The sequence below is a fragment of the Erinaceus europaeus genome, chromosome 10 (genome assembly GCF_950295315.1).
Source record: "Erinaceus europaeus chromosome 10, mEriEur2.1, whole genome shotgun sequence".
NCBI lineage: Eukaryota > Metazoa > Chordata > Mammalia > Eulipotyphla > Erinaceidae > Erinaceus > Erinaceus europaeus.
The window spans coordinates 78,212,829-78,329,814 of record NC_080171.1 but is presented as its reverse complement, the minus strand read 5'-3'; the positions used below and the strand labels follow the sequence as shown (position 1 = coordinate 78,329,814).

Here is a 116,986-nt window from a genome sequence, read left to right as displayed (position 1 = left end):
TTGGTGTAATACTCCAATTCCATTTCAGGTTCGACTTGTGTTTTCTTTTCTAATCTTGTTTTTCAACTTCGGCCTGAGAGTGAGATCATCCCATATTCATCCTTCTGTTTCTGACTTATTTCACTCAACATGATTTTTTCAAGGTCCATCCAAGATCGGCTGAAAATGGTGAAGTCACCATTTTTTACAGCTGAGTAGTATTCCATTGTGTATATATGCCACAACTTGCTCAGCCACTCATCTGTTGTTGGACACCTGGGTTGCTTCCAGGTTTTGGCTGTTACAAATTGTGCTGCCAAGAACATATGTGTACACGATCTTTTTGGTTGGATGTGTTGGGTTCCTTAGGATATATCCCCAGGAGAGGAATTGCAGGGTCATAGGGTAGGTCCATTTTTAGCCTTCTGGGAGTTCTCCAGACTGTCCTCCACAGAGGCTGGACCAATTTACATTCTCACCAGCAGTGCAGGAGGGTTCCTTTGACCCCACAACCTCTCTAGCAGTTGCTGCTGTTTCCTTTTCTGATGTATGACATTCTCACAGGAGTGAAGTGATATCTCATTGTTGTCTTTATTTGCATTTCCCTGACAATCAGAGACTTGGAGCATTTTTTCATGTGTTTCTCAGCCTTTTGGATCTCTTCTGTGGTCAATATTCTGTCCAAGTCCTCTCCCCATTTTTGGATGGGGTTATTTGTTGTCTTGTTGTTGAGTCTGGCAAGCTCTTTATATATGTTGGTTATTAAACTCTTATCTGATGTATGGCATGTAAAGATCTTCTCCCATTCTGTGACAGCAGCAGCATTATACCACTCATTTATTTGTTTATTTATTCCCTTTTGTTGCCCTTGTTTTATTATAGTAGTTCTAATTGATGTCATTGTTGTTGAATAGGACAGAGAAATGGAGAGAGGAGGGGAAGACGGGGAGAGAAAGACACCTGCAGACCTGTTTCACCGCTTGTGAATCGACTCCCCTGCAGGTGGGGAGCCCAGGGCTCAAACTGGGATCCTTAAGCTGGACCTTGAACTTTGCGCCACGTGTACTTAACCCGTAGTGCTATTTCATGACTCCCCTACACCACTCTCTCTCTCTCTCTCTCTCTCTCTCTTTTTTTTTTAACATTTTATTTTTGAGAGAGATGCAGAGAATGACACAGAGTGAAACACCAGAGCACTGCACAGCTCTGGTTTATTGTGGTGTGGGGGATTGAACCTACGACTTCGGAGCCTCAGGCATGAGAGTCTCTTTGCATAACCATTATGCTATCTACCCCTGCCCCCCTATACCACTCTTAAGGCTTCTGCCTACAGGTAGGGACCAGGGTTTTTAACCCAGATCATTGTGCACTGTAATGTATATACATGCTCAACTAAGTTTAGGCATGAGGATTTTTTTATATTAATTTACTATTTTCCCTTTTGTTGCCCTTGTTGTTTTTCATTGTTGTTGTACTTGCTGTTGATGTTGTTGTTGGATAGGACAGAAATGGAGAGAGGAGGGGATGACAGAGAGGGAGAGAAAGACACCTGCAGACCTGCTTCACTGCCTGTGAAGTGACTCCCCCTGCAAGTGGAGAGCCGAGGGCTTGAACTGGGATTTTTACTCAGGTCCTTGTGCTTTTTACCACCTGTGCTTAACCCGCTGTGCTACCGCCTGACTCCCGGCACGAGTCTTTTTGTATAACCATTATTCTTATTTTATTTTCTCTCTTTTTTTTTATTGCCTCCAGGGTTATGGTAGGGAAGTGATGCCTGCACAATTAATCCACTGCTTCCAGAGGCAGTTATTTTTTTTTCCCTTTCTTTGATAGGGTAGAGAGAAATTGAGAGGAAAGGGGAGATAGGAAGCGAGAAAGAGAAATACTTGCAGCATTTCTTCACTGGACTATCCTACCTACAGATGGGGGCCAGGTCCTTGCACATAGTAATGTGTGCACTTAACTAGGTGTGCCACTGCCCCCCAAAGTTGTTTTTTTTTTTTTTAATATATTTGTTTTGGTTTGGAGAGATATACCAGAGCCCTACTCAGCTCTAGCTTATGGTAATGTGGGAAACTGAACCTGGGATTTGGAGTTTAAGGCATGAAAGTATTTTTGCAGAACCATTATTTTTCCTCTTTTTTTTTTCTTTTTTTTCCTATTTCTACTTGATATGAGAGAGAAACTGGGCAGGGGAAGGAAAGGGAGAGAGAGAAATACAGACACTTACAGACCTGCTTCATTGCTCATGTAGCATCTCCCCTGTAGGTGGGGAGTAAGGGCTTGAACCTGGTAATAGTATGCTCAACCTAGTATACCACCTGGCCTCCAAATGGTTATTTAAAAAGAAGTCCCTCGGGGGTCGGGTAGTAGCGCAGCGGGTTAAATGCACGTGGTGCAAAGCCCAAGGACCAGCGTAAGGATTCAGGTTCAAGCCCCCGGCTCCCCACCTGCAGGGGAGTCGCTTCACAGGCGGTGAAGCAGGTCTGCAGGTGTCTATCTTTCTCTCTCCCTCTCTGTTTTCCCCTCCTCTCTCCATTTCTCTCTGTCCTATCCAATAATGACAACATCAATAAGAACAACAATAACTACAACAACAATAAAAAAAAATAAGGGCAACAAAAGGAAAAATAAATAAATAAATAAATAAGAAAAAAGGAAGGAGGGGCCAGGCAGTAGCTCATCAGGTTAAGTGCACATAGTGTGAAACGCAAGGACTAGCATACGGATCCCGGTTTGAGCCCCAGCTCCCCACCTTCAGGGGGTGTGTGGGGGGTCACTTCACAAGCAGTAAAGCAGGTCTACAGGTGTCTCTCTCTCCCCCTCTCTCTATCTTCCCCTCCTCTCTATTTCTCTCTTTCTTATCCAGCAAAAACAATAGCAATAATAACAGCAACAACTGAAATAGAAAACAGATGAATATAAGCTTATGTCTGACATGCCTTGTAACAGTGACTGCAGCTACCGTACCTTCTCCCTCCACATTGCTAAGCAGAACAGTGAGGGAGGAATCCAGCCTAGCCAGAAGAGATAAGATCACCATATCCAACTAGTACCAGGGCCAAAGATCATGTGCCTGCAGTATGGTAATATCTGCATTCCCTTTGTAACTGAGATGTAAAACTCTGTATAAAACTGTGCTGGGGGTCGGGCAGTAACGCAGAGGATTAGAAGCGCACATATCACAAAGCGCAGGGACCAGCATGAGGATCTCGGTTCGAGCCCCCGGCTCGCCACCTGCAGGGGTGTCACTTTACAGGCGGTGAAGCAGGTCTGCAGGTGTCTTTCTCTCCTCCTATCTGTCTTCCCCTCCTCTCTCCATTTCTCTCTGTCCTATCCAACAACAAATGACATCAACAACAACAATAATAACCACAACAAGGCTACAACAACAAGGGCAACAAAAGGGGGGGAAATGGCCTCCAGGAGCAGTGGATTCATGGTGCAGGCACAGAGCCCCAGCAATAACCCTGGAAACAAACAAACAAACAAAAAACCAACAAAAAAACCCCCAGTGCTGTTCCTTTGTTCTGGCAGAGAACTTCCTGGAAATATCCATATCTCTTGCTCACTGGTATATTAAAACTCCTCTTTTCACCACCCCTGGCTCTGGTCTCATGTTTGGGGATGAATTCTGCAACACAAAAATAGAAGAAAATAGCCAGGTGCAGTGGATTCATAGTGTAGGCACCAAGCCCCAGAAATAACCCTGGAGTCAAAAAAAGAAAATAATAAATAAAAGAAAGAAAATAAAAGAAAAAGGATTGGTCCGAGAGGTGGCGCAATGGATAAAGCATTGGACTCTCAAGCATGAGGTCCTGAGTTCAATCCCTGGCAGCACATGCACCAGAGTGATGTCTGGTTCTTTCTCTCTCTTCTCCTATATTTCTCACTAATAAATAAATAAAATCTTAAAAAAAAAAGTGGGGGTATAGCATAATGATTATGCAAAGAGACTTTCATGCCTGAGGCTCTCAAAAGTCCCTGGTTCAGGGGGTCGGGTGGTGGCCCAGTGGGTTAAGCGCATGTGGCGCAAAGCGCAAGGACCAGCATAAGGATCCCGGTTCGAGCCCCCAGCTCCCCACCTGTAGGGGAGTCACTTCACAAGCGGTGAAGCAGGTCTACAGGTGTCTATCTTTCTCTCCCCCTCTCTGTCTTCCCCTCCTCTCTCCATTTCTCTCTGTCCTATCCAACAACGAACATCAACAATGGCAATAATAATAACCACAACGAGGCTACAACAACAAGGGCAACAAAAGGGGGAAAAAATGGCCTCCAGGAGCAGTGGATTCATGGTGCAGGCACCGAGCCCAGCAATAACCCTGGAGGAAAAAAAAAGAAAAAAAAAGTCCCAGGTTCAATCCCCCACACTGCCATCAACCAGAGCTGAGCAGTGCTCTGGTACCAAAAAAAGAAAGAAAAAGGAAGGAAGTGATGGACATGTGCTAGCACTGAGTCCCAGTGATAACCCCATGGCAAAAAAAAAAAAAAAAAGGAAAGGTATGTTACCATTTAAAAATATTTGTGTAGGGGGTCGGGCAGTAGCGCAGCGGGTTAAGCATACGTGACACAAAGCGCAAAGACCAGCGTAAGGATCCCGGTTCCAGCCCCCAGCACCCCACCTGCAGGGGAGTCACTTCACAGGTGGTGAAGCAGGTCTGCAAAGATAGCAGGCTCCCTACCTTCAGGGGGGTCTCTTCACAAGCAGTGAAGCAGGTCTGCAGGTGTCTATCTTTCTCTCCCCCTCTGTCTTCCCCTCCTCTCTCGATTTCTCTCTATCCTATCCAACAACAAACGACGTCAACAATAACAATAATAAACACAGCAAAGCTACAACAACAAGGACAACAAAAGGGAAGAAAAAAAAAAGGCCTCAGTGGATTCATAGTGCAGGCACTGAGCCCCAGCAATAACCCTGGAGGCAAAAAAAAATGTATATATAATAATGGAGAGAGGGAGAGAGAGACACACACAATCATCCTGGGGGCTGGGCAGTGCTACACCCAGTTAAGTGCACATAGTACAAAGCACAAGGATCCCATTTCGCATCCCTAGCTCCCCACATGCCAGGGGGGTTGCTTCACAAGCAGTGAAGCAGGTCTGCAGGTGTCTCTCTAGCCCTATCTCCCCACCTCTCTTAATTTCTCTCTGTCCTATCTAATAAAAAATTAAAAATGTCTTCTAGGAGCAATGGATTCACAGAGAGAGATATCTTTATTTACAGAATGTATTATAAACTAGAAGAAATTTATCTGTCCCCTATCCTGGGTCAGGAAGTGAGTGTCAGCCACACTCAGTCTCTTGTCCTTGGGCAAGTCCCCACCATGATTTGAATCTGTTGTACAACATGGCCCTCTTTCCTCAGGAGATATGGTTTCTTTTTTCTTTTTTTTGTCCTTTGACATTACTTATTTATTAATTATTTTTTATTTCTTTATTATTTATTTATTTATTTTTAAATAATTTATTTCTTTATTGGGGAATTAATGTTTTACATTCAACAGTAAATATAATAGTTTGTACATGCATAACATTTCCCAGTTTCCCTTTTTTTTAAAAATAATTTATTTCTTTATTGGGGAATTAATGTTTTACATTCAATAGTAAATACAATAGTTTGTACATGCATAGCATTCCCCAGATTCCCATTTAACAATACAACCCCCACTATGTCATTCATCATCTTTCATGGACCTGTATTCTCCCCACCTACCCACCCACCCCAGAGTCTTTCACTTTGGTGTAATACTCCAATTCCATTTCAGGTTCGACTTGTGTTTTCTTTTCTAATCTTGTTTTTCAACTTCGGCCTGAGAGTGAGATCATCCCATATTCATCCTTCTGTTTCTGACTTATTTCACTCAACATGATTTTTTCAAGGTCTATCCAAGATCGGCTGAAAACGGTGAAGTCACCATTTTTTACAGCTGAGTAGTATTCCATTGTGTATATATGCCACAACTTGCTCAGCCACTCATCTGTTGTTGGACACCTGGGTTGCTTCCAGGTTTTGGCTATTACAAATTGTGCTGCCAAAAACATATGTGTACACAGATCTTTTTGGATGGATGTGTTGGATTCCTTAGGATATATCCCCAGGAGAGGAATTGCAGGGTCACAGGGTAGGTCCATTTCTAGCCTTCGGAGAGTTCTCCAGACTGTTCTCCACAGAGGTTGGACCAACTGACATTCCCACCAGCAGTGTAGGAGGGTTCCTTTGACCCCACACCCTAGGAGATATGGTTTCTATGCTTGTTCCCCTACCCCCTTCCCAGTCATGTGGCTGAGTTCTGATCATGGCATGTCATCAAGTGCTTCCTTGCATATCTGAATAGCTGTGGCCATGGAGTGTGCCCACCACTCTACTTTTTGTTTTACAAATAGAGGCTTTTCCAATTTTTTAAATTTTTATTTATTATTGCATATCAACAGAGAGAAATTGAGAGAGGAGGGAAGATAGAGAGGAAGAGAGATAGTAAGACAGCTGCTGCCCTGCTTCCCCACTTGGGAAGCTTTCCCTCTGCAGGTGGGGGCCAGGGGCTTGAACCTGAGTCCTTGTGCACTGTAATGTGAGCACTTAACAAGGTGTGCCACTGCCTAGCTTCTTTTTCCAATTTTTAATTGCTTTTCCATCAGAACACTGCTTATGTTGATACCAGGTATTGTATCTGGGACCTTGGAGCATCAGGCATGAATGCCTATGTTTTTTGGTTTTTTGCCTCCAGGGTTATTGCTGGGCTCTGTGTCTGCACTACAAATCCACTGCTCCTGGAGGCTATTTTTCCCCCTTTTGTTGCCTTTGTTGTTTATCATTGTTGTTGTAATTATTATTGTTGTTATTGCTGCCATTGTGGTTGGATAGGACAGAGAGAAAATGAGAGAGGAGGGGAAGACAGAGAGGAGGAGAGAAAGATAGATGACACCTGCAGATCTGCTTCACTGTTTGTGAAGCAACTCCTCTGCAGGTGGGAAGCTGGGGCCTGAACAGGGATCCTTATGTGCCAGTCCTTGTGCTTTGCACCATGTGTGCTTAACCTGCTGTGCTACCGCCTGCCCCCATCTATGTATTTTTTTTTTTTTTTACTTATTTAAGTACTGTTGTGTAACACCTAAGTTCAAGCCTGGCCCCCACTGCTTTGAAGGAGACTTTAGTGTTCAGTGCTATGGTACTTTCCTTTTTTTTTTTCTCTCTTTTTTTTATTAATTTTTTTAATATTTATTTTATTTATTCCCTTTTGTTGCCCTTGTTGTTTTATTGTTGTAGTTATTATTGTTGTTGTCGTTGTTGGATAGGACAGAGAGAAATGGAGAGAGGAGGGGAAGACAGAGAGGGGGAGAGAAAGATAGACACCTGCAGACCTGCTTCACCGCCTGTGAAGCGACTCCCCTGCAGGTGGGGAGCTGGGGCTCGAACCGGGATCCTTATGCAGGTCCTTGTGCTTTGCGCCACCTGCGCTTAGCCCGCTGCACTACAGCCTGACTCCCGCTATGGTATTTTCATTCTCTCTCTCCCTGCCTCTCTGTTTCTACTTAAAAATAAGTTTTTTGTTTTTTGTTTTTTTTGCCTCCTGGGTTATTGCTAGGGCTGGGTGCCTACACTACAAATCCACTGCTCCGGAGGCCATTTTCCTCATTTTGTTGCCCTTGTTGTTATCCTTGTTGTTGTTGTTATTATTGTTGTCATTGCTGTTGTTGCTGAATAGGACAGAGAGAAATCAGAGGAGGGAGACAAAGAGGGAGAGAGAAAGACAGACACCTGCAGACCTGCTTCACCACCTGTGAAGGGACTCCCCCGCAGGTGGGGAGCTGGGGCCTCGAACCAGGATCCTTATGCCAGTCCTTGCACTTTGTGCCATGTGCACTTAACCCTCTACGCTACTGCCTGACCCCAAAAATAAGGTATTTTATTTATTATTTTTTAATAATTTCTTTATTGGGGAGAAAATAAGTTTTCTTAATGAAAGAGGAGGGGAAAATCAAAGCATCACTCTGGTGCATGGGATGCCAAGGATTGAGCTCAGGACTTCATGCTTGAGAATCCAATGCTGTAGGTACTGTGCCACCTCCCACACCACAAATCTACCTCCTTCTCTCATGATTCCCTTGTTAAATGAAGCTTGTCCCTGCCCCAGGCTGGAAACTTAGGTCTACACTTTGGGGTAAGACTCCACTGAAGAGGGACACACAGGGCAAACATTCCTCCCAAGAAACTGGTTGAGCTCTGTGTTAGAGTCCCTGGGATGGCAGGCATGTACAGTTAGAAATGGGAGGAATATGTTGGAAAATGGGTCTGGCTCCTGATTCAAAGCCAGGGATACACAAGGGTGCTGAGCACAGATCGGTCAGAAAGGAGAGAAGACTGTCGTGGATTGTGGCCCAGGAGGTGGCACAGTGGTAAAAGCTTTGGACTCTCAAGCATGAGGTCCTGAGTTTGATCCCCGGCAGCACATGTGCCAGAGCGATGTCTGGTTCTTTCTCTCTCCTCCTATCTTTCTCATGACTAAATAAAATCTTAAAAAAAAATTAAAGGGACTTGGGTGGTAGCATGGCAGGTTAAGCACAGGTAGTGCAAAGCGCAAGGACCAGCTTAAGGATCCCAGTTTGAGCCCCCGGATCCTCACCTGCAGGGGAGTCGCTTCACAGGCGGTGAAGCAGGTCTGCAGGTGTCTATCTTTCTCTCCCCCTCTGTCTTTCCCTCCTCTCTACATTTCTCTCTGTCCTATCCCACAACAACGACATCAATAATAACTACAACAATAAAACAAGGACAACAAAAGGGAATAAATAAATAAATATATAAAAAAATAAAGCAAATCAAAACAAAACAAAAAATTAAAAAAAAAGACTCTCGTGGATATACCACACAGCCTGTGAACACCCCTACTGCACCTCCACAAACAGGTGACCATCCCCAAATGACAAGCACCTGTGAATGAGTCCCCAATTATAACAGCCCTTGATGATAAATAGCAAGAAACCAGGCCAAGGGTCTCACCAAAAGTATGACCACTTTTGCTCTCAGCCCTTGGTGTTCATCAGGGTGACAGGTCAGCTGGCTCTGGAAGCAAGGCCTTCATCTCCAGGTGCTCATACTGGACTTAAGTCCCAGCAATCTGAGTGCACTGCTTCCTGCCTCCCATCCATGCCACCTCAGGTCTGAGAAGAAACACTAGGATCCCAGACCAGCAGAATAGCCAAGCTGCTCTCTGCACTGAGGTCTTACCCTTAGCTCTGCCTCTTGGTGGTACTGAGGGCTGAATCTGGGACCCCTTGAATACAAGTATTTCTTTTAAATTTATTATTTATTGAATAGAGACAGAAACTGAGTGGTGATTGGGGGGGAGAGGAGAGAGAGAGACCTGCAGCAGTGCTTTACCACTTTGCTGCTCATGAAGCTTTCCTCCTGTAGGTAGGGACCTGGGGTTTGAGCCTGGGACCTTATCCATTGTAACTTGTTCTCAATTGGGTGCACCACCACTGAACCTCCTTGAATGCAAGTCCCCTGTGTTGCCACCATGATGTCTCTCTAGCCCTTGAACTTGTGTCCACAGTTGCTCAGCCACACTGCCACCCACATCTAACCAGGTCCAGAAACCAAGGCCTCTGGGCTGCAGCCGTTGGCTCTCCTTGTGGAGCTTTCGGCTTTGCTCTACCCAGTCCTGCCCTGCCTCTGTGGTGGGAGATAGTCAGATTCACATGACCACAGAGTTGGCACCTAACAGGACATGCCCATTGCTGACAGCACTGGGTACTGCCTGCTCGTCCTGAGTCTTGTGGCCAACAAGCAAGGTCTATTTTTCTGGCTGTCAGGGGTGGGGGCCCTCCACACACAGGAGAGGCTCACTCAAGTTTGGTGTTGATGCAAATTCCACATTAGGGAGTGACACCTCAGCCCCTGGTCACCGGGGTGCCAAGGGCTCTGCCACCAGCCAGTCTCTTCGTACTTTGTGGGGATATGGAGTAAGAAATTCTAGGGGGCATCTGCCATCTCTGCCTCTGCTCAGCCTCCTGGAAGCTCAAGTGAAGTCCCAAGGATCCAAGAGCACCAGCCTGGCATTTCCTCCCCACCACATCCTTTCAGTTATGAGGCCCCAGGACTCCCTCTGCCCCACCCATAGACCTCCCACTCCCCACTCTCCCAGGAGACTAGCTCAAAGGGTCCCCTGCTCTGTCACCTCCTGAAACATCTCTCACCATGCACTCAGCTAGAGGGACTGCCCTCTGCCTCCCCTCTGGCTGCAGGGCCTGCTCTGCTAGGGTGCCAAAGCCCCTGCTAGCTAGCGCACAGTAGGTGCTCCGAACTCCAGCACTGAGATGCCTGTGGTTTTCCTCCCAGTGAGCAGGCTGCCTGGAATGTTCTGCTGGGAACACAAGCCCAGTGAGGGCTGGTCCCTTCTTTGAGCCAGGCCTTGTAGGAGGAGGGAGACAGCAATGGGACAGCACTCTGGTCTGGCTGGGGCTTGGCCAGGACCAAGGGTAGGACTGTGTGGTGTTGGTGGCTCTTTCTGTCCTGGTCTGTTCACTCTCCTAGGAGTGCTAGGCTGGGCACAAGCCACACAGCTGGATCCAGTGGGCAGCCCTAAGCCCTAGAAGGAACAGGGGGCTCCCTGGCAGTGTGTGTGTGGGGGGGGGGGCAGAAGCAGGGGGGGGGGTATGTCAGGTGGCCTGGTGAGCGGCTGCTGTGCAGTCCTGTTGAGGACTGGGGCTGGGGGCTAGGGGATGGGGACTGGAGGAAGGAGGCCTCAGGCCCTTAACTGCTCTCTTGGTTCTTACAGACTCTTCCCATCCTGTGCAGAGGCAGCTCCCCAGGTGGTACCCCCCAGATCAGCATTGGGCAAAAGAGGGATGGGCTCAAGGCCCCTGACCCCCAGACTTTGAAACAAGAGTAGGACTGTCACACTTGTCTAGAGGTGGGCTCTGCAGGGGCTGAGAGTGAACCCAGGCCCCAGGGCAGGCACTTCTGCTTGGAAAATGGTCCACAGAGGCTAAAGCACAGAGAGGAGAAAAGATACAATGAGGCTAGGGGGAGGCAGCAGTGTTAATATAAACCAGTTAGGAAAACAGGAGGCCAGGCCAGGCCTTAAGGCGGGCTAGGTGGGGCTGTTTTTCCAGAATGAAAGGTCCAGGGAGGAGCCAGGGAGCAAGTTCTAACTCCAGTTGGGAAAGGGGCTCCACCCTGCAGCCTGGCTGCCCTGGGTCAGGGGACTTGGGGAAGTCTGGTCTGTGGGAGGTTCTCAGTGATCTCACAGCCTGTCTGTCCTGCCCACTCCTGCCCCTCGCTCCCTCTCTACAGCCTCCTCCACCCCCCACCTCAGAACTGGAGTCTAAGGATTTGGGGGTCAGGGCAGAGTTCAAGGGTGAGCCCCTGGCTCATCTGCCAAGGACAGGGGGCCTGTGGCTGTAATTCAATCCAAATGTGCTTTGGGCTTTTTGGTTGTCTAGATTTAGATTTTTTCCCCCCTGAGGTTTGCTTAACTAAAAAGAGTGGGTTTGCTACAGTGTGCTCTGTTATTTCCTATTTGTTTATGTGACTCTCTTAAGTGTTCCCAGAGCTTCAAATTTGTACTGCAGGACTACTATGCCCCTACCCCACCCTACCCCTGGCCCCCTGGGTGCTCCCCAGAACTGTAATCTGGCTCTGGTTTCAGAGCCACCAAGCTGCTCTAGTGAGCATACAGGGAATGCTCACCCTAGAACCCAGCCTGCTGCCAAACTGATGCCAACTGACTTGCAATCCTGTACTGGGGTCGTACCCTTAGGTCCCCTGCCCTTGGAGACAGGGCTCTAGCCCTTCTCCTGGCCCCAAACCAGAGGGGCTGGCCCAGCATCTGGGACTCTGGGACGGAGTAGCCCTGGCCCTCCCCTCCCATCTGCACCAGGCCAGGCAAGGGGTGGGGGCAAGGGGCCTGGCAGGAGCAGAGGGGGCGGTCTGCAGCCGGTCCCAGCCCAGGGCTCTGTGATGTCATGGCGGGGCGCTGGGGAGGGGGAGGGGGCCAAGCTGTTTTTCCGGAGACTTCCAGCTGGAGGGAGACAAAGCCGGCAGGCTGGCCGAACCATGGAGCTGCACTCAGGGCTGCTGCTCTGGAAACTCGCACTACTGCAAAGTAAGTGTGTGTGGGCATGGGTCGGAGGTGGGTTCTCTGCCAAAGCCCCATAAGCTCCAGGCAAGAGGAATAGGACAGTGGGTGGGAAGGGGACAGGTCTGCAGGGGGGTGGGGTGGGGTGGGGTGAGGTTGAGGGAGTTCCTGTGATCACCCCAGACACACCCCAGGAGAGTGAGATATTTGGAGAAAACTGGGAGCAAGAACCGAGAAGGGGAGGGGGCTGGGATGCTTCAAACCCCATAGGGTCTCCTCCAAGCTCTTCTCCCAGGTGCCAGGGGTCTGTGGCATGGAGAGGAGTCCAAGAAGTGTGGGTTCCCAGAGGCTGTGTGGAAGGGGGGCCTGCACGCACCCCCTTCCTCTAGCTGAGCCAGCACATTCCTCCCTGGCTGCGGGGCACTTGGCCACAGCTGGAGCAGCGACTTGGCCTTGGGCAAGAACTGGGGTCACTCCCAAGTCCAGTCTCCTGCCTCAGACCTCAGCCCCTCATGAGAGTGTGTGTGAGGGTAAGCACAGCTTCAGTGGGCCTTGTGCCCACCCCCCTGTGTCGCAGTCAGATGGCCAAGTGCTGGCAGCTGGCATTCTGAAGGTGGTCCTTGGTGACAAGCACAGACTGCAGAGCTGCCAGTGTGGGGTCTGAGCGTGGCATCACCTCCCCTCCCCTGGGGTGACTGCTGGCTTGACACACCCTCCAAAGGGTAAGGTGGCTGTGAGCTGGGGCAGTATAACAAGTGCCTGTCCCTGCTGGCTGGAGAGGGCTCTCCCTGGGTGCTGGGTCCCAAATGGGACCTGGCAGTGGAGCATCAAATTGAGTGCACAGGTTACCATGCTCATGGATCTGGGTTCAAAACTACTACGGGGTCTCTACTTGCAGGGAGAAAGCTTCACTAGCAGTGAGGCAGTGCTGCAGGTGTCTTTGTGTCTCCCCTTCCCCTCTTAATTTCTGTCTTATATAAAAAAAAAAAAGGTAAAGCGCGGGGACCAGAGTAAGGATCCTGGTTCAAGCCCCGGCTCCCCACCTGCAGGGGAGTCGCTTCCCAGGCGGTGAAGCAGGTCTGCAGGTGTCTGTCTTTCTCTCCCCCTCTCTGTCTTCCCCTCCTCTCTCTATTTCTCTCTGTCCTATCCAACGACAAGATCAACGACAATAACTACAACAGAATAGCAAGGACAACAAAAGGGAAAATAAATAATAATTAAAAAAAAAAAAGGTGTGTGCCTTAGTGACTGCCCTTCTTCCCTTGCAGGCTCTGCGGTCCTGTGCTCAGGTGAGTACCCCCCGCCCCTGAACCGCTACTACCCCTCTCTCTGGCTGTCCCCTGCCCCCACCCCGTCCTCCTCTGTCTCCTCCCTGTGACGCCCCCTACCCCCAGGGTCGTCTGCGCCCGGGATGGCAGGGGGCTCTGTGGTGTCTGAGTCGACGGTGAGCTGGGCAGCAGGCTCGCAGGCCCTGCTGCTGTGCCAGAGCCCACGCATGGTGTGGACGCAGGACCGGCTGCACGACAGGCAGCGTGTAGTGCACTGGGACTTTGCCAGCCCTTCGCACGGTTCCCCGCGCCGGCTGCTCGACATGTACTCAGCGGGCGAGCAGCGTGTGTATGAAGCGCGAGACCACGGCCGCCTGCTGCTGCCACCCTCCGCCTTCCATGACGGCAACTTCTCACTGCTCATCCAGGGTACTGGCGGGGGTACTGGGCCCTGGGAGCCGGGGCCTGGCTGGTATGTGGGGCGAGGGGCACGACTTGGACCCGGCAGCTGAGCTCACTTTCTTGGAGTGCAGAGGTGGAAGAGGCGGACGAGGGGCTGTACACCTGCAACCTGCACCACCACTACTGTCACCTGTACCAGAGCCTGGCCGTGCGCCTCCGCGTCACTGATGACCGTGAGTGTCCCTGCCTAGTGCCCCTCTATTGCTCCACCACTCCCCATTCGGGCACCTCGCGCAAGCTAATCGCGCAACCTAACCGCCTCCCCACCCTAGCCCTGGCAGTCGGCGCGCACTGGGACGGCGAGAAGGAAGTGCTGGTGGCTGCGCTTGGCGCGCCGGCGCTGCTGACCTGCCTGAACCGCGAGCACGTGTGGACCGACCGGCATCTGGAAGAGGCGCAGCAGGTGGTGCATTGGGACCGCCAGCCTCCCGGGGTGCCACACGACCGCGCCGACCGCTTGCTGGATCTCTACGCGTCTGGCGAGCGCCGTGCCTACGCGCCTCCTTTCCTGCGGGACCGCGTGGCCGTGGCGGCCGACGCCTTCGCACGCGGCGACTTCTCGCTGCGCATCGACCCGCTGGAGCCGGCCGACCAGGGCACTTATTCATGCCACCTGCACCACCATTACTGCGGTCTGCATGAGCGCCGCATCTTCCATCTCAGCGTCCAGCCACCCGCCGCCCCGCCACCCCCGCAGGCCTCTCCTGGCAATGGCTCTAGCCGCAGCGGCGCCCCCGGCCCAGGTGCAGGGGGGACGCCCCCCCATATGATCCCACGGCCACCTGTTCCTTCCCAAGCGGCGTCCTTTCCTTCACTGGGTGCGCAGCCTCTGATGCCTCCTTTTGCATACCCCACCCCCCGTCCCGCAGACCCCACCCTGGAGCGTGGCCACAGCGTCATTAATGTCATCGTCCCAGAGGGCCGGGCCCACTTCTTCCAGCAGCTGGGTTACGTGCTGGCCACGCTGCTGCTCTTCATCCTGCTGCTCATCGCTGTCATCCTTGCCACCCGCCAGCGCAGCAGAGAGGGTGAGCAGGCTGAAGGGACCTCACCTCGGTGGAGCCCACCAGTCTAAGTTAGGGGCTGGGGGAGACGGGGAACCAAGGAGTGGGACCTCCCCCAACACCCATTTCTGTCCCAGGATTTGAACACCATCAGGACAAGAACCTGGGGAATTCCAAGGGGTGAGTGCTCTGGCCAGCTCTCCTAGGAACGCCCCCTCCTCCCTGCTCCTCTAACCTGCCACTGTCCCCCTTCAGGATGGAGATGAGCATGTCGGAGATTGCGGTGGTGGCCACAAGGGACTTGCCTCTGCACAGGAGTGAGGATATTCAGCTAGGTGAGAGCAGGCACTGGGCCTGGACTGGGTGGGGTGTACCTCCCCAGAGCCTCACCCTTGCTTTCTTTGCCCCAGATTACAAAAACAACATCCTGAAGGAGAGGGCTGGGCTGGTCCACTGCCCTCTACCTGCCAAGAACATTGACCTGGACAAAGGTGAGATGACTCCAGCTCCAGTTCCTCCCCCTACCCATGATCTCAGCCCCTGACATCAGTAGTCCCTGAGACCACTGCTCCCCATGGCTTGGGCGGCCACTGAAAAGCCTGCTGCTTCCTTCTAGAGTTTCGGAAGGAGTACTGCAAGTAAGGGAGCCTCGGCTCCTGGCTGGGCCTGTGGCTCTGCCAACCCCTGCTTCATCTCTGAGGACACCTTTCCACCTGGAGCCAGCGGCTGGTCCCGCTGTCCTGAACTTGGCTGGCCTGCCTGCCTGCAGAGCACTCTGGATCACACCAGCAGTGCTCCCCTTTCAGCAGCCCCAGGTGCTGAAAGTTCACCTGCCTGTCCTGGGACTGTGCTTTGGTTTATCCTAGCCAAGTATTCTCTTTCCCTGGCCCCAGGACTACAGGTTCACTGATGCTCCCTGAGTGGGGAGGGGAAGGCAGAGGGGAGGGCCCCCTGGGAGGCCCCCCATCCGCCCCCTCTCTGCTGCCCAGTCCGCCACAGTCTTAACAAACATCCTGCACAGTCACTGGGCTCCATGTGATTTCTGACGCTGGTCCCCAGTTGAGGCCCCTCCCTGGGCTGGGACCCAGACTCCAGCTTCTGTTTAGCTGAGGACAGGGAAGGGTGACAGTTTCTGGGGTGGCCTTGCTGCTACCCCCTTGCCAACATTTATTCCTCCACAGGGGCTTTTACCTTTACAATAAAGGCCACATCTGATTTTTAGACTTGGCACAAGTACGCCCCATGCAGCACTCCCACGTCCTGGGTGGGCAGACTCTGGGTCTACAGAAGCTACCTCATCATCGGAAGTCCAGTCTTGTCCTCTCCTTTGTGGAGGAAGGAGGTGGAGTGAGGGTCTCCTGGGAATGGTGACATCAGAGCCAACAATGTCACCTACTCCTGTCACACTGAGGGCTCAATATGGAGAGGCACATGAGGGTGGCTATGACTGTGGCGGGGTGGGGGCTGGGGGATGGACTGAAGATCAATCTTCATGAGGATCAATGGGCAGGGGAACAGGGAGTGGGCTGCTAGAAGAAGCCTTGGTATGCTTCCAGGAGAGCTGGGTAGTGACAGGGCCCTGTCATAGAGAAGGCAGACAGGAAGCCTGAGAACAGGTCTCCCTCCCAGACCAGTGTCCCCTGACCCCACTAAGACAAGTTCTTTCTGCTGAGGGTTCAGGATCTGGCAACCTGCTCTAGGCCCAGCCTACCTGCTTACTATCAGTGGGGATTAGCCTAGGCCTCTGGCTGCCAGCCCTCCCTGGGATAGGATCAGTGTCACACAGGAGGCACTGTTTCTGGGTCTGTAGCCCTGTGCCTGCAAATTTATGAGCCGTGAAACAGGTCTGCAGGTATCTCTCCTCTATGCCCCCCCAACTTCTCTCTGTCAAATAAAATAGAAAAAAAAAAGAAAGAAAAAGCAACTGGGAGAGAACAGTGAATTTGTAGTGCGGGCAAGACCCAGGGATAAACCTGGTATCAATAAAAAAAAAAGGGGGGAGGGGGCTAGCTAGCATAATGGTTATGCAGAGACTTTCATGCCTGAGGCTCCAAGGTCCCAGGTCCAATCCTTTGCACCACCATGAACCAGAGCTAGTAGTGCTCTGGTTTAAAAGACCCGCAGCACTGCTTCTTTGCTCATGAAGATACCTCCCTATAGGTGGGGATTGGGGACTTGAACCTGGATTCTTGCTCACTGTAATCTGTGCATTCAACTAGGTGTGCCGCCACTTTCTTTTCTTATAATATTTATTTATTTATTTATTCCCTTCTGTTGCCTTTGTTTTATTGTTGTAGTTATGATTGTTATTGATGTCATCGTTGCTGGATAGGACAGAGAGAATGGAGAGAGGAGGAGAGAAAGACAGACACCTGCAGACCTGCTTCACCACTTGTGAAGTGACTCCCCTGCAGGTGGGGTGCGGGGGGGGGGGGGGGGGGAGGGGGGTCTCGAACCTGGATACTCACGCTGGTGTTTGAGCTTTGCACCACGTGCGCTTAGCGCCACTTTCTTTTTTATAATGATTTTACAATTTTTATTTTATGGGTGGTGTTAATGGTTGACTTTAACTCAGGTACACTTTAACATCTTCCCATGATTGGTGGAAAGGACCAACTTAAGTCCTTTTTCACCATCATGCACCAAAGCCACTCCCTCCTTCAGCCCCCTTTCCCAGTCTTTTGATTTGGTGCAAAATATAAACTTATTTATTGTAATAACAGATACAGAGGAAAAATGAGGAGGGGACTGCTCAGCTCTGGCTTTTGGTGGTGCTGGGGATTGAACCTGAAACCTCAGAGCCTCGGGCACAAAAAGCTTTTGCAGAATCATTGTGCTATCTCCCATCCTTCCAGCCAGCTTTGAGGGGAGTACTGGTCACCCCAAATTCAGATTCAGGCTTCTTCCTAGCGCCTCTCTCCTCTCTGGTCAGTGAGGGGTCTCTTCAAGTGACCTTCCTCCAGGGTGCCTCCCTCCCAGAGCAGAAGCAGCATATGAAGGGACCCTACACAGCCCAAGGTTCTCTTTTGCCCCACTAGACAGCGTCCGTCTAGACCGCCCGAACAATCCCTTTCCCCACCAGAAGCACCGTGCCTGGCAGCTGTCCTGACTCCCGCTGCCTCGCACTGGCACTCCCCCCGTGCACCCGCATTTACTTGCCCCGAGTCCTCGGACCCCGCACCCCCTGACGCGGAGCTCACGAACACAAGACAAGGGGGGTAGAAAGTCACAAGGCGACCAGGCTCGGCCGGCCGGGACTGTTTCCCGCAGCGCCCCGCAGTCTGTGCAGGTGTCCCCGGACTCTGAGCACCTACGGACTGGGAGCCATCAGGAGGGGCGGAGGACCTGCGCCTAGTGACCGGAGAACTCCGGGCGGGGCCGTGGCGGTGCCTGGGGAGGGTTTCCCTTACGGATAGCTGGGGCTCGGCTTGTTCGTGGAGGGGGCTGTCGGGAAGGCCTGCCAGCTAGTCCCCGGGAGCGAATCCCTGCCCCGCTGACTGCTCGCTGCAGCGGAGACCCAGCCTGGCATGTGCAGCTGCCCCGGGCTCGGAAAGAAGCCCTCGCGACCGCGGGGTGGGGGCGGTGAGAGAGCTGCCCAGAGCGCAGCCCCGCCCCCCACGTGGCTCCTGTCTCTCCGCCCCGCGCGCGTGCGCGCCCCTCCCGGGTGACGTCAAGCTGAGTGGCTCTGCGGCGCCCCCCGGCGGGCAGTGCGCTCAGTCCAGGCCGCGGTCCCTTTAACTGCGCGGCCCGAGGGGGCGGCAGCGCGGGGCGCAGAGACGCGGCCGGGGCCAGGGCGGATGGGCGGCCGTGGGCCGCAGGGCAGCAGCGAGGCGCGAGCGGGACCCCGGGCGGCGCAGCGGGCGGGCAGTGGGCAGGCGGCGGGGCCTGGTCGCAGCGGGCCGGGACTGGGATCGGGGCGGGCGGCGGGCGACGGGCCGGGAACAGCCGGCGGGCGGGGAGCGTGTCCGAGTCCCGGGCCGGCCTGAGCGCCGCGCGCGCCCCGCGCCATGGCGGAGACCAAGATCATCTACCACATGGACGAAGAGGAGACGCCGTACCTGGTCAAGCTCCCCGTGGCGCCCGAGCGCGTCACGCTGGCCGACTTCAAGAACGTGCTTAGCAACCGGCCCGTGCACGCCTACAAATTCTTCTTCAAGTCCATGGACCAGGACTTCGGGTCAGTGGGCCGCACCTGTCGGCGCCTGGCGGGGCCGCGGGATCGTGGGGCGCGAGCTGGGACCCCAGGCGCCTGGGGCGGCGGGCTGCGGCTGCCTGCGCAGTCGGTGGCCTGGCCGCGCCCGTGCGCGGTGATCTACCTGGCGGCCGGCCGGCTTCCTGAGCTGGGGACGCGGGGTCCTGCCCGCCTGCTGGCCCGGGGGCGGGGGTTCTGACAGCTGTGGCAGCGCCGGCCGGTGGGCAGGGAAGGGTCCCATCTCCCCCCACCAGCACCCACGCGGTGCAGCTCGCAAGTGCCGCGCTTTTAGCTGGGCGAGGGGACAGGGCTCCTGGCTCAGGGCGAACTCTTAGCCCACCTGTCAGTCACCTGTCAGACTCTGGGTCTGTAGTTGTAGAGGCAGGTGCTGGCGGCTGCCTTGGCGGGCTTGTGATTCTCGGGGCCTGGGGTGAGAAGAGAGAGAGAGAGAGAGAGAGAGAGAGAGTGTGTGTGTGTGTGTGTGTGTGTGTGTGTGTGTGTGTTGGGGGGCGTTGGGAGCAGGGACCCAGCCAACAGGTGATCCCCCAGTTGGAAAGGGGTGAGTGAGGAGGTGATCTGTAACAGGGGCTTGGAGATATATTCCAGAGGCTTGAGGCACGCACCCTACTTCCCTACGGGGAAGGGTCTCTTCACCCACTTGCCTCCTGGGCTTGCTGCCTGTTGGGTCTCTTGTCTCTCACTAGGCTCTACACTTACTGGCTTGGGACCCCTCTCCACTGGTGTCCCCAGGCTGGCCTGTGTAGTGGCTGTCCTGGCTAAAGGTTCTGGGGCCTGGTCTAGGCCTCAGGGCCGGTGAGTGGGAGGCTGGCTGGCACTGGAGGCCTGAGCCTGCACAGCCTTGGGTAACCTGAGTCCCCGCACAGCACCCAGAGGCCTCTCAGGTCAGACTTGTGTGCCAGCCACGTCCTTGTGTGTGGTCTTGTTTTGGGACTTTGACATTGAGACCATTTCCTGGATTCTGTGCTTTGCAGGGGTCGGGGAGCCCGAGGTCAGCACTGGCCAGACCACTTTGTGTGGGTGGTGGTAAGGGGGTTGTGGGTGTTTGGACAACTAGACTTTTTTGTGTAACTCCCTCCTGCCCCCAGGTAGAGAATGGAGCATGTTTGTGTTCCTGACAGCGAAAGGGCCCTCTCTGGCTCTCCCCAGGGCAGAGCAACTGAACTCCCATGGCCTGGGCCCCAGGGTTGGTTTTGTTTTGGAGGGCCTAGTTCTGTACCTCCTCTCCAATACCTCACAACCTACTCTGGATCTACTCTTTGCTTGGGAGTTCTGCATGTGAGGGAGGCTGCCCACTTCTGTTTACAACTTTGCTGTATTACAATTAGTTTATTAAGCCCAGGGTCAAACTGGGGCTGCTTGCTTAACTTTGCTGTTTGTTTCTCTGTTGTCTTGTTGGGCTCCACTGCTCCAGGCCAGCTTCTAACGATGGAGAGAGACAGGGAAAGAGGGAGAGACACCACAGCACCCAAAGCTTCCCCCAGTGCAGTAGGGTCTGGCCATGGACCTGGGCTGTATGTAGGACAAAGTAGGTGTACTGCTAGGTGAGCTGGCCCAACTTTGTTCTTTATTTATACTTATTAGTTTTTTTCCATCAGTACTATTGTTGTGGCTCTGCATCTACTCCTGGCATAGTCTCCTTATTATTATTATATAAATATATATTTTGCCTCCAGGGTTATCACTGGGGCTCAGTGCCTGCACTATGAATCCACTGCTCCTGGAGGCTATTTTCCCCCTTTGTTGCCATTGTTGTTTATAGTTGTTGTGCTTATTATTGTTGTTGTTATTTTTTTCATATAGAACAGATAAATCAAGAAAGGAGGGGAAGACAGAGAGGGGAAGAGAAAGAAAAACACCTGCAGACCTGCTTCACCACTTGGGAAGTGGGGAGTTGGGGGCTCGAACCGGGATTCTTACTCTGGTCCTTGCGCTTTGCACCATATGCGCTTAACCCGCTGTGCTACCACCTGACCTCCTATATTATCATTTTATTTTTACTTTTTTAATATTTATTTATTCATTTTCCCCTTTTGTTGCCTTTGTTGTTTTATTATTGTGGTTATTGTTGTTATTGATATCTTCGTTGTTGGATAGGACAGAGAGAAATGGAGAGAGGAGGGAGAGACAGAGGGGGAGAGAAAGATAGACACCTGCAGACCTGCTTCACCGCTTGTGAAGTGACTCCTCTGCAGGTGGGGAGCCAGGGGCTTGAACCGGGATCCTTAAGCCGGTCCTTGTGCTTTGTGACACCTGCGCTTAACTGCTGCACTACTGCCCGACTCCCTATATTATCATTTTAAGTTAAAAGATGAGAGACAAAAGAGAGAGAAGGAGAGATAGCACATTACTCCACTGCTCATAAAACTTATTCTGTGTACTTGCTCCCACATGCTGGCCAAGGCTCAAACCCAAGTTTTTGTGTCTATTACAGTGCCTGCTGTAGTGACCATGGAAGCACAGTGGCAGAGCACAGCACTTGGAAGTATGAGTCCCGAGTTCAGTCCCAGCACTGCAGATTCTGGAGTGCTGCTCTAGCCTCTCCCTATTTCTCTCTCTTCCCTATTTCTGTCTCATGGAAAAAAGAATGTTTAAAAAAAGGAGGCGGGGTTGGGTGGTAGCACAGAGGGTTAAGCACACCTGGTGCGAAGTGCAAGGACCCGCTTAAGGATTCTGGTTCTAGTCCCCGGCTCCCCACCTGCAGGGGGATCACTTCACAGGCAGTGAAGCAGGTCAACAAATGTCTGTATTTCTCTCCCCCTTTCTGTCTCCCCATCTCTGTCGATTTCTCTCTGTTCTATCCAACAACAACAACAGCAGTGACAATATAATAACAACAAGAAGGGTAACAACAAGGGTTACAAAATTGGGAAAAATGGCCTCCAGGTGCAGTGGATTTATACTGTAGACATCAAGCCCTAGAAATAACCCTGGAGGCAAAAAAAAAAAAGACAAGTAAGTTATTTCTTGTATAAGTACCACCCGCTAACCGATTGCACCACTGGGGCTCCTAGTAAGTTATTTCTTGATCTTCTCAACTTATTATTACTATTTTTTGTTGTGTGTTAAACTGCTGTTTCTAGTGGATACTTTCAGTTTTTCTGTCACTTCCTATAGTCCAGACTAGCACAGTTTTTTTTTCAGATTTTTAAAAAAATTTTTGTTTCTTTCTCTATTCCCTTTTGTTGCCCTTGTTGTTTTATTGTTGTAGTTATTATTGATGTTGTTGTTGTTGTTGGATAGGACAGAGAGAAATGGAGAGAGGAAGGGCAGACAGAGGGGGAGAGAAAGACAGACACCTGCAGACCTGCTTCATTGCATGTGAAGTGACTCCCCTGCAGGTGGGGAGCTGGGGGCTTGAACCGGTCCTTGCGCTTAGGGCCACCTGCGCTTAACCAGCTGTGCTACCACCCGATTTCCTTGTTTTGTTTTTTAAGATTAAAAAAAAAACTTTATTTAGGGGAGCTGGGTGGTAGTGCAGCAGGTTAAGCGCACGTGGCGCGAAGCACACGTGGCGTAAGGATTCCCGGTTCGAGCCCCCAGCTCCCCACCTGCAGGGGAGTCGCTTCACAGGCGGTGAAGCAGGTCTGCAGGTGTCTGTCTTTCTCTCCTCCTCTCTGTCTTCCACCTCCTCTCTCCATTTCTCTCTGTCCTACCCAACAACGATGACATTGACTACAACAACAGTGAAAAACAACAAGGGCAACAAAAGGGAAAATAAATAAATATTAAAAAAAAAAAACTTTATTTAGGGGACCAGGTGGTGCACCTGGCTAAGCACACACATTACAGTGTGCAAGGACCCAAGTTCAAGCCTCTGGTCCTCCTCTGTAGGGGGAAAGCTTCACAAGTAGTGAAGCAGTGCCTTTCCCTCTCTCTCCCCCTCCCTTCTCAGTTTCTCTCTGTCTCTATCAAATACATAAATAGTAAAAAAAAAAAACTTTAGTGGCCCAGGGGGTGGTACAGTTGATAAAGCATTGGATTCTCAAGCTGAGGTCCCGAGTTCAATCCCTGGCAGCTCATGTGCCAGAGTGATGTCTGGTTCTTTCTTTCTCTCTCTCTCTCTCTCCTATCTTTCTCATAAATAAATAGATAGATAAATAAATAAATAAAACAAACACTTTATCTGATTTGCTAGGACAGAGAGAAACTGAGAGAGAAAGAGAATATGGAGGGGGTGAGAGAGACAGAGATACCTACAGTAATTTTCTTCTGCTGGGGATTGAACTCAGATCCTTGTGCATGGTAACATGTGTACTTAACCAGGTGCTCCATTACCTGACCCCTTATTAACTGTGTTTTTATTTTATTTTATATTTATTTATTTTCCCTTGTGTTGCCCTTGTTGTTTTTTATTGTTATTGATGTCGTTGTTGTTAGATAGGACAGAGAGAAATGGAGAGAGGAGGGGAAGACAGAGGGGGAGAGAAAGATAGACACCTGCAGACCTGCTTCACTGACTGTGAAGCGACTCCCCTGCAGGTGGGATCCTTACTCTGGTCCTTGCACTTCACGCCACGTGTGCTTAACCCGCTGCACTACTGCTTGACTCCCTTATTACTATGTTTTAAATATTCAACTATGGGGCTGGGTGGTGGCACATATGGTAGATTCCACACATTACATATATGAGGACCTTGGCTTAAGTCCCTTAACTACAGGAGGAAATTTTCATGAGCACTGAAGCAGTGTTGCAGGTGTCTCTCTCTGTCTTTCCCTCTCTGTCTCTCTCTGCTTCTATCAAGAAGGAGGGGGGAAAAAGAAAGAAAGGAAGAAAGGGTCACCAGGGGCTGTGGATTGATTATGCAGACATGGAGTCCTAGAAGTAACCTGGAGGCAAAAACAAAAATATGTAATCATTACTTATTAGTAAGAGAGAGAGAAATAGAACCAGAGTGCATGTGCTACTAGGGATCAAAGTCAGGACCTCATGCTTGAGAGTCCATTGCCTTATCCACTGCACCATCTCTTGGGCTGCTGTTGTTGTTACTGTTGTTTATTTATTTTTGTCCTAGAGCCCTGCTCAGCTCAGGTTTATGATGGTGCTGGGAGTTGAACCTGGGACCTTGAGGTTTCAGGAATGAAAATCTTTGTGTACAATCACTATGCTATCTCCCAGAAAAGAATTATTTATTGACTTAATGAGAAAAATGACTCCAGCATGTGATGGTTGTATGAATGCCCGAACTTGAACTTGCAGTACCATGCATGCACGTCCAGTGGTCCATCACTAAGTTATTTTCCTCTGTGATTTTTTGTTTGTTGACTTGATTTTTTCTTGCCATCAAGATTATCGTTGTGACTCCGTGCCGGCACACGAATCCACCACTTTTGGTGGTCATTTTTCCTTTTTCTTTTTTTTTTTTTCAATTTGATAAGACATGAATAAATTAAGAGAGGAGGGGGAGAGGAGGTAGAGGGAGAGGGAGAGAGAGGGGGTGGGGAAGACAGCATAATGGTTATGCAAATAGACTCCCATGCCTGAGGCTCTAAGTTCTCAGGTTCAATCCCCTGCACCACCATAAACTCATTGCTGAGCAGTGTTCTGGTAATAAATAAATAACTAAGAGAGAGAGAAAGACAGACACCTGCAGACCTGCTTCAACGCTCCTGAAGCATCTCCCCTACAGGTGGGGAGGAGAGGCTCAAACCTTGGTCCTTGTGCATGTTAACGCTTAACTGTGTGCACCACCTCCAGACCCCTCTTTTGTGTGATTTTTAAAGAACATTTTATTTTTTGTTTATTTTTCTCTCCCCATCTCTGTCTTCTCCTCCTCTCTCCATTTCTTTCTATCCTTTCCAACAACAGTGACATCAATAACAATAATAATAATCACAACAACAATTAAAAAAAAAAAACAAGGGCAACAAAAAAGGAAAAAAAAAATAGCCTCCAGGAACAGTGGATTCATGGTGTAGGCACCAGACCCCAGTAATAACCCTGGAGGCATAAAAAATTTAATTTTTAATTTATATTTAATTTTATTATTATTATTTACCAGGGCACTGATCAGCTCTGGTTTATGGTGGTGCAGGGGATTGAACCTGGGATTTCGGAGCCTTAAGCATGAGTTTGTTTGCAACCTGATTTTTAATAATGATTTTAATTTTTTATTTACCAGATAGAAATAGAGAAATTAGGTAGTCGGGCGGTAGTGCAGTGGTTAAGCGCACGTGGTGCGAAGCTCAAGGACCGGCGTAAGGATCCCGGTTCGAGCCCCCAGCTCCCCACCTGCAGGGGAGTCGCTTCACAGGCGGTGAAGCAGGTCTGCAGGTGTCTATCTTTCTCTCCCCCTCTCAGTCTTCTAGTCCTCTCCTCTCTCTGTTTCTCTCTGACCTATCCAACAGCAATGATAAACAACAAGAGCAACAAAAGGGAAAAAATGGCCTCCAAGAGCAGTGGATTCGTAGTGCAGACACCGAGCCCCAGTGATAACCCTGGAGGCAAGGAAACAAACAAAAAAACACCCCAGAAATAGAGCAATTGGGGGTCAGGCGGTAGTGCAGCAGGTTAAGCACCCATGGTGCCCCTGGCTCTCCGCCTGCAGGGGGGTCACTTCACAAGTGTGAAGCGGGTTTGCAAGTGTCTATCTTTCTCTCCCCCTCTCTGTCTTCCCCTCCTTTCTTGATTTCTCTCTGCCTTATTCAACAACAATGACACCCATAATAACAATAATAATAACCACAACAACGATAAAACAACAAGGGCAACAAAAGGGAAAAATAACCTCCAGGAGCAATGGATTAGTGGTGCAGGCACCAAGCCCCAGCAATAACCCTGGAGGCAAAAAAAAAAAAAAAAAGAAATAGAGAAATAGAGAGGGAAGGGAGAGGTAGAGGGGAGAGAGAGGGAGATACCATCAGCCTTACTTTACTGCTCATGAAGCTTTCCCCCTATAGATGGGAGCAGGGCCTTGGACCCTGGGTTGTTGTGCATGGTAATGTGTGCACTCAACCCACGTGCCACCTCTCTGCTCCTGTTTTTTGTTTTTCCTTTTTTTTTTAATTTTTTATTTTTTTCCCCTCCTCCAGGGTTATTGCTGGGCTCGGTGCCTGCACCATGAATCCACCGCTCCTGGAGGCCATTTCCCCCCCCCCTTTTGTTGCCCTTGTTGTAGCTTCGTTGTGGTCATTATTATTGCTCTTGTTGGCGCAATTCGTTGTTGGATAGGACAGAGAGAAATGGAGAGAGGAGGGGAAGACAGAGAAGGGTAGAGAAAGATAGACACCTGCAGACCTGCTTCACCGCCTGTGAAGCGACTCCCCTGCAGGTGGGGAGCCGAGGGCTCGAACTGGGATCCTTATGCTGGTCCCTGCGCTTTGCGCCACATGCACTTAACCCACTGCGCCACCGCCCGACCCCCTGTTTTTCCTTTTTTTTAGATAGAAAAAGAGAAGGCAGGGAGGCGGGGAGGGAGAGACACCACAGGCTATGACCAAAGTGCCCTTTAATGCAGTAGGGGCTAGGGGGCTGGGCTTGAATCTGGGTGGCACATATAAGCAAGGCAGTGCACTAAGTGATCTATTTCACCAGTCCTGGTTTTATTTTAAAATAACCAAAATCACACCTGCCTTCTAGCACAGACCTCAGATCCCAGGAGCTCCTACAAAGACATGCACTCAGATAGCATTCTCAGGGGTGTGTCTTGGGGTCCTGTCCCTCTCTCTAGTTCCAGAGCTTCTTCTTTTCTTTTAAAAAAATTTTTTTTATTATCTTTATTTTTTTATTGGATAGAGACAACCAGGAATTGAGCGGAGGAGGGGAGATAGACAGGGAGAGAGAGAGAGACACCTGCAGCACTGCTTCAGCACTCGCAAAGCTTTTCCCCTGCAGGTGGGGACCAGGGGCTCGAACCTGGGTCCTTGTGCACTGTAATATGTGTGCTCAACCAGGTGCGCCACCACCCGGCCAGTTTCAGAGCTTCTATAGAGACCCCCAGCCCACACACCTTCCTCGAGGCCAGACTGTCATAGAACTGGCAGAACCTGCGGGTGCCCTGACCTGGCAGGTGGGCGGGCTGGGGGGTGGTGGAGCTTTCTGTACTCTGGGAAGCTTGGGTGTGGCTGGGGGTGGGGGAGGGAACTGCAATGTGGGGCTGTTGTGGAGGCTGGAGATGGGCCAGGACTAGGACACAGGGTAGACAGAAAGTAGGAGGCAGGCATACCTTGCTTCCTCTCAGGCCTCTGGCTTAAGGCCTGGTAGCCTCAGGAAACTCTGGGCACCTCCGTCAGCTGCCTGCTTTCCTCCCTCCCTGGAGATGTACCAGCTCAGCCCCCAGCTCCTATGATTCTATAGGAGCCCAACTTTAGTCAAAAACGTGAGTTCTGAAGTGGCTGAACAGTCACTTACCCTTTAGAGTAAACAGAAGCTGGAGACTCACCACAGGAGCTATCCCATGGAGGTAACCGGAGGCTAGAGCAACAGAGAACAGATTCTAGCTGGGTTGGGGCAGTGGGACCTGCTCCAGAGGGGTGGGTCCTCTTGTTATTGGATAATTCACCAAGCCCTTTGGGGCTTCCAGGTTATTAATGGTATTAAGGGGGATTTAACCAAACATGAAAATGACCGGTGAGTACAGGGACCATAGATATTTTATTATTTTTAAATGTCTATTGAGCCCAAGAGTAAGCTTGTTTAGGAAACAGTACCCCCCCCCAAAGGGGGAGGACGTTTCTGAAAAGAGCACAAAAGAGCCTGCAGTCTAGCGTTGTGTGGGTTCTGTATTTTTAAATTTTCGTATTTAAATTTTTTTATATTTATTTTTCCCTTTTGTTGCCCTTTTTTATTATTATTATTGTTGTAGTTATCGTTGTTGTCGTTGTTAGCTAGGACAGAGAGAAATGGAGAGCCTTACGCCTAATCGGGGGCTGGAACCAGGATCCTTACACCTAATCCTTAGGTCCTTGCCTTTGCGCCACGTGGGCTTACATGCTATGCTACCACCCGGTCCCCTCTGTAGTCTTCTATAGCCACCCTCCTCTTGCATATAACTTGCCAGCTTGTACCTGCTCTGATGACTCTCCTTCGTGATTGGCTAATGCTTGATGCAGGTGGAGCTGGGTAGGTGTCTGTGGTCAGGAAGCAGGGAGGGCTCAGGGACCCCCAAAATGTGGGGTCCACAGGGCACCCTGCCCCTCCCCATGTGCCCAGCTACTCCTACAGTATCCTGCTCCATGGTTGGGTATGTGGTCGCTGGGAACCCTCCCCTTGGGAGGTTGGCTTCAATCCTCAGGGTCTGCCTAGATTCCTAGCCTACTAGAGTCTGTGGAGGAGGGTGTGGCTGGGTGTGGCTACAAGTTCAAGGTTAACCAGGATCTCTCTGAGAATCCTGAGGTTAGGGGCAGGCTGCCATCAGGGCTGCCCTTGGGACGGCGAAGGTCTGGGTATGGTTTGGAGGCCACCCCCAATCCTAACATCCCCCCGCCCCCGGGCTCTAAAAACCCGATCCAAAGAGAGCTCCCATGGGGCCCAGTGACCCATTTGACCTCAGCCCTGGCCCATGGGAAGGGGTGCAGCACGGCAGAGGCCTGGGCAGCTAGCTGGTCTTGAATCTGGGATGCTCCCAGGCTCTCCTTCCTGGGGTGTCCTGGGGGACAGGCACACCCTATGGTGTGGGAGCCTCCCCCTAGGTGAGTCAGAAGGGTGGGGGCTCAGATGTAGTGGGGAGGACAAGCCAAAGCCACCTGCGCTGTGAGTCGGGAGCTTTTCAGAACTACCCAGGTCTCTGGTTGCACACATTCCCAGCCTTCCAGCTCCTGTGTCCCTGGGTGTTCCTTGACCACCCTGCGTGTCCTATGATCAAAACCTCTTTGGGGTGGAGGGTAGATAGCATAATGGTTATGCAAAGAGACTCTCATGCCTGAGGCTCCAAAGCCCCAGGTTCAATTCCCCACATCATCATAAACCAGAGCTGAACAGTGTTTTGGTATTTAAAAAAAAGCTCCTTTAGCCAAGGCCTGGATGGGCATCCCAGACTTCCCTGGAAACTTAGCTGAGGAGCTAAGGTATCTGAGGGTGCACATCTCTAGGTTCTTCCTCATGCTTGGGACAAGGGTCTTGAGCAGTGACTTTTCCTGCCTTGGGGTATGCATCTCACCACCATGGCTGTGGGGAGTTGTAAGGCCCTGGCAGAGTGCCCTCCCCCCACCCAGGCTGTCTGCCTCTAAGACTCCCCTCCCCATGGGCCTTGCTCCCTGGAAGAGGGTGGGGGGTAGCTGCATGCTATTGCCTGGCTCTGTCAGAGGGAAGGTGTTCAGGCCTGGAAGACCCCAAGGTTGCTCCCTGTAGCTGTGTACCACCATTTCTGCCCTGGCCTGTGCCTTGGACCTGGGTGGGCTGTTAGGAGACTGGAACTTGTAAGGTCATGTGTGGATGTCTGGGCCAGAGCCCTCTCTATCCTGCCTCATGTCCCAGCTGCTGCCTGGAGCTGCCCTCCTCAGCTCAATGTCCTGAGGGTGCCCACTCACCCTAGGCCCACCAGATCAATGAGGTTTCTCTGTGTGTGTTTTTTGTTTTATTTATTTATTTATTTATTTATTCCTTTTTGTTGCCCTTGCTATTTTATTGTTGTAGCTATTATTGTTGTTGTTGGATAGGACAGAGAGAAATGGAGAGAGGAGGGGAAGACAGAGAGGGGAAGAGAAAGATAGACACCTGCAGACCTGCTTCACTGCCTGTGAAGCGATTCCCCTGCAGGTGGGGAGCTGGGGGCTCGAACCAGGATCCTTACGCTAGTCCTTGCGCTTCACGCCACGTGTGCTTAACCCGCTGCGCTACTGCCCGACTCCCTTTTTGTTCTTTTTTTTGTGTGTAGTGGGTCACACGGTCCTAAAAGGACAATAGTTTTGCCGATCTAGCCAATAGGAGGTGGCTCCAAAGGGGCCATCAGCCTGTGTGCATGGCTGTCCCAGGCGCAGGGCTGACAGCCTCCTCCCTCACAGGGTGGTGAAGGAAGAGATCTCTGATGACAATGCCAGGCTGCCCTGCTTCAACGGCCGAGTGGTCTCCTGGGTGAGTGGGGGCAGTGGGGCTGGGCTGGGGGAGCTGGGGTTGGTTACATGGACACCCTTGAGACCCAGTCTCCCTGCAGCTGGTCCTGGCTGAGGGCTCGCACTCAGACACGGGCTCTCAGGTCACAGATGGCCACCTAGACCTGCCCCCACCACTGGAGCGCATGGGTGGCATCGGGGACTCCAGGCCTCCCTCCTTCCAGTAAGGATTCTACCAGGCCCCTGGGGGAGAGGCTGCAGGGCTGGGGGCTGTGCCAACCAGTTTGCTCAGTGCTTCCTCTCACCGACACAGTCCAAATGTGGCCAGCAGCCGAGATGGCATGGACAATGAGACCGGCACAGAGTCCATGGTCAGCCACCGACGTGAGCGCATCCGCCGGCGGAACCGCGAGGAGGGTAATGCCACTGCCCCCAACGTCTGCCATCCCACTGTGCCCCCACAGATGCCCACCCGGTTCCCAGGCTCATTGGTCACCCAGGCTTCAGGGCACCCCTTGCTCAGGCCCCTCTACTGTCCCCACAGCTGCCCGGACCAATGGGCATCTGAGGGGGGATAGGCGGCGGGACCCTGGACTGCCCCCCGATACCTCCTCTACTGTGCTGAGCAGCGAGCTGGAGTCCAGCAGCTTCATTGACTCTGAAGAGGATGACAACACCAGCCGGTGCGTGTGTCCTGGACTGTGTGCATATGCACAGGCATGTGCATGGGTGTATGCGCATGCAGTTCCTGCAGGCTTACTCAATGTTTGCATCTGTTCACTTGCTGAGTGTTATCCCATGCAGGTGTGGTGTCTGTTTGTGACGGCATGCAGGTGGGGAGCCATGTGTGTGTGTTTCTGGCCTGGTCCCTGCTGTGGTTCCAGTGTGGGGGCCTGTATCTTCTCACTTGCCCCCTCTCCCCAACACCCCCCCAGGCTGAGCAGCTCCACTGAGCACAGCACCTCCTCCCGGCTCATTCGGAAGCACAAGCGGAGGCGGAGGAAGCAGCGCATGCGGCAGGCGGACAGGGTAGGTGGCCACCTTCCTGGGGTGTGGGGTCAGCCCCTCTCCAGCCCCTCTCCCCCCCTCCTAGCCTCCAACCCTCGGCCCCTAACCCTTACCTGGCACCATTCTTTAGGCTTCCTCCTTCAGCAGCATCACAGATTCCACCATGTCTCTGAACATCATCACTGTCACCCTCAACATGGGTGAGGCTCCTGGGCGCTCTGGTGGGGGGGGGGTGAGGGCTCTGGAGGAGGTACAGATTCACCCCCTGAATCGGCTTGTTTCTCCTCCCTGGGGTACCCTCTTTAGGGGCAAGGGCACTAGGGGGCACAGACTTACCCCCCAGGGCACCCTGACCAGGGGCAAGGGCACTTGGGGGAACATCAGCTTACCCCATTCCCCACAGAGCGACACCACTTCCTGGGTATCAGCATTGTGGGCCAGAGCAATGACCGGGGTGATGGCGGTATCTACATTGGCTCCATCATGAAGGGTGGGGCTGTGGCCGCTGACGGCCGCATTGAGCCAGGGGACATGCTGCTGCAGGTACCAGTTTGAGCCCTGTGTGGTGGGGGGTGGAGGGCAGCACCCCACTCTTCCATTGCTTACCCCCATTCCCCTTTAGGTGAACGATGTGAACTTTGAGAATATGAGCAACGATGACGCTGTGCGGGTGCTTCGGGAGATAGTTTCCCAGACCGGGTTAGACACTGGGTGGGCAGGGGTGGGGGTTACACACAGGGCTCTCCCCCCAAACTGTGCAGGCTGACCTGCCCTGCCCACAGGCCCATCAGCCTCACTGTGGCCAAGTGCTGGGACCCAACTCCCCGAAGCTACTTCACCATCCCCAGGGGTAAGTTACAGGCCCTATGGAGGGGCTGGGTGGGGGGGGGGGGAGGGGGGTGCCAGCTTTAGCCTGAAGGACCATGTTCTCTGTGACCTGTGCTTTGACACCTCCCTGCCCCCTGCAACTGGCCCACCTGTCTGTCACCTCCCGGTGGCCACCCAGCTGACCCGGTGCGGCCGATTGACCCTGCGGCCTGGCTGTCCCACACGGCGGCACTGACAGGAGCCCTACCCCGCTATGGTACGAGCCCGTGCTCCAGCGCCATCACCCGCACCAGCTCCTCCTCACTAACCAGCTCTGTGCCTGGCGCTCCGAGTAAGTGGCAGCTCCTGAGAGTGAGGGCTGAGGACCCCACCCTGGCCTCCCTCCCGGTGTCTGCTACAGCCTGATGGGGAGACATGGGCACCCACAGGCCCCGCCTACTTTCCTGCTGCTAACACCACTAACATCTCTGAGCTGGGTGTGTGTATGTGTGTGTGTGTGTTGGGGGCTCTCCTGTTCTCCAGCCTGCAGGGTGGCACAGCGTGACCCCAGTTTGGAGCCCAAGTGCTAGTGAGGCACCTGCAGGGGAAGGAGGTGGGAACCTGTCTCCCAGTTCTTTCCACAACCTAAGCTGCAGGGGACCCACGGCTGCATGGACCAGTGGGCACCCAAGGGGTGACAGTGGAGGTGCAGCCCCCAGGACACCTGTCTCCCTGCAGCTCCCCATCCCCCAGCCTAGCTGGGTGGTGGGTGCTGTCCTGCTCGCCTACACTGAGCTGAGGCCTCATCCTGCAGAGCTGGAGGAGGTCCCACTGACGGTGAAGAGCGACATGGGTGCTATAGTGCGTGTCATGCAGCTGCCTGACTCCGGACTGGAGATCCGAGACCGCATGTGGCTGAAGATCACCATCGCCAACGCTGTCATCGGTGAGCAAGCCCATGAGAGGTTGGCGGGGGTGGGGGTGGGGTGCAACCGGCTGGCCAGCTTTGACCTGTGTCACTGCCAGGGGCGGACGTAGTGGACTGGCTCTACACACATGTGGAGGGCTTTAAGGAGCGGCGGGACGCCCGTAAGTACGCCAGCAGCATGCTGAAGCGCGGCTTCCTGCGCCACACTGTCAACAAGATCACCTTCTCCGAGCAGTGCTACTATGTCTTCGGGGACCTGTGCAGCAGTGAGTGGGAACTGGCAGCGGTGCCTGGGGTGCTCCCCTGCCCACCTGCCCACCCTCACTCACTCACCCTCCCATCCTGCCAGATCTTGCAGCCCTGAACCTCAACAGTGGCTCCAGCGGGGCCTCAGATCAGGACACTCTGGCACCTCTGCCCCACCCAGCTGCCCCCTGGCCACTGGCTCAGGGCTACCCCTACCAGTACCCAGGGCCCCCGCCCTGCTTTCCACCAGCCTACCAGGACCCCAGTTTCAGTTATGGCAGCGGCAGCACAGGCAGCCAGCAGAGCGAAGGTGAGCAGGAGGGCCAGCCTTAAGTATGGACACCCAGCTCTGCCTTGTATGTCTGCCCCATCCCTGCACTCTTGCCTGCTCTGTGCTTGGCCCCTGGGGTGTGGAATGGGAGTGGGAAGAAGTTTCCTGGTGGTAATGTATAAGGCTGGCATTCCAGCGAAGAGAGAGGCCCGAGGCCCAGGGATGGTGTGTGTGTGGGTGGGCAGGTTGGGGTTCTGCAGAGGGGCCCCAGCACTTAGTGGAGGGCAGACACCTCCCTCAGGCACCTACAGACAAACAGGGAAGATAGATGAAGATAAGTGCATTCTGGGCTGGGGGGGATCCTTGGGACAGGCTAGGCTGGGTAGAGGCTAGGCAGAGGAGCTGAACCTTGGCACCTATGGGCCCTGGCTGCGGTGTGTGTGCCCAGTGGTGGGCATGGGGCTATGCCCACCTCGTGTGTAACTCGTGCTATCCTTGCTTTGTGCTGAGCAAGCCTTAGACTGAAGGACTAGCGGACTGGACCCTTGGGCCTGGTAAGCCAGGGTTCTGCCCGGCACCCCTTTCGGCATGTCCCCAGCCTACCAGCCTCCTAGGCACCCAGGACAGGGCTGAACTGAGCTACTGGCTGGGCCCTGGGGTCGGACGGAAAGTGGGTCCTTGGGAGGGGAGCCCAGGATGGCCAGCCGGAGCTTCTGCTTCCACTTGCAAGATCAGGGCTCTTGGTCAAGGCGTTGGGTGAGGAGTGGGACATGGAACTGGCCACAGAGCATCCCTGCCTTCCCGTGTTGCCCCCAACTGCAGCTGCTACTGCTCCTCTGGCAGGCCGGCCTTTCCTTCATGTCTGCATGGCTGCCCCTTCTCCCCCCAGGTCTGGGACCACCAGGTTCTGCCCCTGCTGGGACTAGTTGTCCCGGAAATGGCCAGATCTGGTGCTGACTAGCCCCTTCTCCCCCTCATCTCTCCAGGAAGCAAAAGCAGTGAGTCCACGCAGAGCACTGGTGGGAATAGTCAGCGGGCCCTGGGCCGAGAGAAGGAGCGCCGGGCAGCTGGAGCTGGGGGCAGCGGCAGCGAGTCGGACCACACTATGCCCAGTGGGGCAGGTGGCAGCTGGCGGGAGCGCCCAGTTAGTCAGCTCAGCCGTGGCAGCAGCCCGCGTAGCCAGGCCTCAGCTGTTGCTCCAGGGCTTCCTGCTCTGCACCCCCTGGCAAAGGCATACTCTGTGGTGGGAGGGCCCCCAGGAGGACCTCCAGTCCGGGAGCTGGCTGCTGTCCCCCCAGAGCTGACGGGCAGTCGCCAGTCCTTCCAGAAGGCCATGGGGAACCCCTGTGAATTCTTTGTTGACATCATGTGATCTGGGGAGCAAGCCTTTGCCCATCTCCAGGGGGAAGGGGGGTCCCAGGTTCCCAAGAGACCCCCAAAGGAGGGCACTGGGCCCAGGGTGCAACTGCTGGCCTCAGCAGCCCCGCCCTGCACCTGACCAGTCTGTGCCTCCACATACACACACACACACACACACACACACACACACACACACACACACGGGGTCTGAGCCTGGGAGTGGAAGCAGACTAGAGAGGGGCTGAGGGCATTCTGGACCTCCAGATCAGGATTTGCCATTCAGACCCCGGGGTGGCTCTGTCTCCCTTAACACATGCCTCAGGGACCCCTGATGATTCCTCCTTCATCAGGAGATGAACCCCACTCTATGCAGAGCTGTGCACAGGGCCCAAGCCAAGCTGAGGAGTGTTTGCTAGGCCAGGACCCCCAAACCTGGCTTACCAACCCACCCAGATCTCCCAAGCCAATGGGGCAGGGTACACCTCTCAGTGGAATCAGAGTCCAGGCTGTGGCCACCCTGGGCAGGGAACTAATTTATTTATTTATTGCCTGGCCTGTGCTCTGGGTAGGAGGATGGGGGTGGTGACGAAGTTAGCTGGTGAGAGCAGCTTGCACCCCACTCACCGTTAGGTCTCAGAGTGGGCACAGGGACACTGGGGCAGTGAGGACAGGGCAGGGGGCAAGAAGGCAACCCTGGGTGGAGAACTGTGCACATAGCCCCTGGGAATGGGTTGGGGAGGAAGGCAGCCTCCCACCCTCTCCATCGCCCCCCCCCCCCGGGCACCCATGCAGCTGCTCCCCCCACAGTGCCTGGCCTGCTTCTGAGTGAGCTGTAGACACTGTGGAGTTGGAGCACCTGCCTCTGCCTGGATAGTAACTAGAGCTGCTTCTGTGTAAATGCTATTTTAAACACTAAAAAGCATTTAATTTTATGGGAGTGACATGTGGCCTCTGTTCCTTCTATCCGCTGGCCTGCCATGAGATGTCTCCAGTCTGAAAGCTGACTCAGGCCTGGCTGGGTGCTGTCCCCCAGGGGCTGGCTCTGAGACCAGGCTCTTTGTCTAGCAGGGTCCTGGAGGGCTCCCTCTGTCCATGGTGCTGACTCTGGGTGGGGGAGGGGGCTGGGAGAAAGGTGCTGGCCTTGGTGCTGACCCTTGCCCCTGACTGGGCTTTGTCCATGGTGCTGGATCCATGCTATTGAGGGCTGGGGAGGGGCTGGGAGGGAAAAAGTTGGTGTTACCTGCCCTGGTTGATGGGCCTCTGTCCATTTCTCCTATCCTGTGGCTCAAGCCCCTTCAGGGGGAATCAGGGCAGCCCCAGACTCCCACTCAGGTGATGCTTGAAAGTGCAGGGTAGACCCTGGGACAGCCAGGCTGCTGGTGCTGAGCTTGGCCATCTTGCCTTCTAGGCTGGGCTTTGCTGAACTCATCAGCATGGGCTCCAGGGTTCTAGGGAACCTCTTCTCCATGGGACTCTTTCTGGAACAGTGAGGCCTAGATCAGGGTGAGGACAGGGACAAAAGCTGACAGACCCCACCAGTTGGAGCCCCTGGGCCACTGCAGCCCAGGGTCTTGAGGGCCAAGGCTACAGCCAGCAGGGGTCTCAGCCTAGGGCTGTGATCCCTGGGGCAAGGCCACCAGTTCATTCACTTTTGCCCTGAGTCAACTCCCCCACCCTACGACCACCTCTCTCTCTGGCCACCTCACCATGCCCCTCCCCCTGGAAGAACTCAGGGGTGTTAAGCTCTGGCTGCCACAGCAGCAGGTGGCACTTGGGCAGGTGGAAGGCAGCCAGGACACCTAAGGCACAGAGCAGGGTGGCGCCCATCTGCACAGCGGGTTGGTAGGCCACATGCACATTGGCAAAGATGGGCACAAAGGAGACCCAGGTGATAAAGTAGGCCAACATGGCAAAGGTCAGGCCACGGGCGCTGTTATAGCAGCCAGGCCGGCTCTGCACCAGGAAGGTGCCCAGGAAGCAGAGGAAGGCCAGTAGGGCATTGATGGCATGCACCAGGCCGAAGCTGATCCAGTAGTGCACACGGCAGTGCACTAGTGCCTCTGTGGGCAGCAGGTGCCACTCTGTCACCATCTCCGGAGGGAAGGCTAGCAGGTACCAGGTGCACAGTGCTGCCTCAGCCAGCAGCGCCAGCAGCACCACCAGCCAGCCCCAGGGCCCCTGCAGGTGGCCAACTAACCAGGCCCCCCAGGCTGGCGGCAGTTCAGAGTCTATGAAGATCTGGGCCCCCTGCAGGAAGAGTGTGCTCAGGCAGCCTGTGAGTGGGAGGTGCAGCAGTGGCTGCTGGGCCAGGCAGCTGATGTTGCTGGGATAGCCGGGGAACAGTAGCACACTGAGGCAGACAAGGCCCAAGCAGGCCAGGCCAAAGCAGGCCCTGAGACCCCCCGAGGCCTGCACCAGAGGGCTGTCCCGGTGCTGGAGGAAGAGCCCGAGGGCTGCCAGCACCAGGCCCAGCACTAGACCCAGCATTAGGAGCAGCCCCAGCACGGTGGGCTCCCCCCAGGTGAGGAACTTGGGTGTACGGGGGAAGCAGCGCATGCTTCGCGCTGGAGACCACTGTTCCTTCTGGCATGGAGTGCAGACGATGGCATCTGTGGGTGGGAGGAGAGGGACAGCTGGATTGCAGGAGCCTGCGGGTTGCTCCCCTGCACCTGCTGGGAAGACCTGGCTCACCTGGGCTATCCTGGTAGCTGCCCTCCTTGCAGTCCACACAGTCATAACAGCAGGAGTGGAAGCCCTTCACACGGCGCACCTGGCCCTCCTGACACTGCTTGGAGCACTGGGACAGGGGCACCTGGCACAGGGCCTCAGAGCTCAACAGGCATCCCCCCTCCCTGCCTAGGGACAGCCCTTCCAACCTCTGGGCAGTCCTCCCTGCCCTGGGGCCTTTGCTGCAGCCCGACTCACCTTGCTTCCTGTGTGCCACCACATCCTGGAGTGCTGGAGCTGGAGGCGTCTGCCATTGAAGGTGCCCACAGTGCGTAGCTCAGGCCTGGGGTTCTGCCACACCCACTGCTTCAGGTCATAGTCCATGTTCACATTCCCATGGGCGTCAAAGCGCAGCACCAAGCCTTGCACGTGGAAGGTTGTGTTGTACATGTTCTCTAGCAGCTAGTAGGATATAGGGGCACGTGTAGGGGCTGAGGGGGTCAGGCAACCTTGGCACACACCCCAGCCAGCCTATGGGCACCCTCACCTGCCAGGGCTGCACAGTTGGCCAGCTAGGGCAGCCCGTGGTGCTGCAGCCCAATGTGTTGTGCAGAGCCTGGGCTACACCATAAACGGCTGCATAGGCTGCAAAGGTCTGGTGGTGCAGCAGCTCCAAGGTCAGGTTCTCGGGGGAGATGTGATTGCACTGGGGGCAGCGTAACCCCATCACATGCTCCTCCAGCCCTGGCTGCTCAGCATCCAGCTTGGAGCAAAAGGTGGGGTTGGCAGCTAGGGCCAGGCGGTGTCTCACATAGGCAGAGAAGCTGGGCATGGGAGCCCCCTGCTGCAGGAAGCCAAGCACGGAACCCACCTGGGGCATGTTAGGTAGCCCTGTGACCAGGTCTGAGGTCAACCAGGCCTCACTGGCTACCCACACCTTGGGTGCCAGGCGGCTCTGGATGCTGTAGGTGAAGAGGGTACGGGCGGCACGGGCTGAGGAGAAGAGCACCACCACCTGTACCTTGCTCTGATTCACCTGGTGCAACAGGCCTGGTACAGAGCCCAGGCGTGGGCTGCCATTGCCTGGCAGTGGCACCAGCCCCTCGTGTGCGATGCATATGCCTCTCGCATTGGCTTGGCTGGAGAAGAGGTTCAAGCCCTGCCGGCCATACTCATCATCGCTGCCCATGGCAGCCACCCAATTCCAGCCCAGTGTCAGCAGCAGCTCCACCATGGCCGCCACCTGCACTCGGTCACTGGGCACTGTGCGGAAGAAGGACGGGAATGTCTCCCGGTTACTCAGCCGCTCGGTGCTAGCGCCGTAGCTGACCTGCAGGGGGCAGGGGCAGCTATAGACTTGCGCTGGCTCCTGGGCAGGGCAGGTTGGGGGAAGGGCTGTGCAGTATGGGAGAGGGGCACACCTGGGGCATGAGGAAGAAGCCAAAGAACTTCCCGGTGACGACAGCCAACTCAGAGGAATGAGGCCCAATGACGGCCAACACGCGGGGCTGGTAGCGTGTGTAGTCGCAGTAGGCTGCTATGTCACAGCTGCCTGCTTTGGCCATAAACATGAGGCTGGGCTTCATGGCAACCACAGGTTCTGAACATGTGTCAAAGATGTCGTAGCCCAGGCGCAGCCCTGGCAGCAGGGCAGACCCATTGTTGATCTCCTCTACAGCCATCTTCAAAGCCAGTGCCCAGAGCAGACCTAGGGATGATAACCTGGGGCCACCCAGGGCTGCAGGGGTCCATGTCTAGCCCTTCCAGGAGCACCCCACACCTGAGCCTTCTGGTCCAACTCCCCCAATTCCACAACCCCCCTCTCCCCTGTCCCCTACCTGGTGCAGACAGTGCCACCTGGCTGTGTCCTGCTGCCCAGCCCGGCCTCCTCAGCTGAGCCCAGGGGGAAGAGGCCACCCAGCATGTAGTCCCCCTGCATCCTGAGCTGCTGGGACAGGCACAGAGGGGTACCCATCCCATGGCCCAGCACAGCCATGAGACTCAGGAGGGCTAGACCTGTCATGTTGGTGTCCAGCAGGGATGACCAGTGGGCACATGGTGGGCCCAGATATGGTGAGCCAGGCAGGGTGGGGCCGGGAATTTGCTTATCAAAACCCCGGCTGCACCCAGGGGCCCCGGACCTGCCCTTGCTCTTCTGGGTGCTGAATGCTGACAGCACTACCAGGCTCTAGCCAACCATGACCTGCACAGGTGGGCAGGCTTTGAATGGTTGTCAGCCATGACCTTGCCAGCTGCCTGCATCCAAATCCCTCTACTCCCTGCTCCCAGAGGGGAGGAGGGTCACTCAGGCCTTCTGCCAGTGGGTGCTGTGGTTCCAGTTGCCTGTGTGAGAGCTCCAGTGCTCAGCAATTTTACTTATTTATTTATGTTTACCAGAGCACTGCTCAGCTCTGGCTTATGGTGGTGCAGAAGATTGAACCTGGGGCTTTTGCATAACCACTATGTGCTATCTACCCCTGCCCTCATTTATTTTTAGATAGAGTCAGAGGCAGAGATAGAAGTGGGGTGAGAGACACCACAGCACTAAAGATTCCTTCAATATGGTGAGGGTTGGACTTGCACCTGGGTTGTGTACATGGCAACTATCCAAGTGAGCTGTTTCAGTGGCCCATTTTAGCAGTTTCTAGATAGCAAAAAGATAACTCTCCCACAGCTACAGAGGTGCAGATGGGGGGTGAGGGGAGGTGTGGTGGGAGAGCACTCCATAGCCCTGCAGACCATCAGGAAGCCAGTGGACAGCCCTCCTGACAATATGCCTGGGAACAAGCTGTGCCCATTCTAGGCTTCCCTAGGGACAGAGTGGGGATGGCAGCAGGGGGCATGCAAAGAAGGGGAGCTCTAACCAAATGTGCCACAGCTGGGTTGGCAATAGGTGTGTTTAGAGGCTGAATTGAGGGCTGCAGGTCCTACTTAGCCTGGAGGTGCAGGTGCCTATCAGGCCTGTGGGGTGATTGTGAAAGCATGGTAAGAGCATAGGGGAACTCCCATCATAAAGATGGAGGTCTGAAAAAGACACCCCACCTGTCAGCCTCTCCCTTTCAGTGGTTGAGCATGGAGGGAAAGCTTTCCTGACTCCGTTTCCTCTTGTCAGTCTCCCAAGCATCACAAAAGCCTACACCCCCTAACACTTAAGTCATTCCCTTGTTACAAACCAAATATCTGCCTGCTTAAAGTTCACTACAGGGGGTCGGGCGGTGGTGCAGCAGGTTAAGTGTATGTGGCGCAACGCGCAAGGACTGCCGTAGGAATCCCAGTTTGAGCCCCCGGCTCCCCACCTGCCTGCACGGGGGTCACTTCACAGGTGGTGAAGCAGGTCTGCGGGTGTTTGTCTTTCCCCCTCTCTGTCTTCCCCTCCTCCCTCCATTTCTCTCTGTCCTATCCAACAACAAATGACATCAACAATAACAATAATAACCACAACAAGGCTACAACAACAAGGGCAAAAAAGGAGGAAATGGCCTCCAGGGTCAGTGGATTCATGGTGCAGGCACCAAGCCCCAGCAATAACCCTGGAGGAAAAAAAAAAAGTCCACTATAAGTTCACCATCTTTGATCACATACAGACTATACTCCATCATCCTACCCTGTCAGTAGAATAATAGTAAGGCCACTCTCCATCTCCTCGTTCCTTGATCACATGTACTCCATATATCAATATTCTGCCTTAAGGCTTTTCTGTCTACCTCTCCCTTGCTAGTATAATTAACATGTTTTTCTAAATACTTTCAGTTAATTAACTAACTCTCTTACCCAATAGCCACTAATCATCCCTGAACTCTCCTCTACCCCTATCAATTCTCTTCATTCCTTAGATCCTTCACCATGAGGGTTCTGACCTTTAAAAATCCATCATTATTGTCACATGAGAAAAATGTCCTTTGTTCCCTTCTGCTATTTAAACCCTGCCTTCTGTACAATATATTGGATTGTTTGCAACTAAATGGTCCCCTGGTCTCTTCCTGTTGTTAGCCACTAGAGTCAACACGAGAGGTCAGTCTGGCTTACCTTCTGCTGTGAGGCCCCCCCATGGGTCTGTGCTGTGAGTACCAGCACAGACCCATTCACCAAGAAGGTGGCAGTGGGTGGGTGCTGGTGCAAGGACCTGGTTCAAGCTCCCCACTCCCCACCTGCAGGGAAAAAGCTTCATGAGAAGTGAAGCAGATCTGCAGGTATGTCTCTCTTACGTCCCTTTTCTATAATTTTCTCTGTCCTACCAAGTAAAATGGGGGGGGGGAGGGAGATGAATGGCTGCTGAGAGTGGTGGATTGCTAAGTGTTGGCACTGAACCCTAGTGATAACCGTGGTAGCAATAAAGGAGTGGGGGGCGGAAAGAAGCTGGTGGGCAGAGGTAGATAGCATAACGGTTATGCAAAGAGACTCTCATGCCTGAGGCTCCAAAGTCCCAGGTTCAATCTCCTGTACCACCATAAACAACAGCTGAGCAATGCTCTCTGGTTAAAAACAAAAGGGGGGGGGGAGAGTTGGGCGGTAGCACAGTAGGTTAAGCACACGTGGCATGAAGCTCAAGGACCGGCATAAGGATACCGGTTTGAGCCCCCAGCTCTCCACCTGCAGGGGCGTCCTTTCACAAGCAGTGAAGCAGGTCTGCAGGTGTCTATCTTTCTCTCCCCCCTCTGTCTTCCCCTCCTCTTTCCATTTTTCTCTGTCCTATCCAACAATGATGACGTCAACAACAACAACAATAATAACTACAACAATAAAACAACAAGGGCAAGAAAAGGGAATAAATATTAAAAAAAAAAAAAAAGGAGTCGGGCGATAGCGCAGCAGGTTAAGCGTTAAGCGCAGATGGTGCAAAACACAAGGACCAGCATAAGGACCCTGGTTGGAGCCCCCAGCTTCCCACCTGCAGGGGAGTCCTTTCATAAGCAGTGAAGGTCTAGCTTTCTCTCCCCCTCTATCTTCCCCTCCTCTCCCCATTTCTCTGTCCTATCCAACAACAATGACATCAATAACAACAGCAATAATAACTACAACAATAAAACAATGAGGGCAACAAAAGGGAATAAATAAATATTTTAAAAAAGGGGGGAGTCGGGCGGTAGTGCAGCAGGTTAAGCGCAGATGGTGCAAAGGATCCTGGTTGAAGTAAGGATCCTGGTTGGAGCCCCCAGCTCCCCACTTGCAGGGGAGTCCTTTCACAAGCGTTCAGGTCTGCAGGTGTCTAGCTTTCTCTCCCCCTCTGTCTTCCCCTCCTTTCTCCATTTCTCTCTGTCCTATCCAACAACGACAACATCAATAACAACAGCAATAATAACTACAACAATAAAACAATGAAGGCAACAAAAGGGAATAGGTAAATATTAAAAAATAAAAAAAAAAAAGGAAGTAAAAAGGGCGGTTCTTCTTCTTCTAGCGTTTGCCCTTCTTCCGTAGCCAGTCAACAGCATCAGGTTGAGCCTGATGTAAAGTTTCGAGACCTCCTTTGAATCTGGAGAGGTGGCAGTCGTTGACTATGTGGGTCATAGTCTGTCTGTAGCCGCAGGGACAGTTTGGGTCGTCTCTGGCTCCCCAGCGATGGAACATAGCGGCGCACCGGCCATGGCCTGTCCGATAGCGATTGAGGAGGGCCCAATCATAACGTGCTAGGTCAAAGCCGGGTTGACGCTTGCAGGGGTCTGTGATGAGGTGTTTGTTCTTTACCTCAGCTGACTGCCAGCTCTGTTTCCAAAAGGGCGGTAGTGCAAGCGGGCTAAGTGCAGCGGGCTAAGCGCAGGTGGCACAAAGTGCAAGGACCTGCGTAAGGATCCCGGTTTGAGCCCCCCACTCCCCACCTGCTGGGGAGTCACTTCATAGGCGGTGAAGCAGGTCTGCAGATGTCTATCTTTCTCTCCCCATCTCTGTTGTCCCTCCTCTTTCCATTTCTCTGTCCTATCCAACAACAATGACGTCAATAACAATAATAACTACAACAATAAAACAAGGGCAACAAAAGGGAATAAATAATTTTTTTTTTTAAAAAAAGGGAGTTGGGCGGTAGCGCAGCAGGTTAAGCGCAGATGGTGCAAAGTATAAGGACCGGTGTAAGGATCCTGGTTGGAGCCCCCAGCTCCCCACCTGCAGGGGAGTCGCTTCACAGACAGTGAAGCAAGTCTGCAGGTGTCTAGTGTTCTTCCCCTGTCTTCCTGTCCTCTCTCCATTTCTCTCTGTCCTATTTAACAATGACTACATCAATAACAACAATAATAACTACAACAACAATGAAAAACAACAAGGGCAACAAAAGGGAAAATAAATATAAATTTTTTTTTTAAAAATGAAAAGCTGGGAAATGGGCTTTGGGGGGCTCCTGGTGGTCAAACCTAGCAGAGACTTTTTTTTTTTTTTCATCCTCTGGGGCTGGGTGCCATGACTACTAATTCACTGCTCCTGGAGGCCTTATTATTTTTTTTAGATAGGACACAAAGAGAAAGAAATTGAGAGGGGAGGACAGAGGGACAGAGACAGAGAAGGGGAAAGATAGACACCTGCTTCACCACCACTCTTAAAGCTTCTCCCTGCAGGTGGGGAGCAGGGGCTTGAACCTGGGAGGCCTGTTTTCTGTCCACCTTGGCTCCCAGAGCGCCTGTGCCATCCAGAGCACTCAGGCTGTGCAGACATATTATCTGACTCTCGTGTGTGCACACAACACGTACACATGGGAAACCCTGGCTGTCTGGAGCAGTGTACCGCAGGTTGCTTCTCTATTGGTCCCCTACCATGACTTTTGCTGGCTCTGGTCCCTGTTGGTCGGATTATGGATTTGATGTGCTGTGGCATTTGTATCCTATTCATGATTATGGTAGAGCAGCCCCACCAGAGTGGTGTACCTGGTTAAGTGCACACATTACAGTGTCCAAGGATTGAGGTTCAAGCCCCTGGTCCCCATCTGCAAGTTGAAAGCTTCACAACTGGTGAAGCAGGGCTGTAGGTATCTCTCTCTTTTTTTTCCCTTTTGTTGCCATTGTTGTTTTATCACTGTTGTGGTTATTATTATTGATGTCGCTGTTGTTTGTGTAGTGTGGGTCTGATGTGTGTTTGAGCATGGATGGTTGACCCCACTGGAAGCTCGTCTCTCAGACTCCCCTTGGCATGGCAACCTTGTGGTCAAGCGAGATGTGGCCAGAGTACACAGGGGAATTCCAACCTCCCTATCAGCCTCGCAGCATCACCCACCCCTCCCTCCTTCTGGTGGGCTTCGCCTTCCTTATATTTCTATTTCCTCGTTCCTGCATCACCATCCATACCCTCTCATTGCCTTGCTCTCTTTTCTCTTGTAAGGGGATATTGACCTCATTGGCCAGCTGGCTACTTCCCCTGCATAGCTACCCCTTTATAAACTTGTAACTGCATCAATAAAGATGTTCTGTTCTCCACAATGGTACCCTAAGGTTTGTGTATCGTCCACTGCCATGGTATGCTAGAAGACCCCTTTAGTGAACTCGCTCCTGCCTTGTTCCCCCCAAGGGATCCCGACAGAATAGAACAGAGAGAAATGGAGAGGAGGGGAAGGCAAAGGGGGAAGAGAAAGACAGACACCTGCAGACCTGCTTCACTGCCTGTGAAGTGACCCCTCCCCCTGCAGGTGGGGAGCCAGAGGCTCAAACCGGTATCCTCATGCCAGTCCTTGCAATTCGCACCATATGTGCTTTACCTGCTGCACTACTACCCAGCACCAGGTGTCTGTCTCTTTGTTCCTCTATCTTCCCCTAATTTTTTTTTTTAAGATTTTATTTATTTATGAGAAAGATAGGGGAGAGAGAGAAAGAACCAGACATCACTCTGGTACATGTGCTGCCAGGGATTGAACTCAGGACCTCATGCTTGAGAGTCTAGTACCTTAGCCACTGCGCCACCTCCTGGACCACCCAATTTTTCTTTTAAAAATTTTTTTATATTTATTTTTTTCCCTTTTTTTGCCGTTGTTTTTTATTGTTGTGGTAGTTATTGTTGTTATTGATGTCGTTGTTGTTGGATAGGACAGAAAGAAATGGAGAGAGGAGGGGAAGACAGAGAAGGGAAGAAAAAGATAAGACACCTGCAGACGTGCTTCACCACCTGTGAAGCGACTCTCCTGCAGATGGGGAGCTGGGCTCGAACTAGGATCCTTATGCTGGTCCTTGCCCTTCGCACCACGTGCACTTACTCCACTGTGCTACCACCCGACTCTCCCCTCTCAATTTCTGTCTCTATCCAATAATAAAGAGAAACCCCATGGACCCCTCCCCATAGACTGTGCTCTTGCCCCTCTCTCTGCCCCAGGGGCAACTGTTATCTAACCAGCTCACTAAAGACAATGTGTATGTTGGAGGCCGGGGACCAAGTAACAGCCTTTGGAAGGAGCTCAAGGAGGTCAGTGGGCCCTGCCACTCTGCCCCCCAATCCCTATCCCTGCTGGCACACTGTGCTCTCTGGAGTGGTGTGTCTGGTTCTTTAAGTGGACTTTATTTACACTGGAAAAGCCACCACCTGTGTTAGTTTCCAAGGGTCCCCATTGTCACCATCTTCTTACACTTGTGCTACACATGGGCACAGGGATCCAGGGCCTTCTCCAGGCCACACTGCCTGGTCTCTCAGCTCTGTGGGGACAGGGCAGCAAGGGGCAGGGGAAGCAGGAGGCAGTGGCTGCTGGACATCAAGTGGGAGAGGGTGGCATTGGCCTGGCAGAGCCAGTGGCTCTGGGGCTGCAGATGCAGAAGGCTGAGAGGTATACATGTGGGTAGCAAGGGGGTGTGTGGGGAGCATACAGTGCCAGCTGATGCCTGGAAAACCCCTCTGTGCCAGGGCTGCTAGTGGGTATGGAGATGAGTTACCCTAGATTGACCCCTGAGACTGATGTCCTGGAGAGGACTTGGGGCTGCTGAGCGCATTGGTCAGCATAGGTGGCTTCTGTGCACCTTCTAGCCATGATCAGATGTGGGGGTGGCATCCCAGCTTCTGTGCTAACACTGGTCCCCTACCCCTCTTTTCTGGTTCCTGCAAGTTACCACTAGGCCAGGCCTATGAAGTGAGGCTGAGAAGCCCCCGGGCAAAATAACAGCCAGCCAGCACCTGCCCTCTCCCTCTGGTCACTTCAGTCACATGCGATGTGGGCACTGGCAAAGCTCTGCAAGGGACAGGTGGCCGTGTTGGCTGCCCAGCTCAGCTCTGGAGAAGGTTAGCCTGCCTGGCTGGCTTGATAGGCCCTAGGGCAGGTCCAGCAGGGTGTGTTCCTCGTATAGCTTCTGGGAGATGGTGTATACCTGTTCGATAAAAGGCAAGGCCTGGCCCAGCATCTCCACTGCCTGCTCAGGTGGCCCCACATTCATGGCCTCCAGGAAGCCTTTGCGTGTGGGCAGTGTGCAGAAGGCCATGGTGGCAGCCCGGCGGATGATCCAGGGGTGGTAGGTGGCCAGTGAGGCATTGTAGGCATCAGTGCACAGTACAGAGGTGCGAGCGTCCTCAGGGCTGGTGCGCAGACGCTCCAAGAAGAGCTGCAGCCAGTGTAGGGCACGGTGCAGCCGCAGCACTGTCCGGCAGCCTGAGTCTGCATAGCGAGAGCGCCGCTGGTGGTCAACCAGCTGGTTGCCCACCTCATAGGCCACCATGGACTGCAGACTTTGGTAGTGTTCCCGCTGTGGGCCACCCCGCAGCTGCTCCATGATGTGCAACTTCATTACTACATCCTTGGTGATGAAGGAGAAGACAGTACCTAGGCTGTTCAGGAACCTGCCAAAAGCGGGTAGCAGCTCAGCAGAGGGGCACAGGGATGCTGTCCCACCACCCCCTGGGGAATAGGACCCCTAGAAAGGAGACCTCAGTCTGAGCAGGTCCCCCCACGCACCTGACCAGCCCCTTCCAGCCGTCGAGGTAGTGGTCTATGAGAACCTCCTCCTTCTCATTCAAGCACTGTTGGAAGCTGACCAGGACTACTTTCAGGTTGAAGTCTGTCTCCATGTCACCCACTGTAATACATGGGTGCTTACTGGGCTGTCTCACTGAGCCAGCTTATTCTATTAGCTTTTTTATTTGTGTGTGTGTGTGTGTGTGTGTGTGTGTGTTATAGTAGTAGTTGGGATCAACTGAGGTCCCATCACTCCTCACTGAGAAAGCCCAGGTCAGCCCCCTCCCCCTAGTAACCCACTTTGTTTGGCTTGCGTTACATACTTGGACACACTGACCTGGTCCTCCTGTGCCCACAAGGTCCTTCTATGTCACTCCAACCTTTTCAAGCCACTCTGCTGTGTGGTGTCTGCAGTGGATAGCTCCACGGGGGTAGCTCCTGCTTTCCAGTTGCTTGTCTCTCTTCCAGGAGTGTGTCCGACTTTGGTAGGTGGAGAGAAATATGCTAAGTATCTGCCAGGGTCAGGAACTGCTCTGGGCACTTGGGTGAAGCATGAGAGATGGGCCTGCCCTACTGGGTGACTTTCCATCAGGGAAGGGCTAGATTGTAACAAAGACAGGAAATTCCAACACATGAGGTCAAAGAGCAGAAATGCAATGAAAAAAAAAAACAGCAGAGGGAGGGGGAAGGCCAGAGCAGGGCCCCTTGTTTATTGGTTCACTGTTACTACTGTCTCAAGAGCTAGAGCAGAGAGGCTAATGCTTCTAGACAGATGAACAAATACCACTCTTTCTTCTCTTCATAAAACTACATGTTCCTCGCAGAAGGGTGACAAATTGGGCCAAAGAGCTTTCCACAGTGGAGTCAGCCACAAGGCTCTCCCCAGCTTGACAACCTGCTGCTCAGAGGCACTGAGGCCCTACTCTGAATCCTTTTACTCCATAAGACCCCAGTGCACTAAGTGGATCCTGCAGGCTCCAGCTCTTATCTAGTTGGGAGAGGGCAGGGTCTAGGAACTCGATATATCTCAGCTTGTGTTCAGGACAAAGTTTCACCCCACTGGGCCTGGGACATTTTGTGTCCTTGGTGTTGGGAGCCCTCCATGGCTCCTATGGAAGGAAGCTGTGACAGCAGCCCTGGTTAAGTGACTCAGAAAATAGGTCAGGAGTGTGTGCTGAGGTCTCGGTGTCATGGACAGGTTGGTTTGCATGTCTGGCACTGGGTGGAGCCCCTGAAGCTGGGCTCACCCTATCTTCAGGTATGGGGATCAACAGTGCCCAGGGGGTTGAGGGGTTCAAAAGATGTCTCCCCGGAAGCTTCGGCATCCCAATCCCCCTTCTCCGGAGTCTGTCTTCTGTTTACTGTGCAGATAATTTTTTTTTCCTCCAGGGTTATTGCTGGGCTCGGTGCCTGCACCATGAATCCACTGCTCCTGGAGGCCACCCCGCCCCTTTTTGCTGTCCTTGTTGTTGTAGCCTCGTTGTGGTTATTATTGCCATTGTTGATGTTGTTTGTTGTTGGATAGGACAGAGAGAAATGGAGAGAGGAGGGGAAGACAGACGGGGAGAGAAAGATAGACACCTGCAGACCTGCTTCACCGCCTGTGAAGCGACTCCCCTGCAGGTGGGGAGCCGGGGGCTCGAACCAGGATCCTTACGCCGGTCCCTGCGCTTTGCGCCACATGCGCTTAACCCACTGCGCCACCGCGCGACCCCCCTGTGCAGATAATTTTTGAGCACCCAGGGCGACCTTCCTGAGCACCAGACATCTTATAGGGTTGGCCTTCCTGCTCAGAGCTCAGGCTAGCTGCCCACAGCGGCTGCCAGGGGCTTGGAAACAAAGGAAGGACAGCGGCTGAGGGGCGGCCTGCCCTGCCAGCCTAGAGGCAGGGCAGCGCCAGGCTTCCCTCAGGTAGCCCACATCCTAAGGTCAAGGCTGGGTGGGAGGGCAGCCTGGGCACACTGTGAATGACGGCAACTAAAGACCCGAAGTGGGGCACCTACCCTGGCACTCAGGGCCCAGGGGTGGGAGCACAGCCTGTCCAGGAAGTCCCGCAGGCCCAGCCTGAGGACAGGCTCTATCGGTGGTACCAAGCTGAGGTCCCGGTCCCAGCACTGTCATTCCAGCTGCAGCCCGAAGATGAGGAATGGGGTTGGGTCGGGCCGGCTCGGGAGCCGGGGCCTCGGCCGCCCCTCCCGCGCCGGACCCTGAGCGCAGCCAGCCGGCAGGTTCGGTTGGGTTGGGTTTCCGGCCGCTTCCCCAACTCACCTGCACGCCCTCGGCTCCCCGCGCCGCCGCAGCTACCACCACAACCCGGCGCCCCCCCCGTCCAGGCCATTCCCCCCCCATCGCTCCCCGCCCCACCGCCCGCATTGGCTGCCGGCTGCCCAATCAGGAATCCCGGCGTGAGACCGGTGTTTCCGTCGGACACGCCGGAAGTCGGAGGCATTGGGGTCGCGCCTGCGCAGTAGATGTGTGGCGCTCCCTGGCTGGTGCTGTCCGCTCGCTGTCCGGGGGGGCTAGCGCCTTCAAGGATGCCGGAGATCAGGGTCACACCGCTGGGTGAGTGGGCGTGGCGGGCGCGTCCAGATTCCCGCGGGGCCTCCGGTGCGGCCGGCGTGTCACCGCGTTGTCGCTCGTTTTCCTCGGGCTCTAGGGGAACCGAAGCTGCGGGACCCGGCTTCTCAGCGTCAGGTGGGCCGAGTGGCCCGGGTGTGCTCGCGCTTCGGCGTGGCGGTGGCCGCAGGACCCGGACATCTTGGGAGGGGACGGGGACTCGTCTTCTGCGCGTGCTGGGCCCGTGTTTACCTCCCTTTGCACGTGGGCCGCCTTCCTGCCGGCGCTTCTGGTTGTGCGACTGTCTCCTCCGCTTGTATCTCGGGGTGACCCGCAGCGTGCCGTTTACTAGTATGGTGATTACCCTCAGCGCAGCCCTCGGTTTCCTTTATGTCTGCAGCAATTAAACAATTAGTTACATTCCATCCATCCTTCCTTCTTTCCTTGCAAGAGGTGCAGATGCAAGCTGCTTGGCCTGGGAGGTAGAACACGGTTTCTGCAACATTCTCTCACCTGAGGATCTGAGGCCTCAGGTTCACTCCTTTTATTATTTTTTAAAATCTTTATTTATTGGATAGAGACAGAAATCGAGTGGGAAAGGGATAGAGAGGAAGAGATACAGAGACACACCTGCAACTTTGCTTCACCACTCTCAAAACTTCCCCCCTGCAGGCAGGGACTGGGGACTTTAACCCGTGTTCTTGTGCACTGTAACATGTGCAGTCAACCAGGTGCTCCACCACCTGGCCCCATGGGTCATTCCTCAGCACTGCTATATGCAGGAGCTCAGCAGTGCTCTGGGGGTGGGGTGTAGGGGTGAAGTAAACTGCTTAAGCCCAAACAATCCAAGCATCGTGAAGAAGGGCCTCAGAATGCAAGTGACCCTGCCAGCCTGCCATATGCCAGGAGGGTCTTCCTTCACACAAGGCCCCCACAGCTCCACAGTTTTGTCCCAGTGTAGACACTGATCTGAGCAGCTGCAGTGGAGACCTCTGCCTGCCAGTCAGCAAGAACATTCTCTACCACCTGCCACATATGGCTTCTTGTGGCTGCTGAGAGGGCTGTGGTGGGCCACAGCTCTTCCCTGGGATCATTGTGCTTTTCCTACTGCTTTGCCATTTAGTCCTTTCTCTCATTTATTTTTATTACATATATATTTGTATATAATATAATTATATATAATATATATTTAATTTTGTTTATTTTATTTATTTTTTTGGATTTAAAATTTTTTATTAGTGATTTAATATTGATTTACAAAATTATGAGATAACAGGTATCATTCTGTACCATTCTGACATCAGAGTTCTGTGTCCTCATCCCTTCCACCGAAAACTGTAGTGATTCTCCCAAGGCCGTAGATATAGGTTGACTATAATTTATATATATATTCTTTTCTGATTTTTTTTTATTGGGGAATTAATGTTTTACATTCAACAGTAAGTACAATAGTTTGTACATGCATAACATCCCCCAGTTTCCCATATAACAATACAACCCTCACTAGGTCCTCTGAATCCTTCTTGGACCTGTATTCTCCCCACCCACCCACCCCAGAGTCTTTTACTTTGGTGCGATACGCCAGTTCCATTTCAGGTTCCACTTGTGTTTTCTTTTCGGCCTGAGAGTGAGATCATCCCATATTCATCCTTCTGTTTCTGACTTATTTCACTCAACATGATTTTTTTCAAGGTCCATCCAAGATCGACTGAAAATGGTGAAGTCACCATTTTTTACAGCTGAGTAGTATTCCATTGTGTATATATACCACAACTTGCTCAGCCGCTCATCTGTTGTTGGACACCTGGGTTGCTTCCAGGTTTTGGCTATTACAAATTGTGCTGCCAAGAACATATGTGTACACAGATCTTTTTGGATGGATATGTTGGGTTCCTTAGGATATATGCCCGTTTATTTTATTTTTGAGAGAGAGAGAAACACCAGAGCACTGCCCAGCTCTGGCTTATGGTGGTGCGGGGGATTGAACCTGGGACTTTGGAGCCTCAGGCATGAGAGTCTCTTTGCATAACCATTAGGCTATCTACCCCCGCCCTATTTTTTATATTTTAATACATATTTTAAAGATTTTATTTACTTTACTTACTAATGAGAAAGATAGGAGAGAGAAAGAACCAGACATCACTCAGGTACATGTGCTTCCAGGGATTGGACTTGGGACCTCAGGCTTGAAAGTTCAGTGCTTTATCCACTGTGCCATCTCCCAGATCACAATTTGGTCCTCTCTCTACCCACCACTTGCTACCCTTCTTTTTTTTGGCCAGAGCACTGCTCAGCTCTGGCTTAGGGTGCTGCAGGGGATTGAACCTGGGACTTTGGAGCCTCAGGCATGAGAGTCTCTTTGCATAACCATTATGCTGTCTACCCCTGCCCAATACCCTTCTTATTAAGCTACTTCCATTGAGTTGTCCCCTAGACACCTTGAGCTCCAGCACCATCAAGGCAGACCTGCCTCTCTGCTGTCCCTATCACTAGTTACTTAACTCTCCAGTAACAGGGAGGATGCAGAGATGCAGAGTCCCAGGCTATCCCCAGCTCAGCACCTTTCAGAGCTTCCTCAAGTCCCAACTATTCTCTTCCCCCATTCTGGGAAGTCATTTTTTCAGGGAGGACTTTCTCATCATGGTGTTGGAATTTTCTGTGTCCCCTGTTCCTGACTTTACTTACTTCCCTTGACAGCACCAATCTTCATCTCAAGTGCTGTCTCTTCTTTGAGCTCACCATCCATCTGCCTGACTTGTGCCCCTCCTTTGTTTTCTTCTGCAAGCCCCATACCTCCTGGGATTACTGTGTCTTTGGGTCAGGCTCTGGCACCTACAATTTGGGCTTACAGCTGTAAGACACCCCCCTCACTGCCCCCACCACACACATACACTTAGGAGCTACAAGTTCAGTGGGCCAATCCCAAGGCCTCTCTGGTGGGCTTGGCCTCGGGCTGGAGGCATACCAGGGAGCAGGGAGTTTGGGTCTTCACCTGTCAGAGGCCCTGTGGCTACTGCCATGGCTGACTGCTCTGGTACAGGCTAAGCTCTTGAGCGAGCTTAGCTGCTGTTGTCACAGAGGTGATGGGCTCATATTACTCAAGGCAGAAAGGAAGTCCTTTGTTGTCATCAGGCTTTCCTCCTGGACATCCAGGCCCCAAAGGAGGTGGCCACAGTGTGCATCTGGGGAGGGCTTGGAGGTCAGGTTCCTGCCCAGCTTCTCTCATGCCTGCATCATCTGCCTAGCAGCCTGGGGAGAGACTAAGGACTATGCCCTGGCATCTGGGGAGCCCCCCCCCCCCAGCCACCATTCCTCCCTGGCTTCAGGTCTGGTTTGAGCCTACTGCTGGTCCATTGTTTCTCACCTGCCCTCTCATGCAGGTGCTGGCCAGGATGTGGGCCGAAGCTGCATCCTTGTCTCCATCGCAGGCAAGAACGTCATGCTAGACTGTGGGATGCACATGGGCTATAACGATGATGTGAGTCCCTTCATGTGGCATAGATATGTGGCATAGAGCCCTAGGGGCAGGGGACTGCCAACTTGTTCCAGGCGGAGCAGGATTCTGAAAGCCTTGGGCCCCAAGATGCAGGGGTGGGCACAGTCCAGTGGGCAGCAAGCGATATATATGGGGCCATCACATTCCCCAACTGCCATCTGGTACTGCTTGTCAGGTGAGTCCCTGCATATGGCCTAGTTTGGGTAGAGCACAGTCCTGAGCTCTGGTGGAGTCTTGGTGAGTGCTCCAGCTGCTCCAGGAGGGCACTCAGCCTGCTCTGCTCACACTGGGGCAGGGGTTGTTGCAGAGCAGATGTGGGGCTCAGACAACCCGAGTTGTGCCTGCCCAACCCGAGTTCAGGCAGCTTGCTGCAGCCTAAATCTCTCTCCCTTCTTCTAGAGACGTTTCCCTGACTTCTCTTATATTACACGCAATGGCCGGCTGACTGACTTCCTGGACTGCGTCATCATCAGGTGGGCTGTGCTGCCTGCTCTTTCCCCTGTGCCTGATGATCAGCCTCAGGAGGGCTGCTGGGGGCCTGGTGAGGCTGGAGGGAGCTGCCTGCTCCATCCTGTCCTGTCCCGAGTTTGCCCCCAGAGCTGACCCTCTGTGTCAGGGGCAGCATTGTTGTGTGTGATTGGCAGTGTTCCTGGTGCTCTTTGGCAGGTCCCAGCACTGTGGAGCCAGGACCACCCCATGCTGTGTGTCCCTGATTGTGTGGGTTATGGCAGACCCCCAGGGAGGTGACTCCTACCAGTGCAAAGGTGGCACATTCCACTGGCGAACCAAGAGCCTCCCCTTAATCCCTCCCTCAGTCCTCCCCCCTTTTTTTTTTTTTTTGCAGCTGAGAGCACACCTCCTGTCAGTTCTCTCCTCAAGGAGCTTCCTGGGTCCCTGACTCAGGCTCAGCTGTCCCTGGCAAGGGGCCACCTCTTAGCCTGGGTGAACTTTTGTCTGCCTCCCCCTAGCCCCAACGCTTCTCATGTGTTGACCACTTGTTGGCCCCCAGCAGGAGAACCTGCCCACCCTGGGCAACTGGTGCTCAGTGGCTTAGGAGCCATGACTCCTCTGTCCCAGTGCCTCCCAGATGCAGCCTGGTCCTGTCCACCACCTTCCCAGTAAGCTCTCGTTCACAGGTCTTGCTCACCATTCCTGGGAGACCCCTTGAAAGTCTTGCTGCTTGAAGTTCACTGTGGGCCCTGCCCCACCACTTGCCTGATGTCTACTAGATGGTCAGCCCCGGCTCCAGGGTGGGCCAGAGTCCTTCCATCCCATCCCCCTCCCCAGAGAATAGTCAGTGGTGCATAGTGGTGCTCTTAGCACATGGTGAATGAATGAATGCTGTGATCTTTATCCTGGGACTGGGGGTGTGGCCCACACTGACCTGTGCTGCACCCCCAGCCACTTCCACCTGGACCACTGTGGGGCCCTCCCCTACTTCAGCGAGATGGTGGGCTATGACGGGCCCATCTACATGACCCACCCCACCCAGGCCATCTGCCCCATCCTGCTAGAAGACTATCGCAAGATCGCTGTGGACAAGAAGGGTGAGGCAAACTTCTTCACTTCCCAGATGATCAAGGACTGCATGAAGAAGGTGGTGGCCGTCCATCTGCACCAGACTGTCCAGGTCAGTGTGCTTGAACCGCAGCCCCCCCCCCCCCAGGTGGCAGCAGGAGGCAGAGGCTGGAGGGCCAGGCTGGCATTCCCTAGAGGGGCACTTAAGCTGACGTGGGAGGAGACTGGGTGGGGAGTGGGGGGCTGGCTGGAGGGATGTCTTCTTCCAGGCTGTTTGGATGTCTCAGGACTTGTGTGCAGGCAAGGGGGGAGCAGGAGTGACTCCAAAGGTGGTGGTATCATCAGAAAGACTGTCTCTGAGTCCAGTTCTGCATAAAAGCATAGACATACATGGGTGGGTAAAGCTTTTGGTTACTGTGGAGTGTATTTATCTGCAGGAATGCTTTCATCTTAGTCTGTTCTTCTGTTTAGAGTTTGAAATGAAAGTTTTTTCTTTTTCTTTTTTATTTCTTTATTGGGGGATTAATGTGAAATGGAACTTTTCATCTTTTTGCTCTGGGTCTTTGTACATGCTTATTTCTTATTAATTTATCAGAAAGAGAACCAGAACATCATTCTAGCACATGTGATGCTGGAGATAAAACTCAAGACCTCGGGAGTAGGGCGGTAGTGCAGCGGGTTAAGTGCACGTGGCGCAAAGCACAAGAACCAGAGTAAGGATCCTGGTTCGAGCCCTCGGCTCCCCACCTGCAGGGGAGTCTCTTCACAATCGGTGAAGCAGGTCTGCAGGTGTCTGTCTTTCTCTCCCCGTCTTCCCCTCCTCTCTCCATTTCTCTCCGTCCTATCCAACAACGACGACATCGACAACAGCAATAATAACTACAACAACAATAAAAAAACAACAAGGGCAAAAAAGGGGAAAATAAATAAGTAAATATAAAAAATATTTAAAAACTCAGGACCTCATGCTTGAGAGTCTAATGCTCTAGCCATTGTGCACCTAGGCCATTTGTTTCTTAAAAAAAAAAAATTTTTTTCCCCCTATTAGTCAGAAAGGGAGTGAAAAGGAGAAGCAGAATGTCATCCTGGTTTATGTGGAGACAAGTGTCACACTCAAAACTTCACTGTGGCACATCCTTTGCGCTACCAGATTCCAAGCCACTGCATCTTCTTTCCTGCGCTTTGTTTCAAATGTGGCTTGCTTCCTCACTTTCTCTCTCTCACTGGGTACAGAGAGATTGAGAGGGAAGGGGAAAGTAGGAAGAGAGAGACACACACCTGCAGCAGTGTCTGACTGCTCATGAAGCTTTCTCCTTGTAGATAGGAACTGGGACCTGGACCTGTGTCCTTGCACATGTAACATGTACCATTCAACCTGGTCGCCACCACTCTCCTCAAATGTGGCGTATTTATTTTATAAATTTTATTTCTTTATTGATGAGAAAAGAAGAGAGAACCAGCCATCATTCTGGCACATGTGCTGCCATGGATCAAACTTGGGACCTCATGCTTGAGAGAGAAACGGTTTATTCACTGCACCACATCCTGGACCACAAATGTGGCTTTTTTTTAAATTTTGTTTTTGTAGGTTTGTTTTAGTTCAGCCGGAAGGCCCTTCTTTTAGTGTCTTTCAGTCCAAATAGACTAATTCCAGTGGTTGACTTGGACTGAGCTACATCCTCCGGCCACATGCTTCCTATGTTCTTTTCTATAATTTTCTCTCCTTTAAAAAATTTTTTTATCTTTATTTATTTGATAGAGACAGCCAGAAATTGAAAGGGAAGGGGGTGATAGAGAGGGAGAGAGATAGAGAGACACCTGCAGCCCTGCTTCACCACTCATGAAGCTGTCCCCCTGCAGGTGGGGACTGGGGGCTTGAATCTGGGTCCTTGCGCACATGTTCGTTCAACCAGGTGTGCCACCCCCTGGCCCCTTTCCTTCTGTTTTCTTTTGGATTGGTTTTTAGAAATATTTCTTATTTGATTTGGCTAGATACCTTTCTACTTATATGATTTGTTGTTGTTACATTTATCCATTGGTTTAATATATATATATTTTCTAATGTGAGAGGGAGAGAAATACATGTATAGAGAGAAATCAAAACAATGGGCAGCCCTGGTTTATGGTGGTGCTGAATATTGAACCTGTGACTTTGGAGCCTCAGCCATGGAAGTCTTTTGCATGACTATTATGCTCCCCATCCCATCTTTAATAAACTTTATTGGAGGCTTAAGGTTTACAGTATAGTTATAGATAAGGTACAAGGATATATATATATATATATATATTTTTTTTTTGCCTCCAGGGTTATTGCTGGGGCTCGGTGCCTGCACTATGAATCCACTGTTCCTGGAAGCTATTTTTCCCATTTTGTTGCCCTTGTTGGAGTTGTTATTGTTGCCATAGCTATTGTTGTTGGATAAGACAGAGAGAAATGGAGAGAGGAGGGGAAGACAGAGAGGAGGAAAGAAAGACACCTGCAGACCTGCTTCACTGCCTGTGAAGTGACTCCCCTGCAGGTGGGGAGCCGGGGGCTTGAACTGGGATCCTGACACTGGCCCTTGTGCCATGTGCGCTTAACCCACTGCGCTACCGCCCAACTCCCAAAATTTTTTTTTAATTGGGAGCCGGGTGGTGGCGCACCTGGTTGAGTGCACATGTTACAATGCGCAAGGACCCAGGTTCAAGCTCCCCGGTCCCCACCCGCAGGGGGAAAGCTTCATGAGTGGTGAAGCAGGGCTGCAGGTGTCTCTCTGTCTCTTACCCTCTCTATCCCTCCCTTCCCTCTCGATTTCTGACTGTCTCTATCCAATAAATAGATAAAGATAATAAATTTAAAAAAGAAAAGGAAAAAAATAATTGTAGTCCTGGAGGTAGCCCATTGGATTCTCAACCATGAGGTCCTGAGTTCAATCCCTGGCAGCACATGTGTCAGAGTAGTGTCTGGTTCTCTCTCTCTGCCTATCTTTCTCATGAATAAATAAATTCTTTTAAAAAATAAAGATAATTTAAAATTTTTTTAATGATCTTTATTTATTTATTGGATAGAGACAGCCAGAAATCTAGAGGGCAAGGAATGACAGAGGGAGATAGACACCTGCAGTACTGCATTCCCCCTCTGTCATTCCCTGCCCCCTGCAGGTGGGGACTGAGGGCTCAAACCTGGGTCCTTGCACATTGTAATATGTTTGCTCAACCAGTTGTGCCACCACTTGAGCCCTCAAGGATTTTTAATTTAATTTTTGTTTCTTTTTTCATGCGGCATGGTGAAATGAACTTGAGATCTCATGTTCATATTGCACCAAGAACTGGATGTCACCTGAGAAACAGGAAATGATGAAAGCCTTCTACCCATACTTACGCCTGCCTCATTCCCCAACCACAACCTGCACCTGAGTCTAGCTTTCTCCACAGGTGGATGACGAACTGGAGATCAAAGCCTATTATGCTGGCCATGTGCTGGGGGCCGCCATGTTCCAGATTAAAGTGGGCTCCGAGTCTGTGGTCTACACGGTCAGTGGGAGCACTCAAGACATAGGAGGGGCTGCCAGGTGGGGAAGAGGCACCCTCATTTACTGCTGCCTTTTTTGCCAGGGTGACTACAACATGACCCCAGACCGGCACTTAGGGTAAGTTGGCCTCTGACTTATCTTGTCAGGTGCCCCCCCCCCAAAACAGTTGGTGGTCACTGGGTGCCCATGTAGCATGTGCCAGTGTCCCCCAGGTATTCTGTGCAGTGCATAGCCTGCCCCCTTTCCTCCCCAGGCCTTTGCACTCTGTCCTACACAGAGGGGGTGGGCAGTGCTCACTAGGGCCAGATGGGGCTGGGCCTAGCTTGTCACTCTCACCCCCTGGCTGTGGCCACCTCTGCTGTAGAGCTGCCTGGATCGACAAGTGCCGCCCCAACTTGCTCATCACAGAGTCCACATATGCCACCACCATCCGTGACTCTAAGCGCTGTCGGGAGCGAGACTTCCTGAAAAAGGTCCATGAGACAGTGGAGCGAGGTGGCAAGGTAGGCAGGGGCCTGGTGGGGGCAGGGCACTCCATTGTGGCCTGAATTCTCCTCCTAGCCACCCTGCTGCCTGCCCCTACAGGTGCTGATCCCAGTGTTTGCGCTGGGCCGGGCTCAGGAGCTGTGCATCCTACTGGAGACATTCTGGTGTGTGCTATGTGGGGGGTGTCTGCTGCAGGGGTCGGGGCCTCCATCTGGGAGTGTTCCCAGCCTGCCCATCCCACAAGGCTATGTCAGTATTACCCCAGCATCTCACAGGGAGGCGGGCTGAGGGCATAGGCCTGCCCAAGCCCTGGGGGTAGAGAAAACATAGGCACAGGGCTCTCAGGTCCTGAGCTGTGCACTGTCCACAGGGAGCGCATGAACCTCAAGGCCCCCATCTACTTCTCCACGGGCCTAACAGAGAAAGCCAACCACTACTACAAGCTCTTCATCACCTGGACCAACCAGAAGATCCGGAAGACCTTTGTGCAGAGGAACATGTTCGAATTCAAGCACATCAAGGCCTTTGACCGGGCCTTCACTGACAACCCAGGACCGATGGTGGGCCTCTGGCTGTGGGGCTGGGGGCATCCAGGAGAGGGCAGGTGGAAGCCTGCTGCCCTAACAGCCTGCTTACTTGTGTCTCAGGTGGTGTTTGCCACTCCAGGAATGTTGCATGCTGGCCAGTCTCTGCAAATATTCCGGAAGTGGGCAGGGAATGAGAAAAACATGGTGAGGCTGGTGGGGCTTGGGGGCGGGTTCCAGGTTTGGTACCTCAGGGCCAGGTATCTCAGCAGCCTTGTCTGTATGGCACTTACAAGAAGCTGGGACAAGGAGAGGAGGGGGACAACAGGGGGGGAGCTGTGGCAGAAGGCACTAACCTCGTCCCTGCCCCCACAGGTCATCATGCCTGGCTACTGTGTGCAGGGAACTGTGGGCCACAAGATCCTCAGTGGACAGCGCAAGCTGGAGATGGAGGGCCGACAGGTGACCACTCCCCCACCCTGCCTGATCTGTGGGCCCCTCTTGGGTGGAAGGGGCCTGGTGATAGCCACATGCACTGTGTCCCACAGCTGGAGGTGAAGATGCAGGTGGAGTACATGTCCTTCAGCGCCCATGCCGATGCCAAGGGCATCATGCAGCTGGTACGCCAGGCGGAGCCAGAGGCTGTGCTGCTAGTGCACGGGGAAGCCAAGAAGATGGAGTTCCTGAAGCAGAAGATTGAACAGGAGTTCCGTAGGCAGCGGGTGGGGTGGAGGAGGGTGGGACTGGAAGGGGCCTGCCTGTGCGGAACATGTGCAAGCCTCCCAGCCACACTTTCTTCCGTGCTCAGGGGTCAGCTGCTACATGCCTGCCAACGGTGAGACTGTCACGCTGCCCACAAGCCCCAGCATTCCTGTGGGCATCTCACTGGGACTGCTGAAGCGGGAGATGGTGCAGGGTAGGTGCTGACATCAGAGGGGAAGGGCAGGCAGCCACCCCTCCAGCTGGGAGTCCCCATACGCCTGCTTTGCTCCTCTCTCCACAGGGCTGCTGCCCAACACCAAGAAGCCACGGCTCCTGCATGGTACTCTGATCATGAAGGACAACGTGAGTGCCTGAACAGCCCCTGTGGGGTAGGGGCTCCCTGGGCTCCCGTAACCTGCATCTCCTGCCCCTAGAACTTCCGGCTCGTGTCCTCGGAGCAGGCACTCAAGGAGCTGGGCCTGGCTGAGCACCAGCTGCGCTTCACTTGTCGTGTGCACCTGCACGACCCCCGCAAGGAGCAGGAGATGGCACTGAGGGTCTATAGTCACCTCAAGAGGTGGGGTTAGACACCTTCAGGTGTGTGGGGGGGTAGAAGCTAGGGATGGGGTCTTACTGAGTCTCCTACAGCATCCTCAAGGATCACTGTGTGCAGCACCTGCCTGATGGCTCAGTGACTGTGGAGTCGATCCTTGTGCAAGCTGCTGCCCACTCAGAGGACCCCAACACCAAGGTGCTGTTGGTGTCCTGGACATACCAGGTGAGGCCAGGCCCTGAGAGGGGCAGCTGCTTGGTGGGGGCTGGAGGCTGAAGTGCACCCTCTCTCCTGCTACAGGATGAAGAACTGGGGAGCTACCTCACCTCATTGCTCAAGAAGGGGCTGCCCCAGGCCCCCAGCTGACCGGGGCCACTGGCTCCCACCAAGTCATAAGTGAGAGCCCTGGATGGCCCCACCCTCATGTTTGGGGGGTGAGACCATTATTGTTGCTGTTCTTTGCTTGAAGAAACAAGTGAGTTAGGGCTTCTTGACCTTTATTTTCTACTTCTGTACCTCTAGGAAATACATAGGGCAGAAATTTTCAGGAAACAAAAACAAAACCTGAAGGTTGTGTATGTCTCTTCTTGGTGTCTTTATTTGCTGCCTCATGGCAGTCCACCTGGGGTACAAAGCTCTTGGTAGGTGCAAGTTGGGGGAAGCTGGAGGCTGATCATATTCCAAGGTCCACCCTGACCAGCTGGATTTGCCCATGGCCTGGCACAGCTGTGGCTTTCTCTCTGCTGTGAACTACAGAAAGCTGGAGTCCTGGGGTCAGTTCCTGTGGAGGTCATATGGGGGAAGGAGTTCCACCTGCCTCTGCCTGGGCTTCAGCTCCTCCTGGCTGCCAGTAGCTCTGCTTATGGGCTGGCCCAAGAGGGGCAGCTTCATTGCAGAGTGCCTACCTTTAGCTGCTAGGCTCTGGCCTCCAGTCTTTGGTTTGACCTATGGCTTCCTTGCCCCTGAAAGCCCTGGTTCTCTTCCTGGGTACTGGCTGGGTTCCACTCTGCTGAGAGGACAGAAGAGGGCTGTTGATGGCACTACCACCAAGACACTCCATCAGCTGTGGGTTATAAGCAGGGATACCCTCGGCCCTTGCCTCTTACCAAGGCTCCCGTAGAGCACTGACTTTAGGAACAAGCCTTGGGCGGGGGCCATGCATGTCTGACTCCAACCCATAGGGTCCCGGCTCTCCAGGATAGCCTTCACCTGAGCGGGCGTCAGGGCTCCCAGCCCCACTGCCACCAGCACAGCCGTCATCCTCCGCACCTGTGACCCAAGGTGACATTGGCATAGGGATTGGGCATCTGCTCCCCCCCCACCCTGGGTGCCCAGGCCAGAGCCCACCTGTCTGTACAGGAAGGACTGGCTCTCAAACTCCATGTTCCAGAACCTCAGCCTCCTGGGGACATAGCACTGGTGAGGTATAGGGCTTCCAGGGTGTAGCCACCCAAGGTGCCTCCTCTGACCCCAGGGATATGGGGGGGGGGAGGCTAAGCCAAACCACTAAAGTGGGGTGGTGGGGACTCCAGGGCAGAGGATGGTGACAGCGAAGTCAGGACCTGGTAGCAGGTCAGCCCTCCATCTCCACCCCAGGATTGGCTATGCACAAGCCCCTTCTTTTTCCCTGCATGTCAGCCACAGGGAGCCTCTGGAAGTCAGTAGCTGCCATCCAGCCAGGGGCTCTGGAGAAATACTGAGGGCAGTTGAACAAGCCCCTTTGCCAGGCTGGGCCACAAACAAAAGACTGGTACTGTTCTCCCAGCAAAAATCCTGAGGAGAGCTCTGAAGAAAGGAAGCATTCTAAGGTTCACTCCCACCTAGCAAGGACCCCAACCTGGAGTGCACAGAACACAAGCCACCAGCTGCCCAGTGCCCTGCCAGGTACACTGGATGGGCTCCCAGTCCAGCACCAGGCCAGGGAGGGTGCTGGAGCACTGTCCTCACCTGCTCTCCTGGGGAAGTAGGAAGGGGCCGGCAGGCTCAGGGACTATGGAGACAACGCGCAGTGTGCGCACAGTTCTGGTGGTAGGGCTGCCTGCTGACTGGAAGGCACTGAAGTCATGTGTCCCTATTAGGTGCTGGGCAGCCTCCTGCATAGCAGCCACATCCAGGCATCTGCAGAGTGGTCAAAGGGAGTGGCCAGCTGGGTGGGCCTGGCAGCCCACCCTGCTCCCTCCTACACCTACCCACCCACTTACTCACTCTGCCCGAAGGGCCCAGCACCGGTCCCGTTCAAATACAGATAGCTGGTTGTAGGTGGGGCATCCTGTGGCCAGGCGGTACAGATAGGTCCTGGATGTGGCCGCATGCCGGGCGTGGAAGTCACCAGGTACTCGGAAGGTCTGCAGTACTCTACTGGGAGGGAGAGGGCACATCAGAGCTCTTGTACCCATCCAGAGATATGGAGGAGATAGGGAGGTAGTGCAAACACACTTGCAGAGGAATAGATCTGCCTGTGCCCCTGCAGCTAGGCCATTGGTGAAAGACACCTTCTGCCCCTGCACAGGCCAACCTATGACAAAGGAGAGTTAGCAGGATTAGGACAACCCAGCCAATCACAAGCAACGGTGTGTGGGACAAAAGACCATAAAAACCTAAGGGAAGGGTGGGGGTAGATAGCATAATGGTTATGCAATGAGACTCTCATGCCTGAGGCTCTGAAGTCCCAGGTTCAATCCCCAGCACCACCATAAGCCAGAGCTGGGCAGTGCTCTGGTGTTTCTCTCTCTGCATTTCTCTCAAAATTAAATAAATATATTTTAAAAACCTAAAGGTTTTAGGACCCTTATTTTACTCCTTTTCAGAAATGTTCTCCTTTGGGTATGTGTGTATCTATTATTTCCTAAAATAGCTTACCCTTAATTCCTTTCTTAACTGATGCTTAAATTATTTTGGTGGTAATTGAGGCTTTATCACTCTGAGCTGACATTTTCCACATACCCAGAAACACCAGAGCACTGGAAGCTTCCCCCAGTGCAGTGGGGGCCAGGCTTGAAGCGGGGCCCCAGGCATGGCAAAGCAGGTGCACTGTCTAGCGAGCCAGCTCGTGGCCCTCTTTTCATAGTAAATACATTTTCTTAGTACGTGAATGGTTGCTATAACCAATGGCCATTCTGTCATTTGGCTAAACACTTCCTAAGGAGAGAGGACTTAGCAGACTCAAAGTGGGTTATGAATTAGCCCTGATCATGATGTCCAACCAGCCCCCAGACAACCTCCTCAGTCTTGTGGGTTCAGTGTGTGTGGGGGGGCAGAATGGTCCTCACCGGATGGCAGGGTGCTTCAGGTGGGTGTTGAGGGCCTTGGTCATGACCTCGGGGGACAAGGGCAGCTGGTCTGCACGGCGCTGCACGTCCATGTGTGCCGCGTTGCTCAGGGCGTGGACCCCTGCATCCGTGCGGCTGGAGATAGTGAACTTGATGGGCACCACGGGGTTCAGTCGCTCTGCGGCCTCCTGCGGGGGGGCAGGCAGTGCCGGAAGACGCTCCCCAAGTCCACCTGCCCCACCTACCCTCCCACAGCCGCTTCCCGGGCCCCCACCCCGCTGGCAGAGCTCACCTCCAGGAAGTTCTGGACGCCGACTGCGCCGACTGCGCGTTGTGCGCCCCTGACAGCAACGACCCCACTGTGGGCGGAAGGAGGGCGATCGGCGGGCTGGGAGGGCCCGGGCTCACCCGCCTTCTGGGGCCTCCCCCACCCCGGGTGCTCCGAACGGTTCCCGGCCTGCCCTCGAAGCCTGGGTCCCTGCCCTGGGCCTTACTTGAAGTCGGTGCCCCGGTACTGAAAGTACACTAAGTAGCGTGCCCTTAACGAGCCGGCGGCCGGCGCAGCAGAGCCCATGATACAATAAGCCCGGAGCAGAGAAGCGGTTGCCACACGTGGGTCCAGCCGTCGCGCACGGCCACGCCCCGGTCGTTCTGCGCCTGTGCACTCCTCGGGATCTGCGCCCGCCCCAGATACAGGGGCGGGGCCAGGCTTAGGGAACGGATATAAAGTGCAAGCTGTGTGGACAGGAGAGGGGATAGCTTCTGGCTCCTTTCCGCGCCCCCGCACCCTCCCGCTAGTAACTCCACCCACTCGTTGCTCCGTGGCCTACTACTCAGAGCGTGGCCGCCCTGCGCGTCCCGCCCAGGCTGTTTTTTTCAAGCGCGGCGAGTTGCGCAACGACCAGATCCCTAGGGCGGGCGTCCTCACGCACTGCCTGCGTTCGCTCGCTAGCTGACGGCCCGAAGCCGCCTGTCGCGGGCTCGCCTCCATCTGTTTCAGGGGGTCTTGCTTGGACTGCTGGGCGGGCCTCGCATGGAGGGAATTTGGCGACGCTCCCCGGAGGTGACAGCGCGCGTGGCACTTGGGCGACGCTCCCTGGCTGTGACAGCCCGCAGGCACTTGGGCGACGCTCCCTGGCGGTGACAGCGGGCGGGGCGGGCGGCCTGGTTCCGGAGCGGGCGGGACAGCGGCGGGACAGAGGGCCGCCACCGGGGATGCCGCTCGAGACGCCGTGGTCCTCGTGCCAGTAAGCGCCGCCGCAGCCATGACGGTGGAGTTCGAGGAGTGCATCAAGGACTCGCCGCGCTTCAGGTGCGCCGGCCTGCGCGCCGTCTTTGTGGTCGGCATCGTCGCCCCGGGCAGCGGCCGCGGGGACGGGCGGGGACGGCGGGGTGGCCGCCTTTGTGCCGGCGCGGGGTCAGCTGCCACAGCCTCGCCGGCCGAGCAAGGGACCCGAGACCCGCGGGGACGAAGTCCGCAGCGCCGAGCCCCAGGCGCTGGGCCAAAACAAAAGCTGCTCGGCAGGCGGCACCCCTGGGTGTGCGGGATGCACAGCTTTTGTCCAGCCGGGAAGTGGTGGCACCCGCGCTTATACTGGGAGCGTCCACTTTGTGTCTGCACCTCTCAGCCTGGCCACCTGCAGGCTGGCTCTGGCCGGGCTGACCGGGTCTGGGGGAGCCTGTCCCCAGTTCTGTCTTGATTTCAGTTTGGAGCTATGTTCAGGGCTCGAGGTCAGCGTTTGGCAAGGGTGAACTAGGGGTCTGGAGGATGGGAGCGAGCCTGTGAAGTGGGGTCAGAGGTTGGGGGGTAGCCCCTGTCAGTGTTCTCCATCCTCCCAGGGGTGCACACTAAGTGGTCACTCAGTTGCTGTGTGGGCTCAGGAATTCTCTTGGAGGGAGCACTTTTGAGTGCCCCCTTCTATCCAGGTGCCAGCCGTACCCCTCTGCATCTGTGCAAAAGCAAAAGACCCTGGGCATGAGTCTGGTGTAGGTGAGCTGGCACACTTAGTGTGTGTGGAGTCCAGTACTGGGTGCACATGTGTGGGCCTGGGCACAGGCACATGCTGGCTCATTTGTGTGGATGGCATCTTTGGTGCACATGTCTGTGCACGTGTGTGCGCCCAGTCCATGAAAGTGAATGCCTGAGTGCCCTGGGCTGCTGTGCACACACAGCACACTGGAGCACTTCCCTGTGCCTCCACTGGTCTTGTGTGTGTGTGTGTGTGCAAGTAGTCTCTGGGGTCATGCCAGCAAGAGGGCCCGTGTCAGTGTATATGTGTATTTGTGTATGCACAAGCATGATGGATACCACGACCCCCCACTGGGTGCTCTTACCCACCCCCCCCCCAGAGCAGCCCCTTGCACAACTGCCTCCCAGGGGTGTCATCATGAGCCTTGGGGAGATTGGGGGTCAGGGGCTTGCCCAGAGAGTGGCCCCAGACCTGGGCAGATAGGATGATGGTGATCCTCTGTTCCCTCTGTCTTGCCATGATGACTGAGGCAAAGGGTGTGATAAGTTCAGGTTTCCCACACAGGCCCCTTACTTGTGTCCATGGTCCTCTGCACCAGGCTTGGGGGGGTGGTAGGGGAGGGAAGGGCAGGGAGCAGGGCCTTTTCAGGGAACCTGGTTCTTGGATTGGAGTTTTCCCTTCATTCAAGAACTTCCTGGGGTGGGGGTGGGGGGGTAGCATAATGGTTATGCAAAGAGATTCTCATGCCTGAGGCTTCAGAGTCCCAGGTTCAATCTCCAGCATCATCATAAGCCAGAGCTGAGCAGTGCTCTGGTAAAAAAAGAAAAGAGCTTCCTGCTCCTCCCTGTGCCTAGTTAGATGGGGTGCCCACCACTGTGCCTGCTCTTCCCCTGGGGCTCACGAGGGAGCCCCAGAAGTACCCAGCCAGGTCTCGGGAAGCATGAGACCCCCATGAATGAGTGAGGTGGAGGAAACAAATCCACTCAGGGAAACCCCAAGCACAGCACTGGGTGGGGTTTGCAAGTGGGGTGAAAATTTGCTGGGTACTCGGAGGCTGTCCTGGGCTCCCTCCCTCAGGGACCACTCAGGATGCAGCCTGAACTTCTGGGACCTAAGAGGTGTGGGCAGGGTCCACAGCGTGAGCCTGAAGGCCCTGACCTGGGTAGAGAGACCCTGACTGCTCTTGGTGTGGGGCAACTCCACATCCCCAGGACACATGTGATGAGAAGGTCCTGACTCCCCAGATAGGCCTGGGGAAGCTGCCTGTCACCATCTGCTCTTTGTGCCCACTCCCCTGGGTGGGGCTTTAGACGCTGAGTCACAGACTGGATGGGAGCTGGCCTCACCCTCCCTCCTCCCCACAAGCGGCTGGGGAGCAGGAGACATGGGGTCCTGGGGGGGGGGGTTTGCTGTGAGCACCACAGACAAATGTCCCCAGGCAGGGCTGGCACTGCCCTGTGCAGTGTCCACCTGGCTTCCAGAGCACATCTTTGGCCCCACCTTGCCAGCTCACTGGTATGCCGGCTCCCTGGCCATAGCCACTAAGGCAGCAGTGGCAACTCTGATGCCCAGGGCTGCACTTCTTCTGCAGCAGCGTCCTCTCCTGGGTGGGTAGACATTCCCAGCCCTGAGATCCAGGGCTACATGCCCACTCCATGCCAACAGGGCCGAGGGGTCTGCTGAGCCTGAGTCTCAGCCCCTCCAGCCCCTTCCTGTGCAGGAACTCAGCACCCCCTTGTCCTGCTGGGGAGGTATAGGAGCTGTGCAAAAAAGCTAATGCTCTGCTGGGGGCTAAGGGCAGGGGTGGGAGGTGGTTGGCAGAGGGACTTCCATTGGTCCATGCTCCTAATTAAGGACACAACTAGATATAACCCATGGGAGAGACTAGGTCCCTCCCCTGGGGCCAGGAAACTCTGGAGCCTGCCCCTCCCCAAGTGGTCATAAGGGGCTGCCAGACTTCACACTCCCCCACTCCAATCCCTAGCCTTAGCCCTGGAGGCATATCAACTGCCCTTGGCCTGAGGTCCTCCCCCCCCTTTGCCCCATATCCCCAGGAGGCCATATGAGCCCCACTCACCAGCTGAGCTGAGCTGAGCTGAGCTGATCTGGGGAACGAGTGGAGGGGTGGAGCCCACTGGGATTCTGGCCCTATTTCCTTATTTCCTGTTCCGGGAAGAGGGGGTGTCACATGTCTGATCCATCTGCTTCTTGCCTTCCGGGGATTCTCTTGTCTGGTGGCTTCTCTACTGATGTCATATGTTAACCCTTCTGTCTCCGTGGAGCCCCATGTCAGCCTGGCCCCACCCCAGCAGATAAGTCTGGTATTCTGGGCTGGGAAACCTCAGGCGATTCCCTGTTGCCACTGGCCTAGGGTCTCCTGGTGCTGCCACAGCCAAGGGGAGTGGCCTCTCATGCTTTGAAGTGACCAGGGATGGGTGGTTTCTGAGTCCCCAGCAAAGTCTACAGGAGCAGGTGGGGGAGTGACACTGGTGCCTAGACCCCAGGTGGGAGGGACAGCTGGTGCTCAGTCAGACAGTCTGGGCTGGCACCTGTTGGGGAGCTGGATCTGTCTCCTGTGGCCCTCTGGGAGGACAGACACCCAGCCTGAGAGCTGCCCCATGGGTTTTGTCTGTAGGGCAACGATCGACGAGGTGGAGACAGATGTGGTGGAGGTTGAGGCCAAGCTGGACAAGGTAAGGTGTGGGGCTGAACCTCTGCATGGTGTCCCCTGCCATCCTCCCTCCTGAGAGCCAGGCTGAGAACAGGCTTCCTGGCCAGAGGCAGGGAGGTGCAGCACCCTGTCCTCATGGCCTAGGTCCCACGCTGCCCTCCCAGATGGCCAGGCTGTCCCTGAGGGTGGTGGGCAGTGGTATCAAGCAGCCTGCTCCCTTCGTCCACAGCTGGTCAAGCTGTGCAGTGGCATGATTGAGGCGGGCAAGGCCTACGTCACCACCAACAGGCTCTTCGTGAGTGGCGTCCGGGACCTGTCCCAGCAGTGCCAGGGAGACACTGTCATTTCGGTGAGGGGACAGCTGGCCTCAGACCTTGAACCAGGCCATGGTGGCTGGGGGACAGATGGGAGGGTCATGCCTGCATAGCTGGGGGTGGGGTGCTGGTACAGGGTGGCCCCTCTGAGCCTGGGGTCTCCTGTTACCCTAGGAGTGTCTGCAGAGGTTTGGAGACAGCATGCAGGAGATGGTCAACTACCACATGGTAAGTCCAGGCATGGCTCAGGGCTTAAGGGCGGTGGGGTGGGGGGAGCCTGAGCCATCAGGGCTCATCAGGGCAATGGTTCTGCTCCTCCAGTCTGTGGGGTCAGCAGGAGGTCCCTGAGGGCTCTGACTGGATGGTGATGGGTTGAGTTTCAGGGAGTGTCAGCAATGAATGCCCTAGATAGAGATCAGGGAAAGATCCTAATCCAGCAGGGGTCTCTGGCAAGGCAACAGTAGTATTTCCCAGGCTACCAGAGGCTATGTCCTGACCCAGCGTGTGGTCTCTGGGTCCCCTCACCTGGCTGCCACCAGGGTTGGCTCTGAGTAACTCTGATCCCCTGAAGCTCTGGCTGAGGCTACATGGGTGGTCCCCAGGGCCTAGGCTCTAGGCTAAAGGGACTCTGTGCCCTACCAGCTCAGAAATGACCCATCTCAGAACAGCACTCCTTGCCGGTCTGTTACTTCTACTTAGAACTCACCCTTCCTCACATGAGGGTTCTTTTATTTTCTCAAAAGATTAATTAATTAATTAATGAGAGAGACCCGGAGCATCACTCTGGCACATGTGATACTGGGAATAAAACTCAGGACCTCATAGCTGAGGGTCCAATGTTTTATCCTCTGATCTACCTCCTGGGAACCCAGGGGGGTTCTGACTTGGGGTTCAGCCAGACCTCTCTGAGGAGCAGCCAGTCTCTCTCCCCTGCAGGCCAGCCAGCCCCTCTGTGGACTTTGAGTTCTCTAGTCCACTGCAGGGATGACTGCCTAGGGCCAGGAGGTGGTGGGGTCATTTGGTGCCCACCAGGCTGACAGGGGCTGAGCAGGGGGGTGGATGTGGGCACATCTGGGACACTTGACCTGGGTCTGGCCAGGAGCCAGGTGGGAGAGCTGGGCAGGTGGTTACAGCTGTTGCCTCTGGGGACTGCCCTGGCCCCCCAGCTCAGATTGTCCTCATGCTCAGGCCTGTGCTATCTGGCTGGGCTGAATTAGGCACTCCTTGGTCCTCACCTTGGGGACAGGGGTCTTTATGGGGTCATGTAGGGATGGACCCCTATAATGTCTCACCCTTCATTGGCCCCAAGATCCTCTTCGACCAGGCCCAGAGGTCCGTGCGTCAGCAGCTCCACAACTTTGTTAAAGAGTGAGTGACCCCCCCCCCCCAAGATCCCCTGGAGTGAGGTTTGGGAGACTCAGCATGACATATCAGGGTTGGGCGAGCATGATCTGGGGGAGCTTGAGGCCTGCCTGGGTCAGCCCAGGAATGGGCTGCAGAAATGTGATAGGATAGGCCAGGGCTGGTTAAATAGCTCACTTGGATCGTGTGCTGCTTTGCCATGTGTATGCCCCAGGTTTGAGCCCACCACCCACTATCCACCACATTGAAGGAAGTTTCAGTGCTGGGGGCTCTTTCACTTCCTGTCTCTAAAAAAAGTAGTAGGTGTGCTTTCATCTCAGTATGTGTGTTCCCTGAACAGTGGGGGCTGACAGGGCACCAGAGGGCAGGTAGTGAGTTGGCATTGGGTGAGGCTAGGGGTACCCCTGGAGCAGGGGTAGGGGAGGGGAAGGGGAGGAGGTGGGACAGAGGAGGAAGAGAAGGAGGGAAAGGAGGAGACAGGAGGCCTGTGGTGGTGCAAGGGCCCAGGAACACAGAGGCAATCAGGAGTGGGAGGGGATGCATCCTAAATCCTGAGGGCTCCCCTCTGACCGTTGACCTGAACCCTCTGGCCCCAGGGATGTGAGGAAGTTCAAGGAGACCAAGAAGCAGTTTGACAAGGTACGGGAGGACATGGAGCTGTCCCTGGTGAGGAATGCCCAGGCCCCTCGCCACCGGCCCCATGAGGTAGAGGAGGCCACTGGTGCTCTGACCCTTACCCGGAAGTGCTTCCGCCACCTGGCTCTGGACTATGTGCTCCAGGTCAGCACCCACAAGTGGTCCATGTCAGGGTTGGGAGGCTGCACAAGGAGCCAACACTTGGAGAGGCCGTGTCATGTGGGTGGGCAGAGTGGGACAGGGCTATGGCTCAGAGGAGGGGCATTTGGAGACCTCCTGTGGTTGCAAGAGGCAGAGGCCTAGAAGCCCTGGTTGAGAGTTGTCTTGTAGGGGCTAGTGTGAGTGGGAATTTCCTTCTGGCTTTGCCCCAGAGAGGTATTCAATGTCCAGAAACTGAGAGGAGCTCAAGGACTTCAGAAGGAAGGGGGAGCACAGGTGCAGGGTGCAGAAGACAAGCTATAGATAGGGGTTAGGGTGGGGGAGTCAAGTGCATCCAGTAGCTGGACACAGGCCAGGGTCCTCCTTACCCTGATCCTCTCTGGCAGATCAATGTCCTCCAAGCCAAGAAGAAGTTTGAGATCCTGGATTCTGTGAGTGTGGGGAGTGCTGGGGGGCTGCCCAGGTGGCCTATGTGGGCAGGTATGGGAGTGGCTGATGGGTCCCTGCCACCCACCCGCAGATGCTTTCCTTCATGCACGCGCAGTACAGCTTCTTCCAGCAGGGCTACAGCCTGCTGCACCAGTTGGACCCCTACATGAAGAAGCTGGCAGCAGAGGTGAGCCTGGGCCTGGGTTAGGTGTGGGCTGGGGAGGGGCCCCCCTGACTCTGCTGCCCACAGCTGGACCAGCTGGTGATCGACTCAGCTGTGGAGAAGCGGGAGATGGAGCGCAAGCATGCAGCCATACAGCAGCGGGTGAGGCCTGGCCCGGGTAGGGGGCCCCAAGATCCTGCAATCACTCAGTACCCAGGGTCCCTGTGTTTACTTGGTACTCTGTGCTCAGTTAGTACCCAGGGCCCTTGTTCTCACTTAACACCCAATGCCCCTGTATTCAGAGTTGGGACCCAGTGGACAGAGTGGCCAGCCCCCTCCATGTACAGAACCTGGGACTGGTCTGGGATCTAGTATCATAGGATGTGCTGGTTCCACATGGGATCTTTATCACTGGGACCAGAACTGCTTTTGCTAGGGCAGGGGTATCCCTGGGCCAGGTGGGTGGGGCTGGGCCAGTACTCACTGTTTTTTTCTCCTCACCTCCCTTCTTGTTGGACCCGCAGACTCTGCTACAGGTAAGTGGGCTGGGATGCTGGAGGTGTGACGTGACTTGGGAGGGGGGTCGGTGAGGCTTCAGCACCCTGAAGGCCCCTAGGCATCCAGGAGGGTGGCTGCTAGACAGAGCTCGGCTGGCCCCTCCCCCTTTCACTTCACTGTGGGACTGTGGCAGCTGTCCTTCCTGCCCCCACTCAGCCTGGGGAGCAGGTGGCTGGGCCTCTTCTGCCACACACCCCCCCACAGGACACTGAGCTGAGTCCCAGCCCCATGAATGGGGCTCTGTCAAGCCTGGCCCAGCTGCTGGTATGAATGGATGGGGAGCAGCTTCCTTCCTGGCCCCCCAGCCTGCTGTTCCATGGAGGAGTGTTGGGATATCCAGCCCCCACCCCTGCCAAGACTGGGGGGAGGGCATCCAGGCTCAGGTCAGGGGGTAGAAGAATGTCCACCACAACCTGGACTTATGGGCCGGCCCACCAGGACTTCTCCTATGATGAGCCTAAGGCTGAGTTTGATGTGGATGCACCCAGTGGTGTGGTGATGGAGGGCTACCTCTTCAAAAGAGCCAGCAATGCCTTTAAGACATGGAACCGGTGAGAGGCTGCCCTATGGATTTCTGGGGGTGGGAGGGGCCTCCCTGGGGGCTGTGGGGGTGGAGTGGGAGGTGGGAGGGACTGTACTCTGTACTGAGTTGAGCTCTCTCACCTCCCTGTTAGACGCTGGTTCTCCATACAGAATAGCCAGCTGGTCTACCAGAAGAAGCTCAAGGTGTGCTTCCTGTCAGCAGCCCTCTGCCCAGCTGTCCAGTGGTTTGCAGAGGGCTGAGGGCACTGGTGGGCAGTAGGCCCTGGTGGGCCGGGGGTTCAGAGGCAGGTGCTAGTCCTCCTGTGGCTCTGAGGTGGGCAGGGCCGGGTGGATGTGAGCCAAGAGCAGATGTGATACTGCTCCCAGGATGTGCTGACCGTGGTGGTGGATGACCTGCGCCTGTGCTCTGTGAAGCCCTGTGAGGACATTGAGCGGAGGTTCTGCTTTGAGGTTGTGTCACCAACCAAGTGAGGAGCCTCCCTCCAGGTGGGGCTTATGGGGGGAGCCCCCCCTGCCACCCTGGACTGGATCTGACTGGCAACACTGTCACCCCCAGGAGCTGCATGCTGCAGGCCGACTCCGAGAAGCTTCGGCAGGCCTGGGTGCAGGCTGTGCAGGCCAGCATTGCCTCTGCCTACCGGGAGAGCCCGGACAGCTGCTTCAGTGAGGTCTGCCTGTTGTGTATGCTTGCATGCGTACTCTTTTGAGAGTGCACACGTGTGCATGTGTGACTGTTGTGCATGTGCAGGCGGGTACTGACTTACTGCTGGGGGTGGGACAGGAAGGTTGAGGTATATGTGGGACTGAGTCCCCTCGCTGCCCCCAGAGGCTGGACCGCACTGCATCACCATCCACCAGCAGCATTGACTCAGCATCTGACTCTCGGGAGCGCAGCGCCAAGGGTGACAGTGTGCTGCAGCGTGTGCAGAACGTGGCAGGCAACGGGCAGTGTGGTGACTGTGGCCAGCCAGACCCGCGGTGGGCCAGCATTAACCTGGGAGTGCTACTGTGCATTGAGTGCTCAGGCATCCACAGGTAGGCTCTGAACCCCTCTTCCACCTACCTGCTGGGACCCCTGCTTCATGCCTGACTCCCTTGCCTGCTCACCCTCCCCTCTGTCCCACCCACCAAGGAGTCTGGGTGTCCACTGCTCCAAGGTGCGTTCTCTGACACTGGACTCATGGGAGCCAGAGCTGTTGAAGGTAAGTGAGGGCTGCCCAGATGATGTGGGGGTCAGTGGGTTGTGGGGGTGGGAGTGGATGGGGGTGTGCTCTGGGGTTCTGGCCTGAGGCCTGTGCTCTGTCGCTCACAGCTGATGTGTGAGCTGGGCAACAGCATGGTGAATCAGATCTACGAGGCCCAGTGCGAGGGCCTGGGCAGCAGGAAGCCCACAGCCAGCAGCCCCAGGTGAGGTGGGAGCAGCAGGATGGGCTGGGGAGCCTGCCTTGAGTGCAGCCTCATGCTCGCCCTGTCCAGGCAGGACAAGGAGGCCTGGATCAAGGACAAGTATGTGGAGAAAAAGTTCCTGCGGAAGCCGCCCTGCCTGCCTCTGCGGGAGGCCCCCAGGCACAGGAGGGCACCCCACTGCCACCACCAGCTGGGCTCCCCGCGGGCTCCTGCCCCTCACCGCAAGGTCCGGCTGGAGCCAGGGCTGCCTGCAGTGGCCGCTCTCTCCTCAGGTGTGTGGCTGCCACTCCTCAGCCCCGGCGTGCTATGGGGGCAGTGGCAGGTGCTTCCAGCACAATGGGGTCCCCACCCAGCCTCAGTCTCCCTGCCTCCCATAGCAGCTGCTGCGGAGCGCAAATTCCGCCGGGACTCGCTCTTTTGCCCGGATGAACTGGATTCGCTCTTCTCCTATTTCGACGCCGGGGCCGCTGCTGCAGGTCCTCGCAGTGAGTGTGGGAGCTCCCCCTGGAGGGGGCGCTGTAGTCACACGATCACTCAGTTCTTTGAGGCCCTGTGGGGCTGGGAGGTGGGGCCTCCGGTGGGAGAGAACAGGAATTTGGCAGGCTTGTGGCTGGGGCTGAACTTTGTTTATTAATTTATTAGCACCAGGGTTGTCACTGGGGGTTCGTGCCTGCACAAAGAATCTGCCATTCCTGGCAACTATTTTTTCCTTTTCCTTTCTTTCATTTGCTAGGACAGAGAGAAATTGAAAGGGGAAGGGAGATTAGAATCCACGGCTCCTGTTGGTCATTTTTTCCTTTTTCTTCTTTATCTGATAGGACAGAGAGACATTGAGAAGGAAGCAGTAGATAGAGAGGGAGACATGAAAACTTTTTTTTTTTAAGTTTTATTTCACGAGAGAGAAATGGAGGAAGTCCAGAGCAATGAAATGCTCTGGCACATGCAATGCCAGGAATTGAGTTCAGGACCTCATGCCTGTGAGTCCAACACTTTAACCACTGCACCAGGTGGCTGGGATTGTATCTTGAGGGACTAGGAGCACGTGGCCATGATCCCAAAGGCCAAGGCCAAGATACTCAGGCTGATGTGTGTGTGCCATAGGGGTGGGAGTGTGTGTGCTGCGCATATACAAGCATGTGTTGACTTAGGAGTGTGTGGACGTGTGACTACTTGTGGATATAAGACTGGAGTGTGTGTGCAGGCAGGTGCATGTTTGTGGGTGTGTGCTGTACTGGTATTGGACACAGCTGGAATCGGTGTGCACACCAACTGCAGTTACCTGGATTCCTTCCCTGTTAGCTCCTCTGACCCTCCTGGTGGCCACCCCTGCCTTGTATCCTGAAGAGTGGGAGGGGTGGGAGGGGCCCAACACCCCTTCCTGCCCCCCACTCCGGCTCTCAGGAGCCCTCTGCCTGCCGGCCCCACAGGTCTGAGCAGCGACAGCGGCTTGGGGGGCAGCTCCGATGGCAGCTCGGATGTGCTGGCCTTCGTGGGCACCATGGTAGACTGCGTCACCGAGGAGGGTGGGTGTCCGCCCCGTCCCTTGCCCCCCTGCCCCCCTACCCCAGCTCCGAGGTGCCCCTGACTGGCAAGGTCTCCCCTCAGCTGGCACGGAGTCCGAAGAGTCCAGCGGGGAGGCGGACGGGGAGGCAGAGGCTGAGGCCTGGGGCCCTGCGGACGTGCGGGAGCTGCACCCTGGGCTCCTGGCTCACCGCGCAGCGCGCACCCGTGACCTCCCGGCGCTGGCCGCAGCGCTGGCCCATGGGGCCGAGGTCAACTGGGCTGACACGGACGACGAGGGCAAGACGCCGCTGGTGCAGGCCGTGCTGGGGGTGAGGCCTGCGAGAACACGGCCCCATCGCCTGCGAACTTGGTGGTTCCCGGTGCGGGCCCAGGAGCCCTGGGGCCCACTGTCAGTCCTGCACCCCCATCCCCTCCCAGGGCTCCTTGATCATCTGCGAATTCCTCTTGCAAAACGGCGCCGATGTGAACCAAAGAGACAGCCGGGGTCGGGCGCCCCTGCACCACGCCACGCTCTTGGGCCGCACTGGGTGAGTGGTGCGCCCCCTGCAGGCCGGGGTTGGGGAATGAGCGCGCATGTGCTCCTGCAATCCGTCGGCAAAAGCCTCCCCTCTGCCCCCAGCCAGGTCTGCCTGTTCTTGAAGAGGGGCGCAGACCAGCATGCCCTGGACCAGGAGCAGCAGGACCCGCTGAGCATTGCGGTGCAGGAGGCCAATGCCGACATCGTCACGCTGTGAGCAGACACCCCGGCGGGGCTGGGAGGCTGGAGCACAGAGGGGACTGGTCTCACTTAGTGTCTGCCCTCGCCCCACCTCCCCACCTCCCTGCAGGCTCCGTCTGGCCCGCATGGCTGAGGAGATGCGGGAGGCTGAGGCGCCTCCAGGCCAGCTGGGACCGCTGGCCGGCAGCAGCCCCACCGAGCTGCAGTATCGCAGGTGCATCCAGGAGTTCATTGGCCTGCACCTGGAGGACAGCTAGGGCCTGCCCCCACCCACCTGCCTGACCCTGACACCACCGATGGGGCCGCTCCTGGGGTTGTTTGGACTCCCAGGGCCAGAGGAGGGACCAGGAACCTGGAGGTTTGCCCCTCCCCACCCATGGTCCTGCGACTCCAGGGGCTCCCTCCTGGGGTCCTGGGTTGTCTATGTAGGAGACCACTCACCAGGCCATGTCACCTGTGCCCACATCTGTACTGCCTCCACATACTGACCTGCTAGTTGGGTCTCTCCTCCGCACCCCTGAAGCCCCTCTCCCCACTGGCCCCGGGGCTGGTGGCTGGCCACTGCTGCCTCACTGGGGGCTATAGGCCACCCACCCAGGGAATCAACCCATGTACCTCACTTAGTGACACCCCCCACCACCACCACTGGGCTGCTTGGGGACTGCGAGCAGTGGCCCTCTCTGACCGAGGGTGTCTGAGGCTAGGGAATAGCCAGGTGGGCCCCTGTGTCCCCCTCCTCCAGAGGCCTGTGGCCGTGAGACCACAAAATGACTTTGGCACTTTCCAGCCTGGCATTCAATGCCCTTTGTCCCTTGGGCTGAGTGTAAGTGCATTTTCTCCAGCGACCTCACTCTTGCCAGTGCTTCACCCGTGGGCCCCAAGGACTCCCTTGACCCCTGCTATGGGTGCTGCTGCTGGAGGTGGCCCTGCAGCTCTGTCTGTCCCTCAGCAGCCTAGCCCTCAAGTTGGACCCTTGGGTGGGTCCAGGGGTCCCTCAGGTCCCTTCCCAGGGCCCTCAATGCCTTCCAAGGTCCCCTTTCCCAGGAGAGCCTGGGGCAGTGGCTGGTCCTCTCCCCACCTTGGGGCCCTCAATCCTGCAAGGCCAGTTGGCTGCCCACTATGCAAAGGGGGTCTGGGAGAGGTCCTGGGGTGGCAAAGGGGGGTGCTGGGCTGGGCCCCACTCCCTCGCCCTGGCTGTGACCCTAGAGAACCAAGTCTGCATCCACTCCCTGCTTGAGTGCCCTCCTCCTTATGGTCCCTCCCCAGTTCCCCCTCCATCTGCATGCCCCCCCTAACTTCGCAGCTGCCCCTTCTCAATAAACTGTGCTTCACCTGCTGTGAGTCACTGGCTCTGCCCTCTCTCGTCAATTCCCTCTCCAGCTGTGTGTGTGTGGGGGGGGGGGCAGGGAGCATCCCCCAGAGGATACATCCCCAGCTGGGCTTATGTCTATTTCCTGCCCTCTTCACCCCTTTCTGCCTCAGCAGTTGTTCCTGGTGGGAGCAGATGGGGATGGCCTGGGCCCCCAGTGTTTCTACTGCCCTCTGCCCCAGGGGTATGGGGTGCCCACTTAGAGATGTACACTTGGCCACCAGGTGGAGCCACCTGACTTAATTATGAAGCTGCTCTAAGTCACTGAGTGCTAGCCTGCGCCAGGGGACTCTCCCTGCCACATGTAGCCTGGGTGGGGACAGACAGGGAGACCTGCAGACACACAGAAGCTGACACTAAGGCTGCATCAGAGGTTCCTGTGCTGTGCACATGTGTACTTGGATAGTCATGCCGGAAATGGGGGGGGGCAGGTTTGGGTACCCCACCCTTCCTCTTCAAGCCTGGGGGGGCCACCAGACAGTGTCTGGGTTTGGCTCATCAGGGGCTGGAAAGGTTCACTCTGGACTGTGACAGCTCCAAAGAGCAGGCTATGTTGGGTTGTCAGGAGTCTGGAGAGGCCATCTGAGCCCTGGCAGTATGGTAAGGGTTGAGGCTGGCACACCCCTGACATGGTTAGGCCAGCCCTGTGGCTGTCCCTGGCTGGGATCCTGGAGCTGGTGGAGCCGGCGGCAGCCCAGGAGCAGGCCGAGAGCCATGGCATCCAGCAGCAGTTCTAGCAGCTCCACGACGGAGAGTACAGAGGAACCAAACCACAGACCCCACAGGTTGCCCATAGCCGACAGCAGCTGCGGTATCTGTGGGCAGTGTGGGGGGGCAGGGTGAGGAGGGCCAGGATGTTTCCCATGGGTCGGGGAGCTGCTGGCCCCACCCCAGCCCACCCAGTGGGCTTACTGTGTAGACAGGGGTCTCATCCACAATGCGGTAGTTGAGCTCCTGGTAGATGATGTTCACCTTGGCTAAGCCGATCCTGGAGTAGGAACAGGAGTAGGGTGGGCAGCTGGGGAGCTGGGGAGCCTTTTTCGAGGGGAAAGGCTGGGAAGGGCTGAGGGTCAGATGTCAGGCCTGGAGTAGGGCGTGCTCACCTGGGCTTGGGGTCCTGGCTGGGGTGCTGCTCCCCCAGAACAGCCTGGATCCAGTTCTGCACATAGAAGCTTGTCTAGCACCTGCTCCCTCAGCCCTGGAAACCTCGGGGCCGGGGTGGCAGAGAGGAGCATGGGGCTGGGGATGGTCTCCCTCTAGGGGACCCGTGGGTGGTCCCACCCACCTAGGGTACTCACAGAGGACTTAGAGGAGGGCCACCTGGAGGTCCCAGCAGCAGAGAGCTTGTATATAGATTCGCTGGAGATAAGTGGCCGGGGGTGGCACACCCAGTCAAGTGCACATATTTTTTATTATTATTTATTTTCCCTTTTGTTGCCCTTGTTGTCAAGTGCACATATTACCATGCACAAGGACCAGGGTTTGAGTCCCACCCCACCCAGTGCACTTCCCGCCTACAGAGGGGATACTTCATGATGGATAAAGCAGCAGCAGGTCTGCTGCTGTCTGTCTTTCTCCTTCTCTATCTCCCCCTCCTCTCTCAATTTCTCTCTGTCCTATCAAATAAAATAGAAGGGGGGAAACACTCCCTAGAGAAACAGCCTTCATCCCTCTGCCCTGAGCCCAGGATAGTGACCCTTGACCCACTGCCCCCCACTTACCGGCAGGGCCTGGGGCAGTGTTGGGCACAGTGGTGGTGGGTCTCTGGGGTTCTGTAGAGGTGGAAGAAGCAGTGGTCTGGGGAGGTGGAGGGGAGCAGGTTAGGAGCCACCAGGGCTATGGAGGGAGCTGCTGCCCCCATGGTCCTGTGGGACTCACCCCAGCCCTGGTGCTGGGAGTAGCTGCAGTACTCAGCTCCTGCTGGAAGTGGGTAGAAGTAGTAGCCACAGGAGCAGCGGTTCACCATCAGCTGCTGGAAGCAGGAGACCAGGCAGGCCTGGGGGATAGTAAGGGATAGGAGGGACAGCAGAGTTGGGGGCCAGGAGGACCTATGCCTGATGTCCCCCCTGCCTCAACCTCCTGCCCTTCTTCCCACCCAGCCTCCATCCCTCCCCACCTGCATGGTGTAGGAGGCGTTGTAGAGCAGGGGCATGTCCACATCCTGGCCCCCTTGGGTGCAGCTGCCATAGGGGCTCCCTAACCGGTGTACCTCGTCCTACAGAATAGGGCAGCTGTCAATTGGCAGCACCCCCTTGAGACCCCAAGGTGGGGTGGGGAGGGGTGTACTGAGCCTGGCACCCCACATACACACACACTTCCTGGCCCCCGGGGTGGCCCACCTCCCGGATGCTGATGCTGGTCTCTGTTCCAGGCCGCACGCTGAAGCCATGGTGTTCCAGGAAGGGCGAGTGGTCCTGCTGGTGAACTGTGACTTTAGCGCCAGCCTTGGTGGCCAGCAGGGGCAGGTGCTTCTGCTGCTCCGTCCTGAGGACCAGGCTGAGCCCTGCAGGTGTGGGACTGTAAGCCAGGCTATCTATGCCCCAGAGTATGCCCCCAACCCCCTTGCTGCCAGCTGGCACTTACCATGGGCAACTGCTGGGGGCTGCTGTGTGCTCAGGATCCCACTGAAGGTGTAGCAAGTGCCATATATGGGATGGTGGCTAACCTGGAAGGGCCTAGAAGCAGGAGCAGGATCAGACCAGCATGCTCTTACCCTATACAGGTCACCCCTGCCTTATCCCATGGGGAACCTGAGGCACTTATCATAGCCTGGGGCTCACCAGCTCACCCGGCCTGGCAGTCCTGGCCGTCATAGTGGCAGGAGACAATGAAGCGGCTATTCTGGGGGTCCTGTTGGGTGGGGGGCAGCTGAGCCAGCACGCTCAGGTAGTGCAGACGGTACCACTCTCGGGCAGCTGTCCAGCCTGAAGCAGAGGCCCTGTAGAAGCAGTCGCCTCCAGTGCTATTGCACTGGGAGGTGGGTATATCAGAGTTCACACAGCCCCACCCAATAGTAGGGGTTGGGGAAGTACCACTGGGCTGGGGCCACTTACCAGTCTGAACCCCACTCTGTTGGGGGCGCCCAGGTGGCTGAGCCTGAGCAGGCGGATCCTGCGGTCCACTGGAACTCCAGGCTCAAGGCCAGGGAGGCAAGAGGGAGCAGCCACGCCTTGGCTGACGCTGACACTGGCTGTATACAGGGACCTGATGTTTTCCTGGGCAAACTCGTCCAGGGCCTGCAGGTGGTGGTGGACTGGGGCAGGCCTGGGAGTGTGGATAGGTCCCCCACTTTGAATCACAGTCCCTGCCCTTAGGCCCCCATACCAGTTATAGCAATCCTCCCCTCCTTGCGACTTCTAGAAGGGTGATGTGAATTGGGAACTGGTGCAGAATGAGGCCATCCCTTCCCCCCCACGGCAACCCCACCACATTGTGAACCCATCTCCCTGACCACCTGGGGGGACACACAAGTGCAGGGGTTCCCCTGGGGGCTATCTCTCCCACTGTCCCTCTCTTTCTCTCCTAGGTGCTGTTCCAGGTGGCAGTGATCACACTGACAGAAGTGAAGTGTGGGGACTCTCCAGACCAGGAAGAGGTGCTATGACTAGGGCTTGAGGTCATGAGCTTCCAGCATTGCATGTCAGAGTGGTGCTCTGGTTCTCTCTCTCTCTCTCTCTCTCTCTCTGTGTGTGTGTGTTTCTGTGTGTCTTTCTCCCTGTCTTTCCCTAATAAGGTACCAGTCCACTATGCATTAAATACAAAGAGTGGGGGCCTTCTGGCTGCTCCTCCCCATTCTCAGCCCTCCCTAGCCCCTCACCGTTGTGGGTTCATGTCACACAGCGTGACAGAGGGGGAGCGCCTAGGTTGGGAGCGCAGGGCCATGGTCATGATGACTGGGTAGCGCCAGTACTGCTGGAACAGCACCCCGAACTGCCAGTAGAGGGTCCCCAGGGCACCCAGGAATAGCAGTACCCAGCAGGTCGTCTTAAGGCGGTTACGGCGGGAACAGACCAGGCGGATGGCACCGTGCATGGTGGTGTTGGTGCAGAAGAAGGTGAATAGCTCCTGGAAGGACGCATGCAGCTCCACCAGCCCCTCTGAGTGCTGCTCCTCCTCCTCCAGTGGGGGTGGTCCAGCCCCCAGTCCCAGGCCTGCTTCCTGCATGGGGAAGCCAGCCTCAGTGGGAGGGTTGGGAGTCTAGGAGGCTGGAAGCCTGATTCCTCCCCCCACTGGCCTCTGCGGACCCCCAGCGGCCAGTGTGACTAGGACAATGCTGCCAGGCTGTCTTGACTGTGTAGGTAAGGGGGAGGCCAGAGTTCTGTCGAGGCTGGTGAGCCTGGGCTGCCCTCCCTCTTAGGGGACTTTGGGCTTCAGGACAGCAGGCAGGGGGCCCAGGGTCAGGGAAGAGGAGCTGTAATCTGCTCAGCTTCCCAGGATCCAGCATTCTTGGCCCAGAGGGAGGGGGGCCTGGCACACAGAAACTGTCAGCACAGGGGACCAGGCTGGCCTGCCCATTGTGGATATGCCCTGAGTCACACCCAGCGCCCCTGTCCCCATATCTGTCTGAATCAGGGGCCCCTTTCACCCATCACCCTGGTAGGCAGCTCTGCACACATGCATGGCCTGGCAAGCCAACCACCTTGTGCAGCCTGGTGGGGAGGGTCTGTGGGCTCCCACAGGCCTCAAGGCAGATGGTGGTGTCTGATCCTGGTAGGAAGGGGGTCCTGGGAATACAGGTGCTTTGGGGAGCAGTTTCCTGGTGGCAGTCAGCCCCCCTCCTGCTGAGGTTCCCCCAGGGCTGAATGAGGGGCACCAGAGACAGTCTCCATGGCCTCAATGCTATCTCTCTTCAGGGTGGAGCAAGCTCTAGACGCCATCCAGATGGGCACCTGTTCCAGGCAACTGGTCCACACTGACCTTGCCTCCCCACCAGACTCCAGGTGGGACACACAGACACACATGGACTCTGACTCACCCTCTCTCCCTCTCTCTCTCTCCCTCCCTCTCTCTCTCTCTCTCTCTCTCTCTCTCTCTCTCTCTCTCACTCTCTCTCTCTCTCTCTCACTCAGGAGACTCTTGCTACCCACTGTGCACCTAGCACTGGGGCTCAGCCCCTCCATACAGGCCAGAGACCCCAGCTGCCCAGACAGTGGAAGGGAGCCCAGGTTAGGTCCCTTCATACCTTGGGGCTGCAGGTCCCCTGCACAGCTACCTCCATGCGGCCGTGGCTCCAGCAGGTGATAAGGCAGGATGTGGCCCAGCCCAGTGGCAGCTTCTGTTTATAGCAGTAGTTGGGCGTGGGAGGGGAGGAATGGCTGGCCCTGCTGCCACACCTGCTGTGGACCAGGAAGAGGAAGACTTCACCTGCCTGGAAGCCCAAAAGTAGTACCTAGGAGCCTGACTGGGGGAAAGGGTGAGGATGGTGCTGGGCCATGCCCCTTCACTTCTGACCTTCCATCCTGTTCCCCCTCTGGCCACTATCTGAACCCCCAATCTGATGGCCTCTGGCAATATGTGCTGCTATCCCCAGCTCCCCTCCTGCCCAGGTTCTGTGACTAAATGACACTGAACAAGGGCTTTTACTCCGGAACCCTAAGACCATGGTATCCCCCAAGATCAGCCAGTTACTGGGAGAGCCACTCACTGTGGCAATTTCCTGGGGTCTGGGTGTGAGGACAGCACTTGGTGTTCTGTGAGCCACCATTGTGCTGCATGCTAGAGCCACACATCACACATTGGCACCACACAATGGCATGAGAGCCTTCAGTACATACACAACATGCTCAGGGTTTAATCCCACCATCTCAGGCTCAAGTCCTTGCTGGCATATGCTGCATGCTTAGGACCCTCCCCCATGCCACCCCTTGATGACAGTTTCTGGTGTTACTGAGGATACCCAAAATATCCTTAGAGAAACTACCCCAAATGACCAGACCCTCACCCTGGCTCAGGGTTTGGGGGGGGACTTCTGGGTTCCTGACAACCCCACCCAGTCCCCGTTGAGACTGTTGAGAGCCTGGCCAGGATGTGAAGAGCTCCCACCCGCACTAACCCAGCAGGTGGGGCCTCAGCCAGGGGTGAGGTCATCAGCCTCAATCTGGAAGGATGCTGACGGATACCACATGTCAGAGAGGCTAGCTGTCATGCTCTGGCCAGTCCTGGTGCTGGATTCTCCCAGGCACAATACCAGGCTTGGCTTTCTCACTCACCAGCTGTGTGACCTGGCCTGACTTACTCAACCTCTCTGAGCATATTTCCTCCAACACAGGGGACTGTGGTGCCTCTTCCTGCTGCAGGCTCACTTGAGGGCCCAGAAACATCCCTGGCTAGTGACACAGCCCTCAGGCTCAGCATAGCCTTAGGGTATCTTTTGCCCTCTACCACCACCCCCACTTTGTGGCATCTGCCTCTGGAGGCAGGCTGCCAAGTGATGGTGTACTTGTACTGTCTGAGAGCCTCAGGGCTGGTATCAGTAGGTTGCAAAAGGGCCAGGGTTGGAGAGCCTGCTTAGAGGGTCTGGTCAACCCAGGATGAAATGTGGTAGCAGGATACTTGAGGGCATCAGTCAGTGACTGGCCAAAGGAGGATGGCAGGAACCCTCTGGCACACCCCTCTTCCTTCCTGGTTGCCTGGTTCCAAGCAGCCATGACACCAGCATGACACCATGACACCAGCAGCCCCAGCTCCCAGGGCTCTGTGGGTGGACAGCTTCACTCTACAGCCACATGTCGTAAGACTTCAGGAGAAGGGAGTTGGAGGTGGCCTATATACTCTGCCATGTCCCTGAAGATGGCTATCGCAGACTGAGCACCACCCCCAAGGGGCACTGGGGGTGAGCCACCAGCCTGGTGTGACTCATCCCTAGGCTTAGTGTGTCCACTAGTGGACCTACTTAGTAGTCCCCATCCCCATGGGGGCCTCAGGGCTGCATTTGAGAAGTCCAAGTAGTTGGGTTGGGGGTTACCCCCTCCCCAGTGGAGGCAGGGCCTCACATGTGCACATTTTCACTGCTCAGCTTTTCATTCATCTGGAAACACACGGGGACAGAGAGAGAGGGATAGACACTGGTGTGGCATAAATGTATGAGTATGGCTTTCTGCCAGGCTGATGACATAAAACAATTCCAAAAGTTGAACTAGAGAAAGGCCTCAGTCTCTGCCGGCCCTTGTTCGGGCGCCAGATGCCGGGCTAGCTTCACGGGCGGGAGAGAGATGACCAGGGACTCATGGCTGAGTGGGAAGCAGTGCAATGTTTATTGAGAAAAGAATCTGCATTTATAACTTCCAGGAAGGAAGTGGTAGGGTGGAAAAACAGGGTGTGACTAGGAGAGGGGGCGGAGTGAAAAGAGAGTGCGAACCAGTGGGGATTAAACCAGTGCCCTGCAGACAGGGCGGCTCTCAGACAAAACAGTGATTATGTAAATAGACCAACAGGCCTCTGGAGGTTGGCTTAAGACATGAGCAGCCACCCTGATTAAAAGTGTCAGTAGAGGGGGTTGGGTGGTGGTGTAGTAGGTTAAGGTCACATGGTGGGAAGTGCAAGGACCTGCATAAGGATCCTGGTTTGAGCCCACCTGCAGGGGAGTCGCTTCATAAGCAGTGAAGCAGGTCTACAGGTGCCTATCTTTCTCTCCCCCTCTCTGTCTTCCCCTCCTCTCTTGATTTCTCTCTGTCCTATCCAACAACAATGACAGCAATCACAACAATAATAACTACCACCACAATAAAAAAAAAAAAGGGCAACAAAAAGGAAAAAAATAGCCTCCAGGAGCAGTGGATTTGTGTTCGAGCCCCCAGCAATAACCCTGGAGGCAAAAAAAAAAAAGGAGTGTTAATACAGGGCTGGGAAGACAACATGATTATGCAAAAGACTTTCATGACTGAGGTTGTGAGGTCCCAGGTTCAATCCCCTGCATCACCATAAGCCAGAGCTGAGCAGTGCTCTGGCTCTCTCTTTCTCTCTGATAAAAATTAAATAAAAAGGGAGTCAAGTGGTAGTGCAGTGGGTTAAGTGCACGTGGTGCAAAGCACAAGGACCGCATAAGGATCCCAGTTTGAGGCCCCGGTTCCCCACCTCCAGGGGTGTCACTTTCACTTCACAGGCAGTGAAGCAGGTCTGCAGGTGTCTATATCTTTTTCTCCCCCTCTCTGTCTTCCCTTCCTCTCTCCATTTCTCTCTGTCCTATCCAACAACGATGATAGCAATAACAACAACAATAAAAAACAAGGGCAACAAAAGGGAAAATATTTAAAAAATTAAAAAAAAAATTAAATAAAAAAAGGACTTTAAGGTAAAAATTGTAATAAAATAAGGAATTTTTAAAAATATTCTTTATTTTATTTTTAAATATTTTATTTTATTTATTTCTTTATTCCCTTTTGTTGCCCTTGTTGTTTTATTGTTGTAGTTACTATTGTTGTCATCGTTGTTGGATAGGACAGAGAGAAATGGAGAGAGGAGGGGAAGACAGAGAGGAGGAGAAAAAGATAGACACCTGCAGACCTGCTTCACCGCCTGTGAAGCGACTCCCCTGCAGGTGGGGAGCCGGGGTTCGAACCGGGATCCTTATGCTGGTCCTTGTGCTTTGCGCCACCTGCGCTTAACCCGCTGCGCTACAGCCCGACTCCCAGGAATTTTTTTTTAAAAGATAAATAAAAGAGTATCAGTAGAGGGGCTGGGTGGGTGGTGGTGCACCTGGTCGATTGCATACTTTATAATATGCAAGAACAGTAGTTCCTGATCCCCATCTGCAGGGAGGAGGCTTCACAGGTGGTTAAGCAGGTCTGTGTCTCTGCCTCTTTCCCTCTCTATTGCCCTCTTTCCTCTCAATTTATCCCTTTCTCTATCCAACAAATAAAATAGTATTTTTAAAAAAGTGTCAATAAACAACAATAATAACTACAACAACAATGAAAAACAACAAGGGCAACAAAAGGGAAAATAATAAATAAATATTTTTAAAAAGTGTCAATAGAGAAAGCTAGTAAGACACAAATACAATTCTGTCTCCACACCTGTGGGTCTAATGTGTGTTTGAGCATGGATGGTTGACCCCCCCGGAAACTCATCTATCAGACTCCACTTGGCATGCCAGCCTTGTGGTCGAGTGAGATGTGGCCACATTACATGGGGGAATTCCAACCTTCCTGTCAGCCTTGCTGCATTACCTTACCCCTCCCCCCTTCTGGTGGGCTTCACCTTCCTTATATTTCTATTTCCCCATTCCTGCATCACCATCCATACCTTCTCATTGCCTTGCTCTCTTTTCCCTTATAAGGAGATATTGGTGTCATTGGCCAGCTTGGCCACTTCCCCTGCTCAGCTACCCCTTTATAAACTTGTAACTGAGTCAATTAAAGGTTCTGTTCCCCTCCACGGTACCCTAAGGAGGTTTGTGTATCATCCACTGCCACGGTATGCTGGAGGACCCCGTAGCGAGCTCTCCCCTGCCTCTGCTAGCCCTAGGTACCCCGCTCTCTGTCTGTCTCCTGGTGGCCAACAGGCCAGACATAGAAGTGGGAGCCGGGCTGGCTTGTTCCCCCTGAGGAACCCCAACACACACCCAGTAATTAAATAAAAGGGTCTATTAACAAGTGACAAGATGGGGGCCAGCCACTGAATGTCCATTATAGAGAAGGTTCCTGCTCTGACTCCAGGTAGTAAGCTAGTTAGTGGGAAAAGAAAACTTCTGCCTCTGCTTACAAAGGGTATAAACAATGATCTTTGGGGCCAGGCACACCTGGTTAAGTATGCATAGTACTATGCGCAAGAACCTGCTCAAGGATCCAGGTTTGAGTCCCTGCTCCCCACCTGTGGGGTGATGCTTTACAAGCAGTGAAGCGGGTGTCAATCTTTCTTTCTCTCTTCCTCCCCTCTCAGCTTTTCTTTCTTTTATTTTTTAAAATATTTATTTATTTGTCGGGTTGCGTTGCGGGGGAGAGAAATCGACTGGAGCCAACCTGGGCTGCTGCTTACCTGAGTGAAGAGGGAGAGGAACCAGGAACTCGTGGCTGAGCAGGGACACCAACGCAATGCCTTTATTGATCAGAGAAAACACATTTATATCTTCTGAAATGGAAGTGGCAGGTCGGAAAAGGAAATGGGGGGCCGGGTGGTGGCGCACCTGGTTGAGTGCACATGCTACAGTGCACAAGGACCCGGGTTCAAGCCCCCAGTCCCCACCTGCAGGGGGAAAGCTTTGCGAGTGGTGAAGCGGTTCTGCAGGTGTCTTTCTGTCTCTCTCCCTCTCTAGCTTCCCTCCTCTCAGTTTCTGGCTGTCTCTAGCCAATAAATAAATAAAGATAATAAAAAAGAAATGGGTAGGAGAGGGGGTGGAGAGAAGAAAAGAGCTTGAAGGTAGCAAGCTTCCACCTAACCAGTGGGGATTAAACCAATACCCTGCAGGCAGGGCGGGTCTCAGGCAAAACAATGATTATGTAAATAGACCACAGCATTAAGCAATGCAAGGGGACCTGGCATAATGACCAACATTTATTTATTCCCTTTTGCTGCCCTTGTTGTTTTATTGTTGTAGTTATTGTTGTTGTTATTATTGATGTCGTCATTGTTGGATAGGACAGAGAGAAATGGAGAGAGGAGGGGAAGACAGAGAGGGGAAGAGAAAGATATAAACACCTGCAGACCTGCTTCACTGCCTGTGAAGTGACACCCCTGCAGGTGGGGAGCCGAGGGCTCAAACCAGGATCTTTATGCTGTCCTTGTGCTTCGGGCCACATGCACTTAACCCGCTGTGCTACCACCGCCTGACTCCCTTCATTTCTTTTCTTTTGCCTCCAGGGTTATCGCTAGGGCTTGGTTGCCTGCACCATGAATCCACTGTTCCTGGAGGCCATTTTTTCCCCGTTTTTGTTGCCCTTGTTGTTGTTGTTATTATTGGATAGGACAGACAAAAATCGAGAGAGGAAGGGAGATAGAGGGGGAGAGAAAGATAGACACATGCAGACCTGCTTCACTGCCTGTGAGGTGACCCCCCATGCAGGTGGGGAGCTGGAGGCTCGAACTTGGATCCTCATGCTGGTCCTTGCACTTCACACCATGTGCACTTAACCCACTGCCTACCGCCTGGCCCCCCTTTTCTTTTCTCTTTTTTTTTTTCTTTTCTTTTAACCAAAGCACTGATCAGCTGTGGTTTATGGTGGTGTGGGGGATTGAACCTGGGACTTTGGAGCCTCAGGCATGAGAGTCTCTTTGTATAACCATTATATTATCTACCTACCCTCCTCTCTTAATTTCTTTTTGCCTTATTGAATAAAATGGGAAAGAAAAAAGGAAGAAATGGCCATCAGGAGCATAGGATTTGTAGTGCCAGCACTGAGTCCCAATGATAACCCTGGAGGCAAAAAAAAAAAAAAAAGGGTCTGGGTGGTGGTGCACCTGGTTGAACACACATTACTGTGCACAAGGACCCGGTTTTAAGACCTTGGTATGCTTAGTAGTGCCTTTGCATTTTATTTATATTTATTTATTTATTTATAATTTATTTCTTTATTGGGGAATTAATGTTTTACATTCAACAGTAAATACAATAGTTTGTACGTGCATAACATTCCCCAGTTTCCCATTTAACAATACAACCCCCACTATGTCATTTATCATCCTTCATGGACCTGTATTCTCCCCACCCACCCACCCCAGAGTCTTTTACTTGGGTGCAATACGCCAATTCCATTTCAGGTTCTACTTTTGTTTTCTTTTCTGATCTTGTTTTTCAACTTCGGCCTGAGAGTAAGATCATCCCATATTCATCCTTCTGTTTCTGACTTATTTCACTCAACATGATTTTTTCAAGGTCCATCCAAGATCGGCTGAAAACGGTGAAGTCACCATTTTTTTACAGCTGAGTAGTATTCCATTGTGTATATATGCCACAACTTGCTCAGCCACTCATCTGTTGTTGGATACCTGGGTTGCTTCCAGGTTTTGGCTATTACAAATTGTGCTGCCAAGAACATATGTGTACACAGATCTTTTTGGATGGATGTGTTGGGTTCCTTAGGATATATCCCCAGGAGAGGAATTGCAGGGTCATAGGGTAGGTCCATTTCTAGCCTTCTGAGAGTTCTCCAAACTGTTCTCCACAGAGGCTGGACCAATTGACATTCCCACCAGCAGTGCAGGAGGGTTCCTTTGACTCCACAACTTCTCCAGCATTTGCTGCTATTACCTTTTCTGATGTATGACATTCTCACAGGAGTGAAGTGATACCTCATTGTTGTCTTTATTTGCATTTCTCTGACAATCAGAGACTTGGAGCATTTTTTCCTGTGTTTCTCAGCCTTTTGGATCTCTTCTGTGGTGAATATTCTGTCCAAGTCCTCCTCCCATTTTTGGATGGGGTTATTTGTTGTCTTGTTGTTGAGTCTGGCAAGCTCTTTATATATGTTGGTTATTAAACTCTTGTCTGATGTATAACATGTAAAGATCTTTTTTTCTTTCTTTTAATACATTTATTTATTTATTGGATAGAGACAGAGAGAAATCAAGAGGGAAGGGGATGATAGAGAGAGATAGAGATAGGGAGACACTTACAGCACCACTTCACCATTTGTGAAGTTTTCCCTCTGCAGATGGGAACCAGGAGCTTGAACCCAGATCCTTACTCATGGTAATGTGTATGCTTTGCCTGGTCCCAGCAGTTGGTCTTTACTGTCTGCCTGTAACCTCCATTGGTGACTGACTGTTTCTTGACTTGTCTGTTCTAATAAGCTTTAACCTTTTCTGTAACTTTGTTTCTTGTGGGCAAAGAATTCTCTCTTTTTTAAAAAAATATTTTATTTATTTATTTTCCCTTTTGTTGCCCTTGTTTTTTATTGTTGTTGTAGTTATTATTGTTGTTGTTATTGATGTCATCATTGTTGGATAGGACAGAGAGAAATGGAGAGAGGAGGGAAGATAGAGAGGGAGAGAAAGATAGACACCTGCAGACCTGCTTCACTGCCTGTGAAGCGACTCCTCTGCAGGTGGGGAGCTAGGGACTTGAACCGGGATCCTTACATCAGTCCTTGTGCTTCACGCCACATGCGCTACTGCCCGACTCCCACAAAGAATTCTCTTGAATTTTCCATCCCGCATATGCCCTACCTGGTGAATTATCTCTTTACTCCTGGGGGTGCTCTCTTGACTCCCATCCTCCTGGAGGCTCTTACAACATGGAGGTGTGTGTGTGGAAGGAACCTTGTCTAAGGGGCTCAAGAACAGATGCCACTGGGAATAGGAGATATCTCACTCAGTGGATCACACACTTTATCAAGCTCAAGGATCACATGGAAGTACCATGCAAAGGAGAAGCTTCATGAGCCATTGAGCATCCTGTGGTGTCTCTCCTCTTCCTCTCAGCCTCTTTCTGTCTCTATCTGGGAAAAAAATGCACCTAGAGTGGTAGAATCATTCAAGTGCAATGCCCTTGGTGGGAAGTGGGGGAGGGAGAGAGTGGAGAATAAACACCATGTTACCTTCCAGAGGCTCAACCATCCACAGTGCTTTCTGGAAGAAGTCCCTCCAGGACAGGTCCCAAAAGGACAACTTTGTGGTTTGGGAGGGTCTTACCACTACCAGAAGGCCAGATCATCTAGGTATTGGGGACTAAGGGGTTGGGGGGGGAAGGGTGAGCTTTTTCCTCAGCGGGGGTTATGAGCTGGGCTTCCTCCTTTGAGCACCTTGTAAGCTGGCCCGTTGCCCACATAAACAACAGAGGTAGGGTGTGTGACTGGTAGCAGGTGTGGCCTTCTTGACAGAACTTTCCACTGGCTAAATGCAGCTGGGCCTGGTGTAGGGGTGGCAGAAGTCCTGCAGTCCTCTGAGAGGAGGCGGGAGGTGGAGGTGGGAGGCCAGCTTCCCCAGAAGGAATGAGAAGACATGTGGGATGCCCTTGGGCCGCTCCCTAGTGGCCTAGTGGAAAGACCCCAGCTAGGACTCCAGGGTGAGTGCGGCTTCCTGCCTTTCCACATCTTCTTACCTGTGTGGGCAGTTGCTCCGTTGATGGGAGTCCGTTTTGAAAGGCAAGATCGGGCAGGAGAGACAATATAGTGATTATGAAAGACTGATGCCTGAGGCTCCGAGGTCCCAGAGGTCCCAGGTTCAATCCTGAGCACCACCGTAAGTCAGAGCGGTGCAGTGCTCTGGAAAGAAAGGCAGAAAGAAGGCTAGGGAGACATCGTAATGACATTCATATCCTAGGCTCTGAGGTCCCAACAACATAAGCTGGAGTTGAGTAGTGCTCTGGTATCTAATTAAAAGCAATTAATTAATTAATTAAAAAATTTCCGTCCTGTGCCACCTGCTGGAGCCTCCCTCCTGCAGGCACCCCCCTCCCAGTCGTCCACTAGTAGTGAGGTGGGGACGGTCCCTCCAGGCCCCTAGTCCAGGTGCTGGGTGGAGGAGCCCCTTCCTGCAGTCCCATGGCCCCACCTCACCTAGTGGCAGCTTGGTGCTCCTCCCCCAGACTCAGGGAGGGAACCGTGGGAGCGGTGGGCCGAGCTCCCGCGGTGTCCGCGATAGATAATGACCCCATTCATGGGACGGGTGGAGAATTCGCTGCGGAAACAGCGGAGCTATTTTTACGAGCGCGGCTGTCCCAGGGGCAGGGCTGGGCAGTGTGGGCACACAGCACCAACACGCCCCCAAACCCCAGCAATCTCTAAGGCCCTGGAGACGGCCAGCAATGAGTGTCAGGTGGGCACAGGAACCCGGGCCAGACGACTGTCCTAGAACGTGGCGAATGAGAAAGCCGGGTCCTGTGAACTCTGGGTCTACGCCGCCTAGCCGAGGTCTGGAGGGCACCATGGAGTGCCTGGAGCGGTGCGGCCTGGCCATCACACCGTCGCCGGGCGGGTGCCGGAGCCAATGAGGTTGGCCGGCGATCCCGCGGTTCAGGGCCCGAAGGGGCAGCGAGATGCAGGAGGTATCCTCCCGAATGCCTAGAGCGACCGGTCTGGACTCGCGCACCGGAACCGGAACTCAGTGTGACCCCGCCCCGCGGGCGGCCATCTTGGCGGCTCAGGCGGCGGCGGCGGGCTCGGCGGGCTCGGTTCCGGCGCCGTGCGGTCTCCGTTGCGAGCCCACTTCTCCGCTCCCTGCTCAGGCCTCCATCACGGCGAGCCGGAGCGCGGCGGCGGCCGACACACGGCGGTGGGGAGAGGTGAGCGCGGGCTCGCCCCGGGGCCGCCGGCTGCACTATCGTCCCCGCCGCAGCCGCAGCCGCCGCTCGCGGGTTTCCGCGGGCGCTTCCGGGCGCCGAAACCGGGTTCGGTTACGGCGGGCGCCCGCGGCACCGGGCCGGGGGTCTCCGACGGCGTGGGCATCAGGGAGGCCGGACTCCGGGGTGGGGTGTCTCCGGGATAATCCGGCGGAGACCTGGTTGGTGAAGGTGTTCCGGGGAGTCCGTGGCTGGGTGGGGGTGCGACCGTTGGCCCCGTCGGCTCCCCCATCCTGAGCAGGGAGCACCCCAGGCCGCTTCGTAAGCCCCGGCGTTAACAAAAGTACCAGGATCCGCCCTGCGGGGTAGGAACCGAAAGCTGAGCCCAGCAGAGTGGGAACCCTTTTCAGTCGAGAGTTCCTCCTTGGTTCTGCCAGTTACCTGCCTCGGCGCCGGGGCCGGTGGGGGACTTCCGGCAGCGCACGGCTGGTCTGCGCCAAGCTCCGGCCCCAGGCAGGAAGCAGCTGAGGGGGTGAGGGCAGGGTCCAGCGGGGGGGGACAGCTAGCGCGCGTGCTGGCAGCACTGCTCATCCCTGTGAGGGCAGTGCGGCTGGGCCTGCAGCTAACGGTAATGGGGAGGCCCTGCTTGTTCATTGACAAGTCCGGTGTGTACTCCAGGCCCCATGGCATGTCGGGCCCTTGGGCATGTATTGGCTGGCTGTAGCCAGCTGGCCACTGGCAGCCCCCTCCCCAGGCAGATTCACGCGCAGTGGGGGGCGTGCCCCGCAGCCTGGGGCTTATATCTAGCAATGAAGTCTGTCCCTGACTGGCTTGAGCCCCCTCCCCGGCCAGCCTTCCCCTCGCCCATACTGGTTCCAGCTGCTTTTCCTTCATTTGTGAATTTATGGAGGGATTTACTGTTGTGCGAATATATATATATATATATATATATATATATATATATATATAGTTTTTAAGTAATATTCATGCCATGCTTTTTGTCTGAGACTGGGCTTGAAGAGTGTTCTGTGACCTATGCAAGTACTGTAGGCTACGGGTGGGTGGTTGGGGACTTGGGGAACTTCTTGTGTGGTCACGGGGAGGGGCCATGATAGCAGTGTTCTGGGAGACACAGAAAGGGGTGTCAGGGACCCCTTCCCTCTTTTGAAGGTGAGAGGAGGGGAGGTGTCAGGCCCAGGCATGGCTGGGAGAGGATGGTCACTATAGGAGAAAAGTCTCCGTGATGGCTCTGGACAGCTGTGGTTGTATCTCAGTCTTGACTCTGGCTGGTCCTGGAGCCTGGGGAAGGTCAGGCCTTTTGCTCTCCTACCCTGGCTGCACTGGCCACCAAGGAAGGACAGCCCAGAAATATTTGGCTCAGGAAATGAGGGAAACTCTGGAGAGCCTGTACCTGGAGTTGGACCAGGGGAGATGAGAGGCCAGGGTGAGGGGGCTCTGCTGATGGTTGGGATCTCTGCTGGGTAGGGTCACTGCTAAGACGTCTTCTCTTGGTGTGGGGGACTTTTGAGGGGCCAGCCTTTAGAAAGTTAGACCGACTTATAGTCGGAAAGGGACTGCCTTGGGAAGAACCTAGTTGGGAAACTGTTGCAGTAGGTGATAAAAAGTAAGGGGGCACAGTGAGAAGAGTGAGAAGCTGCATTGGTGCATTTAGGGGCAGCACTGTGGTGCCTGAATGCTGTGCTGGCTACAGGCCCTGGAGTGGAGGCTGGGCCAGGCAAGAGGGGCCAGTTGTGGGGGAGCCTCAAAGGAGGTGGGGAAAGGGTAAGTATGGCAGGAGACTGCTGGTTCCTTCTTGAGTGGAGGTACAAGGTGGATATTGTGGCCACTCACATCTAGGGCCCATAGGAGGGGTGGGCTGGGGTGGTTGTGGCTCTTTCTGAGCTCCCTTTTCCGACTACCAACATTCTGGTCTTTCCCAACCAACCCTGGATGGGAATTAAGATTTATTTATTTTTGAAACTTTATTTGTTGAAGGGGGTGATGAGTGGCTGCGAGGTGGTGCAATGTGTAAAGCCTTGGGCTTTCAAACCTGAGGTCTCAGTGAAGCTCTAGAGCTCTCCTCTTTTAGTAATAAGTAAACATTAAAAAGTAAGAGGGAGACCCAGTGTATCTCTTTGGCAGTGCTAATCCGAGGATTGAGTTTAGGCCTCTGGGCATGCAAGTCTGGTGCCCTACCTGCTGCTACCTCCTGTGTTGCTGGTGAAATAGATCCTGGACATTGAATTGGCATGGGGTGCCAAGGATTGAGCTGGGGGCTTCACTGGCCTATCATATTTTACACTTGGTGGCTTCACACTTTATTTTTAGCAGCAGAACTTTCCGTTTTACCTTCTGAAAAAATCTGGTGTACAAATTGGATGGTGCTTGTCTTCGCATCACCATCCCTCTTCTCTACCTTTGGAGCATAGATGAGGGCGTCCCTGCGTGCCTCCATCCAGGTGCAGTCTCTCCTTGAGTGATGCTTGCTTACTGTCTTGCCCTGCCTTTTTGCTTCCACACCATCCTGTGTCTCACCGTATCTAGTCAGTCCTGTGCTGACTTACCGGAGTGGTCTGAGGATGGATGAGTGGTTGGGGGTGATGTTGGTGGCCTGGCCTTGCCACCCTGACAGCCTTTCAGCCACTGACTGCTCTTGGCTTGTGAGGTATCGCCCACAACTGTCCTGTCCTGCCTGTGCTCCAGTAGCTGCTTCTGCCTAGCATGCACACCTCAGTCCTAGCAGGTGCACCTCAGTCAGTAAAAACTATTACAGGGAGTCAGGCGCTAGTGCAGCGGGTTAAGCACATGTGGCGCAAAGCGCAAGGACCGGTGTGAGGATCCCTGCTGGAGCCCCTGGCTCCCCACCTGCAGGGGAGTCACTTCACAAGTGGTGAAGCAGGTCTGCAGGTGTCTGTCTTTCTCTCCCCCTGCTGTCTTCCCCATCTCTCTCCATTTCTCTGTCCTATCCAACAGCAACGACATCAATAACAACAACAGTAATAACTACAACAAGAAAACAAGGGCAACAAAAAAAGGGACTGAATAAATGTTTTTTTAAAAACTTTATTACATCTGGGTGGGCGGGCAGTAGCGCAGCATGTTAAGCACACATGGTGCAAAGTGCAAATACAGGCGTAAGGATCCTGGTTTGAATCCCCGGCTCCCCACTTCCCCACCTGCAGGGGGGTTGCCTCACAAGTGGTGAAGCAGGTCTACAGGTGTCTGTCTACCTTTCTCTTCCCCTCCCTGTCTCCCCATCCCCTTTCAGTTTCTCTGTTCTATCTATAACAACAACAAGGGCAACAAAATGGAAAAAATGGCATCTAGGAGCAATGGATTCATAGTGCTGTCACCAAGCCCCAGCAATAACCTTGGAGGCAAAAATAATAATAATAAAAAAGAAAAAAGCCTTTATTACATGTGAAAGATTGTTTCATGTGAAGCAGACAGAAGCCAGAGTACTGCTTTGGTACACGTGCCTCCAAGGACCAGCCCGAGAACCTCAGGCATGTAGGTTTGAGGCTCTAGCAGTTGAGCTATTTCCCCCAGCTGCACATCTGTGTCTCCTCAAGTGTCCCCATCTCTAGGTGTGGTGGGGCTCCCCTTCCACCCACTTGCCATCTCTGGTAAATGTGCAGGAGATGAGTGATCAGGGCTCTGGGGGCTATGGGTCTGCCTGTCCAGTTTTCTACATGTGACTTTGTCAGCATAGTGTAATTGAGCACACCATTATTGGGGAGATGTGTGCAGGTCCAGAGAGACATAGTGTACTCCAAACTAGATGCCTCATTTAGATTTAGTATGTGTGTGGGGGGTCTAAACTGGATTTCTCATTTAGATTGAGTATGGCGTTGGGGGGATGGGTGGCGCACCTGGTTGAATGTGTGTGTTGGAGCTCCCCGTCCCCACCTGCAGGGGGGGAAAAGCTTCACAAGTACTGAAGCAGGACTTCAGGTATCTCTGTCTCTTCCTTTCTATCTCCTCCTTCTCTCTTGACTGCTGATTGTGTTTATCCAATAAATACATAAAGATAATATAGATTGAGTGCAGATCTGAGACTTCACGGCTTAATTTTTTTCCTTTTTTTTTTTTTTTTCATTTGCATTTGACAGGACAGGCAAACAGAAAGGGACATTCATGAGCTCTATGGTATCTGAGTGGGTGGGCAAATCAAGGTAACCCACAGGTGGATTCCCAGTGACTGAGGGCCACCAAGGTCAGATGTCCAAGTGTGTGACTAATTTTGGTGCCAGGGAGGTGGTGGCAGCTCTTGGTTCTTAACATTTGATGCTTATTCCTAACAGATGAGCAACAACAGTAGTAAGAGAGCCCCAACAACAGCAACCCAGAGGCTAAAGCAGGACTACCTTCGAATTAAGAAAGATCCGGTGCCTTACATCTGTGCCGAGCCTCTCCCTTCCAACATTCTTGAGTGGTAAGACTGACCTCATGTACCCTGTCTGAGTGGTGCTTGGTGCTCCCTTCACAGCACTGAGGGGTGCTTCTGTGGCGTCTGCATATAGCTGTTGGAGCAGGTGCCAACCACTGCACTGGCCTGCTCCTAGGAGCCATGGGGTAGGTATAGAGAGGTTCTGGCCTGCAGCTCTCAGCACTACTTTGCTGCTCAGCAGGTGCCAGGTGACCCTTGGACTGTGCTTCATGAACCTTCCACAGCAGTGCTCTACGTGTTGTGTGTGGATTATGAGGCCACACACCCCTCCAGAAACCAAGTCTCCTCTTGACCTCAAGAAAGTACAGTGCAGGGTGGTAGTGGGGCTGCCAGTTGGTGGTGTACATAGTACGAAATGCAAGGACTTGTGTGAGGATCTGGGTTCGAGCCCCTGATCCCTACCTGCAGGAGGAGGTCTGAAGGTATCTGTCTCTCCCGCTCTCTCTCTCCTCTCCTCTTAACCCCTCCCCCAACCAGAGCACTGGTCAGCTCTAGCAATGGTGGTGCAGGGGATTGAACCTGGGACTTTGGAGCCTCAGGCATGAGAGTCTCTTTGCATAACTATTATGTTATCTATTTCTGCCCCCTTCTTAATTTCTTTTTTTTAATTTTACTATTTTAAAAACATTTTCTTTAATTTTATTATTGGCTAGAGAGAGTAATTGAGAGGGGAGAGAGAGATATAGAAAAGGGAAGAGACAGAGAGACACCTTCAGCCCTGCTTCACCACTTGTGAAGCTTCCCCCTGCAGGTGGGGACCAGGGGCTTGAACCTGGGTCCTTGCACACTGTAATGTGAACACTTAACCAGGTGGGTGAGCCACTACCTGGCCCCAATTTTTTTTTCTTCCCCCTTCTTAATTTTTCTCAGTCCTGTCAAATAAAATAGAAAGAAAAGGAAAAACAAATGGCTGCCAGAAGTGTTGGGTTCACTGTGTAGGCACCAAGCCCCAGCAGTAACCCTGGAGGCAAGAAAGAAAGCGAGAGGAAGGAAGGGAGGGAGAAAGGTGAAGGGCTGGATACTAAGGAACATTCTATCTTTGAAAGTTTTTTTTTTTCAATCTTAAATGCTTTTTGATTTAAAAAAAATTTTTTTTTTTTAACCAGAGTTTTAACCAGACTACTGCTCAACTCTGGCTTGGGGTCGGGGTGGGGTGTTGAACCTGAGACTTTTGAGTCTAAGACATGAGAGTATCTTTGCATAACCATTATACTGTCTACCCTCTCACCTGATTTTACTTATATTTATTTATTTAATTTTTTTTTACCAGAAATTGTTTTCTGGGGTTGGGTGGTGGTGTACCTGGTAAAGGACCCGTGTTCAAATCCCCAGTCCCTACCTTCAGGGGAATGCTTCATAAGTGGTGAAGCAATGCAGCAGGTGTCTCTTTCTCCCTATCTTCCCCTCCCCTCTCAATTACTCAGCCCTATCAAATATTAAAAAAAAAGGGGGGGGAAGGCTTAGCTGGTATAGTGTAGGACTTGTCTGCCTGGGATGCTGCTATGCAGGTGTAATGTTCTGGTTTTTCCCATGAAAATTAGGAAATAAGAGAAAGGGAGAGAGAAAAGCCATAGCACCAGAGCTTCCTTCAATACAGTGGGGACTGGGCTTCAATCTGTTTCACACAGAAATGCAAAGTAATGCGCTATCCAAGTGAACTATTTTGCCTGTTCAAAAATAACATCTTGTTTAAAAGTATTTTCCAGATTGTACTGGTGTGAAGATGCTGTGTTGACTGTCCATGGCTTTTATCCAAAGGAGGGCTCATTCCAGTGTGTGGGATGGAGGGTCTCAGGGTGAGGCAGCCTTCTTGTGTGTGTTAGTGTCACGGCACAGTGTTCCCTTTCTTATTGGCAGAAGCTAGTTTGGGCCTCATGGCATAGTTAGCAGAGGGAGGACTCTCGGTGGGGACCCTTCTCATTCAGGGTCCCACTAGAATCTACTGATAAGATTTAGGACAAGTTTTCTCTCCAAGGATTTATACAGGCTGGCACATTGCCCACCACCCACTTGTGCCTAGATGTGGAAGCCTATTGAGACTGGTAGCCACTCAGTTGATCCCATGGGCACCTCAGCCTGGTATCTACCAATAGTCCTGACCCCCAGCAACGTAAATAATGTTATCTGTACAAATGGCTTTGGTACTGTTGGGGTGGTGGTCCGTTCTCCCCCAGATGCCCTGCTCAGCTGTGGTTATCTCTTCTCTCAATTGAGAGAAGAGAAGAGATGCCCTTTTCTAGAAGAGGCCTATACTTGGCACTCTGGGCTGCTGAACCACTCCCCTACTGCCCCTTCCCATTGCTCTCAGGTTGGGCACAGAAATTGGTAGCATAGACCTATTGAGGCCACTTTCCTGGGTGTGTACTATGCTTACCCCTGAGGTTGTTCCTAGTCTGATGACAGTGACAAATGTGAGGACCAGCAGATAGCATGTGTCATGATGTGAATGTAGCGTGGCATGTGTGTGCGTGTGCTGATGGGAAGAGGACTTGGAGGTGCAGGCATCCTAGTGTCTGTCTACTCAGCCCTTTCTCAGCAGGTCTGTTCTGCCCTTTGTATCTTTGTTTTGTGTGAGAATCCATAAAGCCCAAACACCTTTGTAAATGAATAAATGATTCTTTCCTTTTGATTTTTTAGTGTAGTGATGGTGTCAGGGTCTCCCATGTGAGCTCTGCTACTGAGAACCCTCTGCCTAGTTTCCCACCTTATTTTCGTGTGTGTGTGTGTGTGTACGCGTGTGTGCATGCGTGTGTGTGCGTGCACAGGGCCTGTGTTTGTGTGATGCTACTCCGGAGCCAACTTTGTTTTTATTTTGGGGATGAGGTTGAGGAAGAGATATCACATTGCCACTCCACCTTCCACGGACCTTCCATGGTGGCATGGTACACTTGTTTGGTACTGGGGCTCAAATTCAAGGCCTGTGAACAGTAAGGTATGCACTCTACTGAGTGAACTATCTCTTGGGCCCTTGATTACTGTTTTTTAAAATTTTTTATGAGAGGACGGGAGAGACGTTGAAGCACTACTGCACCATCTGTGACGTTAACTTCTTTTGTTTTGGTTGCTCTGTCATGAGGTATCAAAATCAAATGCAGGACTCATTCAGACACATAACTGCTGAGCCACTTCCCTACCCCATCCCTTCCTTTTTTTTTTTTAATTTCTTTATTGGGGGATTAATGTTTTACAGTTGACAGTAAATACAATAGTTTGTACATGTGTAACATTTCTCAGTTTTCCACATAACAATACAATCCCCACTAGGTCCTCTGTCATCCTTTTCCAGGACCTGTACTCTCCCCCCCACCCACCCCAGAGTCTTTTATTTTGGTGAAATACACCTTTTAAAATAGTTGTTTTTAGTGTTCTTCTTTTAGAGAGACTAGAGTGCTGCTCCCTCATTTTTATGTGGCATCCTGGAGCATCTACCCAGGAATATGGCAGCTCTAGTCACATCCTTACTGCTGAGCCACTTTTCAGATCTTCAAACACCTCTTTTTATGTCTGGCACCAGGAAATGAACCCAAGGCCTCTTACATGCTTGATACTGCATAGCTCCTGGGACCCAACCTTGATTTTTAGCTGAGAGAGAAAGGAGGGAAACCTCAGTACGGCTCCACCATCCATGCAGCTCCCTTGCTGCTGTCCATGGTGCTGAGCCTTGAGCCCATATAAGTCACATGCTCCTCTGGGTGACTTACCTCCTGGCCCTCCCCCCCCAAACATTTCTCGACCTAGAGTTGAAGCCATGGACCCCAAGGTTAGCTCACCTTGCCATATGCACAGACTGGAGGAGGCTCTGGTGCTGTGATATCTCTCCCCTCCCCCCTTCTCTGAATGAAAAAGGGTCCAGAGTAGTGAATTTATGCACAGACATGAAGAAGCCTCCTGTTCACTTGGGAGAATTGTTTGCAGTAACAGTCACCACTGCTCCTTTCTCCTGCTCTGAGACATCAGCACTAGGGGACATAGAACTACTGCTCAGCTCTGGTTTATGGTGGTGCAGGGGATTGAACCTGGGACTTTGGAGCATCAGGCATGAGAGTCTCTTTGCATAGCCTATCTACCCCCCACCCCCACACTGTTTTCAAGGATGTCTCAAGAATGTCAAAATTAAAAAATTTAGGGACAATTTTTTAGGGACAATTCACCTCTTGCAGATTGTGTTGTGGCCACACAAGTACTTTGTAGAGAACTTGTGAGACAGAGGCTAGGAGTTCCTGTTACAAAACATTTCCAGCACCAGAAGTGGAGGGCTTTGCATCTGCCTTTAACCTTCAGTTGTTCACAGACAAGTGATGAATGTCTAGCTTCAGCTGGGCTCTACACTCCTGACACTGGAGATGTGCTATTGCCAGATACCAAGTGACCTTCTTGTCTCCTCAGGCACTATGTGGTCCGTGGCCCTGAGATGACTCCGTATGAAGGTAAGTCTTTGCTCTGGGTGTTACTGTATTCTGAACACACCTGGTCTGGTCATACCTGCCATCTGTAAATAATACTTTCTATTTTGAATAATGCCTTATTTAGGCTGGATAGACCTGGGACTCACCCTAGTCAGAAGTGTCAGTGTGGCCCAGCCTACAGTAGTGGAGTCAGGTGGGGAAGGCAGATTGGATAAACAGTTAAACGGGGCTTTGTGCTCCTGGCCTACAGTGCCTTCACCTCACTAGTCATTGTTCCCGAGTTCAGGTGGTTTGAACAGCACCTTGCTGCCTACCTCCGGGGCCATATCTAATCTCTCACTAGAACACAGTTGTGTTACTCAAGGAAAAGTGTGAAAACCACTGCCCTGGACCATCAGAGGAGAGCTGTGGACAGTTATGTACAAAGAAAAGGCCCAACTCTGAAAAGTTTGCTATATGTCTCACCAGCATTCTGGGGACTCTGCTTGCCCTAGAATCCTCCTTCTGAGACACTCTGTCTGTGGGAGATGTGTGCAGAAGCCTGGCTGGCCATAGAGTGAGCTCTGCAGTGAGTCCCACCTCAGTGCACATCCTGGCAGGGTGCTAGCATGTCATGGGTGGAATCCTTGAAGTAAGGAAAAAGATGAGATTCAGAAGTTTATGCAGCTGGGGAGATTGTGCAGCAGTAGGACAACACTCTCATGCCTGACGCCCCACAGGTCCCAGGCTCAGTTCTCGCCAGCACTACATGCCAGAGCTGAGCAGTCCAACTGTTGTCTTTCTCATGGAAAAGAAGTAAATTTTTTGAACTTTTTCCCCCCCTAATATTTGTGAGAAGGAGGAGAAACCTGGGCATCACTGGCACATGTGCTGTCAGAGTTCAAACTCAGAACCTCTTGCTTGAGCATACAACACTAACCACTGTGCTAATTCCTAGTCTGTCTTATTGCCGCCAGGGTTGTTGCTGGGGCTATTAATATACTAAGCCCAGTAGGATGAATCCTGGTGGCCACTTTTTCCTCCTTTTTTTTTCCTTTCTCTTTTCCCTTTTCCTTTTTACTTAATAGGAGGGATAGAAATTGGGAGGGGAGGTCGGTCGGGTGGTAGTGCAGTGGGTTAAGCACAGGGGAAGGAGGTCGGGTGGTAGTGCAGTGGGTTAAGCGCAGGTGGTGCAAAGTGCAAGGACCGGTGTAAGGATCCCAGTTTGAACCCCGGCTCCCCACTAGCAGGGGAGTCACTTCACAGGCGGTGAAGCAGGTCTGCAGGTGTCTGTCTATCTTTCTCTACCCCCTCTGTCTTCCTCTTCTCTCTCGATTTCTCTCTGTCCTATCCATCAATAACAACAGTAATAATGGCAACAAAAGGGAATAAATAAATAAGTATTTAAAAAGAAAGGAATTGGGAGGGGAGAGAAAGGGAGACACCACTGCTTTGCTTCACTGCTCATGAAGCTTTCCTCCTGCAGGTGACCACAGACCAGAGACTTAAACCCGGCTGCTTGCACATGAGAGCCCTTGTGCTTTATACTATGTGCACTTAACCTTGTGCGCTACCACCTGGCCCCCAAGTTTTTTTTTTTTTCCACCAGGGTTATTGCTGGGGCTCAGTGCCTGCACTACGAATCCACTGCTCCTGGAGGCCATTTTTTCCCATTTTGTTGCCCTTGTTATTGTTGCCATTGCTGTTGTTGGATAGGACAGAGAGAAATCGAAAGAAGAGGGAAAGAGAGAGTGGGAAAGAGAAAGATAGATAACCTGCAGACCTGCTTCACCGCCTGTGAAGCGATTTCTCTGCAGGTGGAGAGCTGGGGGTTCGAACCAGGTTCCTTATACTGGTTGTTGTGCTTGGTGCCATGTGCACTTAACCCACTGTGCTGCCACCTGCGCCACCCACCTTCCTTGTTATTTTTCAAAGAACAGTTTGTTCAAGGGATATCAAGATTTTCATTATAGGGAGTCCAGTGGTAGTGCATCGGGTTAAGTGCACATGGCGCAAAGCGCAAAGGACCAGCGTAAGGATCCCAGTTCAAGCCCCTGGCTCCCCACCTCCAGAGGGGTTGCTTCACAGGTGGTGAAGCAGGTCTTCAGGTGTCTTTCTCTCCCCCTGTCTTCCCTTCCTCTCTCCGTTTCTCTCTGTCCTATCCAACAACGACGACATCAATAACAACAACCATGAAAAACAAGGGCAACAAAAGGTAAAATAAATATTTTAAAAAATTTTTAAATAATGAAAAAAAGATGTTCATTATATAATGCTTTTGTCATTGTTGCTTGGGGTTCAGACCAGGGCCTTGTGTGTAAGGCTTGCATTCTACTGAACTACCTCACTAGCCCCCTATCTTTGTTAGTCTTCTGTGGTGCTGGCTTTGGTGTGTAAGGCAGGCCTTGTACTGTTGAGCCACCTCCTAGGCCTCCATATATCTGGAAGAATAAATAGTTATTATTCAATCGAGGAATTAGTACCTGACTTTTAAGTTTTCTTTATTTGTAGTTTCGGTGTTTTTCTTTTCTTTGCCTCCAGGGTTATTGCTGGGGCTCGGTGCCTGCACTACGAATCCACTGCTCCTAGAGGCCATTTTTCCCCTTGTTGCCCTTATTTGTTTACCGTTGTTATTATCATTGCTGTCATTGTTGTTGGATAGGACAGAGAAATCGAGAGAGGATGGGAAGACGGGGAGAGAAGGATAGACACCTGCAGACCTGCTTCACCACTTGTGAAGCAACCCCCTGAAGGTGGGGAGCTGGGGCTTGAACCGGGATCCCTACTGACGTTGTGCTTTATGCCATGTGTGCTTAACTTGCTGCACTACCTTCCTTCCAGCCCTCTTTTTTCTTTTTTTTTTTTTAATAAAAAACTAAATCTGAGTTAAAAAATTTTTTTATTATCTATATTTGATAGAGAGCCAGAAATCGAGGGAAGGGGGGATAGAGAGGAAGAGAGATACCTGCTTCACTACTCGTGAAGCTTTCCCCCTGCAGGTGGGGACCGTGGACTCAAACCTGGGTCCTTGCATATTGTAATATCACTAATAGGGGCCGGGTGGTGGCACACCTAGTTGAGTGCACATGTTACAATAATTCATTATTTTTCCCAACAAATAGTGAGCCAGCAAGGTGTCTGCCACACACATACCACCAGCCAGGATAGTTGTGGGAGTGAGGCTGACACCTGGGAGGTTGAGAGTGGGTGGGGAATATGGATGCTGGAGGTGTGGGGACTGACTTGAGAGGAACAACACTCCTCTGCTCCTGCCTGGCCTCTGGGCAGGTCCTTGCAAAGGTTTCCTTCAGACACGAAGGGTCTTCCTGCTTAGAGGGGTGACACCCCAAAGAGAACCCCCCAAAAAAAAAAAAAGTTGTGTGTATAATTTTTTTTAACCAAAGTACTGCTGAATTCTGGCTTACAGGTACTGGGCATTGAACCTGGTCTGACCCAACTTAAAAAAAATTCTAAGTGGGATAGACCCCACAGCACTTCTTCACCATCCATGGTATTCACTTTGGGGCCCAGATGGGGAGGGTGCACAAGGAGTGACAGCCAGCTCTGCTTTTTCTTTCTCAGCCTAGGGTGGGTGAGGAAGAACCTGCAGTCAATGTGGGAGTTGCTGGGTGTCTAGACAAGTTGCACTTTTGCCAGTGACAAGACTTTCTGTGTTTTCACCTAGGTGGCTATTATCATGGAAAACTAATTTTCCCCAGGGAATTTCCTTTTAAACCTCCTAGTATTTATATGATAACTCCCAATGGAAGATTTAAGTGCAATACGAGGTAAGGCCTTCATGCTGCACATCTGCAAGTGTGACTGCAGTCATTACATGTGGCTGCTCTGCTCAGTTGAGTCCGTTTCTTGCAGGCTGTGTCTTTCAATCACGGATTTCCATCCAGACACATGGAACCCAGCCTGGTCAGTCTCCACCATCCTGACTGGACTTCTCAGCTTCATGGTGGAGAAGGGCCCTACCCTTGGCAGCATAGAAACCTCGGACTTTACGGTGAGGGCAGAGTCTCTGGCTTTTCTGCCTGCCTTCCTTTCCTGGGGGCCACTGTGAAGACCCCCTGCCATCTGTGCAACGGGGGAGAACACCGTAGCCCCTCCATGGGCAGTGAGGAGAGCTAGTGTGGTTAAATTCACTCCCTGGTAATTAGTCTGTTTTAAGTAGAGATCAAGTTGAGTGTTACTAAATGACATGACTGGAAATTTACTTCATATGAAATAGATGCTAGTGCTCCTCTCCAGTACATGTGGGGCTGAGGTTTTAACCAGGAGCCTGGAACATGAAAGTTCTGTACTCTACCAGTTGAACAAGACCACTGGCCACTGAATTTTAAGTAAAACATAAAAACACCTACAAGACTAAATTAGCTACAAAGAAGCTTATTGTGGGCTTTCAGCAAGGCAAACCATGCCAACCTTGGAGAGCAAATAACCTGTTTTTAAAGTTGAAAAAAATGAATTAGTCTTTGGGCTGATAATTTTGTTCTCTTCTAGAAAAGACAACTGGCTGCGCAGAGTTTAGCATTCAACTTGAAAGACAAAGTCTTTTGTGAATTGTTTCCTGAAGTTGTGGAGGTGAGAAAGTGAAACTTGACGTCAGTTTTGCTTTCCCTATGTCATGAAATTCAATTTTTCCAAAGAAAGAATTCTATGTGTCCCCACTCTGCAGACCCAGGGCATGGAGGGCCCTAGCCCATCACATACCTTTATATTATTACTTTTTGTTGAAACATTTATTGTATAGCAACAGGGAGAAATTGAGAGGGGAGGGAGAGATAAAGAGAGACCTGCAGTACTGTTTCACCATTTGTGAACCTCTCTTCCCCCCCCCCCTTGGCCTTGAACCTGGGTCCTTGAGCATTGCTCAGTTCAGGGTCTTTGAAGTGCTCTCTTCCTGAATCCAGCCAGTCTCTTGGCCCCCTCATCTGAAAAATGGGGCTCACAGTGCTGATCACTTTGAGGGGGTGATTCAGGTTTGAATGTGTGGAACTGGCCATAGCCAGTCTCTAGGCTTTCGTGACGGGTAGGTCGTAAAGCAACTAACTGGATTGCTTAGACCAACACAAGCTTCTTGCTGTGTCCTAGGAAATTAAACAGAAACAGAAGGCACAAGACGAGCTCAGCAACAGGCCCCAGAGCCTCCCCTTGCCGGACGTGGTTCCAGATGGAGAGACACACCACGGCCAGAACGGGCTTCAGCTCCTCAATGGGCACGCCCCAGGGGCCGGGCCCAATCTCATGGGCCTGCAGCAAGCCAACCGGCACCATGGACTCCTGGGTGGCGCCCTGGCGAACTTATTTGTTATAGTTGGGTTTGCAGCCTTTGCCTACACAGTCAAATACGTACTGAGAAGCATCGCGCAGGAATGAGTCATCTGAGCTGCGACTGGCAGAGGCTGTTACCTGAGTGATGCTGGGCCCGAGCTCGATGCAGGCTGGCTGGATCTACTGCTCCGTGCAGGGCGGACCTGCCTAACTCCTGGGGTTAGCTTTTTAAAAACCTTTATAAGGAAACAGCCCAACTTGTGTAGTTTGGATTTGGAGGAGGTGCAAGGCTCCCAGCTCTGTCTGGGGGCTTGTGGGCTGTGGAGCTGGGGTGTCGATATGGAGGGGCCTCACCACTTTGGTTTTATAGCTTATCTCCTGTATTGTCCTTTGGACCTGTTTTAGTAAGCCTGTTTTTCATTTTACTAGATTTGGTCACTTACAAATATAAAACTTGATGCCTATCAAATACTCTGTGTGCATTCTGTCCTGTGAAGCACTGGTTCCAGGCAGGAGTCCAGCCTCACTGAACTCAGCCAGTGGGGCCTATGCTGCCTGGGCCTCAGTCCAGGGGTGTTTTTCTAAGATTTAGAAGGCCTCAGGAGACAGCAGGCTAGTGACCATTTAGACAGGGATCTAAGACAAGGTGTGTAAAAGCAAGCATCTTAAAATACGTTGTACTCAGAATAAAGCAGATTCCTTCTAGGAATGTGATATTTATTTGCCCTGATGTTGAAGTTGAAAATCTGCTCATTCTGACCACACAGTGTTGTCCTTCACTTAAAGAAGGCTGAGAGTGGAGGGCAGAAGCCAGAGGATTGCCCTGTCCCTCAATGGTGCCACAAGGTGGTGATCCTCAAGATCCTGCACCCATTCTCTGAATTCCTTGTATTCACCTGTCCAGGATCCCTCACTCCCCCCACAATGGTGGATGCCTGCAGCGGCCCCCACAGCACTTCCTGCCAGGCAGGTTCTATGTGCTCAGGGGCTCCCCTACACTCAGATCAGTTCTCTGCTGATGTTACAGAGTGCCATGTTTTTCACAGACCAACTTCCTGGAGGTTTAGGGTCCTAGCCCTTGGGATGGCCACCACTCCTTCCCTCGTCTGTCTCTGTGTGTTAGATAGCGTGCCTGCACAGTTTTAAAAAGTGCCACGTCTGACCAACTGCTAAGGACCAGGACTTAACTGAGGCTGGCATGAGGATGGAAGTATGGCCTCTGGATGTGTGCATGTTTCTGACTTTGTTTTTCAATCAGTTCATTATGCTATAATTTACCATTTGTATGCAAATAGTCTATTGGTGTGTGTGTGTGTGTGTGTGTGTCTGTGTGCGCGCACGTGTGTGTATGAAACATCTTCCTAAATTCTGTGCTGTTTGAATGTATTGGTATGTGCAAGTTCATCTTAGCTCCACTGGGTAGAGCCACTGGCTTGGGGTGTAGGGGAGCTGGAGGTGATGTAGCACCTGGAACCTTGGGCTCAAGGTCACTGTGATGGCCTTGACCCCCATTCTCATGCTGACCTATGTTGTGCTGGTCCCAGGCTCTGCCCTTGGCACATGGAGGAGGTGGCTGTGTCCTGCTCCAAGTTTCTTGGAGCTCTTGTTAGACAGCATGTTCAGTGTTCATGTGTTTTTTCTGTATATGTAACTTCAACTTTTAGCTTGATCCCCCAAATAAAAACAACTGTGCAGAAAACATTTTTTTTGTGTGTGCGTGTGTGTGCGTGTGTGTGTGTGTGTGTGCGTGCGTGCGTGCGTGCGTGCGTGCGTGCGTGCGTGCGTGTCTCCTTGAATTTGAGTGCCAGGACCATAAAGTAAAAGTGAACTTCATGGGTGGGAAGATAGCACAGTAGTTCTGCAAAATGACTCATGCCTGAGGCTCCAAGGTCCCAGGTTCAGTTACTAGCACCACCATCAGCTAGAGCTGAGCAATGCTCTGTTATGAAGAAAAAACAAAAAATAACTATTAGAGCACATGCCTTGCAGTGCCTGGATTTGAGCCCTGATACCACATAGAAGTGAGTGCGGGGAGTCGGGTGTTAGTGCAGCGGGTTAAGCGCACGTGGCACAAAGCACAAGGACTGGCATAAGGATCCTAGTTTGAGCCCCCAGCTCCCCACCTGCAGGGGGGTCGCTTCACAGGCAGTGAAGCAGGTCTGCAGGTGTCTATCTTTCTCTCCCCCTCTCTGTCTTCCCCTCCATTTCTCTCTGTCCTATCAACGATGACATCAATAACAACAACAGTAACTACAATAGCAGTAAAAAGGGCAACAAAGGGGAAAATAAATATATACAAATTAAAAAAAATGTGATGGGTATTGAAGTGATGCTTTGATGTGCTTTCTCTAAAATAAAATGAAAAACTCAGTTTGGGAGGCCATTCAGTGGTGTCCTGGACTCATTCCTTAGCACTGCATCAAATAATGAAATATAAGCAGATGGGAATAGGTCTATGCTGTTTAGAGCCCTTGTCTGCTTCCTGACAACCCTTGTGTCTGACTGCCCAAGAGAAAACCATCTTGTCTGGTCAGGGGCTCCTGTTTCCTGTTTGCTCTGTAGGTGCCTGGGATGGGAGCAGAACCCACAGTCCCAGTGTGGTTGGTCCTGTTGGGGGCCTGCTGCTCCATTGTCATGTGTTACCACTCCACACCCTATGAAGCTTCTGGGCACATGTGTGCTGACTAGCTCAGGGCTGTGCCCAGACCAGCACACAGATTGCCATAGCTGGCTTCTCACCAGATACTCTGCTGGTGCATTCAGGCTGGAAGCACTGGGCCAGGAAGATGCAGGTGGTAGAAGTGGGCCCAGCCTCTAGACTGATCATCTGCAGCATTGGCCCTCCAGCAAGGGTGTAGGGCACTGGCTCAGCTTAGGGACACATTGAGACACAGGCCCAGAGGCATCAATCACCTCTGCCTGAGCCAGGAGGGTAGACTGTTCCTGGAGAGAGTCTCCCATGCCTTCCCATTCAACCTGGGGAGGACCTCTGGGGATGTGGCCTGGGACCAGGTCTGCAGCTTGGCTCCCCTCCCCCTTCACTCCCATTCCTGTGACATCTGGAGGGCTCTTCTGTGCTGCACCCCATTCCACCCCCCCCCCCCAACACACGCACACCCACATACCTGTTCCCAAACTGAAGGGCTAGCATCACTCCAATCCTTCTTGGCCTCTTAGACCAGTGACATTGGAGGCAGTGGTGGCTGCTGGGGTCCTGTCTCAGGCCCACACTTGCCGGCCCCACTATCAGGGATCTAAGGAAGGACACCAAGTCCCTGGGGTCAAGTCCAGCGGCAGGAAGTCTTGCACCCCCACCACTGTAGAATGAAGCTTGCCTGAACTGTCCCACCCCACCCCCACTCCTCAGGACTGAGTGAAGTTGATGCCAGCAGGATGCAGGCAGAAAAGACTTGGTTCTGCACCCCCAGCCATCTGCCTTGGTTCAGCAGTCAACTTCCCGCTTTGGTCAAGCTTGAACCCAAGGCAGACACAACACCGAGTCACTGGGCCTGGGACCCTGGGACGTAGCAACAAGTGGGTCACCAGGGCTTTGCGGGAGTGGAGAGGCCTGTGCGGGTTTCGGGGCTGTGAGGACTCCACATCAGGATCCTTGCTCCTCCCAGGCGGTAGAGCTAACGGGCAGGGCAGCGCGGGGGAGTGGGACCCTTCTGGAAGTGGGGCGCGGCGGTGGGGGTCCCGCCCCGGCCCCGCCCACCCCAGTGTGAGCCCTCCCCCTGCAGCCTGCCCCGGCGAGGTGTGGGGCGGAGAGCGGCGCTGCTTGGGCGCTGCACGCGGGAGGCCGGCGCCGGCCCAGCCCGGACAGGAGCTCTCGCCTGACCCCGGCGCCGCAGCCGTCGCGCCGCCGCTCCCGGCTCGTCCCGCGCAGACATGCACCGGCGGCGGCCCGGCGCCCCCCGGGGCCTCGCCCCCGCGTCCCGGCTCTGAGCGCCGCCGCCCCCATGAACACGTCCGGGCGCCTGGCTTCCCCGCGCTGAGCCGCCGCCGCCTCCCGCCATGCGCTGGGCCTGGGCCGCCGTCGGCCTCCTCTGGCCGCTCCTCGGGGCCGTCGGGGCGCGGCGGGAGCCCAAGCGGCCGCGCCAGCCGCCGGGCCAGCGCACCGAGCCCTTCAACTCCACAGTGGCTGGAAATAGCGAGGGGCTGCCCGGCTCCCCCAAGGTACCCGCCGGCGGAGGGCACGTGGGTGGGAGCCTCTGCAGGGGCTGGGGACCCGGGGATCCTGGGCAGCTCTTATAACTTCCTTGGGTGGGGTGAGGTTGGGGTTCACCTGCTTTGTTGGAGCTTCCCGGGGAGAGATGGAGGGAAAGGAAGGACTGCCCTGCAGCTACCTGCACAGCTGGAGGCGTGGGGAGGGTCCCCAGTGCCCCCCTCCCAGAGCCTCTAAGCCCCAGTTTCCCAGGCGCAGGGGTCAGGACTGACCCGGACCTGTGCTACCTGTGGGTCCTTGACCTGCTGCACAGCCAGCACTCCCCTCCCCCATGGTCTTAGGCAGGGGGGTACTGTCCCCCCACCCCTAGAATCCCACTGAGACAGGAGACACCCACCCCCCAGATTCACCTCCCAGGCCTCTGGAGCTGAGGGACTCCTGGAACCCCAGCACCAAGTCCCCAGGGCTGCAGGACAAGCGGAGGGGGCAGCTGCCCTGGCAGGCTCCCTACACACCCCCACCCCCGCCTTTGATCCTAGCCTCCTGCCTGCAAAGAGCCTGCTCCAGGCGGCTAGCCCTGCTGCTTCCAGTCCACAAGCCCCAGGCAGCCCGAGGCCCCGTGCTTGGATGGGCAGGCAGAGGGGAGTCAGGTTCTCTGGCCCCAGCAGGGCGCCACTGGGCAACAGGGCACAGCTGGGGGGGGGGGGGCTTCAAGGGCACACACAGAGCATCCCAGCCTGGAGAGAGGGCTTGGCCAGCTCCTCCCCATGGTACCTGGGCTGCCCCTCTGGAGTTTGGGGACAGTCTGCCCTCTAAGGAGAGGGGATGGGGATGGGGCAGTGATGGGGCCAAGAAACAGCCCTCCTCCAACTTCAAGCCCTGTCCCCCACTCTATTTTATTTCCTCTGGCCCCTAGAAACCACAGACCCACGTGTTCTGGGTCTCCTGAGTGTGGCTGGGGGAGGTCATGTCCAGGGAACAGGCTGATGTCATGTGTGGAGGGATACTTGCCCTCCCACCTCTCCAAGGCCCCCAGATAGAGGTCTGTCTGGCTCACTGGGAGGAGCCTCAGCCTCTCCAGGGCAGGAGCCTGGCCTTCTCAGCACTTGGAATGCTGAGCTGCTTATGGGGTGGGCCCTTGTGCTGCCCCCCACTCTGCGTGGCAGTGTCCTTGGAGCAGGTTCTCGAGGCTTCAACAGACACCTTGTCCTGGCCAGGCTAGCAGTGGTTGTGCTTCTGTCTACTTTATGGGATCCCTGTGACTCTGTGTCTCCCACTGAGCTCTTCTGCCTTGCCTGGGGCACAAAGCAGGCTCAGGAGGAGTTGGATTTGTGTTCTGTCACCTGGACTTGCCTGGACTGGGGTCCAGCTGCGGCTGGGTCTAAGCTTAAGTGGCAGGCTGGCCAGAACACCAGGGCTGCCAAAGGCACTCCCTGGGATGGCCTGGTGTGGCTCAGGGCCCAGAAACTCCTGCCTTACACTGCCCACCTCTGCCTGGGCCATGCTTACTATCTGGACATGTGAGCCTGGTAGCAAGTCCCCTGCCTCAGAATGCATGGATGTGGCCACCTGCAGGGACAGGGCACAGAGGCGACACAGATCAGAGTCAGGTCCTTGCCTCCCTTGGCCATCTGCCTCGTCTGTCTGAGCTAGACCCCAGGGTCATGCTAGCCCTGTCCCCTGCCCTGTAGCCCCCTGAGGCCCCAGGGCCTGAGTTCTCAGATGCCCACAAGACATGGCTCAACTTCATCCGGCGGCCAGATGATGGGGTCTTGAAGAAAAGATGCCGAAATCGGGACAAGAAGTTGGTAAGCCTGGGGTTATGTCCAGGCAGGCAGGGGTTGGGGCTGTGGCTTCTGATGGAATATTTACTGTCTTCTGCCTCCCCACAGCAAGGCCTCTCAGGCCCCCCAGGTCCTCCTGGGCCCCCTGGTCCCCCAGGGCCCCCTGGTGCTAAGGTGACACAGGAGGCCCTGCTGCAGGAGTTTCAGGAGATGCTGAAAGGTGAGGTACTCCTCACCCCTCCTCACCTGGGCCTTGGAATGATGTCACACTGACCCTAAGCCTTGTCCCACACAGAGGCCACTGAACGCCGGTTCTCCGGGCTGCTGGGCCCGTGGCTGCCTGAGGTGCCAGCCGGACGGCTGGTGCTGGAGGCATTCCACTGCCGGCTCAAGGGGCCACTGCAGGTGGACAAGAAGACGCTGGTAGAGCTGCATGGCTTCCAGGCCGTGAGTGCTAGGCAGGGGCAAGGGCACATCTCTGTGGTGTCACTCACCCCTGCATTGCAGCTAGGGGCAGGGTGCTGGTCAGGCTACAACCTAATGCCACCTGAGCAAGTTGGGTACTGTCATGTGCTGGGGGCTGGATGTGACCCGAGGTGGCCCAGAGCTCGCAAGGCCTGGTCCTCTCCTGTGCAGAGCCCAGGTCTGCCCCCCTACTCCAGGAGAAGAAAGGCATGGGGCAACCCTACTCATGGGTGGGGCCCGGTGCAGTCCCCAGCCAGGCTCACCCACCCACCCTCCCTCCAGCCCACAACCCAGGGTGCCTTCCTGCGGGGGTCTGGCCTGAGCCTGGCCTCAGGCCGGTTCACGGCGCCGGTGACTGCCATTTTCCAGTTCTCTGCCAGCCTTCACTTGGGTGAGTGGGGCCTCTGGGGGAACACGGGGGACACCTTCCCAGGGGGCTCCGCAAAAAATAGATCCTGGGTCTATTTTTTGGGGCTGCGGGCCTGCTTTCAGCCTGCAGTTCCTCTGCTCCCCCTCCCCCACATGGACCACTGCAGCCCAAAGCTGTCCCCATAGACCCCCGGGAGCTGCAAGGCAGGGCGAGGCCACGGGCCCGGGACACTGTGCGGGCATTCATCTGCATCGAGTCTCTGTGCCATCGGCACACGTGAGTGTTGGTGATGGCGGAGGGTTGCCCCAAACCCAGGGCTTCATGGGGAGGGTTCCACAGGGTTTCTAGCACCTGCTGCGCTCTCATCCCCGTCTGTGCCTGGCCAGGTCCTTGGAGGCTGTCTTGGGCCTGGAGAGCAGCAGCAGGGTTTTCACCGTACAGGTGCAGGGGCTGCTGCAGCTGCAGGTGAGCCAGATTGGGTGGAGATCCTAGGGGCAGGGGTCCTAGGAAGGTGAGGCCATGGGCAGTGATGTCACTGTGGTGCCTGCAGGCTGGACAGTACGCCTCTGTGTTTGTGGACAACGGCTCTGGTGTGGCCCTCACTGTCCAGAGTGGCTCCAGTTTCTCCGGCCTGCTCCTGGGAGTGTGACATGAGGACCCTCCCTACGCCCACCCCTAGGGCCTGCTGAGCTGCTCCCCACCCTTGAGCACACCCCCATAGCCCCCTTAAATCCTGTCATGGCAATAAAGAGTCCTAGCCCTTGCTGTTACCTGGTTACTGCTATGGGGTGTGGGGCTCTGGTCCAGAGGAGTAGGTGTGACCTGGGGTGCTCTCTTGGCCAGGATGGGAGTGAACTTCACCTTGGAGGTAAGTTCTGATGGGCACCCCATCACAGATCTGGTACTTGCCAGAGGCCCCTGTCTAACCTGCAGGCAAGAACAGAGTCCACCTAGGTCCCCACCCATGCCCAGGACTGTCTCTTGGACGCCCTCCAAACCCTGACACACCTGCCATACCCTGTGGAAGCCCCAGGGCGGTAAGTGCACAGGGCGTGAGGCTGAGGGCCCTTGATGTCCTGGGGAGACAGGTGCAGGGAACAAGGCCACTTGAGGTCCCAGCCCCCTACCCCTAGCAAGGGCCCATGCAACCCCCACCTCAGAAGGTAGGTCATGGCCCCCTGGGATGGGCACACTGCCTTAGGCCTGACCTCCACCCCATTTTGGCTCTAGCCAACACAGGCCAAAAAACGTAAATTGGTCCTGGATGTGTGGGACTCTGTGGAGCCAGAGATACCATCTCTAGCTGACAGCAGTGCCTGGAGAGAGGCTGGGTGGTGTAGGGCTGGGACCCTGTTTCTAGGGCTGAGCAACCAGGACTTCCTAAGTGGGGGCAGGAGCTCATCTCAGGGTGGGAGATGCCTCCTGTGAGCTTGGTAGGGACTTACCTGCGAGCAGTCTTCTGGGTAATGAGGAAGTCACGGGGCTGTGCACTCAAGATCCAGGGAGGTCCCGTGGGGTGGGGGGAGTGGGTGCGCTGAGGACCCTTGAAGGTTGGGAAGGAGATATACACAGGGGAGGCCAAGTTACAGAGGCCCTTGGCACCACAGGGATCACTATGGCCACTGCCCACTCATGGGAGGGGACAGGTGGAGGACTGAGCCCCTGGACGCAGCAGTGCCAGGGCCTTGCTGTTCTCGGCACCCTCCTGCCTATCCTTCAGCATAACCAGTTCCTCGTGGATGGACTGTGATGACAGTGCCGGCCGCCTGGCCTGGGTGCAGACAGGAGGCGGCAGACAGGAGTGGAGGATGAGCGTGAGGAGCTCTGATGGGCATGTGGCCAGCGCCAGGGAGGCCCCTGTGTCCCGGCGCCTGACTCCACCTGCCTCCCGGCCTGTCTCGTCTTCCTCCGTCTTTCTGCCCCTAATTGGGGTCATTAGCCACTTAGCTGTAATTGCCCTGGAATGCACTGTCTCCTGTGGATCCCCCACTACTGGGATGTGGGGGCCTTGGAATGGATGAGCTCGCAGGGAGGGGGCCCCCAGCGTGGATGGACCCAGTACAGCAGCTCCAGCCTGGATCACGCTGCTCAGCTGAGCAGGGAGCAGGCTTCTCAGGCCATAGGACTCCAGGGATGCTGCTCTCCTGCTTCCCCAGCTTTGGAGCTGGACTTGGGGCCAGAGCTTCGAGCACGGTGCTGGATGGCCTCTGGTTGACCCTGGCCCCTGGCGCCTCCCTGGAGCCCGGGAGGGCTGGCCTACCTTCACTGACCCTGTGAGGGCTGCTTCCCAGAAGCTCCCTGGACCCTGACATGTGGGGTCAGCTGCTGGGGCTGTGCTGTGGGCCCAGGAGGGCAGCCTTCTGGCCCCAGCGTCCTGACGCTGTGAGGCCCATGGTTCGAGCACCCCCACTCCCCACCCCCAGTGCACTGTCCTGGTTTGAGTGCAGAAAAGAATGTGGACATCTGGCCTGGGAAGGCTGGAAAGTGTTCTTGGGGCTAGGAACCACTGCCAGCTCAGCAGCCTGACCCACCCGGGGCCCTGGCTGGAGCTGGGGGGGCAGGGGGCGGCCAGGGCTGGGGCTCCAGCGGGGGACACAGCAGGCACAAGGATTGCAGAATCCACATTCCCTGGCCTGGGTCCTGAGATCCTGGGGTCCTGGGTTCCTGGGGCTGGGGGAATGTTGTATCACACTCCAAGTAGCTTCTCTGACCCGAATGCATGCCCCCCCTCCCATGTCTCTCCTACATGTCCTGGGGAGGTGTCTTGTTATCTATAAGTATGTGTGTGGGGGGACCATAAGATCATTCTAGCATGTGCAATGCTGGGGACTAAACTCAGGACCTCATGTCTGAGAATCCAGTTCTTTTTTAAAAAAATTCTGTTTTATTTATTTATTTATTTACTTACTGGCTAAAGATAGAAACTGATATGGAAAAAGAGATAGAGGGGGAACAGAGACACTAGCAGCACTGCTTCACCACTCATGAAAAATTTCCCCTTCTGTAAGTGAAGACTGGGGGCTTGAACCTGAGTCCTTGACCATGGTAACACACATGCTCAATCAAGTGTGCTACTGCCTGGGCCCTTTATCCAGTACTTTATCCTCTGTGCCACCTTGCGGGGGACTCAGGGAGCCAGTCCCTGTAGTGTGCTTGCCCCTGAGTGTTTGTGCCTGCTTGTGGCAGGGTGGGTGGGTGGGTACTGCTGTCTTAGTTGTTTCTGAGCTGGGAAACATAGGACTGTCCATTAGCTAGTGTCCAAGGTCCCAGGCAGGCTGGCTCCTGAGCTCACAAGGGCCATACTTGGGATCTTTGGTGTCCCAGAGCCCATCAGGGTAGACTTGTCAGGCTGGTGGCCACAGTTGGCCAGGGTGA

The 116,986-nt window shown here is 54.1% G+C and overlaps 10 protein-coding genes across 26 annotated transcripts; 6 read left to right on the top strand and 4 right to left on the bottom strand.

Annotated features, from left to right (window-relative positions):
- Window positions 1–11,947: 11,947 nt before the first annotated feature.
- MXRA8 (matrix remodeling associated 8) lies at window positions 11,948–16,011 on the top strand. Its single transcript, XM_007525708.3, has 10 exons — window positions 11,948–12,083; window positions 13,325–13,345; window positions 13,451–13,753; window positions 13,858–13,959; window positions 14,059–14,529; window positions 14,656–14,814; window positions 14,928–14,970; window positions 15,046–15,125; window positions 15,201–15,281; window positions 15,407–16,011. The coding sequence occupies exons 1-10, from the start codon at window positions 12,035–12,037 to the stop codon at window positions 15,430–15,432; spliced, it is 1,335 nt and encodes a 444-aa protein (XP_007525770.1). The 5' UTR covers window positions 11,948–12,034; the 3' UTR covers window positions 15,433–16,011.
- A 2,529-nt stretch (window positions 16,012–18,540) lies between these two features.
- Window positions 18,541–35,540, top strand: DVL1 (dishevelled segment polarity protein 1). 2 transcript variants are annotated; one of them, XM_016189385.2, is made up of 16 exons: window positions 18,543–18,967; window positions 29,942–30,011; window positions 30,091–30,212; window positions 30,303–30,406; window positions 30,534–30,672; window positions 30,925–31,018; window positions 31,128–31,197; window positions 31,401–31,540; window positions 31,620–31,696; window positions 31,780–31,847; window positions 32,004–32,156; window positions 32,619–32,750; window positions 32,831–32,998; window positions 33,082–33,288; window positions 33,764–33,803; window positions 34,236–34,368. In XM_016189385.2, exons 1-15 carry the CDS (start codon window positions 18,798–18,800, stop codon window positions 33,772–33,774), a joined length of 1,725 nt encoding a protein of 574 aa, XP_016044871.1. In that variant the 5' UTR covers window positions 18,543–18,797; the 3' UTR covers window positions 33,775–33,803; window positions 34,236–34,368. The 2 variants fall into 2 exon arrangements, with proteins under 2 accessions (XP_007525771.1, XP_016044871.1); XM_007525709.3 differs by lacking the exon at window positions 33,764–33,803 and having other exon boundaries at window positions 18,541–18,967; window positions 34,236–35,540.
- A 709-nt stretch (window positions 35,541–36,249) lies between these two features.
- Window positions 36,250–39,449, bottom strand: TAS1R3 (taste 1 receptor member 3). Its single transcript, XM_060200789.1, has 6 exons — window positions 39,114–39,449; window positions 38,697–38,997; window positions 37,823–38,605; window positions 37,534–37,737; window positions 37,300–37,432; window positions 36,250–37,217 (listed from the first exon to the last, which is right to left on the bottom strand). The coding sequence occupies exons 1-6, from the start codon at window positions 39,296–39,298 to the stop codon at window positions 36,250–36,252; spliced, it is 2,574 nt and encodes an 857-aa protein (XP_060056772.1). The 5' UTR covers window positions 39,299–39,449.
- Window positions 39,450–45,720: 6,271 nt separating this feature from the next.
- Window positions 45,721–49,468, bottom strand: CPTP (ceramide-1-phosphate transfer protein). Its single transcript, XM_060200788.1, has 4 exons — window positions 49,388–49,468; window positions 47,457–47,484; window positions 47,120–47,240; window positions 45,721–47,004 (listed from the first exon to the last, which is right to left on the bottom strand). The coding sequence occupies exons 1-4, from the start codon at window positions 49,466–49,468 to the stop codon at window positions 46,482–46,484; spliced, it is 753 nt and encodes a 250-aa protein (XP_060056771.1). The 3' UTR covers window positions 45,721–46,481.
- Window positions 49,469–49,554: 86 nt separating this feature from the next.
- Window positions 49,555–61,010, top strand: INTS11 (integrator complex subunit 11). Of its 4 annotated transcripts, none has more exons than XM_007525712.3 (17): window positions 49,555–49,681; window positions 53,056–53,153; window positions 53,571–53,644; window positions 54,573–54,801; window positions 58,104–58,202; window positions 58,284–58,318; window positions 58,566–58,704; window positions 58,787–58,851; window positions 59,058–59,247; window positions 59,335–59,418; window positions 59,587–59,673; window positions 59,760–59,922; window positions 60,020–60,127; window positions 60,215–60,276; window positions 60,348–60,490; window positions 60,562–60,691; window positions 60,767–61,010. In XM_007525712.3, exons 1-17 carry the CDS (start codon window positions 49,591–49,593, stop codon window positions 60,830–60,832), a joined length of 1,863 nt encoding a protein of 620 aa, XP_007525774.2. In that variant the 5' UTR covers window positions 49,555–49,590; the 3' UTR covers window positions 60,833–61,010. The 4 variants fall into 4 exon arrangements, with proteins under 4 accessions (XP_007525774.2, XP_060055827.1, XP_060055828.1 ...); XM_060199844.1 differs by having other exon boundaries at window positions 49,621–49,681; window positions 54,745–54,801; window positions 60,767–61,009; XM_060199845.1 differs by lacking the exon at window positions 49,555–49,681 and adding an exon at window positions 49,800–50,026.
- A 27-nt stretch (window positions 61,011–61,037) lies between these two features.
- Window positions 61,038–64,500, bottom strand: PUSL1 (pseudouridine synthase like 1). Of its 3 annotated transcripts, none has more exons than XM_016189389.2 (9): window positions 64,230–64,500; window positions 64,028–64,094; window positions 63,736–63,923; window positions 62,672–62,821; window positions 62,414–62,584; window positions 61,814–61,868; window positions 61,573–61,735; window positions 61,372–61,475; window positions 61,038–61,247 (listed from the first exon to the last, which is right to left on the bottom strand). In XM_016189389.2, exons 1-8 carry the CDS (start codon window positions 64,307–64,309, stop codon window positions 61,381–61,383), a joined length of 969 nt encoding a protein of 322 aa, XP_016044875.2. In that variant the 5' UTR covers window positions 64,310–64,500; the 3' UTR covers window positions 61,038–61,247; window positions 61,372–61,380. The 3 variants fall into 3 exon arrangements, with proteins under 3 accessions (XP_016044875.2, XP_016044876.2, XP_060055833.1); XM_016189390.2 differs by having other exon boundaries at window positions 61,372–61,472; XM_060199850.1 differs by lacking the exon at window positions 62,414–62,584.
- Window positions 64,501–64,586: 86 nt separating this feature from the next.
- ACAP3 (ArfGAP with coiled-coil, ankyrin repeat and PH domains 3) lies at window positions 64,587–77,525 on the top strand. 7 transcript variants are annotated; one of them, XM_060199840.1, is made up of 24 exons: window positions 64,587–65,047; window positions 68,341–68,398; window positions 68,606–68,725; window positions 68,865–68,918; window positions 70,000–70,058; window positions 70,649–70,691; window positions 71,234–71,278; window positions 71,368–71,463; window positions 71,527–71,601; window positions 71,964–71,975; window positions 72,436–72,548; window positions 72,672–72,723; window positions 72,907–73,007; window positions 73,097–73,208; window positions 73,367–73,575; window positions 73,673–73,742; window positions 73,853–73,947; window positions 74,017–74,219; window positions 74,325–74,432; window positions 75,375–75,470; window positions 75,553–75,779; window positions 75,889–75,998; window positions 76,091–76,201; window positions 76,299–77,525. In XM_060199840.1, the coding sequence occupies exons 1-24, from the start codon at window positions 65,001–65,003 to the stop codon at window positions 76,444–76,446; spliced, it is 2,364 nt and encodes a 787-aa protein (XP_060055823.1). In that variant the 5' UTR covers window positions 64,587–65,000; the 3' UTR covers window positions 76,447–77,525. The 7 variants fall into 7 exon arrangements, 5 of the variants coding, with proteins under 5 accessions (XP_060055823.1, XP_060055821.1, XP_007525777.2 ...); XM_060199838.1 differs by having other exon boundaries at window positions 70,649–70,832; window positions 74,328–74,432; XM_007525715.3 differs by having other exon boundaries at window positions 70,649–70,832.
- A 105-nt stretch (window positions 77,526–77,630) lies between these two features.
- Window positions 77,631–92,130, bottom strand: SCNN1D (sodium channel epithelial 1 subunit delta). Of its 2 annotated transcripts, XM_060199846.1 has the most exons (15): window positions 91,991–92,130; window positions 91,534–91,696; window positions 82,741–82,894; window positions 81,376–81,716; window positions 80,612–80,822; window positions 80,347–80,528; window positions 80,142–80,233; window positions 79,898–80,061; window positions 79,675–79,773; window positions 79,437–79,554; window positions 79,280–79,355; window positions 78,857–78,917; window positions 78,662–78,717; window positions 78,471–78,546; window positions 77,631–78,373 (listed from the first exon to the last, which is right to left on the bottom strand). In XM_060199846.1, the coding sequence occupies exons 3-15, from the start codon at window positions 82,774–82,776 to the stop codon at window positions 78,107–78,109; spliced, it is 1,779 nt and encodes a 592-aa protein (XP_060055829.1). In that variant the 5' UTR covers window positions 82,777–82,894; window positions 91,534–91,696; window positions 91,991–92,130; the 3' UTR covers window positions 77,631–78,106. The 2 variants fall into 2 exon arrangements, with proteins under 2 accessions (XP_060055829.1, XP_060055830.1); XM_060199847.1 differs by lacking the exon at window positions 79,675–79,773.
- Window positions 92,131–92,469: 339 nt separating this feature from the next.
- On the top strand, window positions 92,470–108,524 carry UBE2J2 (ubiquitin conjugating enzyme E2 J2). Of its 3 annotated transcripts, XM_007525716.3 has the most exons (7): window positions 92,470–92,715; window positions 97,017–97,147; window positions 101,549–101,589; window positions 105,233–105,335; window positions 105,421–105,559; window positions 106,057–106,137; window positions 106,648–108,524. In XM_007525716.3, exons 1-7 carry the CDS (start codon window positions 92,470–92,472, stop codon window positions 106,930–106,932), a joined length of 1,026 nt encoding a protein of 341 aa, XP_007525778.2. In that variant the 3' UTR covers window positions 106,933–108,524. The 3 variants fall into 3 exon arrangements, with proteins under 3 accessions (XP_007525778.2, XP_060055831.1, XP_060055832.1); XM_060199848.1 differs by lacking the exon at window positions 105,233–105,335 and having other exon boundaries at window positions 105,402–105,559; XM_060199849.1 differs by lacking the exon at window positions 97,017–97,147 and having other exon boundaries at window positions 92,483–92,715.
- A 2,031-nt stretch (window positions 108,525–110,555) lies between these two features.
- Window positions 110,556–114,374, top strand: C1QTNF12 (C1q and TNF related 12). Of its 2 annotated transcripts, none has more exons than XM_060199837.1 (8): window positions 110,556–111,003; window positions 112,684–112,800; window positions 112,885–112,996; window positions 113,072–113,223; window positions 113,524–113,632; window positions 113,778–113,887; window positions 113,998–114,076; window positions 114,162–114,374. In XM_060199837.1, the coding sequence occupies exons 1-8, from the start codon at window positions 110,842–110,844 to the stop codon at window positions 114,263–114,265; spliced, it is 945 nt and encodes a 314-aa protein (XP_060055820.1). In that variant the 5' UTR covers window positions 110,556–110,841; the 3' UTR covers window positions 114,266–114,374. The 2 variants fall into 2 exon arrangements, with proteins under 2 accessions (XP_060055820.1, XP_007525802.1); XM_007525740.2 differs by having other exon boundaries at window positions 110,558–111,003; window positions 113,797–113,887.
- Window positions 114,375–116,986: the final 2,612 nt, after the last annotated feature.

Excerpts from the sequence above, each read along its gene's own strand:
- MXRA8 (XM_007525708.3), top strand. The coding sequence starts at position 12,035 with ATGGAGCTGCACTCAGGGCTGCTGCTCTGGAAACTCGCACTACTGCAA. Across the intron at positions 15,126-15,200 it reads GAGTGAGGATATTCAGCTAG|ATTACAAAAACAACATCCTG; the intron begins GTGAGAGCAGGC and ends TCTTTGCCCCAG. Across the intron at positions 15,282-15,406 it reads GAACATTGACCTGGACAAAG|AGTTTCGGAAGGAGTACTGC; the intron begins GTGAGATGACTC and ends GCTTCCTTCTAG.
- DVL1 (XM_007525709.3), top strand. The coding sequence starts at position 18,798 with ATGGCGGAGACCAAGATCATCTACCACATGGACGAAGAGGAGACGCCG. Across the intron at positions 31,019-31,127 it reads GCATGCGGCAGGCGGACAGG|GCTTCCTCCTTCAGCAGCAT; the intron begins GTAGGTGGCCAC and ends ACCATTCTTTAG. Across the intron at positions 31,198-31,400 it reads CACTGTCACCCTCAACATGG|AGCGACACCACTTCCTGGGT; the intron begins GTGAGGCTCCTG and ends CATTCCCCACAG.
- TAS1R3 (XM_060200789.1), bottom strand. The coding sequence starts at position 39,298 with ATGACAGGTCTAGCCCTCCTGAGTCTCATGGCTGTGCTGGGCCATGGG. Across the intron at positions 37,738-37,822 it reads CAACTGTGCAGCCCTGGCAG|CTGCTAGAGAACATGTACAA; the intron begins GTGAGGGTGCCC and ends ATATCCTACTAG. Across the intron at positions 37,433-37,533 it reads GGTGGCACACAGGAAGCAAG|GCCCTGTGCCAGGTGCCCCT; the intron begins GTGAGTCGGGCT and ends TTGAGCTCTGAG.
- CPTP (XM_060200788.1), bottom strand. The coding sequence starts at position 49,468 with ATGGGGGGGGAATGGCCTGGACGGGGGGGGCGCCGGGTTGTGGTGGTA. Across the intron at positions 47,241-47,456 it reads TGTGGGCACAGGAGGACCAG|TGGGTGACATGGAGACAGAC; the intron begins GTCAGTGTGTCC and ends CATGTATTACAG. Across the intron at positions 47,005-47,119 it reads GGCTGGAAGGGGCTGGTCAG|GTTCCTGAACAGCCTAGGTA; the intron begins GTGCGTGGGGGG and ends CGCTTTTGGCAG.
- INTS11 (XM_007525712.3), top strand. The coding sequence starts at position 49,591 with ATGTGTGGCGCTCCCTGGCTGGTGCTGTCCGCTCGCTGTCCGGGGGGG. Across the intron at positions 58,705-58,786 it reads CAGTGGAGCGAGGTGGCAAG|GTGCTGATCCCAGTGTTTGC; the intron begins GTAGGCAGGGGC and ends CTGCCCCTACAG. Across the intron at positions 60,128-60,214 it reads GAAGCGGGAGATGGTGCAGG|GGCTGCTGCCCAACACCAAG; the intron begins GTAGGTGCTGAC and ends CTCTCTCCACAG.
- PUSL1 (XM_016189389.2), bottom strand. The coding sequence starts at position 64,309 with ATGGGCTCTGCTGCGCCGGCCGCCGGCTCGTTAAGGGCACGCTACTTA. Across the intron at positions 63,924-64,027 it reads GCGTCCAGAACTTCCTGGAG|GAGGCCGCAGAGCGACTGAA; the intron begins GTGAGCTCTGCC and ends GCCCCCCCGCAG. Across the intron at positions 62,822-63,735 it reads CTGAAGCACCCTGCCATCCG|AGTACTGCAGACCTTCCGAG; the intron begins GTGAGGACCATT and ends CCCTCCCAGTAG.
- ACAP3 (XM_007525715.3), top strand. The coding sequence starts at position 65,001 with ATGACGGTGGAGTTCGAGGAGTGCATCAAGGACTCGCCGCGCTTCAG. Across the intron at positions 65,048-68,340 it reads AAGGACTCGCCGCGCTTCAG|GGCAACGATCGACGAGGTGG; the intron begins GTGCGCCGGCCT and ends TTTTGTCTGTAG. Across the intron at positions 71,279-71,367 it reads AGTTTGAGATCCTGGATTCT|ATGCTTTCCTTCATGCACGC; the intron begins GTGAGTGTGGGG and ends ACCCACCCGCAG.
- SCNN1D (XM_060199846.1), bottom strand. The coding sequence starts at position 82,776 with ATGGAGGTAGCTGTGCAGGGGACCTGCAGCCCCAAG. Across the intron at positions 79,774-79,897 it reads CCAGCATCAGCATCCGGGAG|GACGAGGTACACCGGTTAGG; the intron begins GTGGGCCACCCC and ends CCTATTCTGTAG. Across the intron at positions 79,555-79,674 it reads ACGCCTCCTACACCATGCAG|GCCTGCCTGGTCTCCTGCTT; the intron begins GTGGGGAGGGAT and ends ACTATCCCCCAG.
- UBE2J2 (XM_007525716.3), top strand. The coding sequence starts at position 92,470 with ATGCAGGAGGTATCCTCCCGAATGCCTAGAGCGACCGGTCTGGACTCG. Across the intron at positions 92,716-97,016 it reads ACACACGGCGGTGGGGAGAG|ATGAGCAACAACAGTAGTAA; the intron begins GTGAGCGCGGGC and ends TATTCCTAACAG. Across the intron at positions 97,148-101,548 it reads CCTTCCAACATTCTTGAGTG|GCACTATGTGGTCCGTGGCC; the intron begins GTAAGACTGACC and ends TTGTCTCCTCAG.
- C1QTNF12 (XM_060199837.1), top strand. The coding sequence starts at position 110,842 with ATGCGCTGGGCCTGGGCCGCCGTCGGCCTCCTCTGGCCGCTCCTCGGG. Across the intron at positions 112,801-112,884 it reads GAAATCGGGACAAGAAGTTG|CAAGGCCTCTCAGGCCCCCC; the intron begins GTAAGCCTGGGG and ends GCCTCCCCACAG. Across the intron at positions 112,997-113,071 it reads GTTTCAGGAGATGCTGAAAG|AGGCCACTGAACGCCGGTTC; the intron begins GTGAGGTACTCC and ends TGTCCCACACAG.